Consider the following 119,872-nt stretch of genomic DNA (forward strand, 5'->3'; position numbering starts at 1 on the left):
GAGTGTTGGGGTAAAATCCCAAATAATAATGGTGAGTCTGGGGTCGAAATATTGAATGAAATCAAAGAGAGAGAGAGAATGTGGAAATTATCTGTCCCGCAGGTAGGGGGAGGGTGTGGGATGGGGGGGGGGAGGTGTCTACTGGGGTTTTTGGTGGTGGAAAATGGGCACTGGTGAAGGGACGGGTGTTGCATCATTGTATGACTGAGACTTAAACCTGAAAGCTTTGTAACTGTTCTCACAGTGATTCAATAAGTAAATTTATAAAAAAAGAAAAAAAATTCAGGGAAAGGGGTGATATCAGGAAGGTAACTCAAAGGGCTGGGAGTCCTCCAGCTTCAATCCCAGCACTATATGGCCCCACCCTCAAGGGGCTAGTGAAGTGATCCCCCAGCAATGAGCCAATGGTAACCCAGAGCAAAGCCAGGTGAGGCCCAAAAATAAACAAAAAGATAAATCAGGTGTAAACATGGAAGTCTATACATGGTGGGTGCTCTGACACATTGTCAGAAGAACTTTCTTTCCATTTTTTTGTTTGTTTTTACTGTAGCTTAATAACATGATTACTATAGTGCTGATGCTTATGGCCTTATTATCACCACCTTCACCACCACCCTCGATCTATATCCATCACCATCCATCAGTATCCAACTTCCTCCATCAGTATCCATCTCCCCCCATCTATGTACTTCTTCCTTTCCCCACCCAAACCTTCCCCTATAATGTTTGGAAATTTCAGTTTTATAGACCAAATCCAAGGGTTAATCATAATTTGATGGTCTATTGCCTTGTTCTGTTTCTTTATATACCACAAAGAAGTAAGATCATCTGGTATTTGTCCTTATTTGTCAGTCCCTCTGATTTATTTTCTTAAGATACTCCTGGTTCCAGCCAAGTTGCAGCAAACTGCATGATTTCATCTTTCAGCTGCATAGTATTTCGTTGAGTATACATTCCACAGCTTTTTTATTCATTCATCTGTCATTGGCAATCAGGCTGAACTTAATGACATCCCCACCTCAGTGAACAAAAGTTCCTTTTTCACCACATCACCACCAACACTGGTAACATCCAGTCTTTAATATACACCATCCTCACGACTATGAGATTGTAGCTCATTGTGGTTATGATTTGCATTTCCTTAATAAAAGTGTTGATGAGCACATTTTCATAAGCTTACTCACCATCTATATGCCATCTTCAAAGAATTATCAGTTCATGTCCCCTACTCAGTTTTCAGTGGGGCTATTAGTTTTGTTGTTGTGAAGCTTTGTAAATGCTTTATGTTTCTTGGCTATTAACCCTTTATCAGATTATGATGTGCAAATATTTTCCTTCTTTCAGTAGAATGTCTTTAGATGTTAACCTGAGTTTCTTCTGCCAGATGAGATCTAATGGATAGAGTCCCATTTTTTATTTTTGGATTTGTTTTCTTTGTCAGTGGAGTCAAATCAGGAAGCAATTTCTAAAATATTAGCAAATCACTATGATATTCTAAAGATTCTTTTTCTCCTCTCCTTTTTTTTTTCTTTTTCTCCCTTCCCATTCAATGTTGTGATGAAAATTGTCGGCAAAAGCCACCAGGGAATCCCAAAAGCATTTTATCCAGGGAGACAGTTTCAAGGCTCAAACTCAGGCCTCATGTAAAGTTCTCGCCCTCACTCCTGAACTACTGCAGGGACCCTCCCTATTTGTTTTTGAAACCCTCATAGATCTGTTAGATCACTTATCAATGTCTTTTATGCATGCAAAATAATCCTTGAGGAGCTATCAACTCAAGGCTATTAGCATTACTCAAAAAAAAAAAAACCCTAGGGTCTAATTACCTTGGGAGGGAAAAAGGAAGGCCCACAACTACACTATAGAAAAATGAGTAATCCTATGACCCCAGTAATTACTTTCCAAATCATGGAGTGATTCTTTGTTTCCATGGCTGGTAAAACCTGCCCATTTATCTGTGTCTTAATCTGCGACATCTGGCTACCCTAACCTTGTCTTCCAGGCCTAGCATAAATCACAGACCTGGGAGCTATGAACAGTGAAAGACACAAAGTTATTAAAATTTATGGCCTTCACTACAAAAGCAAGTGGTTACTTCCGTGTATACTGCTTCATGTTGTATCATCTTCCAGCTTCTCTCCATCCTCCCGTTAATTTAAGGGACATCATTCCTTTGGTTAGGGTAAATTGGACACATCTGTTTACTTATAACTAAAGCTCAGGTTAAAACAGAATTTTTTAAGTGTCAAAAACATCAACTGCTCTCAATAAAAAAAAGTTATCAAAGAATTGCTTTAGTATGAAACATTTAGTAAACTTATCTTTGGTGTCCATAGAATTAGTTTCCCTGAATTCTGTGAATTTTTGTCCATTAAAAAAAGATCAGCAGCTGGGGGCCAGAGCAATAGTACAGTGGGGAGGGCATTTGCCTTGCACGCGGTCCACCCAGGTTCAATCCCCAGCATCCCATATGGTCCCCCAAGCACTGCCAAGAGTAACTCCTTTTTTTTGCCCAAAAAGCAAAAAATATAAATAAATAAATAAAAAGATCAGCAGTGTATAATTGGAGGAAATAATGACAAGTAAAATTATTTTATATTTTAAATTGTCAAGAGAAAAGAAATGGGAATGCCATGTGCCAAATTACATCTGTGCTTATTCTTATTAATAAACTTATAAAAATAATATATATCTTTTATGGGAGGAAGAGGGGAGAAAACTCGTAATTTCCTGAGAAAATATTTATTAAATTCAAAATAAAGGTGACTCCTAGAGTGTTTATTTTTGGATGCCTGGGTTTTTGCTTGTGTTTTTTATAAGCAGAAATTGTCTTAATTTTTAAAGCAATAAAAATTTGTTTTTTCTTTAAATCTTCTCCTGAGCCTTGACAGCATGCAATCATGGACAGTCTTCTCCCAGAGGTGATAACAAGACATACAGGGTGATAACAAGACAAGCAAACAATGTATTTACAGCCCCTGGAATGCTACTATGTACGCTACTAGTTTCATCACCAAGTCAAAATTTATATGTTAATCCAAAATTAAAATTTTTATATAAATAATACTGTCCGAACCATTTTATATGTTGAAAACCTTTACAAAATGAATAAAAATAAGGATCTTGGGGGAAACATTTATGGCAATTTTGCATTTCAAAAATGAGTCCCTTTAATAACAATTATAGAATACCCTGCTCCTCTAGAATTTATGCAATTTTTACCAGAAGATATCAAGTAAAATTTTAGAAACAGAGTTTTTTTTCCTTATCATAGTTCAACTCAAAGTACTATAAAATTCAATCATGTGGGATGGAGAGATACTACTTGCCTATGATGTGCTAACCTAGATTCAATCCCCTAGTTCCAGCACTGCTAGGAGTCACTTTGAACACAGAGCCAGGAATAGTCCCTGAGCATTTCCAGGGGTGGCTCAAACTCTCCCTCCCCATCTGAAAAATCCAACCATGAAAAATGTAACCCCACACGTCATAAACTTGAATGATAGCAGAAGACATAAAATTATGCTATGAACCCAGAAGGAAAGGGGAATTGAACCCAGACTGAAATTAGAGATGTGATTTCCATCACTTCTTGTTTCCACCTCTGACTATCAGTATTTGTACTCAGCTTCCCATCATTATCAATGCAAGCATTTTCTCTGACATGCTGAGAATTAAATATAGACTCTTAGTCTGGGAACTGCTTCGTTTCAATGAGGAAGATTCCCTGTCCCTCCTGAAGGAGCATGTGTGCTGGGCTAAGAAAGACAAATATAAGGAACGTGAATTCAGCGGTCTCACTGCAACAGTCAAAGGAAGGAGATGGCGTGGCAGCAACAAATGAGCTCAGGACAGAAAGTGCTGCCTAGGAGAGAGAAAAGAAAGGAACCAGGAGGGCAAAGACACCAGGAAAGGACTTGAGAGAAGGCAGTTAAATCCATTGGAGATTTTATTTTATATTTGTGGAGAATTGTATTTTGATTCTTATTCTACGTGTCTTTGCTAGTATTTTTTTACTGAGGTATCATTTTACAGTCGTGTTTATACTCATGCTTTAAGCACGCACATTATCACAACATACCACCAGCATCGAGGGTAGGGCATTTGCCTTGCTCGAGACTGACCCGTGTTTGATTCCTCCGTCCCTCTCGGAGAGCCCGGCAAGCTATCGAGAGTATCCCACCCTCACAGCAGAGCCTGGCAAGCTCCCCGTGGCGTACTCAATATGCTAAAAACAGTAACAAGTCTCACAATGGTGACATTACTGGTGCCTGCTCAAGCAAATCTAGGAACAGGAGGACAATGCTACAGTGCAGTGCTACTCTTCCTAGGTCACTTTTCCCAACTCTTCCCTCCCCTGTTCCTCATGACACCCCACTTTCCCCATCTCTACTGGGTACTTTTAGTTCTGATGTCAGTGTCTAAAGTTTGTTTGCATTGGCCATTGTCTAAGCCCCTTCTTTCTTTCCTTCTATACCACATATGTGGGCAGGAGCGATAGCACAGTGGTAGCGCGTTTGCCTTGCATGCAGCCAGCCCGGCCAAGCTGGGTTCAATTCCTCCACCCCTCTCGGAAAGCCCGGCAAGCTACCTGAGAGTATCTTGCCCGCAAGGCAAAGCCTGGCAAGCTACCTGTGACATATTCATTATGCCAAACACAGTAACAAGTCTCAAAATGGAGACGCTACTAGGCCCGCTCAAGCAAATCAATGAACAACGGGAAGACAGTGTTTGTTTGTTTGGACAGTGTGAGATCAACCAGTATTGGTCGCTTTCTGATTTATTCACTTAAAATGACACTCTCAAGTTTCATCCAAGTTGTAAAAGAAAGACAAGTTTTCTTCTTTTCTTACAACTGAGTAGTATTGTGTATATATTTCTTTATCCACTGACCCTCTATTAGAAGCTTTTGTTGTTTCCAAATCTTTGTCATTGTAATAGTGCTTCAGTGAATATAGACAGGAGAATATCTTCTTGATATGGAGAGCATCATGCTAAGTGTTATGAGTCAGAAAGAGAGGGACAGACATAGAAGGACTGCATAACATGACATAAGACTGACACCCAAGGACGGTAGACACAAGGGCCAGGAAGATTGCTCCATAGTAGGAAGCCTGCCTCATGAGTGCGGGGAGAAGGCAGATGGAATAGAGGAAGGATCACTAAGAAAAAGATGGCTGGAAGGATCGGTCGGGATGGGAGATGTGTGCTGAAAGTAGATAAAGGACCAAAAGTGATGGCCTCAGTATCTGGGTTACAAACCATAATGCCCAAAAGTAGAGAGTATAGGGGAAATTGTCTTCCATGGAGGTAGGGGGAGGGTGGGAAAGGGTGGGCATAGTGGGAAGATTGGTGGTGGGGGGTGTGCACTGGTGGAGGGACAGGTGTTTGAACATTGTATGATTGTATCTCAAACATGAAAGCTTGTAACTGTATCTCAGTGATTCAAAAAAATAAAATTTAAAAAAAAAGAAAATATCATCTTGAATTAGTGCTTTTGTGCCCTTGGGATAGATCAAAGGAGCAGAATTACTGGGTCATGTTTTCAATTTTTTTCCATTTTTATTGTTTCTCCAGCAGTGCTTATTCCCATCCTTTTTGAAACACGCCACACTCATTGGTGTGAGGTGACGTCCAATTGTCATTCTGATTTGAATTTCCCTGATAAGTAATAATGAACAGCTTTTTCATACAGTTAGTGGCCATTTGTATGTCTTTGTTGGCTTTTTGCCTTTATAAGAGGAATTTTATTGATAACTATATAATAGTCTCAGAAAGAGGAACACATTAGTTCATGATTGATAATTGGCAAAATTTAGTAAAGTGGGTATTCTAATTGCTAAGGATTTCATTTAGATGCTTTTAATACTTAGCAATCTAACAACTTCAGACATAATCCAGAATAAATTCTGTGCCCTCCCTTTCACTTCAATAAGCCACTTTACCTCAATATGGAAAGATCATCATTAAGTGTGATTTCAGAGAAACAAGTTCCTTAGAGAGAATATCCACAAGGATAGTCACTTGTCACTTGTCTTCCCGTTGCTCATCAATTTGCTTGAGCGGGTGCCAGTAACGACTCCATTTATCCCTGTCACGTGCTAGCATAGCCCAGTGGTATATTGGGGGGACTCTCAGGAATGAGGCCCATTATTGTTACTGTTTTGGGCATATCGAATACACCACAGGTAGCTTGCTAGGCTACTCAGGACAGTATACTAAAAGAAAAACTCAAAAACAAAACTCAATGCTAATTTACTAAAGAAATACAGCCTACCAATAATAAACTAAGGTAACAAGAGACACGGTAGTGAATCCCGGAAGACAGCAGCTTCACCCGAGGTCTCTCCAGACCCTATACCGAGCCAGTTCCACCAGGTACCTCAGATGGAGTGGGCGTGCCTCTCCACCTACTCCAGATGAAACTCTGGTGGCCACAAGCTTCCAGGAGCAAAACCCATGTATGCGGGTTCCAGGACTAAGACTCCAGGCCACATGGCAGCAGCAGAGCCAGCCATCCCTCTCTGTCTCCCCACCAGCTGGGGGTCCTGGCTGCCACACCCATGATAAGCCTCCGGGCACCATCTCATCTCATCAACAGCCTTGATCCAGAGACTCCCAAATAAATCTCAAAATGGATTAGCTGCCTACAGAGATGTCTCTGGACCCCAACCATTAACAATTTTAGAATTCCAGAAGTGCACGGCCGCGAAAGCCAACCGCTCATGATATTCATCATAAGCAATAGAAAATAAGTTACCTAGCATCTGCCCCGGCAGACAGGCTTGAATGGTGGTGGGAAAATTCGAGCAAACCATAATGCCTGAAAACAGAGTACGTGGGAAATTGTCTGCCACAGAGGCAGGGATAGAGCTGGGATGGGGGCAGGGGAAGATAATGGAGACATTGGTGGTGGAAAATGTGCATTGGTGGAGGGATGGGTGTTCAAACATGAAAGCTTTGTAACTGTATCTCATTGTGATTAAAAAGAAAGAAACAAGTACACTGACAGGTCTATGTGAAGAGGTTCTGGTATAGTAACTGAAAATAACGAGCTCTCTTCAAGATATGCAACCATGAAGAGTGCACCAAACACCCACCAAATAAGGAATATTTGTCCTTAGAAGACAAATATTCTATCTACTATGGGCCACATGCAAGAATCCATCTTCTGTTTTTTTCCTTCTTGTAAAACTGCCCCATACCTAAGCTGGACTGTGGCACTGTCCTACCCACAAACAGAAAATTTGCTCTTTCAGAAGAAAACTGAAGCCTTTTCCTGATGATCTGCCTGGATGATGCCAAGGAGATGTGAGTTAGAGGCAATTTGCCCCATTTGTCAATGTCACAGTCTGAGAGTCCAAACATTTCCCACAATTGCTGGAGCTGGACCAAGGCACGTTAGTCAGTCTTCACAGATTCAGTCCCTCTGTTCTGATGAGTAGTTTTCCCTAAACACCCACTTCATGGGGCAGCAGGAAAGGGATACAGCCCACCCTCCCAACACGGACCTCAGCATACCAACCTCAACAACCATCTGTCTGTCTTCTTTGGAGAAGTGTCTCCTGACCTATTTTTCCCACTCCCATTTTTTGTTGGGGTTGTGAGAGATATTTTTGGTTTGGGTTTTGGTCCTGTTTTGGTTGTTGTGTTCTGTGAGTGCTTCATATATTTTGGGCATTGGCCCTTAGGTCAGGTTACATGCAAGTATCTTCTCATATTTGATCCTCAGCAACCCATCTGCGGCCCTGGGCCCTGCCAGGAGTGCTCCCTGAGTGCAGAGCTGGCAATAAGCCCTGAATATCACAGGGTGTGGCCCCAAAACAAACCAAAAATAATAATAAACAGATGGAGAATTCAACTATTTTTCTGTAACTAATTTCAACACCAATCCGACATATAAGTTATTTTGTCACATCTTTGTTAATCAATTCATCACACCTTTGCTTACTCTCACTTTTAGATAATGTACATACATGCACTATCTTTATAGTTTATTTTATATTCAAACAATATATAAAGATGCAACCCATAAATTCAACTTTGAAAAAAAATTTTCGTACTTTACAGGAAAATAAATTTATTAAAGGCACATGACCCCCTTGCTTCTAAAACACTGTGAAACTAGAGAAACAGCTGTTACCAGAAACCAAGTCAAGTTACACAGTGCAGTGCCAATCCAGGGACACACAACTCAACTGTTACCCGACCTATCACACCAATCAAGTTAGGTCAATATAATCCAATATAATTATATTGAAACGTAGTTCAATATAATTAGCCCTCAATATAGGAGCCCACTAAAATTTTTGGAGAGCTTAATGAAAGAAAAGGAAATCAAAAGTTACATAAGCATCACAGACTGTTAGTTCCTTATTGTATTTTCCTTCTACAACATTAATAAAGAAAATATTTTACAGCAAAAATGTTTTATATAATACTGAGTCAAAAAGTTTTATCAATTATTTGTAAATGCCGCAATATTCAAACAGTATGACTTTATTTTCTCAAAGCACTTTTCTATTTACAACAGAATTTTCGAGACTTACATAAGTATATCTGTCAGTGAAGAGTTGACACTGAGATACAACTTATTATCTACACTCACTTAAGCTTTGCAGATAGCAAGGCAGAAGCATCTTCAAACCTTTCATTTGAAGGAACTAACATAAGACAAAATGAAACAATGACTTCAAAATCTCAAGACTCCAAAGGAGATTTTCCAATGCCTGTATAGAAGTGGTTCTCGGCAGTGGGATTCTTAAGAAACATCTTCCATGTCCACATCCTGTTGTAATTTCTGTAACATTTTTTCTTCCAGCTGCTTTCCTTTGCCTTAAAGAAAAAACAAAACCATCGATCAAATATTACCTTGCAGAATTCAATCAACATTTTTTAAAGAATCTTGTCTGTTTTATAACATTAGCCAGTAAGAAATTTAAGAAAAACAACTACATGTCTACAGGTCTCCAAATATGCTACGCAGGCCAGAGTGAAAGTACAGCAAGTACAGTCAACAGGATGCTTGCCGTGCACACAACAGACCAGGATCAGATGCCTGTGACTCCATCTGGTCTCCTGGCCTGCCAAGAGTGATTCCTGAGCACGGAGCCAGGAATAAGCCCTGAGCACCTCTAGGCATGGCACAAATGCAAAAAAAACCCCACAAACAAACAAAATATGCCATCTGTAAAAATTACCACATGGAACTAGGTAAGTATTATGCTAAACTGAAATTTTAAAAGCTGCTTTCACGCATGTGGTAACAAAGCAGACGGAGACACAAGTAAAACAAACTCTTCTAAAAGACCAAAGAGATAGAACAGGGGTAAGGGAATTGCTTCGCATGTGCTAACCCCAGTTTCAATCCACAGCACCATCTACAGTCTTCCAAGCATGCCAGAGGTGACTCCCGAGCACCGAGCCAGTAACAGCCCCTGAGCACTGCCAAGTGTGGCCCAGCCACCATCCCCGGAAACTTCTTAGATGCAAAGAAGAGACTGGTGATTCCAAGACAGGAAGGGGGAGGTTAAGCTGGTAAAGGGGTTCGTCTGCAGAGGGGTGCACGTAGACTCTCCGTATGTAAAGTCATCAAAATATAATCTATACACCTAACACTTACACGATGTTCTAAACCAATGATACGAAAACCAAATTCTGCTTAAAAACAAACCAAATCGTACCACAAATGTACTATAAGAAAACATTTTAAAAAAATTTTTAAAAAAGGGGGGGGGGCTGGTCTGGTAGTTAATTGCATAAACCACAAATTCTAGCTTTGTCATCGTTCTACTTAGTGGAGATGGATGTACAATGCAATTCTTACCTGCTATAGGGGCACGGATAAGATGGATATTTTGCTTTACTTCCTTGATATCCTCAACTTTCTGTAGTTCTTTGTGTTTCTTCAACCTATTACAAATACATCAAAGCCAAAACCTGTCACTGAAGCTTCCTTCAAAGACATTAGTTTATAACCTATAAGTCTACTTAAATTTTTATTATGTAGCCACACACTAAAAACAATAGTTCTCTACTTCTAATCATTAGCTTAAATAATATTCTTACACTATTCACCAACCTCCTCTTCATTCACCCAAGTACCTTGTTGGAAATAAAAAATTCAACATATATTCAAAAAGAAGCTAAGAAATTTCAGAGGCCCACATCCATTATATATACTCAGTACAATTCAACTGCCTACATCTCTGATCCTCAAATAGAGAACAACCTGTTATCTAGCAATTTTTTAATCATTCAGTGATTAACAATAGCACAAAACACCTTCTACAAAAAAGTAAACAGATTAGTTCTGCAACATTTAAGTCCCTTCACTGTTAATGCTTTAGTTGTGTGCGTGTGTGTGTGTGTGTGTGTTTTCTTTTTTCTTTTGGGTCATACCCGGTGATGCACAAGGGTTACTCCTGGCTCTGCACTCAGGAACCACTCCTGGAGGTGCTCAGGGGACCATATGGAATGCTGGGAATTGAACCCGGCTGGCCGCGTACAAGGCAAACGTCCTACCCGCTGTGCTATCGCTCCAGCCCCTAGCTGTGTTTTTTAAGCCAGAAAAAAATGCTCTAAATAATCTATGCTGTGTATAGAGTAACTGATAGCTGTAAATCAAAAACCACACTCCAAGAATGATGCACTGTCGAAATTACATAGGCACCACCAGCCAACTGGGGGCACTTAGAAAGCATACAAAATTAACAGAACTCTCGTTCTGCAGATTTAAATATCAACACATACACAGATTATGACAAAATTTTAGAAGCGAGGGAAAACTCTCCTTCTTGCACAACTAAAGTCAACTAAACGTAGAAGAAATGGCAAAATTTTTAAAAATTCACCATTAATAACAGATCCAGGTAAATCTGCTGAAACTTAAAAGCAAGAGCCACCTCGCTGAGGTATCTTACCCAAGGAGATACCAACTCAAAATGAAAACCAGGCTTCATGCTGGAGGCAGATAGTATATCCATGCCTTCCGAGAAGGTGCATCAGAACACACAGTCACTTCGACGGCCCTCGCCACTCGAGTAAAAGGCCATAACCTGAGTCTAATTTTAAGGAAGTAGTAAGATGAGCCCAAACCAAAATTTTCTATAAAATAACTAGCATGGACTGTTCAAATTTTGTCTTTTGAGACAAAGATGAGTTGGGACCAGAGCAATAGTACAGTGGGTAGGGTACTAGGTACTAGTACTCGGTTGCCTTGCATGCGGCCAACCTGGATTTGATCCCTGGCATCCCATATGGCACTGCCACGAGTTATTGCTGAGTACAGAGCCAGGATTAACCCCTGAGCAATGCCGAGTGGGGGATCCAAAAAAAAAAAATTGTCTAGATTAGAAAAGCTCGGACAGGGCAGGAGCTATAGGTCAGCAGCAGAATGTTTCCCTTGTAGTTGTGAGGTCATGGGTTCAATGCCCAGCACTGCAGAGTTCCCCAAAGCAGGAATAACCCCCAAATACCAAGTTGGGAGCAGATCTCCCAGCATTGCTGGGGATCCGGCCATAAACACACACACACCACCCCAAAATAGGACAACACACACACAAACCACCCAAAAAAGGACAACACACACACACACACACACCACCCCAAAATAGGACAACTAAATGAAATACACAACCCAGGATTTTCTGCAAAGGACACTACTGCGTCAACTATGGACTATATATTATATTATGTTGATTATAATTTCCTGACTTAGATAACTATATAAGAACATGTTCTTATTCTTAGGATAAAAATATATACTCCGAAATATACTTAAGAGATGATGTTATTAATTATAGAGACAAAAATAAAATAAATTTGGCAAAACATTAACAAAAATACAAATATTGGGGGCTAGAGCGATGGTACAGCGGGCAGGGCACATTTGCCTTGCACGCGACTGACCTGAGTTCTATTCCCAGCATTCCATATGGTCCCCTGAGAACTGCCAGGAGTAATTCCTGCATGCATGAGCCAAGAGTAACCCCTGTACAACACCGGGTATGACCAAAAAGGGAGGGAGGGAGGGAGGGAAGGAAGGAGGGAGGGAGGGAGGGAGGGAGGGAGGGAAGGAAGGAAGGAAGGAAGGAAGGAAGGAAGGAAGGAAGGAAGGAAGGAATCCGGATTCTCTGTCCGGGTATGACCAAAAAGGGAGGGAGGGAGGGAGGGAGGGAGGGAGGGAGGGAAGGAAGGAAGGAAGGAAGGAAGGAAGGAAGGAAGGAAGGAAGGAAGGAAGGAATCCAGATTCTCTGTCCGGGTATGACCAAAAAGGGAGGGAGGGAGGGAGGGAGGGAGGGAGGGAGGAAGGAAGGAAGGAAGGAAGGAAGGAAGGAAGGAAGGAAGGAAGGAAGGAAGGAATCCGGATTCTCTGGGAGGAAGGAAGGAAGGAAGGAAGGAAGGAAGGAAGGAAGGAATCCGGATTCTCTGGGAGGAAGGAAGGAAGGAAGGAAGGAAGGAAGGAAGGAAGGAAGGAAGGAAGGAAGGAATCCGGATTCTCTGTCCGGGTATGACCAAAAAGGGAGGGAGGGAGAGAGGGAGGGAGGGAGGGAGGGAGGGAGGGAGGGAGGGAGGAAGGAAGGAAGGAAGGAAGGAAGGAAGGAAGGAAGGAAGGAAGGAATCCAGATTCTCTGTCCGGGTATGACCAAAAAGGGAGGGAGGGAAAGAGGGAGAGAGGGAGGGAGCGAGGGAGGGAGGGAGGGAGGGAGGGAGGAAGGAAGGAAGGAAGGAAGGAAGGAAGGAAGGAAGGAAGGAAGGAAGGAATCCGGATTCTCTGTCCGGGTATGACCAAAAAGGGAGGGAGGGAGGGGGGGAGGGAGGGAGGGAGGGAGGGAGGAAGGAAGGAAGGAAGGAAGGAAGGAAGGAAGGAAGGAAGGAAGGAAGCCAGATTCTCTGTCCGGGTATGACCAAAAAGGGAGGGAGGGAGGGAGGGAGGGAGGGAGGGTGAGAGGGAGAGAGGGAGAGAGGGAGGGAGGGAGGGAGGGAGGGAGGGAGGGAGGAAGGAAGGAAGGAAGGAAGGAAGGAAGGAAGGAAGGAATCCGGATTCTCTGTCCGGGTATGACCAAAAAGGGAGGGAGGGAGGGAGGGAGGGAGGGAGGGAGGGAGGGAGGGAGGGAGGGAGGGAGGGAGGGAAGGAAGGAAGGGAGGAGGGAGGGAAGGAAGGAAGGGAGGAGGGAGGGAGGGCGGGAAGGAAGGAAGGAAGGAAGGAAGGAAGGAAGGAAGGAAGGAAGGAAGGAAGGAATGAATCCGGATTCTCTGTCACTGCAGGGGAATCATGCTGTCCAGCCCACAATATCAAAATAAAATTAAAAAATATATATTATGAGTGTTTTATACCTAAAGTTGCAAAAGTAAAGTCAAACTTGCTCTATGGGGCCAGAAAAATAGTGGAGGACTAGATACAGTACAGTGGGTAGGGCACTCACTTTGTGTGCAGCTCACGAGGCTCAATTCCCAGACCCCCTCCAGGATTGAGCACAGCATTCTGAGCCTGGCATAAGCCCTGAGCACAACCAGGCCTGGCCCAAGAAACAAACTAAAGAATGCCTCTACAGTCCAATGCCTATTTTCTAAGAGTTACTCTGTAAGGAACACCAATCAATAAATGTGGAAGAAGTGATGGAATGAGAAAAAGCCACCTACCTGTTCATTATAAATTTAGCTTGCCGTTTTTGCTTGATCTCTTCAACTCTCTTCATAGCATCAACTACAAAACAAAACCAAAGGTTAGCAAATTCAGGCATGTTCAAGTGAGATGACTACAACCAAAGAGAACCTGCAACATTGATTCAGAACTAGACTAAATGAAACTTCACTGCAAAAAAGAATCCCAAATAAAGCAAGTGTAGAAGGCATGCACTCTGGGCCAACACCGCAGGATTAGTTCCCAAATGTCACCTGACTATTCTACAGAGCCCTTATTGTTGCTTGGTTTTCCTTCTAATTTAAGCAAGTCCAGTTAACTTTTCAATTTTACTCTATAACCTCTATGAGTAGAGGTTAAATGGCAATAAATCCCACTCTTAACTTATCTCCACAGTAAAAGACAGCAGTTTTGCGGTCAAAGGACACTTTTTCTCCAAGTGCTAAGACACATGAAGAGTACAAGATGAGAATGATGTAACGGGCCAACCAGTCAATAAGCGAGGTTCTCAGCTGCTAAAAACCCAACTGTCTCAGAAAGCGGCCTTATCTAAAAGGGAGTCAAGCCCAATTGCTCTCTAGAAACTTTGTGAGCATTGTCCAACATACGTCAAGTGACGGGACATTTGAAATTTAAGTATTTTCAATTTTATCTCCCTGAAAAAAGAGTGAAAATCAATAGGCCAAACTAAAATTTAATGATAACAGTATCTCAGAAACCAAATTTATGTCGGTTTAGCCCAATGTAACAAAATGCTGCTGTTTTGATATATAATCAATAAAAAAAAAATCTATCTCTGAGAGAGTTTATTTTCATCCCAAGCCCTCGTGTGTTTCACACCTCAATTCAGACTCGCCGTATCTCAGGGCCTGGCAGCGAGTCCAGCTAAACTGCTGCTCCATCCGGTGACACAGAAGCCAGCCCATCTCCTCAAAAGCATGTTTTGTTTTGCTTTTAGCTTATTTCCCCTCCCATATTTTAGAGTATCTTTCCTCAAAGCACTCATTCGTTACAAAAAGTAAAAACTGACAGACCCTAGCTGACCAAGGGTCAGAGAGCACGGCCAGGAGTGGGGCCTCCACACAGCAGAGCACCGCCAGGTCAGGACAAGAAGCATCACTCACAACCCATCTCCAGCTCAACAAAACCCAACTGTGGAATTTTTTTTTAGAGCACTACAAAGCCGTTCATGATTGGACTTCAGTCACACAGTATTCCAACACCCATCCCTCCGCCAGTGTACACTTCCCAGCACCAGTGTCCCCAGCTTCCTTCCCATCACCCCCCAACCCCCACCCTCTTTTCTTCTCTCTTCTCTTTCTCCCCCTCCCTCTCCCCTCCCCGCTATCTCCCTACTTTTAACCCTCAGCTCTTGTCCAGCATGATCACTCCCGGCTATTATTGTCATTTTGTTCTCTTCTCTACCTTACCTACCCTCAGCCCCACACACTTGTGGTTAGTTCCAACCATTGGCCAGTCCTCCTAACCCATTTACCCTGGCCATGGATATTAGTCTTCTGCTATATATATATTTTTATATACCACAAATAAATTGAACTGTGGAATTTTACACCAAACACCCGGCCAATTTTAAAGACTGTCATTATCCTGAAATGTTAAACCTTAGAAACTAATCCAAACTGGAAGAGGCAGTAAAGAGACAAGATGATATGGGGTATTCTTACACCTTTTGCAATTAAAGCTATTATTGGGATCACTGTAATCTAAAATAGGTTGCAGATGACAATATTATGCCAATATATAATTTTTTAATCTTTATTCTTCCCCCAATTTTCACATGTTTCAGCATGTCTGGAGATTTCAAATAATTCAAATACCAGACCTAATTCTTTTTATATGGATATTGAAAAGGAATAGCGCAAACTACCAAAAAATTTTAACTGGCCTATTAATTAATGTTAGTCTGAAAGAGTAAGTAAACTTAAAAGAATAAAACCTAACAATGATACCAATAAATGACATGAAGAAAGGTGAAATTTTAGTATTAAAAGGATAAACTGACAGTAACTTTATGGTAACATCCCATATTTATCACTCTCCCAAATTCCCGTAATTTCCTTATTACTTACTCGTTTTATTCCATAGCTCTCGCTGGTACTTGATAGGTTCATTTCTTCGTTTTTCAAATTCAAATGAATTATCCTGAAAGAAAAGGCAAGATATGGCTTAATGAGAAAGAAAGCAGTTCTTACAACTCCTTCACCTTTCCATAAGATCCAAGTGTTTCATGTACACACTGTGTCAGAGCATCAAGGTAGAACCTCCAAAGAAATGTGCTCCACTCTTCATGACATATCACTTAATCACTTAATCACTTAATCCCCGTTATTCATCGATTTATTCGAGCGGGTGCCAGTAACGTCTCCATTCATCCCGGTTGCGTGCTAGCGTAGCCCAATGGTATCTGTTCGTTTTAGGAACATGTAGAGCCTCAAACCGATCATTTAGGGTCTTGACGAAGAAGTCTGACCATCTTATAGGTGGGCGTCCACGTGATCTTTTGATGTCTCGTGGAATCCAATCAGTAATGGCTCTAGTCCAGCGGTTGTCTGTAAACCTCATTACATGTCCAGCCCATCTGATTTTTGATGTCTTGGCAAATGAGACAGCGTCTCTGATTCTTGAGCGTTGACGAAGATCAGAACTCCGGATTCTATCTCTCATTTGAGTGAATCGTGATATTCCAAGCATAGTTCTTTCGATTCCTCTTTGAGAGACCCGAATAGTGTTCTCATCCTGTTTTCGTAGGGTCCAGGTCTCTGAGGCATATGTTAATGCAGGAAGAATAGTGGAATCAAAGAGATGTGCTCGTAGTTGGAGGTTCTTTGTCCTTTTAGTTATTTCTTCAATGCTCTTGAAGGCATTCCAAGCCGCTCTCTTCCTCCTGCGTAACTCAGGTGCCAGGTCATTCATCATGTTGATTTCTCGACCTAAGTATATATAACTGTTGTATTCGGAGATGGTGGTTCCGTTGAGAGCGAATGGAGCATCAGGAACAAGGCTGTTTCTCATAAACATTGTCTTCGTAAGATTCAGCTGTAGTCCGACCTTTCCACACTCACGGTCAAAGTCCGCAAGCATTTGTGCCGCTTGGCTGATGTTTGGTGTTATTAGAACGATGTCATCAGCAAAGCGGAGGTGGTGTAGTTGCCGACCATCTATCTTCACTCCCATGTTTTCCCATTCTAGTCGTCGCATGATGTTCTCGAGGGTGGCACTGAAGAGTTTTGGTGAAATGGTATCACCCTGCCGAACCCCTCTCTTGATATGGATGATTACTTCTTTGTAGAATGGTGAGATCTTGGTAGTGAATCCGCAATAGAGCTCACGAAGGATCCTTATGTATTGAGTTTGTACGCCCTGATTGGCTAGGGCTTCCATGACCGCTTCCGTCTCAACAGAATCAAAGGCCTTCTTTAAATCAATGAACGTTAGACAGAGCGGCATCTTGAACTCCCGAGATACCTCAATGAGCTTGGTTATTGTGTGGATATGGTCGATGGTACTGAATCCTTTTCGGAATCCAGCTTGTTCACATGGTTGTTCTTCATCTAGTGTTCTGCTAATCCTATTCAGGATGACTCGAGTGAATAGTTTGTAGATGACAGACAATAGGCAGATTGGGCGATAGTTGCCAATGTCGTGGATGTCTCCTTTCTTGTATAGTAGTACAGTCTTGCTGGTTTTCCATTGGGATGGAACCTTGCATTCAGACAGGTAGCGTGTGAAGAGTCGAGCTAATGTATTGATGAGTACTGATGGTAAGTTCTTCAGGTGTTCAGGTCTGATCTTGTCTGGGCCAGGTGCTTTTTGTTTCTTTACCGACGAGATGGCATGTTGGATTTCGGAAGGGAGAACATTGGGAACGACATATCCATCATGTGGTATGTGGTATGTGGGCAAGTGGATGTGGCTATTAAAGAGATCTGAGTAGAATTCATGAATAATCTTCTCCATTGCCCTTCTGGAAGATGTGATAGATCCATCATGATGTCGGAGGGCAGTCATCTTGGTTTTGTAGTTGGTGAAGGACAGGCGGGCATTACGAATGTTTTTCCCAGCTTCTGCTGCATCTACCAGTACTGCTGCTCTCCTGTTTTTGAGGTCATCCTTGATGGCTTTTCTGCACTGTTTTGCCAGTTCGGACGTTTGCTTGTGGTTGCCTGAGGCACGTGCCACGCCACGTTGGCGAATAAGTTCAAGAGTGTTCGAAGAAAGACGGTTTTTTGTGGTTATCTCTCTCTTGGCATTCCTTGCACAATCATGGAGGTGCTGAATCATTCGATCGTATTCCTCATCAATGTTGTCAATGACGGCATCTTCCCATGTTGCTGCAACAGAGCCAAAGAGTTCCCAGTTGGTGGTTGTTCTGGGAGTCTTCTTCTTAAACCATGCATTCTTTTCTCCTCGTTCTGTGAGGTAGAATTTTGCACGAAGAAGACGGTGGTCTGATCCCGTTTGGAATTTTGGGACAACAGCAACATCGGTTAGGCAAAACCGCCGATTGAATATGATGTGGTCTATTTCATTGTGGAACCGTCCATCGGGAGACTCCCATGTCCAATGTTTAGATTCAGCCTTTTGGAATTGTGAGTTACCATGGAAGGTTTTGGTTGACATGATGAACTCAGACAGTCTGTCACCTTGTTCGTTCCATTCCAGGCCATGGGTTCCGATGTGGAGTTCATCAACTGATCTTCTTGGTCCTATCTTGGCATTAAAATCACCGACAATGATCTTGTAGAAGGTGTGATCTTCTTTATAGAATTTCTCCATGTAGAATTTCTCAGCTCCATGTAGAATTTCTCAGTTTCTTTTTCACCATAACTGGATGTTGGTGCATAGACAACAAAGATAGAAACTGCCGGTAGTGAGCCACATTTATTCAAGTGTAATCGTCCGATTCGGGTTGTTAGGCATTCAAATGAATCAATGCTTGTGACTAAGTTTGTGTTGACAAGGATACCGACACCACCGACGCCTCTTTTATCACATGTTCCAAGGAACAGTTCTTCTCCAGTGTCGAAAACAGCATGATGGGATTGATGTCTTCTCGTTTCGGTCAGACCAATGATGTCGTACTTGATCTTTCGTGCTTGTACCATAAGGTCTTCAATGGATGCAGCAGATGCCAGCGTACGAGCATTAAAAGTACAGACAATCATTTTTGTTTTTCTGCGTTTTGGCAGCCCATGTCTGCCTTGGTGTTTTATCAGCTTCTCCTTCCATATCCTTCTTGACTCTGCATAATCAGGGCTAGGGGAATGAGATCCATTTATTACTGGATTTGGCATATCAATTTGGTCTATTTGGCATAGATCACGGATAGCTTGCCAGGCTCTGCCGTGTGGGTTGGATATTTAAGGATATTTAAGGTATCCTGAAACTTATTAAATAAATAGTCGCGCGGCCGCGAATGCGGCCGCGCGCTCCCGGGAGCTTGTTGTGATAATCTTTGGATCCTGGCCTTTGTTGGGGTTACACGGCAGTTGGAGGGTGTAACTGTTTAGCTACTGACAGGTCCAGTCCCAAACCGTGAAGGCTTAGAGATCTCAGTCCCGGGTCCCACACACCTGGGTTCCTCTGCCAGTTCGGTTATGTCTGAGGCTTATCCAAGTGTGTGGAGAGTGGCTCCAGTAAGGCCTTGGTTGGGGCCTGGAAGTCTTCAGCTGTTGGGCCCTGGCGAGGATAGTCAGACACAGGGTAGGAGACTCTGCCTTGTGCTCTCCCGGGAGCTTGTTGTGATAATCTTTGGATCCTGGCCTTTGTTGGGGTTACACGGCAGTTGGAGGGTGTAACTGTTTAGCTACTGACAGGTCCAGTCCCAAACCGTGAAGGCTTAGAGATCTCAGTCCCGGGTCCCACACACCTGGGTTCCTCTGCCAGTTCGGTTATGTCTGAGGCTTATCCAAGTGTGTGGAGAGTGGCTCCAGTAAGGCCTTGGTTGGGGCCTGGAAGTCTTCAGCTGTTGGGCCCTGGCGAGGATAGTCAGACACAGGGTAGGAGACTCTGCCTTGTGCTCTCCCGGGAGCTTGTTGTGATAATCTTTGGATCCTGGCCTTTGTTGGGGTTACACGGCAGTTGGAGGGTGTAACTGTTTAGCTACTGACAGGTCCAGTCCCAAACCGTGAAGGCTTAGAGATCTCAGTCCCGGGTCCCACACACCTGGGTTCCTCTGCCAGTTCGGTTATGTCTGAGGCTTATCCAAGTGTGTGGAGAGTGGCTCCAGTAAGGCCTTGGTTGGGGCCTGGAAGTCTTCAGCTGTTGGGCCCTGGCGAGGATAGTCAGACACAGGGTAGGAGACTCTGCCTTGTGCTCTCCCGGGAGCTTGTTGTGATAATCTTTGGATCCTGGCCTTTGTTGGGGTTACACGGCAGTTGGAGGGTGTAACTGTTTAGCTACTGACAGGTCCAGTCCCAAACCGTGCAGGCTTAGAGATCTCAGTCCCGGGTCCCACACACCTGGGTTCCTCTGCCAGTTCGGTTATGTCTGAGGCTTATCCAAGTGTGTGGAGAGTGGCTCCAGTAAGGCCTTGGTTGGGGCCTGGAAGTCTTCAGCTGTTGGGCCCTGGCGAGGATAGTCAGACACAGGGTAGGAGACTCTGCCTTGTGCTCTCCCGGGAGCTTGTTGTGATAATCTTTGGATCCTGGCCTTTGTTGGGGTTACACGGCAGTTGGAGGGTGTAACTGTTTAGCTACTGACAGGTCCAGTCCCAAACCGTGCAGGCTTAGAGATCTCAGTCCCGGGTCCCACACACCTGGGTTCCTCTGCCAGTTCGGTTATGTCTGAGGCTTATCCAAGTGTGTGGAGAGTGGCTCCAGTAAGGCCTTGGTTGGGGCCTGGAAGTCTTCAGCTGTTGGGCCCTGGCGAGGATAGTCAGACACAGGGTAGGAGACTCTGCCTTGTGCTCTCCCGGGAGCTTGTTGTGATAATCTTTGGATCCTGGCCTTTGTTGGGGTTACACGGCATGACATATACTCGATTCAAATGCTATGTTACCACTAACACACTCAGTACTCTGACAATAACATGGTTTATCAGAAAGCATGGAAGAATGACTTTGGAAGTTGCAGGCTGCCTGAAGAGACCAACACTAGGTGTTTGCCTTCAAGTGAAACTCGGGTGTTCAGACAGTTCTATTTATTAACCATGGCTGCATTCAGGACACAGCACTTCAGGAAGAACAGTTAGCCAAATGGCCACTGGTCAGTGACTTACGGTGACCCTGTTTCTCCATTCACACACTGCCCCTAGCACTGAAGGCACAGCTGTTTCTCACCCACACTGAAGATTAATTTTGTGACAAGTGTGATTTGACTTGCATCTTATCAAAGGGAAAGTTTTCAGTCACTGACAAGCACTGGTGTCCCGGAAGCCAGAAAATAACTGGCAGGTTAGAGGCTTTCAACAGTCTTCTGTGTTGGAGAGATGCATAACTCGTTTCTCCCTCAAGACTAGGGTTTGCAGAATTCCAACACATGCCTTACAAATAGTTCTGTCCCAAGAACTACCCAAAAAATATGAATGAGTAAATGAATGAATGACTGCTAATAAATAAATCAAGATAATTCCTTCCTGAGGCCAGAGTGGGAGGGCATTTGCCTTGAAAGCAGCCATCCCATGTGATTCCTGAGAACAGAGCCAGGTGTAACTTCTGATCATCACTAGATGTGACCCAAAAAGCTTTAAAAAAAAAAAAATCCTCCTTCCTCAAAAGTGATCTGTCCAGTACTTTTCCACCTCTTCCTTTTACAGGAGTCATAGGAGAATGAGATTCTTATGCCAGTTGCATAACATAATGAGGGCATCCCCTCAAAATCTCAAAATTTCCTCACCCTGATTTCCACAAAACTAACAACAAAATTCCTCTGCTTTCATACACTTACATTTCTGCTGAGGAAGGGATAAATGAGCTTCACTAAATACATCTCATCTGAGCCATCGCTGATGGTCAGGCGTTCTGGGACCAGAGACAGTGTGGGTTGCTTGCATGCAGCCAACCAGGGTTTGATCCTGAGCCTGCCAGGAGCGATCCCTGAGCAGAGTCAGGAGTAAGCCCTGAGCACTGCTGGGTGAACCATTTAGCTTCCTCTCAGAATCCCTGAGCTACCATTTTGAGCTTCACCCCCCCACCATCCATTGTACTTCCCTTCTTGTGTGCAAGAGATAAAAACTTTTTTGAAATAAGGAAAAACCAACATCTACAAACTGGATTCGGCATAATTTTTTTTCCAGTTTTGGTAACTCTGTAAAAATGAGATTATCGCCACAGGCAATGCAAACAAATTACTCGCCGATCTTCTCCCAGAAACCCTCATTCCAGTTTATGAAATCACTTTCCTTCAGGAAAACCACCCCAAAAGCTAAGGAACTCACCACTGTAAGCTCTTTTCCGGCCGCTTTCCTGAAGGCTTTCGTCCACCTGACTTTGCGAGGGTTGCGCTTCTTCTTAAAGTTTTTATGACACTTGGATTTACAGAATCTGAACACCTAAAAAAAAAGCATTTTGCGCATTATGCCAGTTTCCTCCCTGATGCGTCCCCCGTCCCCGTCCTTTTCTTTCCTTCCCTTCTCTTCCCAATGTCACTGCTACAACACCTGCCCCCTCACAGCACAGAGTCACAGAGCCAGAGGGGCCACATGCGTATCAGACCGAGGTGCTGATTCCAGCACTCACTAGGGCTTGCACCCTTAGCTGACACAAGCTCTAGGGCTACCACGTGATGAGGGGGGGAGAGAGAAGAGGGGTGCAGGGGTCACTGCAGTGTACACAACAACTTGCCAGCAATCTCTGAGGCTCGCGTCCTTGTTGTGGCACTTACACAAGGAGGGGAGCCTGAACTCAAGTGTGGCACCAGGGACCCCTGACAGCAGAGATGTGTGGGTCCTGCTCGGCAACAAGGATTCGAACTTGTAGACGAGTAATTACAAGGCAAGCAGTTGAAAGCCCCTCATACTATTTCTCTGGGCCCCAAAACTGTTCAACTAAAAAAAAATTAAGTCAGGGTCCAGAAAGAGTACAGCGCACTTGCCATGCACGAGGATGATGTGGGTTCAATTCCTAGAACCACATAAGGCCTCCATGCCCGGCACGGAGTGATCCCTGAGAGCAGAGCTAGAGGCAAGCTCCGAGTACCACCAGATGTAGCACAAAAATGAAAGACATAAAACAGTGAAGTTAATATTTCAAAATTGTCTACTACACCTCTGTGGCAGTGTTTCAAGCAAGCAGCCATGGGGAACTGGAAGATCCCTTCCTGGCTAAGTGCCCACACGGGCACCTAGGCCAGAGGGGACTCCTGCAGTTTTAGAAGCAGAGCTCTAACTCAGGACCGGCACCAGCCCGGCCTACCCTCACGGGAACAGTGGCTGTGGGGCCACTCGTGCAGCCACAGTTATTTCCCCCGTCACAGCCCTTTGGACTCATATCTCAGTCTCCATTACCTAAAGCTTGGAGCAAAAATCAATGAGCTGAATTCCCAAAACACAATCCAAAAGATCAATGAAACCAAGTGCTGATACTTTGAAAAAATAAGCAAGATTGATAAACCACTAGCAAGATTCACAGAGAGAGAAAGAGAGAGAGAGAGAGAGAGAGAGAGAGAGAGAGAGAGAGAGAGAAAACCCTAATAAACCGTGTTAGATATGAAGCCATGAAATTTGCCTACAAATGGATGAACATGGAGAATATCACGCTGAGTGGAATGAGTTGGGAGAGGGACAGATATAGAATGACTGCATTCATTTGTGATATAAAAGTATATATACACAACAGAAGACTAATATGGACTAAGACTATATTAGCCAAGAAAAACAGGGGCTAGGAGGACTGGTTGGATCTTACCACAACTCTGTGGGGGGCTGAGGACAGGTAAAACAGAGAAGAGACCAGTATGACAATATTGCAAACCACAATGCCCAAAAGGACTTAGAGAAAGAGACAGAGACAGAGACAGAGACAGAGAAAGGCATCTGCCATAGAGGCAGGCAGGGGGTAGGGAATGGGGGATGATGGGAGGGAACCTGGGGACACTGATGCTGGGAAATGTCCACTGGTGGAGGGATGGGTGTTGGAATACTGTGACTGAAATCCAATCATGAGCAGCTTTCTAAGGGTCTATCTCACCGTGCTTCAATTAAAAAGTTAATAAATAAGTAAGATGTTCTACTAGAAGGTGTTAACATCAACAGAAAAAGTGCACTATAAAATCTGAGAAGCACTGCTGGGTGTCAGTCACAATTCTTCTCCTTGCTCCGAACTCTACTTAAAAACTTAAGTTAAGGAGAAATTGAGTATCTTTTTGACTATTCAATATCATTATAACCATAGCCCTAAGTCCCCTTCCCAAATTGGTTAAAAATCACCAGCCAAAATGGTTTTCACTTATGTACATTTTGCTTTAAGAGAAACTTTAAGAAAATTACTAGTTACATCCAGTAGGGCAGTTTTCTCAGAAATGGTCACTGACAGTCCCATCTGACCTGGTCCATACATCCTCTCCAGAGGCTCCAGTGTATTCCTGAGACAATGTCAAAGCAGCTAAAGAATGTGAGAACTACTACAGTTACCTGGAATTACTAACAAATTTTGTCAGTAATTCTTCTTTATCCCAAAGCATTATTACTTTAAAAAAAAAAGTTTGTTAAATAAATTCTCCTTTTTAGCTAACGACAGGTATTACTCAATAAACCTAAGCTCCCTGTGGCCAGGGAGAAAGGACACGCCAATGTTACCCTACAGAGGAGAAGGTGGATTGGTATAAAGCAACATTCCACGGGTTCATTTCTCCCTTAATCTAGTCCTCTATGAGCCTCATCCAGAAATCAATCTGTTGAAAAACTCAGGTATGTGGGTTTTGTGACTGAAATCGCCAAGCTTTCATGGAAAGGGGATCAGCGATCGCCCCCCCCCCCTTCCTATAGTCATGAAGGCCCAACAGTCACACAGTTACAAATCATCTCAAACTCTTCCCACTGATAAACCAGGCAGCACACCAGACTGAATGGATGTAATGCAGAAGGCACCAATCTCGATTAACAAAATAAAAGCATGGGAAGCCTAACCTGCAACATCCTAGGACTCCCTTATACAAGGGCTTAATGACTCCATAGTGAGACACAACAATTTTCACTAACTTTCTTCTAAGGAAACATTTTTTGACTATTCAAGCAAATTACTGTTATTTATAACAAGCAATATAAAATACATTATCGAGAGCCTACTATGGGGGCAGGTTTAAGGAGTGGTTGGGAAAACTGGAAATAATGGTTGTGGTAAGGTGTCATGGTGGTGAGCTTGGTGCTGTAACATTGAATGTCTGTAGCAAATCACCATGAACAACGCTATAAACCACAGCATTTATATTAAGTGTAAGGAGAAAATCAAATTTAAATTTTAAAAAAATCTAGTCTTCTAGCATCCTCCTGCGCATTCAACACACAAACCAACATTCACCTACTATCTCTCTGCAGATTTAATGAAGCATTTATCACGGGAGATTTTTTTCTTATTTGCTTCTTATTTGCAAAGTATACATAAACACAAAGAACTAATGCTAACTGTACTCTCAAAAAGCAATAGAGGGAATCAGAGCACTGACACCAGCAGGTAATGTGCTTTCTCTTGCACAGGGCCAACCCAGCACTGCGTATGGTCTCTGAATGAACAGCTAGGTGTAGACCGCTCCCCCCCCAAAAGAGAAAAAATAAAGCTTCATGACAGCTCAAAGAATCAGGGAATAAAGACTAATTAAAGGAACTACAAAGGGACAAGTGCTGACCAGAGAAAAGGCTGAGAAGAAGAGCATATACTTCACAGGCTTAGGGCCCTGTGTTTCATCCCTGACATCATCACTTTAAATGACAAGTGCAAGGGATTTGAGACAAGAGGACAGCAAGAAAGCAAAGTCGTCTTTTACAGAGATAATGGATAGGGCTCAGTACTAGATAAAAGATGTAAAAATCTGGGGTCAGAGCTACAGTACAGGGCTTTGCACACGGCCAATCCGTGTTCAATTCCATGCATCCCACATCGTCTCCCGATCATAGACAGGAGTAATTCCTGAGTTCAGAGCCAGGAGTAAGCCCTGAGCATCGCCCATGTGACCCAAAATGCCAACAAACAAACAGACAAAAAAAAAAAAAAACCCAAACCAAAAACCCAAGATGTGAAGCTTTTTATTTATTTTAAATATCTGTTTATTTAGGCTTTTGGGATCACACCCGGTGATGCTCAGGGGTTACTCCTGGCTCAGCACTCAGGAATCACTCCTGGCAGTGCTCAGGGGACCATATGGGATGCCCGGGATGGAACCTTGGGTCGGCTGCAGGCAAGGCAAACGCCCTCCCCCCTGCTGTACAATCGCTCCAGGCCCCGATGTGAAACTTTATTTAAAGAAAGCTCTTCCAGCAAACCACTCTAGAAAGATGGGGCAATTCATTCTGCAGTCTAGAGGTAATAAAGGATTCTTTTCCAGGTGTTAATAAGATTTCTCACGCACACACACATCACACAAAGCAGCAGAAACTCGCCCATCAATGCCTGGGGGGCGGGGGGGAGGGGGTATTCTACCTTCCCTATCAGATGCGTCCTGGCCCCACTGTCCCCCTCCAGCTCACTCAGCCCACCGCTCTCCTCCCCCACCAACCTTCCCTCCCTGTGCGGGCGGGCTGAGCTCCTGGTGCCGACCCCACACACACAGCAGCCGACGGGCACCCCCTGCGGTCCGAGCGAGGCCCAGGACCAGGCCACCTGCGGCGTCTCAGCCTCCTGCCTCCCCAGCACCCAGTGCCCACCTCATCACCTCGTGCCATCCCCGAGCGCGGGCACCCAGTGCCCTCCCCGTCCTCTCTCAACTCCCCCACGCTGACCCAGACCGACCCCTGACTCCGACCTCTGACTCGACGCGACCCAGAAGGACGAGCAGGCGGTGACGCCGGGAGTCCCGATCACTGTCTGATGCAGAGACCCCTCACGCCCTCCACGGCCAGCCCCGGCGGGGCGGGGCGGGGCGCCCACCCACAGGCCCCGCTGCGGGGCGCCGCGCGGGAGCCGCAGGGACGGGCTGCGGCAGGGGGTCGGCCCGGGCAGACCCCCGCCCGAGACCGCGCCCCAGATGCCTCTCGCGGCGGTGCTCCCGGCCCGCGCCACCTCCTGCGCCGGAACCGGGACCCGAACCCGGGCCCGGGCCCCCCCTCCCGCGGGACCTCCCCGCGACGCCCCCTCCTCAACCCGCCCAGGCCCGCCGCGTCCTCCATGCGCGTGGGCTACACGCGAGCGGCCGAGCTCGGGCGGCCGGTGCCGCGGCACGGCGGCCCGCACCTTGCAGTCGTTGCGGACGAACATCGTGCCGTGGCCCGGGTAGATGGGCCCCGAGCAGAAGTAGCACTTCTCGATCCGCATGCTGTCCCCGCAGGAGGCGCCGCCGCCAGCGCCCGACCGGAGCGGAAATGACGCGTCTGGGTCGCGGCCCTGACCCCGGCCCGACCCGGAAGGAGTCTCCGCGGCTCTGCGCTCGCGGGTCCGAACCCCGCGCCGGCGACGGCGCCTCCCGGTGGCAACGCGCGGGAAAGCAGCGCGGCGGTTAGGGCGCAGGCGCAAGGCCGCGGGCCCGGGTGACGTCACCGCTCTCCGGCCGCGTGAGGATGTAGGGTGATGTCGGTGCTCACTCGCCGTCTCTCTTGTCCTGCCCAGCTGCTCGCAGGGCTGACCACAGCTCCGCAGCCTGCCCGCCTCGCAGGGAAATCGCTGCAGGGTGTCAAGCAGCTAGTGTCGCCGGGTTGCCCTAGGTTCTGCACCTTCACCCCGCCTTCTGTTTTATTATTTATATGCATTGATTTTAGAGATACATATATGTATATGTGTATACATACGTGCATATGCATATACATATGTGTAGCACTGTAGCACTGTCCTCCCGTTGTTCATCGATTTACTTGAGCGGGCCCAGTAACATCTCCCTTGTGAGACTCGTTACAGTGTTTGGCATATTGAATGTGTCATAGATAGTGCCCTGCGTAGCTTGCCAGGCTCTCCAAGAGGGGCGGGGGAATCGAACTCGGGTCAGCCAGGTTGGCCGCATGCAAGGCAAACGCCCTACCTGATGTGCTATCACTCCAGCCCTACATGTGTATATACACATGTATATATACATATGTGTGTATGTATATATACATACATATGCGTATGTATATATGTGTATGTGTATATATGTATATATGTATATATACCTATGCGTATATATACATATATATGGGCTGGAGCAATAGCACAGCGGGTAGGGACTTTGCCTTGCATGCAGCCAACCTGGGTTTGATTCCTCTGTCCCTCTCGGAGAGCCAGGCAAGCTACCAAGAGTATCCCACCCGCACGGCAAAGCCTGGCAAGCTCCCCGTGCCATAATCAATATGCCAAAAACAGTAACAAGTCTCACAATAGATACATTACTGGAGCCCACTCGAGCAAATCAATGAACAATGGGAGGACAGTGCTACAGTGCCATATACATATAAACATATTCGAAGGACCTTCCCCCACTCCCGAAGTCCAGATCTCCCCAAGGTGATCTGTCCTCTTACTGCACTCACAAGCGTGTCCCCTACATAGACTATTGTGCTATTTTTGTGTCTGTCTGGATTTCACAAGATAACTTGACTTCACGCGTTTTTTTCAGCTTTTGCTGCTACCTATCTCCCTTAACTGAAATGTGAGTTCCACGAGGATTGGGGGTTTGGCTTGCTGAGTATCCCCAATCCCTAGAACTTTCGGGACACAGAAATTAGCAGTGTGGCACCTGTGATAGAGAAGGTATCACTAAGAAAATGATGGCTGGAGGAATCAGTCGGGATGGGAGATGTGTGCTGAAAGTAGATAGGGGAACAAACATGATGACCTCTCAGTGACTGTATGGCAAACCATAATACCCAAAAGTAGAGAGAGAGAAAGGGGAATATTGTCTACCATGGAGGCGGGGGGGGGCTGGGAAAGGGGGGGTATACCGGGGATAATGGTGGTGGGGAGTGTGCACTGGTGGAGGGATGGGTGTTTGATCATTGTGTGATTGTAACCCAAACATAAAAGCTTGTAATTTTCTCACGGTGATTCAATAAAATTTTTAAAAAGAAAGAAATTAGCAGTACATGGATAGTAGTATATTCATAAGTAGTTCACTATTAGAAGTATAGTCATCATGAATACTTAGCATTCTTTTTCACAATTTAGGCGATTGTTAGACGGTATTCTAAAGAACGCCTCCACCCCTTAACATAATAAGCTATATTGATATGCTCTTTATTCAGAGAAAAAAATAATGATGCTGGATTAGAGTTTCAAAACTTAGTGGATAACACCAAATGCTTTCCAAAAGTTTCTCCCTGAGCACTCAATAACCAGATGCTTTCTTCACCACATCATCCTCAAAGGTCAACTTTGCGATCACTAAAATGTTTTCATTATTGCATTCTTCTTCTTTTCTGATTTGGGGGCTACCCCCAGCAGTGTTCCTCACCTCCTCCAGCTCCTTGCTCCTTGCTGGGGGAATATCCACAGAGATGTGGGGGTCCTGGGGAGCCGCAGAACAAACCCAGGCCTCTGGCATGCAAATTACATGCTCAGTCCTTCGAACTATTATATGTATCTTTCTTTCTTTACAATCTTGGGGCGTGGGGACGCTTGCACACACATTCGCTCTCGCATTCGATCCTTGGCATCCCATCTCGTCCCTCCAGCCCGCTGAGAGTGATTTCTGGGTGCTGAGCCAGGAGTGACTCCTTAGTAACGCTGAATTGCTCCCAACACACAAAAAAACTTTCCAAGGGACCCAAAGGAATGACTGGGAGGCTTACAACACAAACCTCGAGGCCTTGCAAGCTCCGAGCTCAAATTCCTTTCGAAACACCACCTGCGCTGCAGACCTTGCAGCCGGCTCCTGCCGGTGTCCCAGTCAGCTCGCAGCCCAGCAGCCGGGCATGTGCAAGCACATCGCAAGACAAAACTAGCAGTGGGCCAAAGAGATAGCACAAAAGGGACGGTGCTTGCCATGCATGTGGCCGACCCTTGTTCCATCCCCAGCAACCTATATGGTCGCCACGCCCTGCCAGGAGGGATCCCTGAGACACCGCCAAGAGTAACCCCCAGCACAGCCGGGGCTTGTACCCCAGCCCACCAAAAAGAGGTGAGCAAGCGCGAGAGCCAGGCAGTGACACAGGCAAGCGCTTCTGCCAACTCCCCAGTAACCCTGGCAAACACGCCAGCCTGTGCGCAGGGTCTAGAGTGTGACCCCCGAAGCGCAAATAGCTCCAAAGAGCGTCAGCCTCAGGTGGAGGGATGGGGGGCAGGAGGGGGTCTCATGTCTTGGATGCTAGAGGTTCCCCTGCTCTGTAGCACTGTAGCACTGTCCTCCCATTGCTCATCGGTTTGCTCGAGCGGACCCAGTAATGTCTCCATTGTAAGACTTGTTGTTACTGTGTTTGGCATATCCAATATGTCACGGGAAGCTTGCCAGGCTTTGCCGTGCGGGTGAGATACTCTCGGTAGCTTGCCGGGCTCTCTGAGAGGGGCGGAGGAATCGAACCTGGGTCAGCCACGCCAGCCGCATGCAGGGCAAATGCCCTACCACTGTGTTATAGCTTCCCCTACCCCTTCAAAAAGCTTTCCCAAATTTTTTTTAAATTTTTTATTAGTGAAGCACCATGAGGTACAGTTGTAGACTTACAAATTGTTGTACTTGGGTTTCGATTATACAATAATTAAATACCCATCCCTTCACCAGTGCCCATTTTCTACCACCACAGATCCCAGTATCCCTCCCACCCCCCCATTCCTCCCTCCACCCACACCCCCCTCCCATCCCACCCTGCCTCTGTGGCATGGCATTCTCTTTTGTTCTCTCTCTCCTTTTGGGTGCTGTGGTTTGTAAAAGAGGCATTAAATGGCAGTCATGTTCAATCTATAGTCTACTTTCAGCATGCATCTCCCGTCTTGGGCGGATCCTCCCAACACCCTTTATTTGGTGCTCCCTTCTCTATCTGAGCAGCCTTTTCCCCTAGCATGTGTAGCTGGCCTCCAAGCCATGGAGTAAACCTCCTGGTACTTTCCAAAATGTTTGAGGTCTTTTTTTTTCTTTCTGAATTGCTCATTTATGTCTTAAAGGATATAAACTCTTTAGAGTTTTCTGTTACTGTTGTTTTTATCTGTGCTATTCAGGGGAGCCCTTTGCCTATGTTTAGAAATTATTTCTCAATTTGTTGATATGCCAAACCCAGATTGTGATGGTTCCATGTAGAAATGTTTTACTTTGTTCCTTTCCCAGAGTCACTCATTATTTCATGATTTGGGACTCAGTGTTTTTCTTGATACTTTAGGGCTGGAGCGATAGCACAGCAGGTAGGGCGTTCGCCTTACAAGCGGCCAACATGGCTGACCCGAGTTCGATTCCTCCGCCCCTCTCTGAGAGCCCGGCAAGCTACCGAGAGTATTTGATATGCCAGACACAGTAACAACAAAGTCTCCAATGGAGACGTTACTGGGCCCGCTCGAGCAAATCGACGATCAACGGGAGGGCCTTTACCTTTACCTTTACCTTACATTTCCATTTCAAAAAAAAATTCTTTTTCTAATTATTTGCCCATTGTTTGATAGTATCATTTTTCACATTTGAATTTTTTCCACATTTGAATTTTTAATTAAGCTGGATTTTTTTACTTAAGAAGAATCATAATATCATATTTCAATTTCTTTTCCAATACCGGATGCTGAAGAAGAAATCACCTCCCCCCTCTAATTCAAATGTTACTATTCAGGGTCCAGGGATGGCATCATGGCAAAGCATCTGTCTGCAAGCTTGAGACCTCACGTTTGATTCTTGGTGCCAAACCTGTTCCAGGCCCCTATACTCTTTGGGGTCCCCCTGGCACCCCAGTAGAATATGTGATCTCTATCACACAGGTATGCCAGCACAGCAGCTAAAGCACCATCAGGTGTGTGTGTCACCCACACAACCACACTCGTCGCAGTCATCAAGGGAGAAGAGAAGGGGATCCTTTCTGTTGAGGTGTGCCAAACTATCACAAGAAAATACTGCTGTCAGATAAATGAAATGCTGCCCTTTGGGACAATGTGGATGGAACCAGGGAAGTTTATGCTAAGGGAAGGATGTCAGAAAGGAGAAAGAGCTGGGCCCTAAGAAAACAGGACGAGAATGCTATTCGGGTCACCCAAAGAGGAATCAAAAGAGCTATGCTTGGATATCATGGTTCACCCAAGTGAGAGAAGGAATCCGGAGTTCCAGCCTCCATCGACGATCAAGAATCAGGGACGCTGTCTCATTTGCCAAGGTGTCAAAAACCAGATGGGCTGGAAATGTAGTGTGATTTAGAGATGACCACTGGACTAGAGCTGTTACCAACTGGATTCCATAGGACGTCAAAAGGATGCATGGCCACCCATCTACGAGATGGTCAGATTTCTTCGTCAAAACCCTGAACAAACGGTTTGAGGCTCTTTGTGTTCCTGAAGCGAGCAGATGCTATTGGGCTACACTAGCATGCAACAGGGACGAATGGAGACATTACTGGCGCCTGCTTGAGCAAATCAATGAATAATGGGATGACAAGTGATTTACATGCCGGTTCCAGAATGTTTCAGTCATTGGAACTGGTTGGGTTTGGGGGGGGGGGGGGGATGGTGAGAAGGGTCTGGGCCATGCCAGGGCTTAACTCCTAGCTCTGCACTCAGGGAACATTCCTGGTGAAGTTCAGGGAACAATATGGTATTCTGGGGATGAAACCCGGGTCAGCCACATGCAAGGCAAACAAACACCCTCTCCGCTGTACTGTCACTCCAGCCTCCCTGCAACATTTTTTTTCTTTTTGGGTCACACCCGGCAATGCGCAGGGGTTCCTCCTGACTCTGCACTCAAGAATTACTCCTAGCGGTGCTCAGGGGACCATATGGGATGCTGGGAATTGAACCTGGGTCGGCCGCATGCAAGGCAAACGCCCTACCCGCTGTGCTATTGCTCCAGTCCCTCATTGCAACTTTTTTAATAACTAGTCTTGCTGCGTCATCATCTCCTTTCCTTCCTTGTTATTTTCACTTGTTGTTTCTCACAGTTCCTTTGCAATTTCTCTTGCACTCATTTCTGAACTCACATTTGATTTATTTTTCCACAGAAATTTAAGCACTTTAATTGTTTTTAATTTTTAAAAAAATGTATTAAAGCACTGTGGTTTACAAAGTTATTGATAGTTGAGTTTTTAGGTATATAATATGTTAACACCAATCCCACCACCAGGGTCAACCCCCCCTCTCCACTAGTGTTCCCAGATTCCATCCCCACCCCAACCCCCACCCAACCCCCGCCTGTCAACTCGACAGGCACATTACAGAGTTTTAATGGTTGCCGCATAGATCTCGTGTTTCCAGTTCTGTTGAATCTGTGTTGAGTCCACATTTCTGTTCAGGCCTCCATCAATCCTTGTTTTGTCCATGGAGACCAACTAAGACTAGACTTCCTGCACCGTAGGGTTTCCACAAACATTTAGTAATGACCTACTTGAGTCAGCCCTTCATGAAGCTGTGCCCCTGAATTTGGTTTCCTGTAGCATTAGGTCTGAAACTTGATAGTACAGGAAATGGGACATTCCTACACAAACTCAACAGACTAGAACACCACTCTTGTATTGTAACTTAGTTGACAACAGTTTTTACTGAAGATACACTTTATTTTTATATAGGCGTGTAAATAAAAAAAAATACACCAAGGCACAAATATATGGCACTTATATATTAAATTTAAACAAATTCTTTCCAAAGAGAATATAGGTTATTTATGTCAATAATTAAAGACATTTCTTGTGTGTACTATTATATCATGTACATGTTTAATCACATGCTTAAGGGTTACAGAATGTGTATGTTTAAACTGTGGTTCTTAATGCGCACAATATTTAAATTGCACATATGCTTGAAAGAACTACTGACTTCTTTTAAGCACACAAATTGACGGGAAATAGAAAATGTTCCCTGATGTGTAGTTAGAAAATTATGATTTGCTGTATTGAAATCTGAGGGCAACTTTGGAAGGCCCTGTGGCGGAAACACTACCGCCTTACCCTTAAATTTTCCCCTCAATGGAATTCACAATTCAAAGGTACATGACATTTCGGTACTTGACATGATTCATTTCAAGGACACAGAAGCTCTTAGCAGCCTCAATTTTTTTATGCAAGTGGTAAAAGACCTGAGGCAAAATAACAATAACAACATTCAATAAAAAGTCATTTGAAAATGATATGTAAGAGCAATGAATAATGATTTCCCAACACAGTTTTATTTTTCTAATTATAGTTCTGGCAAACATTTGCTACCACAAAATAACACTTCATTTTTTTTATTTGAATATGATGAGTGGCATTTCTTCCTAAATAGCAATTAAGTTCTTCTTAGGACATTTTAATCTACTTTATTTGCATCACTTTTAATAAATAGAAATATCCCCCTTAACATTTTATAATGACTAAATCATAAAGCATATATTAAACCTACTCTAATTTGGTATGCGCTTTGACAATGTAATAAAATTGAAAACTTAGGCCCATAAGTAAATGCTATGGTTCCAATGAAAAGGAAGTCATACACCACATTTTCTGATTCTTAGCTACAGTATACATGTAATTATTTAAATACAAGCATCTATAATCCACCAAGTAGCAAAGAGACATTTTATGTACTTAATTTCCTTAAAATAAAGCAGATTTAAAATATCAACAATACAAGATTATTGTTGTTGTATTTCAAATACAACAATACAAGCCTAATGGTGAGACAGAAAGTTAGTAGCTTACAAAATTAAGTGAAACTGCAGGCCGATGCCAGATAAACATCACAGATGTGAACAAAGAAGCTAAAGGTTTACTTATCACAAAAAAGACTTCAGCATAAGTACCAGTTCTATTCAGATGTGGCTGACATAGTGAAATATGAATACATTGGTGACAGTGAATTAGAAGCCACAAATCTAGTTCTCTGAACCTCAATACCCTTCAGAGCTTTGGGAACTTAGCAACGAGCAGAAACCCTCCTTCAGCTTCTTATACTACGGTAAGCAAACATGGCCCCCCGCACCACCAATCTCTCTCCCACCAGAAAGAGACAGTGGACTATAGTTGCTCAGTCCAGTCTACCCAAGATCTATTCATAGAGCATTAATTTGTCATCTCTTCATTTCTGAAAGAATCCTTACTTAAATCAACACTCGGGGATGTTGAACCAGCATGTATATATTCTTGTGAGACATTCGATTGGTTTCAAATAGATGATATTTCAATGATAGTACAAATAAGAATCTTTAAACTTGATTTCAAGGGAGAAGGTTCACAGGGTGGAGCACATATGTTGCATGCGGGACCCTAACACTGGTGCCGGACTTCCCTAAGCCCTACGGGAAGAGATCGCCAAGAACTGAGCTTGGAGGAACCCATGAGGACCACTCAGTGTGACTCAGAAACAAAAACTAAAAAAAAAAATCTGGATTCAATAAATATAGTTTTATCACTTTACCTAAGACCTGCATGTGTGATTCTTGGGATGTTTACATGAAGTCAGGTAATCTTGTTCTCAGCAATTGTATCTAATAAAGGTACTGTTCAGTGGCTATGGAATCCCAAATCCTTGAATGATCTATGTCTTGGGCTCAAGTTGTATAAAGGCACTTTTGGCTATGTGAAACCCCTGTCTAACACGTAGGTAGAATCTTAAAGAAATAGTAACAAAAGCTTCGATAAATTAATTGCAAAGCTCGCTGCCTCTGGGTAAGCAAAACTGGGATGGTGAGAAGCTATTTGTACACAATGTCCTTTAGCTTCTCTCTCTGGCCATACATTGGCCCCAGAGGAGATCACTGGTAGGGCCCATCCAAATTACGGCATAGCTCTGGACTTTTCAACAACCACAGGACCCTTTGGCCTTTTCTTCACTTATCTGGTCAGTAGACATGTGGCCATTGGATCGCACCACTCCTTCAGGAATCCACGACTTATCCACACATCTCTCCATTCGCTTCATGATCAGGTCCAGGAGCGTCTCAATGGCTTCGCTTATGTTTGACCCACTGGCAGCACTAGTTTCAAAGTAGGGAATTCTAGAAGACGGAGAGAATGACAAGAGACAGGTGTTAGAGAAAAAGGATGTTTGCCCTTGACCATTTATTTTAGAAAACAAGAAAAACACAAAATAGAGTACAAATATGCAAGACAGCTTTAAAAGCTGCCATCATTCAGTACAGGAAAAAAGTAAAAAGCATGATATAGTCAACGATCCACACCAAAGTCCTGATACAGAAGGAAAATAATTTTTAGCTTTTTTAAAAACTGAATCACCAAGATTTACAAAATTATAAAGATATTGAGTTTCAGGCATATATTATCCCAACACCAATTCCTTCACCAGTGTCCACTACCCTCCACCATTATCCTCAGCTTCCCTCCCACCCCGGCCTGCCTCTATAGCAGACACTTTTTCCCTCTCCATTGCCCTGTGTTTCTTTCCCAAACTTATTCCCCCGCCCCCATCCCTGCTCCAGTGACAAGACTACTAAAGACAAGAGCACTTCTCCTGCTCTTTGTTTCTATAGCCATTGGGTATTTGATATTCCCTAGCCCACATATGGGAGAAATCATTCTGAGTATGGACCTCTCTCTCGGGCTGACAAGAGAAGTAAAGTTTTTTTAAATACAGAGGGATGGGTTGGGGTTATCCCAGGAAGTCTTTAGGAGGCCTTAGAGCCCCTGTGAGTGACCTGTGATCCTCAGCCATCAGAGCAGTGGTTCAATATAAGAATCCAAGGATGCAGTGATGCTTGGGGGACCTTGTAGTATCGGGAATGCAACCAGAGTCAGCCACACACAAGGCACGTGCCCTAACTGCCAGACTATCTCGGCTCTCTGTCATCACTTTTGTAAAAATTTTTATTGCCACTTCCCAGATGAAGTGACTGCTTCATTATTCCTAGATAGCAACACGAACTTAGCTATGAGATTCCAATGCATTCAATTAACTATGTTCTACTAGTTCTAAACATATATTTTGTATGATTCTAAAAAGAGAGAAATCTTTCTTGCTGCATGGGAGAATGAGGGGGGGTAAGGGGCTGATAATAGAGAGAAATACAAGGAAGCCACTGTGTTTGCCAGAAGCGTTGTCATTTGGCAACTCTGGGCTGTATTCCTATATTATAAACTCGAAAACATTCTGGATTCAGCCACTTAAGAATTCCTCAAGGGCATTCATCTTAAGTACATTTGTTTTGTTTTTCAAGAACCTATAGTTCATACATAATTCGTTGGTTTGGGGGGCACACCCAGCAGTGTTCAGTCCTTACACTTGGCTCTGCCCTTAGAAATCACTCATGGTAGGGACTGGAGGACTGCAGGGGGGTGCTGGTGTAACTTGCAAGGTTGGCAACTTATCCACTATCCTATATCTCAGGCTCCTATGTGCAATTTTTACAGAACTCATTTAAAACAAGTTCAAACTCCAATCTTCAGATGTCAGTCATATGAGGGCCATGCCTTATACAGTTGAGTCTGCAACAGGATCATCAGGATTAACCTAAACTACACCACATTCTCCCAGCTTCTAGGTAAAGTTATGAAATATAGTGGGAAAGAATAATTTCCTCAAACTGTTTCTTTCCGTTTACCATTTAGTAAGACATCTAACCAAATGCTCTTAGATGTAAAAACTGCAAAAGAAATTTGGTTTAGTACCTCAGAGGGGAACGATAGCACAGCTGGTAGGGCATTTGCCTTGCATGAAGCTGAACCAGGTTCGATTCCTCTGCCCCTCTCAGAGAGCCCGGCAAGGTACCAAGAGTATCCTGCCCACACAGCATCCTGGTAAGCTCCCCATGGCATATTCGATATGCCAAAAACAGTAACAAGTCTCACAATGGAGACATTACTGGTGCCCACTCAAGCAAATCGATGGACAATGGGAGGACAGTGCTACATTGCTACTTCAGGGGGGCTGTGATTGAATTCACCGATGCATTCTGACATCACTCTGGGCTCCCAAATTCCCCCACTATTATGTGGCTGAGAATAATTGTTTTCCTTTATTGACAACTATAACAGTGACTCAGTTTTAAATGCTCCTTGCTCTTTCATTACTTCATGGCTAGGAATAGCATCCAGATAAATGCCTCTATAGATTTTCCTTAAAACTTCTTAGTGCTTTAACAGACTTTCAGAACTGTTCTGCTTCTTCCTTTCTCTTCTGAGATTACACAGCAGTTCTCGGGGGCTACTCCTGACTCTGCTCAGAGCTCTCTCCTGTCAGGAACTGGGGGTACCATAGCAGTACTGGGGACTGAACCGGGCTCAGCAGTGTGCAGGATAAGCACCCTACCCATTGTGCTCTCTCTCCAGCTTCTGCTCTTCTTTATATAACCAAGAGGCACATTTTGGTACTTGTGGATGTACCAATGAAGAGAACTTCATGTGATGCTGCTGATGCTGTCTTATTACCTACACATGGCAGAGATGCTGACAGAACTTGCAACTAGCCCCCTGCATCCAATCAGGCTTTACTCTGGCTCTTCAGAACAAGCTGAGGAACTGTCATCTATCCAAACACCCACTTCAGCAACCCACCAAGACTCGGTCACTGCACTCTTCTGGATGTGCCCATGTCCCTCACCCTCCTGGCGCCTACTCTGACCAGTGTGTCTCCACCTTTGTTCCCTCTGTGGCCCCATCTGGCCTCATTTCCTCCCTCTGGACCCCTGTTCTACTGACTGACCCCTAGTCTTGTGCTGTGGCCCCTCTTTTTGATGATTTTCACCTGTGGCCCCTTTGGAATATCTTGGCAGCCCACATGCGCCTTGGTAGAGAAATGCTACTGGAAACTATCGTGATCAGCGAAGAGTTTGTCAGGCAAACTATGTGGTTTGGGTGGTTATAATTTTCTACTTGCTTTTTGAGTGTGCTTTTGTTTTGGTGTCGAGCCTGAACCCAGATGATCCCCAGACAAGGGCGGCACACACTCTGCCAAAGTTCCATCCCTAGCCTTCAGGTCTTCAGCCAGCCTCGCCTGTCCATCACTACTTCCGGTCAGTTTTTTCTCTGCTCTCTTCCCCTGTGGCCTCAGCCATAAACAGAAGAGAATGGATTTTCCCATTCCCCTGGTCACATGCGGTATTTATTCTCCACGGGTGACAAGATCTCCGCTGAGGATTCAGAATTAATATACTGAGTCCTTTGGATGCTACTGATTTAAGTCCCAGGAAGAGTTTCCAGTGCCGTTGTTTTCCAGGAAATAAATGCAAAATTGAAAATTCTCAGCAGTTAAATACCTACATTTTCTTCAGCATGCTTTTCCCCAACTATATGCATAAAAAGACTTTTCATTTAAAAAAAACCATTACTAGGGGCCAGTGGGTAGGGCATTTGCTTTGGATGTAGATGATCTTGGTTCAATCTCCAGCACCTTGTGTGGTGCCCTGAGCCCCTCCAGGAGTGGTCCCTGAGCAGAGAGTCAAGAGTAAGCTCTGAGCAACCCTGGATATGGCCCAACACACACACACCCTACACACAAGCATCTGAAGAATGAAGTCACAGTGGCTTAAAATGTCTTCCTTGGGGGCTGGAGTGATAGCACAGCGGGTAGGGCGTTTGCCTTGCACGCAGCCAACATGGCCGACACAGGTTCGATTCCCAGCATCCCATATGGTCCCCCGAGCACCACCAGGAGCAATTCCTGAGTGCATGAGCTAGGAGTAACCCCTGAGCATCGCCGGGTATGACCCAAAAAGAAAAAAAAAAGTCTGCCTTGAAGTGTAAGACCATGAGTCCAGCCCCCAGAGTCTCTGCACACACTAAGCACGATCCAGGCAGCTCTGCCCGTGATCCCTGGTGCTACCAGCGATTTCCAGCTGCACCACAGCCCACTATGGTCCTCTGAGCCTGCAAGGAGTGATTATTGAGTGCAGAGCCAGGAGTGAGACCTGAACACTGCTTATGTGGACCCAAGACCCAAAAATAAAATAAAATATGGAGGGCTGGAGGGAGGTCAATGGCCTAACTTCATGCTGTGTTTGCAGGAGATCTGGGTTGGAGCCTTAATACCATATGGTTCCCTGAGCACTGCTAGGAGCAACCCTCAGGCACATAACCAGGCGCTGGCATTCCTATAGTATAACCAGATGCAACCCTAAACAGGACAGCTATAAGACTTGCCTTCCATATTCCTTCCATTTCCTTCCAATCATTAAAATGTACCTAGAGATAGAAATATGCCCTGCGATTTGAATTTCAGCTATAAGTTTGAACACTGAGCCGGTCAGTTTGTTCTAAAAGCACTGAAATCTAGTGGGTAAAGTTAGTAAAATATTTTATTTCCAAATCTTTTGGATTTGGGGGTCACACCAGGTGTGATCTGGGCCACTCTTTGTGGTGCTCGAGGAAGCACACAGCATCAGGGCTCGAACCCTGGTCTATAGAAGACAAAGCATGTGCTCAGCCCATTGTGCTATCTCTCTGGCCCCCAATCTTTCTAATGTTCAGTTTTGTGGGGTTTTTTTTCTTTTTGGGTCACATCCGGTGCTGCACAGGGGTTACTCCTGGCTCAGGAATTACTCCTAGTGGTGCTCAGGGGACGATATTAGATGCTGGGAATCGAACCTGGGTCAGCCACATGCAAGGCAAATGCCCTACCCACTATGCTATCGCTCCAGCTCCTGATATTCAATTTTATAAGGTGTTTGACATTTTTATCCGAACCTTTCTCTTAGAATGGTAGGAGAAAGGGTACCATCCTACATCTCATAGAGTAGGAAATGGGATAGTGAAAGTAAATGGCTTAGAATACATCTAGTGTCCAGCAAGTGTTTGATACATTTATTTGAATGGGGTTTTTCTCCTAAAAATAATATTATTCCCCTATTCCTAATCATTGCCAGGCAAAAACCAATAACCACAGAACGTGTGCTAGTGTTTTTTTTATCCACACGGTGGCGCCAAGGCAGCATTACCAGGAAAACATATCAGCAACCCTTTCAAAAATCATCCTGTACTGCTGTCTTGATATTAGCACTATAGAGCACTGTAGCACTGTCCTCCCGTTGTTCATCTGTTTGCTTGAGCAGGCACCAGTAATGTCTCCATTGTGAGACTTGTTGTTACTGGTTTTGTCCTATCAAATACGCCACAGGAAGCCTGCCAGGCTCTTCCGTGCGGGTGGGATACTCTCGGTAGCTTGCCAGGCTCTCTGAGAGGGACGGAGGAATCGAACACGGGTCGGCTGTTGTGCAAGGCAAACACCCTACCCGCTGTGCTATCATTCCAGCCCCTCTTGATATTAACAACTGCATAATGGCAATGTGGAACAGGAGGCAAAACAATAACACAGTGATTAAAAAATTCATCTCAAAATTTAAGAAAAAATAACATGAACGAAATGATATACAGCAGCAAATCATTAATGCGGCACATTACCATTTGCAATTTTTCACCAAGATTTTCAAGGTTGGGATCCACATCCGGCTTGTTTCTTTTTCATTTTAGTCCAACTGTAAGATCACAGAGTCTAGTTTGGGGTGGCCAGCAATGAAGGCAAGTGTATCTGACAGTGGCGTCAAGCAACCCTGTTTGGTAGACTGGTACCACATCTCACCTAGTTCGGACCAGTAGGACCCTGAATATTCTGTTGAGCTAAGCCCCCTGCAACACTAAACATGATCTGGACCCTAGAACACTAAACATGGTCTGGATTCACATCATTCGTGTGCAAATAACTTTCAAAAGATTTTTTAAAGCACAGTAGTATTGATTTTGAAAATAATATGAACACTTCTCAAAAAAACAGGAACTGAGTGTCCATATGGCCCAGCAATGTCACTTCTCAGCCTCTTCCCAAGGGCCCCAAAACACTATTCTGAAAGACATATGTGTTCCTATGTTCACTGCAGTAGCACTGTAGCACTGTCCTCCCGTTGTTCATCGATTGACTCGAGCGGGCACCAGTAATGTCTCCATTGTGAGACTTGTTGTTCCTGTCTTTGGCATATTGAATATGCCACGGGGATCTTGCCAGGCTCTGCCATGTGGGCAGGATACTCTCAGTAGCTTGCTGGGCTCTCCGAGAGGGACGGAGGAATCGAATCCGGGTCGACCTCGTGCAAGGCAAACACCCTACCCACTGTGCTATCACTCCAGCCCATTCACTGCAATACTATTCACAATAGCCCAAATCTGGAAACAAGAATCCAAGGACACATGATTAAGAAACTCTGGTACATATACAGAATACACTACTCGGCTAGAAGAAAAGATGAAATCATGCAGTTTCCCTCAACATGGATGAAAAGTAGCAGGTTATCATGAACAAAATGATATACAGCATTTTATATGTAATGCTGGGTGGAGTGAGTTGGAAAGAGGGACAGAATCAGAATAAGGAAGTGTTATTAACTTGTCCTTCATTCTAGCTACTCCTCCTCAACAGCCAGCAGTCTTCAGTGACATTCCTGGCCATTTCTTTGCCAGCATATAAAATACACTTGCCTTTCATACTTTCCTCCAACTCAACATTTTTTTCTATTTCCCTAAGCTCTGGATTAGGAACAAAGGCTTATGAAGACTCCCAGTTCTTCCTCAGGCACAAAGCCGAATGGGAAAGGGTATCCTGGCGCCACACTCTGGCTGAAACCCCGCTCTGTGTCCATCCTAAATCTTTGTCCAGTTGCTGTCAGAGCTGAGGGAATCAATAGGTGAGAAGTATTTTCTCCACAGGTTGGGTTTTCGTTGGTAATTCATGGAGCACATTTCCCTTGTCTCTGCACAGCACAGTTTGGCACCTACTGCATATTCTGTGCAGAAATGGTTCTGTCCAACTATAATGTCAAGGAAAATAGTAGCCATCACTCCTACAGAAGACATCGACTGAGTCTATGTATCAGTGGTTTTTTTTTTTTTTTTCGAAGGTTGTCTTCAACCCTCAGCAGGAGTCTGGAAATCAGACCTGTACATTTCGGGGCTACATTCCAAACCTACTGAATCAAAAAACTATGGGCTCAGCACTCACTGATTCTTTTGTGGGGGTTGGGGGGTCGCCACACTTGGCTCAGGGCTGACTCCCAGCTTGGCACTTGGAGCTTGGGGGACCATATGGGATGCTGGGGATTGAACGCAGGTTGGCTGAATGCAAAACAAATGGCCTCCCCACTGCACTAACAGAGTGATCTCCAGGTGTTTAGCACTTAGTGATTCTTACACCCACTGAAGCCTGGCCCACAAGTACCACCTGAAAGAACTATTACAAATGCTATATGCCACTTTCTCCTCTCATGTATTTGTCACTCATTATATAGTTTAGGGAAAAAAATTGGTTACTGTTGTTGGGAGGACACCCCCAGTAGAACTCATGGAAAATCCTGGCAATCTCTGTCTCAGGAATGACTCCTAGAAGTGCACAGAACCACACATGCAAGGCAAGCACCTTATCTTCCCCTCTCTCTCTTCTCTCTCTCTCTCTCGCCCTTTTTATAGGTATTTGAAGTATTTCCACAACAAAGAATTGTCTTATTTTTGACTGGCAAAAGCACAAGTGTGAATATTCCTCGATCTCACTCTTCTCTGATTTCATTGATTATATTATCTAAGATCACATCCTCAGATGCTTTGTTTAGTACTGGCTTATAAAACTTTGCCTTTTCACTGTTCACAATAGCCAAAATCTAGAAACAACCTAAGTGCCCTAGAACAAATGACTGGTTAAAGAAAATTTGGTACATCTATACAGTGGAATACTATGCAGCTGTTAGGAGAGATGAAGTCATAAAATTTGCTTAGAAATGGATAGACTTGGAGAGTATCGTGTTAAGTGAAATGAGTCAGAAAGAGAGGGACAAACACAGAAGGACTGCACTCATCTGCGGAGTATAAAACAATATAACATGAGGCTGACATTTAAGGATAGTAGATACACGGTACAGGAAGATTGCTCTATAGCTGGAAGCCTGCCTCATGAGTGGAGGGGAGAAGGCTGCTGGAATAGAGAAGGGATCACTAAGAAAATGATGGCTGGAGGAACTGGTCGGGATGGGAGATGTGTGCTGAAAGTAGATAATGGACCAAACATGATGACCTCTCAGTATCTGCACTGCAAACCATAATGCCCAGAAGTAGAGAGAGAGTATGGGGAATATTGTCTGCCATGGAGGCAGGAGGAAAGTTAGAAAGGGGGGATATACTGGGGAGATTGGTGGTGGGGAAAGTGCACTGGTGGAGGGATCAGTGTCTGATCATTGTGTGATTGTAACCTAAAAGCATAAAGGCTTGTAACTATCATGGTGATTCAATAAAATTAAAAATAAAACTTCGCCTGTTAAATCACTGTTTTGTTAATAAATAAGCTTTGTGTTACAATTTACACAAATCTCTTAACAAAAAAGAAAAATGGACAGGACTTAGAGGTCAACAGATTCTCAAAAATTAATTTTTTTTGACATTGAGCAGCATGCAACTGATTCACCCTTTCTGTTTTCCATTTTTTTTTTAAATAGTGAAACACCATGAGGTACAGTTGTAGACTTACAAATTTTTGTGCTTGGGTTTCAGTTATACAATGATCGAGTACACCAGTGCCCATTCTCCACCACCACTAATCCCAATATCCCTCCCACCCCCCATCCCCCCATCCCACCCTGCCTCTGTGGCAGGGCACTCCCTTTTGTTCTCTCTCTCATTTTGGGTGCTGTGGTTTGCAAAAGAGGAATTGAGTGGCAATCATGTTCAGTCTATAGTCTACTTTCAGCATGCATCTCTCATCCTGGGCGGATCTTCCCAACACCCTTTATTTGGTGCTCCCTTCTCTATCTGAGCTGAGTGTGCGGCTGACCTCCAAGCCATGGAGCAAACCTCCTGGTATTTATTTCAGCTATTCTTGGGTGTTAGTCTCCTATTTTGTTACTTTATGTTCCCCAGATGAATGCAATCTTTCTATGTCTATCCCTCTCTTTCTGACTCATTTCGCATTGCATGATACTTTCCATGTAGTATCACTTGTATGTAAATTTCATGACTTCATCCTTTCTAACAGCTACATAGTACTCCATTGTGTAGATGTACCAAAGTTTCTTTAACCAGTCATCTGTTCGGTATTGCTGGGTCAAATGGGAGCTCAGTTTCTAATTTTTTGAGAATCGTCCATACTGTTTTCCAAAAGGGCTGAGCCAGTCGGCATTCCCACCAGCAGTGAAGGAGGGTCCCTTTCTCGCTACATCTGCGCTAACACCATTTGCTTTTGTTCTTTTGATGTGAGCCAGTCTCTGTGGTGTGAAATGATATCTCATTGTTGTTTTGATCTGCATCTCCCTGATGATTGATGATGTAGAGCATTTTCTCATGTGCCTTTTAGCCATTCGGATTTCTTCTTTGAGAAAGTTTCTGTTCATTTCATTGCCCCATTTTCTGATGGCATTGGATATTTTCTTCTTGTGGAGTTCAACCAGTACTTTGTATATCCTTGAGATCAACCCCTTGTCGGATGTGTATTCGGCGAATATCCTTTCCCATTCTGTAGACTTGACTTTCTTTGTTGTTTTCCATTTTTGACTGCAGCTTCACATCTTCATTCTAGCTCCATGTGCTCCAGAACACACAGGCATATATTCCACATCTGCTCTAGGACGAGTTGTTCACTGTGTTGTTTTTCTGACAGACTCTATTCCCTAAGCGTATATAGATTTTAACGAACCATTTGTGAGCCAATGTTCCATTTTTGATGAATTTAAGTTAGAGTTTGCACAAGAGTAACAAAAATTCAAGGGCTGGGGGCTGGAGAGCGAATACAGTGGATAGGGCATTTGCCTCACACAACACTGACCCGGTTTAGCAGCACATATGGTTTCCCAAACCTGCCAATAGTAATTCCTGAGTGCAGAACCAGGACTAAACCCTGACCGCCACAGGGTGTGATCCAAAAGAGAAAAAATAATAATCACAAAAATTTAAGTATATTTGATAACACACAATCATAGGACTGGTAGTTATTCCATGAGCTGGACTATAGTCTGTTACATATGGGGGAGAACTCAGTAGAGTGCTGCCACCAACGAAAATGCTGATTATCAAAGATGACAAAGGTCTCTGTGCCATCATAGTTTTTTCGAAAAGTGGCAAACATCCCAGAGAGCTACATTTCACATTTTCTAAATCCTAGAGAAATTCTATTTGTCTTCTTCTACATTCTTTTTCTGTAGTTTTAATTATCTTATCAAAGAAGCTCTTCTCCCTCATTTTAATCCAACTCAGAATCTTTAGCTGTAACCCTCCCTGTGAACCATTCCTCAGACACTGGGAACTGGGCACTGGTGATAATCACACACACACACACTCCCACCAAAAAAAAGGAGGAAACTGGGCAAAATGTTGAAAAAAAAAAACCCAAAAAAGGAGAAATCAACCCTAAGTCCCCCCGAGTAGTTGAAAATGGACTCATGTGGAAGCTAACTGCCCTGGTCTGGGCCTCTTCTTTAAACACACTTGTCAAAAGTATGGTTTAGGTGAACGTCTCCATTGCTTCATCCCTCACTTCCACCTCACCCCCCCTTGCGACACAACTCTGGGCTTCAACACTTCCATATTCTCTGTGGCCTTTGTTTGACCCTTCCCTCTCTGCACCACTTTCCAGAAGAGCCTCTAGAGGCACAGTGGGCACACCAGAACCGTCACCTGTGGGCCTCACCCACTTCCACCTCAGAAGCACCTCAAGCACTGCTCTCAAGCCCAGGAGAGCTGCCAAACCAGTCATCTCAGCAGCACATTCCAAAATTCCCGTCTGGTTCAGGTCAGGGGAGTTGGAGGGTGGAAGGGAAGTCACCAACAGTTTGCAGTAGGGTGTTTGCCTTGCATGTGGCTGACTCAGCCAACCCGGGTTCGATTCCTCTCCTCCGCCCCTCTTGAGTGCCCAGCAAACTACAGAGAGTATCTCGCCTGCACGGCAAAGCCTGGCAAGCTACCCATGACGTATTCAATATGCCAAACACAGCAACAAGTCTCACAATGGAGACGTTACTGGGCCCGCTCAAGCAAATCGATGAACAGCGGGAGGAGAGCGCTACAGTGCTACACCTAGTGCCATCTACTGGCTTAGCTCTTGTCAGAAACCAGCAACCAGACTCACACCTGTCCCCGTTCCCCGCATCCTCCTCCAACTCCTCTGGTTCCTCAGCCTTCTGTGGATGTCCTGCTGGACAAAAAGCCCTGACCTCTGTCACCACCCTGACTTCTGTGAGATGGCAGTCGGAGGGGCTTCATCTTTCACTGTTGGTCCCAGCTGGTTTCTGCCTTCTCCCATTTCACATCCTTGTTTCCTTTCCCAATCCTGTCCTATGGACACCACCTTCAGCATCAATACAAATGATTCCTTACTGGAAATCTTGCTGGAGAGTTAGTACAGTGGGTAGGGCATTTGGCTTGCACATGGCCGACCAGGGTTCGATCCCGAGCACACCATATGGTTTCCCAAGCACCGCTAGGAGTGATTCCTGAGTGCAGAGCAAGGAGTAAACTCTGAGTATGACTGGGTATAGCCCCAAAACAAATGGAAACAAAGATCCCTTACATAAGAGAATCTTAAGCAGCTCCACCATTGTACAAGGTCATGTTCTATAACAAACCTTTATACCTGTCAATGGATTTCTTCAGTTGAACCCTAACTAGTAAACCATTCCAGACCAATTATGTCAGACACTCAAAAGTGAGGTCCAGATACATATAGATAGATATGTATATATAGATATATGCATATGCAAATACACACACACACACATATATATATATACAGGGAGAGAGAGAGAGAGAGAGAGAGAGAGAGAGAAACTCAGTAGTTCTGGGGGTGGATACACCTGGTCTACACTGAGCGTCATTGGCATCAGAGCATGCAGTGAGGGATGGAAAGCATGTGATCGGGTCAGATATGTTCATAAAGTTCATCAGGTATTTCTAACATGATTCACCACCTACGAGAGTGAAAGTCTCCATAATCTGCTCCAGCTCTTGCCAGAGTAAGCCAGTCTAGTTGCCGGAAATCACATCCCCCCCTCCCCGCTCCCCAGCCCCCCCCCCCCCCCCCCGCCCCCAGACACACATCATGAGTTAGAAGTAAAGATTTAGAATCCTGGAATCCTGTTCTGCCCTCCTGGGTATATTTTCTCTGCTTTAGTCCTTCTCATTTCAATAAAACGAGAGTTCATCTCACAAGCCACTGTAGTTCCCATGTATGTCTCTTTCTCTTGTAGTCTCCACGTAGCCTTCCCACTCTCCTGTCGCCCCACCAACAACTCCACACCATAACAACCTCCATGTTCACAGTTGCCGGGACTCCCTGTCTCCTGAAACTTGAAATCTACTCTCAAGATATGGAACTCAAGAGTTTCACACTCTGGCTTCTTCCTACATGACCAAACTTTCCCTCCACCCTCTTTTTAATGTCAGTCACATTCTTTGTTGGACTCTCCATCAGTCCAACAGAGAACAAAGCACTGAACACACAGGAGAAAGATGGGCCTCCCACGCCTTGTTCTGCTAACCACCCCCGCTGCTAGCTAGGTGACGTCCCTTATTGTCCTCTTCCACAGCTCACACCTCTCTCTCACCATTCTTCCCAACCCCACTGACTAGAGGCAAAAAGAAAGTACTTTCTTTGTAGCAAGGGTCTATAAGTCATAAAATTGTATTGTATATTTGAAAGGTTCCTAAGAGAACAACACTTACAAGTTCTTGTCACAAGAAAAAAAAATCTATAACTATGTATGGTGATGGAAATTTTTTTAGTGGTGGGGGAAGGAATAATTTCTGGCTCTGTGCTCAGGAGTGACTCTAGCAGGGTTGGGTGCTGGGGATTCAGAACTAGAGCAAGTGGGATCCAAGGCAAGGACCCTAGCCCCATTGTTATCTTGCTAGTCCCTATACATCATTGTTTTGATGTTTTGAATTTGCCTCTTTTGTTACCCATTCATACACTGATATTTGCAATAGAAATGTTCTTACTATCTTTATGCACAAAAACTCTCACCCATATTTCTCTGCAAGTCCTCTGGCGTCCTCTTCTTTTATCACCCTCTGGTCTTCCAGATCACTTTTATTTCCACATAACACTATGTCTGGGTTTTCACAGTAGGCATGCATTTGTAGCTGACCTATAAATAAAAGAAAAAAATTATAATAAGAAAACAACGAATAAAGTGTGATATTTTTATTATTATTATTATTGGGAAGAGTTTTCAATTAGCAATAATTGCATCTCATTGGCTACGATACTGCCGCTGTTATTATTATTATTACCAGCGCGATGGCACTGCGGTAGGGCATTTGCCTTGCACGTGGCTGACCCAGCCGACCCAGGTTCGATTCCTCCACCCCTCTTGGAGAGCCCGGCAAGCTACCGAGAGTATCTCGCCCGCATGGCAAAACCTGGCAAGCTACCTGTGATGTATTCAATATGCCAAACACAGTAACAACAAGTCTCACAATGGAGACGTTACTGGGCCCGTTCCAGCAAATCAATAAACAATGGGAGAACAGTGCTACAGTGTTGTTGTTATTATTATTATTATTAACGGAAGAGCCTGGCAAGCTACCCGTGATGTATTCAATATGCCAAACACAGTAACAACAAGTCTCACGATGGAGACGTTTCTGGGCCCACTCGAGCAAATTATTATTATTATTATTTTGCAATTCCAGAGATCAACCAGGAGTTATCACAAAAACATGCAAGACAAGTGCTCTACACTGACCCACATCACCAGACCTGAAGTCAGAAATTAATGGAGAATCCATGCAAAAGTGCTTAGAAAATGGTAACTAGATACACAGAGAGAAAGAAATGGCATAATGATTTCAAGGCCTCAGTCCATCAAACTGAATGAACAGGACAGATGGAAAACTACCTCTTGTCCTTTTAATATCTAAATCCCAACTCATTTATATTGGAGAACTTTCTAACCCTGCAAGTGAGCATGAGAACTTGCCCAACACACACATACACACACACACACACACACACACACACACACACACACCATCAGTCCTTGTTATTGTGAAGACCATTTAAAAAAAGATTGAAAGTGGCAGGATTCCAAGTGTTCATACTAACCTTATAGCTGTTTTTCAGAAACTATAGTTTCTTTTCATAACAATGATACTTAAAAAAAAAAGAATTGTCTTCCTAGAAACTAATTTACTTCTATATGATCTGTTATAGACACCATTTTTAATCCTAAAGTAGACTAAATTCATTTAAAACAAATAAGATTACTATAAATGAGGAGGGAACCCCTGGAATTGTGATTCTGCACCAGAAACTAAACAAGCAGATTAGGATTTCTGCAGCACTACTGTAATGATTTTCATCTGAAAACCTTCATATAAACATGGTTTTTTAAAAGAAATAAAAGTAACTTCGCTAATTTAAGCTTATCTCCCAAAGAAAGGGAATCATCTTCTTTTTCATAATAAACTATAATAAGAAGTTAAAGCAGGTGCCGGAGATACAGTACAGGGGTCAACGCACACTCACCTTGTGTAAGGTCAACCCTGGTTAATTCGCTGCACCTCAAATGATCCTTTAAGTAGTGCCAGGAGTGATCCCTGAGCACAGAGCCAAGATAAGGTCAGAGCATCTCAGCTTGTGGCTCAAACACCACCCCCCCCAGAAGAAAATAAACTAGTAATAAACAACAGAATTCAAAAATATAAGTTATCCTTTTAAAAAATTTTTAAAACAGCCCGACTTTCACAATCACCTATACCCGAAAGTTTATGACCTAATTTTCATCTTATCATGGTTAACCAGAGAAGTGTTGACAGTTCAGTTCCTTGTGATGCAATCAGGTTATTTTCTCTTAGCAGGACAGAATCAGGTCAGAAAGCAGGAGCTAAGCACTGAGACAGAGCTGGTCCTCTGCAGAGAATTTCAGGGCACTGAACTGACATTTGCTCTCAAAGGTCAACTGAAGAACAAAAAGAAGCAAGACCCGACTGGGCATATTGCTAATGGAAGCCGCGGCTCCTATTTCCTGCAGGCTGTTGTTACATCCACCGTCACCCACACCCTGCAGGACTCAACCACAGCCTGCCTCCTGGGGTTCTCCGCCCTTCCTCTAGGTCTTGCGTCTCCTTGCCACAGCTTGGAACTTGGCTGTCTGCAGAGTGGTTTTGTGCTCTGTGAATACCTTACATCTCCGGAATTTCAGGCACCAGCAGGACCACAAGACCCACTGGATGTGTCTTAAACTCTTTTTTTAATTTTTTATTTTTTTATAAGTTACTTCACAACAGTTGATTACATTCAATATTCAAACACCCATCCCACCACCATTACACCTTCCCACCACCAAATTTGGTATGTTTCCATCCCAAGCCCCAATCCCTGTCCCAAAACACAAATAAAAGAATAATTTTGGATCGTCTGTTGTGAAAAACTGCTGAACATGCTTACAAAAAAGTTTTCATATAGAAAACAGTGTGAAGATTGTTCTATTTTGGCAGGAACCATTAAGACATTCTATAGGATATCATTAACATGTTGTTATGGTTTGGGTGATGTGAGCTTTGGTATATATATATATCTGAAAATATGTATATATGCATATATATATTTCCCTCTGTGATTTGTTGCCTATGTCTGAACCCCATCAAATATGGTGTGGTAATTATGGAAAATGGGTAGGGAGTGTCTTATGATGTGTCGTGGCCGTGTGGTCCAGGAATACGTTCACTCATATGTGAAGGTCGGCCCGAGCGTGTAGAAACCAGCCTAGGTATGTTTTAGATTCTTAGGTGGAATCCTGGTTCTGCTAATTTACCTCCTAGGGAGTTAATGGTCCTTTCAATGCCTCAGTTTCTTCATGTGAACAGGGCAAGAGTGATGGCACTTAATTCCGAGGGTTCAAGTTAAAGATTAAGTTAACCAGATTAAGTTAAGGTCTTCCAGTCAGGCCCATGGGCCAATGGACTTGGCGTCACCTGGGCATGACTTTAGCATCATCTGAGCAATGCATATTCTCAGGCCCCACACCATGGCTATTGGGTCAGGAACACTGGGTATGGGGCCCCAGAATCTGTGCTGTTTGTGTTTGTTTGGTTTGGTTTGGGAGTCAGGAAGTTTAAAAGTGGGTCACACCCTGCTGTGCTTAGAGCTAATTCCTGCCTCTACTCAGGGATCACTCCTGAAGGTGCTTGGGGGACCCTATATGGTGCTGGGGATGAAACCAGGGTAAGATGTGTGCAAGTCAAGTGCCTAACCTGCTCTATTATCTCTCTGTGCCCCTAGAGTTTATGTTTCAATAAGTTGTATGGGAATCTGGATGCGTACACATGCTTGAGAACCACTAGATTAATATAGCAAAACACTTGGAAGTATAATATATATAATATAATATAAATAATATAATGTTGTAGTAATGATATTTAGAATTTTTTTTTTTTTGCTTTTTGGATCACACCCGGCGATGCTCAGGGGTTACTCCTGGCTTTGCACTCAGGAATCACTCCTGGCGATGGTGGGGGGGACCATATGGGATGCTGGGAATTGAAGCCGGGTCGGCCACGTGCAAGGCAAATGCCCTACCCACTGTGCTATTGTTCTAGCCCCTAGAAATGTTGATGTTGAAAAATCAGGGAAGATAATTATAAGGGGCTTTTAGTTCTCTTTTCCTATGTTTTAAAAAAAAGATTTGGATTGCTTATATTAAAAAGTAAATCAAGGGAGCTGGAGAGATAGTACAGCGGGTAGAGCATTTGCCTTTCATGCGGCTGACCCAGGTTCGATTCCCAGCATCCCATATGGTCCTCTGAGCACCGCCAGGAGTAACTCCTGAGTGCAGAGCCAGGAGTAACCCCTGTGCATTGTCAGGTGTGACCCGAAGAGCAAAATGTACCACACCACATTTTATGGATCCAAAGTAGGAGGGAAACAACCTAAGAGGGAAATATTACTTTGGGCCAGGGATTGGGGTTTGGGATGGAAACACCTGAAATATAGTGGTGGGAAGGTGCAGTGATGGTGGGATTGGTGTTTGAATATTAAGTGTAATCAAATATTGTGACCTACTTTATAAAATAAAAAATTTCTAAAAAATTAAAAAGAAACTCTAATCAATGTTTTTTAACGCAGGGGGAAGATTTTGTAAAAATAACATAAGTTAAAATATAAAGGCAGAAGGATATTAAAATGTAGCTTTTGTGTGGTGCAGAATTAAAGTTTAGAACTTCAGACTGCTTTAAATTTTCCTTACAAAATATACGGCTCTTGGCCAAGGAATTACTCTGGCACATCAGAAGGAAGGTAAGTGAATATGGTACCTGATTTCTGCAGCACTGCAGCACTGTCCTCCTGTTGTTCATCTATTTGCTCGAGTGGGCACCAGTAATGTCTTCATTGTGAGACTTGTTGTTACTGTTTTTGGCATATCGAATACACCACAGGGAGCTTGCCAGGCTCTGCCATGAGGGCAGGATACTCTCAGTAGCTTGCCAGGCTCTCTGAGAAGGACGGAGGAATTGAACCTGGGTTGGCCGTGTGCAAGGCAAATGCCCTACCTGCTGTGCTATCGCTCCAGCCCTAGCAGAACAAATTTAGAACTAGAGGACTCAGTCTCCTTGTGTGTATGTGTGTGTGTGTGTGTGAGTGTGTGTATGTATGTGTGTATGGGGGAAGGGGGGTGGGGGGGGTTGTTGGGGCCAGACCCTGCAGTGCTCAGAGTCTACTCTTGCTTTGTATTCAGGGGTTGTTCTTGGCTGTGCTTGGGGGACTGGGCAGTTCTGAGAACTAAACCTGGGCGTCCTACCTGCCCAAGCCCCTCAGCCCACAGAGCCCTCTCACCGGCCCTCCTGAGAGACTGAGAGAACTCACATGCCACTCTCAGAGGACACAGAGGCCTTCCCCAGGCCAGTCGGGACCCAGGAGTCAGCCACTAGCCTAAGGCAACACTGCCTGGAATCTGGGATGTACCATTTCAATTTTATTTTCTTTTTGCTTTTGGATTTTGGGCCACACCCACCAGTGTGCAGAGGTTTTGCCTGGCTCTGAACTTAGGAATTACTCCTAGCAGTGATACCACATGGGAAGCCAGGAATTGAATCTGAGTTGGTTGTGGGTAAGGCAAATGCCCAACCCACTGTACTATCTCTCCGGCACCTATACCATTTCAATTCTCTACTGTTTTGACAAAGAAAAAGAAATTAACTTACCCTATAATAACCATAAGGCTAATGGGCAGGGGAAAAGTGTAGTATATATTAACACATTTGTATATCTGTATATAATAATGTATATTAACACACATAATGTAATTAACACATTTTGTTTGTTTTGGGGCCACTCCTGATGGTGCTCAGGGCTTACTCTTGGATCTGCATTGAGGAAGTACTCCTGGAGGTGGTCGGTGGACCATATGGGATGCTAGGGAACTGAACCCAGGTCATGCATGCAAGGCAAATGCCTACCTGTTGTACTATTTCTCAGATCCCAATAATTAATATATTTTTATTCTTTAACAAACTCTGACTCTGAGAGTATACATTTTTTGATAAGGTAAAGAGCAGTGAATAGGGGGGAGAAATTCTTCCCACTGAAGATAAGAAATCTCAACTACATATAAGTTTTCTTAATTGGGTAACAAGGACTCTTTCTCACCCCGAAGAGAACAGAAACATACAAACACACGATTTCACTCTTTTTCTTGTTTCGTTGGTGCAGGGGGGACATACCTAGCAGTCCTCAGAGCTTACTCCTGGTTCTGCACTCAAAAATCACTGGTGGCAGTTCTCAAAGGACCATATGCAGTGCCAGGGATAGAACCAGGTCAGCCATGTGCAAGGCAAGTGCCCTACCGCTGTGCTATCTCTCTAATCCCAAACCCAGGTAAGTTTTACTGTGAAAAACAGATATTTCAGTTCTCTGAGAGCCATGCTTCTTTATATAATACCAGGTGATCCCTAAAAACAACTTCATTTCCTTGCTGTCAGTAAGGAAAGGAGAGCAGAGAAGCAGTTACACTTACTTATCCAGTGCCTGACATTGAGGAAACTTTGCTCATTTGTCAGATCAAAAAGCAGAAGAAATCCCATAGCGTCTCTGAAGAACGCTGTTGTCAGGCTCCGAAACCTGAGGACATAAAAGCAGATCAGTCACCTACACTGTGATGTCATTCCCCAAACCTGAAGCCACCCACAAAGCCCTCAGTCTCTTATAACAGCTCATTACTGATTTTACAAAATTTTATAATTTATCCTTACTGATTTTATAAAACTCATTACTGACTTTATAAAATGCCAATAATTATGAAAATTTACACTTAAATTTTTCTTTGAAAATAAAAAGCAATCTGTACATTCTTTTAAATTGCAAACAAATTAGATAATAATAGTTCAAAAGCGCTTAAGATAGGTATCATCATTATCATTATTATTATTATTATTATTTTGGCTTTTGGGGTCACGCCCGGTGATGCTCGGGAGTTACTCCTGGCTCTGCACTTGGGAACTATTCATGGCAGTGCGCAGGTGACCATATGGGATGCCAAGAATTGAACCTGGGTCAAACATTCTACCCACTGTGCTACTGCTCAGACCCCAAGATAGATATCATTTATCATTTTTAAAAATCAAGCATCAATATACCATTTTATTGGAAAGCCTAGTCTGGTGGACAGAGATGACAAGAATTAGCTCACAATCCTGTAGTATCAGCCAAGCATTTATTTTGTCTGATTAAGAGTAAAATAGTGGCGTGTGTGACAGTACAGTGGGTAGGGAATCTGCATGCAGCCGAGCCAGGGTTCAATCCCTGGCATCCCTGAGCATCTCCAGGTTTGATTCAAAAAAACAGAAACAAAGAGAAAGAGTGAAATAGGACTAAAGCAATGATGCTGGCTGTGTGTATGTTTGCATTTGCAGAGTCTTGGGAAAGTTTGGTTTGACTTACATTATAATGTAGTCCAAGTTTTAAGTCTTACTTTCTACAGAATCTGATTTCCAATAATCATTTCTTTGGCCTTCCATCATTAACTCTGTTCTTATATTTACTCAGCACTCTTTTTGCCAAGGTTTATCCTCACTTGTGAGGTTTATCTCCTCACTTCCTCCCTCCAGCAGTTTCCTCAGACTTTGCCTTCATTCAAAGCCAGGAACTAAAAGGTATAGGTTCCAGGAAAAAAAAAAAAAGCTCAAAATACTGAGATAAATTTATCATCTGCTACATTAGGCTTTCTCATCTGTTCCTAATCAAAGTTGTTGTTTTTTTACCAAGAAAAAAAAAAGAACACTTATCTTTTAGAGATAACACAGAATTATCAATGTCTAAAATAATCTGGAGGAAGGGAAGTGATAACATGTATACATGAACTGAGGTTGGTCACAACTTGTCAGCTGTTGAAAATGGGAAATCAGTAGATGGGGTCATTATACTGTTCTCTCTACTTCTATATGTGTTCTCATGTTTCCATAATAAAAAGGAAAACAAAATCCTTCAAGGAAACTGCAAGTGCATAAACTGTGGTTCATAAGAGCAATTTTACATCATGATTTCATGTGGCTTACTTTGGTCAAACAATTCCTGTCCATATGAGTTAATACCACTGTACATCCCATTAGATTTCAAAAATCATTGTATAATTGAAACCCAAGCACAAAAATTTGTAAGTCTACAACTGTACCTCATGGTGTCTCACTAATAAAATTTAAAAAAAAAATCAGGTAAGAACAATGCATATCATTCCACAGTCTTCTTTGTAGCTGAGTTGGCAGCAAAAGTAAACAGAGAGCGGCTGGATAGATAGCACAGCGGGTAGGGCGTTTGCCTTGCACACGGCCCACCCAGGTTCAATTCCCAGTATCCCATATGGTCCCCTGAGCACCGCCAGGAGTAACTCCTGAGTGCAGAGCCAGGAGTAACCCCTGTGCATCGCCAGGTGTAACCCGAAAAGAAAAAAAAAAGTAAACAGAGAAAGGTGTTAGGAGAAGCAACTTAGAAAAAGAAGAAAGTCCATAAGATTTTCAGTTTTGAAAGAATTCATTTTTATTTCCTTTGATTGACCTAAGATAGAACAAAGTCACTATTATCATTTTAACTGATAAAATTCCTGCTAATCTGGCAGCATATTTTATCCAGGTGCAAAGGAGCAATCAGCTGGGCTTTTCTTGCTCAGGGCACTGTGTTAAGAGTATAAATGTCATCTCTTTCTCTGGGAAGAACACAGTGTCTCCTACCTCTCCTGTCCTGCCGTGTCCCACAACTGCAAGTGGATTCTCTGGCCTCTTCCACCAGCTCCATCTGGCCCATTGGCTCTGTATACCTAAAATCACAAGACAAAAGAGAGAAAGAGAACTTCTGAGGCCACTGCATTTTCACTTTTCCATTCAATAGCACCCCACTAAACACCTAAACTACTAAAGAAAATCTCATCTAGAATACAACTTTCTTTGTATTTTATTCCAAGTGCCTGTCATTGGATAATACAATAATTTACATTCCAAGTATATATTTATATTTTATAAATATCTCATGAAGTATACAAATTATCCATAATTTGCATTCAAGGTAATAATCCCCTTCCTTAAAGTACCTTGATGTCACTAATGTCAGGAAATAGTATTATTTATTTATTTATTTTTTTGCTTTTACGTTACTGGCGCCCGCTCGAGCAAATCGACGACTAACGGGAAGTTAAGTGATTAAGTGATTTGCTTTTCCCCAACCTATCTGTAAAATCAGCTGTTCCTATCTAAATGATGTTCTAGGAAGCACTTCTGGAATGGCTGAGAAAAATCTCAAAATCTTTTCCTCCATTTAAGTAATTCTTGGTACATGTTGTCAAAATGAACTTTTTAAGAATTCTGGGAATTAACAAAGACTTGCAACATTCCAAGATGTTTATTCAAGGGGCGGAAAAATGACTAAATATCAGTTAAAAAGCAATACGCTTTGAGTTACCAGTTTTCTTATTTGTTTCCTTGGGTTTTATTTTGTTTTGCTTCAGGTTTTGGAGTCACACCCAGCAGGATGCTCAGGGCTGACTCCTGGCACTGTACCCAGGGTTCCAGGGACCATTTGGGATGCTGGGGATCAAACCCCGGTTGACTGTGTGCAAGCAGATATCTTGCCCACTGTATTATTGCTCCAGCCCCAGCTTTGCGGTGTTTTAACTGGTTCTACCCTCACTCCCCAGCCCCAGTTCTAATCACAGTAGCCTTGAAAATCAACAGAGTCACCATAAGGGTAATTGTAAAAATAATTGACCTGGCAATCACTGTCAGTAGTGAAAGCAGAACTGGTTTGGAGATGCCAAAAAAGACTCATCCCCAGAGAACTATCTGAAAACTCCCCGATTTTCATTCAGAACATTCAGGTTCAAGAGAAGGGAGGTAATTCTTGTGCAGAGACCCCAGGTTCAATTCCCTGTACCACATGGTCCCCTTATTATTTTGGGGTACAGTCAATCCCCAGCACTGCTTGGAAGACCCCACCCTCTTGGGAAAAAATCATTCGGAATTAATTATTCAACACCACAGCTACCATAGGTAGCATTCTGGCAAGCTACTGAGAGTATCTCGCTCCATGGCAAAGCCTGGCAAGCTCCCATGACGTATTCGATATGTCAAACACAGTAATAACAAGTCTCATAATGGTGACATTACTGGGCCCGCTTGAGCAAATTGATGAACAACGGGAGGACAGTGACAGTGACATAAGTCTAACCCCCCCAAAATTTTTTAATTAAAAATAGGGGACCAAACCATAAGGCAAGCAGTTCAAGTGTGTGCCTTGCACTTGCACTGCTGGTGCCAGTTCAATTCTCAGCACTACATATGGTCCATCAAGCACCATCAGGAGTGATCCCTGCGCACAAAGCCAGGAGAAAGTCCTGAGCACAGCTGGGTGTGACCCAATGTACAACCCTCCCCTCCAAATAAATAAATAATGAGTGAATGAAGGGGGAAAAAAAGATTAGGTAATAAAATGTACACAAGAAGATTTAAAACACTCAAAAATATTCCTTGAAATTTTTTATATGACTAGACACAAATAAAGAGAGGAGCTTCTTAAGTAGAAAGTGAATGTTGAGATAAAGCCCTGAACTACTTACAAGAACATTAAGCATATGTACCGAAACAGATATGCTCCATGCACACACTACATCCATCAGAGAAGGCTGAAAGGCATGTCATTTTGATGAAATTAAGAAACACATTGTTCACCCATTGCTGGTCAGTAAATTCACTGAACAGACACTTCAGCAGCTATATACAAAAAAGAATATAGACTTTACAGAATTATATTTGGACTGTCACTAAGCAAACAGTAGGAACAACAACAAAACAGCAAATATAAGAAACCCTGGGAGCAGAGAGAAATCTAGATTTTTGGAGTTGCCACATTATATTATGTCCAGTTTCAAAAAAATTGATGAGATATTCAAAGAAATAAGAAACTATGACCCATTCCTGCTGGAGATGAGACGGACAATTAATAGAAATAATTCCTAAGGAAGTCCAGATATTGAACTTACTAGACAAATGTATTAAATCAGTTATTGTAAGTATATTTAAAAACTAACAAAAATCATGTATTTAAAATTAAAGAAAATCAGAAGAATAATTTCACTTAAATTCTGAATATTAAATAGAAGTTCTAAAGTTGTGAAGTACAATAACATATTTCAAAAGATACAAAAGATGGGGATGGGAGGGATACTGGGATCCGTAGTGGTGGGAAATGGGCACTGGTAGAGGGATGGGTATTTGATCATTGTATAATTGAAACCCAAGCACAAAAATTTGTAAGTCTACAACCGTACCTCATGGTGTCTCACTAATAAAAATTTTTTAAAAAATTCAAACAGCTTCCTATTGCAACAACAATCATGATGACAAGTGAAGGGGATGGTAGGAATCACCCCCTTTACTTATTTATAAGTAAAATTAAATAGCTTAAATACAGTCAATAAATTTAGTGTTAAAGGGAAGATCATCAACTAGATTAACAGGATCTACAAAAAACTCACAATTTAAACTTAATGGTGAGGGGCTGGAGTGACAGCACAGCGGGTAGGGTGCTTGCCTTGAACGCAGCCAACCTGGGTTCGATTCCCAGCACCCCATATGGTCCCCTGAGCACCGCCAGGAGTGATTCCTGAGTGCAGAGTCAGGAGTAATACCTGTGCATTGCCAGGTGTGACCCAAAAAGAAAAATAAATAAATAAATAAATAAATAAACTTAATGGTGAACGTCTGAAGGTTTTCTCTCTACGATAAAAAAAAAAAAATACAAGGGTTTATTGTAGAACCAGTCACAATAGCCAGAATCTAGAAACAACCCAAGTTCCTGAGAACAGATGACTGGTTAAAGAAACTCTGGTACATCTACACAATGGGATACTATGCAGCTGTTAGGAGAGATGAAGTTATGAAATTTGCATATAAGTGGATAGACATGGAAAGCATCATGCTAAGTGAAATGAGTCAGAAGAGAGGGACAGACATAGAAGGACTGCACTTATTTGTGGAATATAAAATAACATAACATGAGACTGACACCCAAGGACAGTAGACACAAGGGCCAGGATGATTGCTCCATAGTTGGAAACTTGCCTCATGAGCAGGGGGTGGGGGTGGGTGGAGAAGGCAGCTGGAATAGAGAAGAAATCTCTAAGAAAATGATGGTTGGAGGGATCAGTCGGAACAGGAGATGTGTGCTGAAAGTAGACCAATGACCAAACATGATAACCTCTCAATATCTGTATTGCAAATCATAACACTCAAAGAGAGAGAGAGTAAGAAGGAATATACCTGCCTCAGAGGCAGTGGGTAGGATGGGATGGGGGTGGCAGGAGGGACACTGGGAACAACGGTGGTGGAAAATGTGCAGTGGTAGAGAGATGGGTGTCCAAGCATTGTATGACTGAAACATTATCACCCATGAAAGTTTGTAACTGATCCTCATGGTGATCCAATACAATTCATTGAAAAAAAAAATACAGGGATATCCTCTCTCACCACCTCTACGGAACATTTCACTTAATCACTTAACTTCCCGTTAGTCGTCGATTTGCTCAAGCGGGCGCCAGTAACGTCTCCATTTGTCCCTGTCGCGTGCTAGTGTAGCCCAATGGCATCTCTTCGCTCCGGGAACATGGAGGGCCTCAAACCGATCGTTCATGATCTTGACAAAGAAGTCTGACCATCTGGTAGGTGGGCGGCCACGTGGTCTCTTGACATCCCGTGGAATCCAATCAGTAACAGCTCTAGTCCAACGGTCGTCTTTAAATCTCATTACGTGACCAGCCCATCTGATTTTCGACACCTTGGCATATGAGACAGCGTCCCTGATCCTTGATCGTCGACGGATGTCAGAACTCCGGATTCGTTCTCTCATTTGAGTGAAACGTGTTATTCCAAGCATAGCTCTTTCTATTCTTCTTTGGGAGACCTGAATGGCGTTCTCATCTTGTTTGCGTAGGGCCCAGGTCTCTGAGGCATATGTTAATGCAGGAAGAACAGTGGAATCAAAGAGATGTGCCCGGAGCCGGAGGTTCTTCGTCCTCTTAGCTATTTCTTCGACGTTCTTGAAGGCGTTCCAAGCCGCTCTCTTCCTCCTGCACAGCTCGGGTGCCAGGTCATTTCTCATGTTGACCTCTCGACCTAGATACACATAGCTGTTGCATTCGGAGATGGTCGTTCCATTGAGAGCGAATGGGGCGTCAGGAACAAGGCTGTTTCTCATAAACATTGTCTTCGTAAGATTCAGCTGTAGTCCTACCTTTCCACACTCACGGTCAAAGTCGGCCAGCATTTGTGCCGCTTGGCTGATGTTTGGTGTTATTAAAACAATGTCATCAGCAAAGCGGAGGTGGTGTAGTTGCCGACCATCTATCGTCACTCCCATTCCTTCCCATTCCAGTCGTCGCATGATGTTCTCGAGGGTGGCACTGAAGAGTTTTGGTGAAATGGTATCACCCTGCCGCACCCCTCTCTTGACATCAACGATCACTTCTTTGTAGAATGGTGAGATCCTGGTAGTGAATCCGCAATACAGCTCACGGAGGATCCTGATGTATTGGGCTTGAATGCCCTGATTGGCTAGGGCTTCAATGACCGCTTCCGTCTCAACAGAATCAAAGGCCTTCTTTAAATCAATGAACGTTAAGCAGAGCGGCATCTTGAACTCCCGAGAAACCTCAATGAGCTTGGTTACCGTGTGGATATGGTCGATGGTGCTGAATCCTTTGCGGAACCCTGCTTGCTCGCATGGTTGTCCTTCATCTAGTGTTCTGCCAATCCTATTCAGGATGACTCGAGTGAACAACTTGTAGATGACAGACAATAGGCAGATCGGGCGATAGTTGCCAATGTCATGGATGTCTCCCTTCTTGAACAGTAGTACGGTCCTGCTGGTTTTCCATTGGGACGGAACCTTGCATTCAGACAGGTAGCGAGTGAAGAGCCAAGCCAGTGTATTGATGAGTACTGACGGCAGGTTCTTCAGGTGTTCAGGTCTGACCTTGTCTGGGCCGGGTGCTGTTTGCTTCTTTACCAACGAAATGGCGGATTTCGGAAGGGAGAACGTTAGGAACGACATACCCATCCTGTGGAATTTGGTATGTCGGCAAGTGGACATGGCTATCGAAGAGATTTGAGTAGAAGTCATGGATAATCTTCTCCATTGCCGTTCTGGAGGATGTGATGGATCCATCAGGACGTCGGAGGGCAGTCATCTTGGTCTTATAGTTGGCGAAGGACAGGCGGGCGTTACGAATACTTTTCCCGGCTTCTGCCGCATCTATCAGTACTTCTGCTCTTCTCTCTTTGAGGTCTTCCTTGATCGCATCTCTGCACTGCTTTGCAAGCTCAGACGTTAGCTTGCAGTTGCCTGAGGCATGCGCCAAACCACGCTGGCGAATTAGCTCAAGAGTTTTCGAAGATAGGCGACTTTTTGTGGCTATCTCTCTCTTGGCGTTCCTCGCACATTCATGGAGGTGCTGAACCAGTCGATCGATTCCTCGTCAATGTTGTCAACAATGGCATCTTCCCATGTTGCCGCAATAGTACCAAAGAGTTCCCAGTTGGTGGTCATTCTGGGAGTTCTCTTTTTGAACTTTGCAGCCCTTTCTCCTCGCTCTGTGAAGTAGAATTTTGCACGAAGGAGACAGTGGTCCGATCCCGTTCGAAATTTTGGGACAACAGCGACATCAGTCAGGCAAAACCGTCTATTGAATATGATGTGGTCTATTTCGTTGTGGAATCGTCCACCGGGAGACTCCCATGTCTATCGTTTAGATTCTGCCTTCTGGAACTGTGAGTTACCATGAATGGTCTTGGTCGACATGATGAACTCAGACAGTCTCTCACCCTGTTCGTTCCATTCTAGGCCATGGGTCCCGATGTGAAGTTCTTCAGCTGATCTTCTCGGTCCTATCTTGGCATTAAAATCACCCACAATGATCTTGTAGAAGGTGTGGTCTTCTTTATAGAACTTCTCTAGCTCCATGTAGAACTTCTCGATTTCTCTTTCATCATAATGAGATGTTGGTGCGTAGACAACGAAGATAGAAACTGCAGGCAGTGAGCCACATCTATTCAAATGTAAACGTCCGATTCGGGTTGTTAGGCATTCGAATGAATCAATGCTCTTGGCCAAGTTTGTGTTGACAAGGACACCGACGCCTCCAACACCTCTTTTATCGCATGTTCCGAGGAACAATTCTTCTCCGGTGTCGAAAACAGCATGGTGAGATTCGTGCCTTCTTGTCTCGGTCAGACCAATGATGTCGTACTTGATCATTCGCGCTTGTACCATCAGGTCCTCGATGGATGCATCTGATGCTAGCGTACGTGCATTGAAAGTACAGACGATCATTTTTGTCTTCCTTCGTTGTGGCAGACTACGTCGGCCTTGAGATTTTGTCGGCCTCTCCTTTCTCATCCTTCTCAGTGCTGCCATGTCGGTGAAGCCTTCAGGGTCAGGTGAATGAGACCAGTTGTAGTTACTGGTTTTGGCATATCGAATACACAGCGGATAGCTTGCCAGGCTCTTCCGTGTGGGCGGAATACTCTCGGTAGCTTGCCAGTCTTTCCGAGAGGGATAGAGGCTTTTGGGGTGGCCTCTAATCACCCTTGTAGGTGTTACCATATTTGAACCCTATCAAATATGGTACGACAATTCCAGAAGATGGGTATTTAGTGTCTTATGATGTGTCGCGCGGCCGCTTGCGGCCGCGCGGGTCCGGAAAGCGTCCTGGAGTGTGGCGACGGCTGGGTAGTGGAAGTAGTGTCGAGAGTGGAAATCTGCCAGTGGGGTATTTATCTGGGTAGGGTGGGTCTCCTGTGCACAATTCGATCCCTGGGTGGTTGATGGAAGCAGACAGGGCAGGGTAGGGTGGGGCTCCTGATTAGAATCCCTTTGTCACCTGTGGTGGTGGGAGCAAGCAGAGAAGCTCTGTCCCTGGGTCCGCCGAGCCTGGAACATTTATTTTATATATATATATATGTTAGTTGTTCAGTAGAGCATTGGTTATGAATGGTGGTAGTTTTAATTCTACCTTGGTGCCCTTTTCTCTTTCTCTTAAAATGTAGCACTGTAGCACTGTCCTCCCGCTGTTCATCCATTTGCTCGAGCGGGCACCAGTAACGTCTCCATTCTGAGACTGGTTGTTACTGTTTTTGGCATATCAAATACGTCACAGGGAGCTTGCCAGGCTCTGCCATGTCTCTTAATGCATTGAATATTATTTTTATGCTATTAGCTGATTTTTTTCACAATTGCTTTATATTAAAAGATGACTAGTTCGTCCTAAATTTCTAACTTTGCATTCTAAGTGGATATAGAATTGGATGGAGATACTTTTTGCATATAATCATATACTATATAATAGTAATGAATTATGTGGACACTTTGCAATGCTATGATAAGACTCACTTTGTCATGGTTTATAGAGAGATGGACTAGACAAGTTCAAAAGCAACAGGATATTTTTTTTTTTTTTTTGCTTTTTGGGTCACACCTGGCAATGCACAGGGGTTACTCCTGGCTCGGCACTCAGGAGTTATTCCTGGCGGTGCTCAGAGGACTATATGGGATGCTGGAAATCGAACCCGGGTTGGCCGCGTGCAAGGCAAATGCTCTACCCGCTGTGCTATCTCTCCAGCCCCAAAAGCAACAGGATTTAACTTTCTTTCCTAGTGTGGTGTTTGTGATTTTTAAACTGATTACTTCTATGTTTTTATATCAGTATAAAAATGAGCTTAAAATGTCAAAAATTAATTTTATTTTTAACAAGTGAGAGAGAGCTCAGGGGCAGAAGAGGTAGGGTGGTTTTTAGGTTTCACAACAATGATACACTAACTTCATAAAGTTCAGAAATGAAGATGCAAGACACAAGTGTACCAAGGGAAAATTTAAAGAATCATCTTCTCCATGACTTACTTCGCCTTCAAAATGGCTTTATATCACTCTCTTCAGCATGGCATTTATTTATTTAATCACATTAATCACATTATTGAATCACAGTGAGATGTAAGTTACAAAGCTTTCATGACTGAGTTTCAGTCATAAAATGATTGAATAACCATCCCTCCACCAGTGTGCATTTTCTACCACCAATGTCCCCAGTATCCCTCCAGACACCCCCACCTCGCCCCTCTCACTACCTCTATGGCAGACAATTTCCTTTTAACTTCTCTCTACTTTGGGGCATTATGGTTTGTAATACAGATACTGAGCAATCATCGTGTTTGTCCTTTGTCTACTTTCAGCACACATCTTCCATCCTGAGAGATCTCTCCAACCATCACTGACTTAGTGATCCCTTCTCTATCCCAGCTGCCTTCTCCCCCAGCTCATGAGGCAGGCTACCAATCATGGAGCAATCTTCCTGGCCCTTGACTCTAGTGTCCTTGGGTGTTAGTCTCATATTATGTTATTTTATATTCCACGATGAGTGCAGTCATTCTATGTCTTTCTCTCTCTTTCTGACTCATTTCACTTAGCATGATACTATCCATGACCATCCACTTATAAGCAAATTTCATGAGTTCATTTGTTCTAACAGCTGCATAGTATTCCATTCTGTAGATGTACCAGAGTTTCTTTAACCAGTCATCTATTCTCAGACACTCAGGTTGTTTCCAGATTCTGGCTATTGTGAAGAGAACTGCAAGAAACATACAGGTGCAGATATTATTTCTCCTGTGCTTTTTTGCACACCTGAGATATATTCCCAGAAGTGGTATTGCTGGATCATATGGAAGGTCAATCTCTAGTTTTTTGAGGAATGCCCATATTGCTTTCCAGAAGGGCTGGGCCAGTCAGCATTCCCACAAACAATGAAAGAGAGTACCATTCTCCCCACATCACTCCAGCACTGGTTGTTTTTGCTCTTTTTGATGTGTACCAGTCTCTGTGGTGTTAGATGATAGATATCTCATTGTTGTTTCCATTTGCATCTCCCAGACAGCATTTTAAATCACATTGCCATAAATACATTTTCGTATATCACCTTTAACTCTAGATTCCAACCTCAGATTTTCTAATTACCATAATACTAACTAAATTGACAGCAAATGTTGACTGAGAGAGAAAATTGTGTATAGCAAGATGAAGAACTTACCACTCTCTTTTCCCTGAAATCAATGCCCACGGTCGTGATAAATTTGGAGTTAAATTTGCCGTCTGTGTACTGGTAAAGTACACTGGTCTTTCCTACTCCAGAATCTCCCAGTGCTAAAAACTTGATAAGGTAATCATAGTCCCCATCAGACATCATGAGGAACTAAGTGGTTCACCTGCAAAATATAAATATATATTTACTAAAAATAATCCATTCAAAATATTATAATCTTTGATGAATAAGTTCAATAGTGCATCTGTGTAAAACACATATGCACCCAATGAACGTTCAGCAAAATACTTAAAACAACTAATAGGCTTCAAGAAGGACATTGGTAGCAACACAATAGTAGTCGGAGATCTCAACACCACCCTATCACCTTTTGATAAATCAGCAAGACTAAAACTCAGCAAGGAAGTACTGGCTTTAAGTGAGAGTGCTAATAGATGTATACAGGGCTTTTCATCCCCCCAAAAACTGAATACACATTCTTTTCCAGTACACATGGAACATTTACCAAGATAAGTCATGTGCTATGCCACAAAACATATCTCAATAAAATCAGAAAAAATATAAACTGCATCGTCTCTTTTCAGACCACACTGCACTGAAGATAGAAGTTAATCACACACAAAAATGGAGAAGCAAATTAAACACCTGGAAATTAAACAGTTCAATGTTGAACAATGAGAGGGTCAGGAAGGAAATCAAGGAAGAAATCAGAAGATACCTGGAAACAAATGAGAATAAAGACACGAGCTACCAGAACTTGTGGGACATGGCTAATGCAGTGTTAAGGGGGAAATTTATAGCTCTGCAAGCATTTCTCAGGAAGGAATAAAAGGCCCATATAAATAACTTAACGTCACTGTTACTGTTTTTGGCATATTGAATATGCCACAGGAGCTTGCCAGGCTCTGCTATGGGCAGGATACTCTCGGTAGCTTGTCAGATTCTCCAAGAAGGAGAACTAGACTCTAAGAGGTCACACAGCCGCATATGCGGCCACACGCTTCTGGGAGTTTTGTTTTATAGTCTCTGGATCTTGGCCATTGATGGGATTACATAGTGCTGGGGATAGTCTGTGAGTGTGACTGCCAAACTACTGGAAAATGGGGGATCCGGGTGGAGGAGGACCAGTCCCAATCCGAGCAGGCTTGAAGATCTCAGCCCCAGGACCCACGCACCTGGATTCCTCTGCCGGTTCCTTCATGCGTGAGGCTCGTCCAAGCGTGTGGAGCATGTTTTATCTGGCAAAACATTATCCTCAATGGAGAAAAACTAAGAGCCTTCCCTCTAAGATCAGGAACAAGACATGGATGCCCACTCTCACCACTTCTATTCAATATAGTACTGGAAGTACTTGCAATAGCAATTGGGCAAGAAAAAGATATTAAGGGCATTCAGATAGGTAAGGAAGAAATAAAGCTCTCACTATTCGCAGATGATATGATACTGTATTTAGAGAACCCCAAAGCCTCTACCAAAAAACTCCTAGAAAAAATAGACCTGTATAGTAAAGCTGCAGGCTATAAAATCAATACCCCAAAATTCATGGCTTTCCTATATGCAAATAATGAGAGAGAATTGAAAGTGACATGAGAAAGGTAATCCTGTTCACAATCATGATGCAGAAAACCAAGTACCTTGGAATCAACTTAACCAAGGAGGTAAAGGACCTGTACAAAGAAAACTACAAAACGTGACTTTAAGAAATAAAAGAGGACACAAGGGAAATGGAAACATCTCTCCTACTCATGTATTGGGAAAATTAACATTGTCAAAATGGCAATACTCCCCAAAGCATTATGTAGATTCAATAGAATCCCTATAAGGATACCCATGACATTTTTCAAAGAAATTGATCAAGCACTCCTGAAGTCCATATGTAACAACAACTCCCCACGAATAGTTAAAAAAATTCTTGGGGGAAAAAATATAGGGGAGGAGGGGGGAATAACCTTGCCCATCTTCAAACTGTACTACAAAGCAGTAGTAATTAAAACAGCATGGTACTGGAACAAAGACAGAGCAGTAGACCAATGGAACGGAATATACTTACCCACACCCTCAAATATATGATCATCTAATCTTTGATAAGGGAGCATGAATTGTGAAGTGGAGCAAGGAAAGCCTCTTTAACAAGTGGCGCTGGCAAAACTAGACGGCTACATGCAAAAAATTGAGCTCAGAACTCTATCTAACACCATGCACAAAAGTCAGATTAAAATGGATTAAAGACCTCAACAGCAGACTAGAATCCATAAAGTACACTGAGGAAAAGGTCAGCAAAACCCTCCACGACATTGAAGGTAAAGTTATCTTCAAAGATGATGTATAAACTCACACAAAAGGGGCACTGCACCCAGCAGCGGTGCTCTATCTCTCCCGCCGCCCGCGTTCGGTAGTCTCACCCTTCTCCCACCCAGGGAGGTCGATAGCGATGGTAAGGCGGAGGAAGGAACGAGGGCCAGGCTGGTTGGTACTAGTAGCAGTTTATTTCATTCCTCTCTCCATCTACACCAATCTCTCTTGTCTGTCTCTGCTTCTGTCTCTGCTCCCCTCTGCCCAATCTACAGTCTCATTATATCTCTCTCCAAGAGGAATTGGGGGAACAATTACACTTAGGTGCGATAGGGGTAGAACTCTTAGCCTCAGGGAAAGCCGCTCCTAAGACAGATCCTTTCTCAGCAGGAGGATCCACCCTAGAGCGGAATCCCACGGGTGTGTCTCTCCTCTCCTTGTCTGACAAGCATATAAGCATATATAATATAAATCATTTTATATTGATACAGTAAGAAATATCTTAAACTTATAGAATTGCTCTCCTAGGGCCATCTTGATCTCAGACTACAGTGCTCAGGCCAGATAGTCTTTCCCACCCCTAGCAGGATCCTAGTCTCGTCGTTATCTTTGGATCATGACAGCATTTGTCTATGATCAAACTCTTACACTTTGGCCTGGCCCATTTCGCTGCCAGGGTAGCTCACCGCTTGCCCTGGGTCTATTCAGTCCCTCGTCGGGACCCTGCTTTTGGGGTGTTAGGAACTAAGGGCAACTGAGGCTTAAGTCGAGAAAGCAGATGCCCGGGAGTGAATAATATTCAAAGCCAATCAAATCCTGTTACAAAGCATGATGTTAATGGTCTTCCTGTATCTATACAAAAAGGATATTACTTTAAGGTAAACTGTTCATAAGGCATAAGGAGAGGAGAAAGGCAATATTTCTCTCATACATATAAAATCATAGATTTCTGGGAAACTGATCTTACAAATTAACAGAGTCTGATTAAGGGGAAAGCTGATTAACTGGGTGGAAAGGAGAGCATAGGGAAGACTGTTTACACATAAACACAATGGAAGTGGAAGTGCTTCAGGAACACTGTGATGGGTGTAACCAGATTGATGGGTGTAACCAGATAAACCTAAGCTTCTTGTGGAAGGACAAAGCAATGTTACCCTACAGATGAAATGCCACTGACCAAACAAGTAGAAACGGAGATAGACAAATGGGACTATCTTAAACTAACAAGTTTCTGCACCTCAAAAGAAACAGTGACCAGGATGAAAAGAGAGCCCAGGGAATGGGAAAGGATATTCACCCAATGCTCCTCTGACAAGGAGTTAATATCAGGGATATACAAGGCACTGGTTGAACTCTACAAGAAGAAAACACCCAACCCTATCAGAAAATGGGGTGAGAAAATGAACAGAAACTTTCTCAAAGAAGAAATCTGAATGACCAAAAGGCACATGAAAAAATGCTGTTCATCACCAATCATCAGGGAGATGCAAATCAAAACAACAATGAGATACCATGTCACGCCAAAGATACTGGCACACATCCAATAGAACAAAAGCAACTGGTGTTGGCATGGATGTGGGGAGAAAGGGACTCTCCTTCACTGCTGGTGGGAATGCCAACTGGTCCATCCTTTTGGGAAAACAATATGGGCATTTTTCAAAAAACTAGAAATTGAGCTCCCATTTGACACAGCAATATCGCTTCTGGGAATATATACCGGAGATGTGAAAAAGTACAGTAGAAATGACATCTGCACTTCTATGTTTATTGCAGCACTATTTACGATAGCCAGAGTCTGGAAAAAAACATGAGTGCCCAAGAACATATGGCTGGTTAAAGAAATCTTTGTATATCTACACCATGGAATACTATGCAGCTGTTAGAAAAGATGAATCCATGAAATCTGCATATTAGTGGATCAACATGGAGAGTATCATGCTAAGTGAAATGAGTCAAAAAGAGCGGACAGACACAGAATGACTGCACCCATCTGTGGAATTTAAAGTAACATAGGAGAATAACACCTAAGAATGGTAGAGATAAGGGCCAGGAGGATGGCCCCAAGGCTTGCAAGCCAATCTCATGTGCTGGGGGGAAAAGGCAGGTGGGATGGAGAAGAGATCAATGGGTAAATGATGGTTGGAGGGTTTGCCCAGGATGGTAGATGTGTGCTGAAAGTAGACTGTCGACCAAATATGATGACTGCTTAGTGCATTTATTGCAAACCATAACACCCAAAAGGAGAGAGAGAGTAAGAGGGAATGTGCCTGCCACAGACGCAAGGGGTGGGAAGGGGTGGGGTTGGTGGGAGGGAAACTGGGAATATCAGTGGTGGAGAAAGGGCACTGGTGGAGCTATGGGTACTTGAACACTGTTTGAATCATAATCATAAAAATTTGTAAGTCTGTATAAAAATCAAAATAAAAAATTTTTTAAAAAGAAAGAAGTTCAGAAATAAAGCAGTTATATTTTATATATATAGGCAGTCTTCTGCCCCCGCGCCTGACTGTCCTCGCTCGCCGGGACCCCTTGGAGGGGAGCGGGTTGAGCTTTCCTCCCCACCCCGACCAGGGCTCCGGCAGCCAAAGACCTCCAGGACCAGCCACCACCATGCTGAGACCACTCTCCGCACACATAAAGGTACTGGCAGAGGGACAAAGTCACGCGGGTTCCTGGGCTGAAATCTCCAAGCCTACTCGGATTTGGGCCGAGCATCCTCCACCCAGATCCTCCATATTCCAGTAGGCAGGGGTCACACCCACCAACTGGCCCCCTGGCGCCGTGTAATCCCATCAGCGGCCAAGACTCAGAGACTATAAAACCCAGATCCTGGAACCACGCGGCCGCAAATGTGGCCACGCGACATCTTATTATGACATCTTATTATCTCATTCCTACTTTGGACAAACTGGCAGGTTACCGAATGTAGCCTGCCCACAGGGCAGAGTCTGGAAAACTCCCCTTGGTATACCCAATATGCCAAATACCAGTAACAATGATGGGTCTCTTTCTCCTAAAGAGCCTTGAATATAATCTCAGGGCTAGGATGAAGGAGACGTTACTGGGGCCTGCTCGAGGCAATCGACGAATAACAGGATGATTTGTGATTGTGATTGTGATATTTTATACATAGGAGACCATGTATTTGCTCTCCAGAACAAACTATATCTCCTGATAGCATATCTTTAGATTTTTTTCCATTTTACTTAAATGAGTAATTTTATTTCTCCAACTTATGTCACAAGCCACTGCAGTTCCTCCAAAGATAATGCTAAATTTATAAGTAAAACGTGGCTTGCAGTGTTGGAGTGATACCACAGCAGGTAGTTCATTTGCCTTGCATGAGGCAGACCTGGGTTTGATTCTCAGCATCCCATATGGTCCCCCATGCACCACCAGAAGTAATTCCTGAGTGCAGAGCCAGGAGTAACACCTGTGTATCTCCGGGTACGACCCAAAATTTAAAAAATTTGACTTGCAGCTTATATATGTTATATCCTCCTTATAAAATCAGATTTTTCTGGACTATCCATGCTCAGATGAAAGCTAAGTGTCATATTTGAGCAGACACAATTTAGAGACCAGAGTTCTACAACTAAAAACTTATGTGACTGGGGCCAAAGTGATAGTACAGCAGGTAGAACATTTGCCTTGCATGCAGCCTACCTGGGTTCAATCTCCGCCATCGCATATGGGCCCCCCATCACCACCAGGAGTAATTCCTGAGTAGAGAGCCAGGAGTAACCCCTAAGCATCACTGGGTATAACCCAAAAAGAAAAAAAAAGAGCTTATGTGACTAGACTTGCCTTGGTCTTCTATTAAGAAATGCCAACCATTCAGTTCCTCGACTGTAGCACTGTAGCACCCTCCTCTCATTGTTCATCAAGTTGCTTGAGCGGGCACAGTAACGTCTCATTGTGAGACTTGTTGTTACTGTGTTTGGCATATAGAATATGTCACAGGTAGCTTGCCAGGCTTTGCCGTGCAGGCGAGATACTCTTGGTTGCTTGCTAGGCTCTCCAAGAAGGGTGGAGGAATAGAACCCGGGTTGGCCAAGTAGGCCTCATGCAAGGCAAACGTCCTACCACTGTGCTATCATGACAGTAATTAAAATAGAAGTCTACCACAGAATAGAAAAGAAATCTTGTTTTGACCATCAAGGTGGTTTTTTTTTTTTTTGTCCTTTGCAATGACTACTTCTCATGATTTCTTTCCTACTCTCCAAGTAAATTCAAGCTATTCAAAATATTCGACCAAAATAAAGTCTGTCTCCATGATGATCATCATCTTTGTATCCTCCCATCAGATGCAATAAGCCATTCTAAAGTCAGGAAGATTAATCAGTGATCCAATACCGCTAACAATCTAGTTGCCCTTTCAAATATACTGATGCCTTTCCACACACATGCCCTACACAGGGGTTTCTGGTCTTCTTCATTGTCTTCTTTTAAACAAGCTCCTAATCTAGAAACCTTGCCATAACATTCAATGCTCCTATATGAAGGTTCCTATATACCCATAAAGTCAATAAAGTTGGACAATTTGATTACATTTCAAACTTGAACATTGTTTGATTGAAACAATCATGAAAATTTGTAAGTGTATAAAAAATTAAATTAAAAATTTTTTTAAAAAAGAAAGAAGTTCAGAAATAAAGCAGTTATATTTTATAGATAGGAGACCACATTTAGATATAGTTTGCTCTGGAGAATTCCAACCTCATCAGTTACTAACTTTTGGCTAGAAATCTCTCAGTGCTGAGCACCAAAGTTTGCCTCAGTATACTTCCTCAGGGTGCCTGACAGACTTGCAACTTCCTATTTAGATATGCCTGGCCAGGAACTAAGGGCAGAGTCTCAACAAACATTCAGAATTATATTTGCACACTATAAAGAGTGACACTTCACTGACGATGCCTCGCCTAGGCTATATATAGTTTCTGTATTCACAGGTGTAGGTCAGTGGTCACTAATACAACAGAATTCCTCTCTGAACAATGACCGTTTAGATACCAATGAATATTACAGGATTTCCGTAACGCCAAGTTGATCAGGAGCTCTTTCCTTCCATGCATAAAGACCTAAGTCTAATCTCTAATACCCACCCCAACCCCAGCATCCACAGGGCGGCCCCATTTGTGGCACCTCTGGGCCTGTCATGAAACATCTAAGAAAGATGTATAGCTTATTCCACAAGCCTGTACTCTCCCTTAAACACATATCTCACTTGCATGTCTCTGTTTCTTAACTGTGTGGGCTTGCTCCCTTATTATCCCTTGAATACATTTTTTCCCTGTGTCTCTTCGCTTGTTTACTCTTTCAAGATGGTGTTCTGTTGTATTCTCTCTTGGACACTTATTTCCTTTCCTTCTCCCTAGCTCACATCTGTCTAAGTAAGTTTCATTCAGTAAAAACTACCTTGATTCATTCACTTAAAAGTATACAACCAATATTACTTGGTCCGATTTATTTTTCTTTTTGGGGGGAGGTGAGGGGTCGTTCTAGGGGTACTCATGGTTCACTACTGACTCTGAGCTCAGGGATCCCTCTTGGTTGGCTCTGGAGAATATGGGATGCTGGGAATTGAACCTGGGTCCGCCATGTGCAAGGCAAGCGCCCTGCCAGCTATAATAAGCACTCCAGTTGCCAACTTGGGTCTAATTTTAATTTTAAGAGATCACTTTCTTCAGCCTGGTTTGAACTGTTCAAATAAGTTCAGACCTGGGAAAGCAGATTCTGAATGATCACGGTCACGGTCTTCCCGTTGTTCATCGATTTGCTCCAGCGGGCCCAGTAACGTCTCCATCATGAGACTTGTTGTTACTGTGTCTGGCATATCGAATACGTCACGGGGAGCTTGCCAGGCTCTGCCGTGTGGGCGAGATACTCTCGGTATCTTGCCGGCCTCTCCGAGAGGGGCGGAGGAATCAAACTCAAATCGGCCATGTTGACTGCGTGCAAGGCAAACACCTTTCCACTGTGCTATCGCTCCAGCCCCTGAATAATCACAAAAGGCAAATACAAAGTATATATTGTTGAATAAAGCTATTGGTGTAGACTTAAAAACTTTCTTTTTCTCTCTCTCTCTGGATTATACTTGCTCTAATTTTATAGTTTATAACTAGTTATAAGCCATCGATAAATTGGTTTTTACTGACTGTAAGAGCTGGCTCAAGATGGCCTTAAAATAAATGATCAGATGTTCAAACAGTTCAAGACTAGAAATACAAAACAATGACCAAAACACCAAAAGTAATGGTTTGTAGGCACTAAGTAATTTTATTATAAGTATTAACTACTATTAGCATCATCATCTAGAAATCTGGCTTTCACGGGTTAATATGAAGACAATATTCCTTTCTTTCCTAGGATTCAGGAACTGAATCCCTAAATAAAAAGTAATAAAATAGTGAAGCTCTGTGAAGAGTAAACAAAAGGTTTAATTTTGAACTCTTTAAACCGTATCTACTTATAACTTGTATCCAAAGACCTCACAGAAAATGTCTTCTAAGAAGTCAAGATGCTCCAATTTGAGACATGCAAAAGACTTTCATATTTGGCTCTCAACTGCAGGGCTGCCTTTCCGCTTTTCTCTGTGGTAATTTCTTTCTCTCTGTAAAATCTTTATAATTTTATGCACTTTCATTTGACTGTTCTTGGTTGTTTTTGTAAAAAAAAAAATCTCTTGCTAAAGATGTTGAAGCTGAGTCTTGCTATGCACCTCTAATATTGAAGTACTAGAGCGCACTATCCACGTTTTTTTTCTATATAATTTTATGGTTTTAGAACTAAAACCCAAGTCTTTCATTTTCTCTGGGTTCCTCAAACTGAGACCAGAAGTTCAAGGGTTACTCCCAGTGATTCTCAGCCATCAAGCCCTGCATCAAGTGGATACATTGCTGTGATGTCCAGGTGGACAATTACCTGGGTCCATCTGGAGGTTCTCGGAGGCCTTCAAAGACTCACCCTTAGGTGCTCAGGGCTGCACCCACTGATGTTGAGGGACTATACAGCACTGGGAAGCAAACAGCTGTTAGTCACATTTAAGGGAAGCACCCCAATCTCTATACTGTCTCACCACTCCCTAATATCCAAATCTTTAATTCATTTTTAGTTCATTTCTGTGGCCATCGTTAAATGGCAATCTCATCTTTTCTTTCCCTTCTTTCTTCTTTGCCTGTGGCTGTCAAGTTTTCCCAGTATCTGTTGAAGAGACTTCCCTTCCTCCTTTGTATGGTCTTGGCCCCTCTGTAATTGACTGGACATCCACGCATGAATGGATTTACTATGATGGACTCCCTATTTTAGCCCATTTGTGTATATGCCTCATTTTATTCCAAAAACACACTATGATTATCTCATTCTTACTTTGGACAACCTGACAGGCTACTGAATGTAACCTGCCCGCATGGCAGAGCCTAGCAAACTCCCCATGGCGTACCCAATATGCCATCCCCCAGTAACAATGATGGGTCTCATTCTCCTAACCCTGAAAGAGCCTTGAATATGGCACTTTTTAAAATCTCATGACTAGGACGAAGGAGACGTTACTGGTGCCTGCTCGAGGCAATCGACGAACAACAGGATGATTGTGAGATCATTGTGCTTTATACTATAGTTTGAAGTCAAAGGATGTTATGCCTCTGTTTTGCTTCCTTTTTCTTAGATTGCTTTGATTATTCAGCATCTTGGCAGATGTATAAAACATTGAGAGTTATTTGTTCTACTTGTAAAATGTCATTAGAACAGTGATAGAAATTGTATAACCTATTATTTCTGAAATATTACCATCACCTTGGTAGGAGAACACGTAATCTGGCAATTAAATAATATATGTAACAGTATAATAGGAAAGAAATAGAATTGGCCTTGTGGAAACCCATGACTCAAATCATATTCTGGCAATTTTTACTCATGGAGAAAACTGATTCAATTATTCAAAAGACACATCTTTGTCCATGTTTCTTTTAGGATAATAATATGAATGTTCTTAGGAATATATGGTAAACAAATTTAACAAAATGCTAGGTGGCTCATTACTTAGCATTTGCAAAAGTACCAGCATTTTATATGGTAACAGGAAAAAGGAAAGTCTAGAGTATGTCCTTGATAAAAAAAAAAATATGCTAAATACAGTGGCAATAGGCGTGGCTGTTTGGTTGGCTGACTAATTTCTCAAATAATGTAAAGGCAACCCATAATGAACATATCCAGATGTCACTGCAATGGAATGTAGAACCCATGACTAAATGTGTTTTTTTATGATACCATGAAGCTGGAAGTGTCCAAGAACTTAACAGAAGCACAAAAATCTGTAAACTTAGTGGTTGCTCATTGTGAGTACAAAAAGGCTTTGGAGTCAGGGTCTCCTTAGTCCAAACCACATGCTTTCATCTGACAAAGAAAGGAGTCAAATGTCCAGTGGAGATCACTATATTAGAGAGATTCTTTTTTTTTTCTTTTTAGGTCACATCCAGCGATGCACAGGGGTTACTCCTGGCTTATGCACTCAGGAATTACTCCTGGCGGTGCTCAGGGGACCATATGGGATGCTGGGAACTGAACCTGGGTAGGCCATATGCAAGGCAAACGCCCTACCCGCTGTGCTATCACTCCAGTTCAAGGCCAAGAATAGTTTAAAGTGCAAGTAGCACCAGAAGAATCTGAAATTAGAAAAGGCAGTTCCACAGAAGGCCACCAAGGTAATGGAGCAAAAACAATAACACAGGAGGCTCAACTAGTACCGTCAGTTTAGTAAATCCTCAGAAAATGGCTTTAGTGACACCACCGTGAGATATAACAATAATCACAAATTGACTTCTGTTGATCTATTTCTTATAAGCCCACTTGCCTTTTTGTTGTAACAATATGAAGTTAATTTGTTAAATTTGTGCCTGTTAAGTAAGTCTCCCTGGGCCTCCCAGGTCCCAAACAGTACCAACCCCCTGGACACTCCCAGTCTAGCTGACCCCGGGTCACCAAGAGTGGCCCCAGAGACTCCTCAATACCATTTGGAGGGGTCCCACCACAAACAACACTCTAGAGTATATAACCCCACCCTGCTTCTTCAGACCCAGACATTTTCATGGGAGGATCGTGTTTCTTTCCACACTGCTTTAGAAGGCTGAGTTCACAGGGCACAGTAAGCATTTCCTTTTAGTCAAAACTACACCAACTCTCCTGTGACGAGCAGCTGTGACCACATGTTCGGCATGAACAAAGGCGAGGACTCCAGGCTAGGCTGTGTCATCCATTTGGCACACAGACCCGTTCCACAGCGGAGACACTGGCCCAGGAATGACTTTACTTCTCCCTTGTCCTGCCTACCAACTGCTTTCCCTGCTAAGCGCCCTAAAGCAGAGTGTTCTTGTGCCCTAGAAACCTTCTCTCCAGGTATGTGGTTGTTCACTAAAAGCAACCCAGAGGAGGTGTGTCTCTTTGTTGCTGGTTCTTTTCCATGGTCTATCTCCCCCACCAAACCCCCGTTTTGGGTTCTAACAGCATTGCTCCTAACTGTTCTCTTCACAGTTAGGTCTTTCTCCCCTCCCTTTCCTTCCTTTGCTTCTTCCTCCATTGCTGACTCGTGCCATATTCCAGTTTGTTGATGTAAAAAACTGATGCCCACTTGCATGTCAATTCACACACGTGTTCCATGAAAGGCCGCATGCTGCCAGGACCGTTTCAAAGCAGTGAGCCCTTCTTCACATGCTCGTCTGTTGCCACTCTTCAGGGGCTTCTACTTTTTCCAATAAGGAGAAGAGTTTCCCCCTAGAGTCATTTCAGAAACCCAAACACTTCTCAATACTGCACCAGCTGAGGATGCTCAGGAAAGGGAGCATAGAGCCAGAGAGATAGAACAGTGGGGAAGGCACTTGCTTTGCAAATGACTGACCCGGGTTCAATCCCCAGCGCCCTATATGGCTCCCCAAACCTTCCAGGAGTGATCTCTGAGCAAAGCCATGTGTAAAACTCCCCCACCCCCAACCTCATTAGCAGAAAAAAGCAGTATATTTATACCAGTTGTTATGGGTTTAAAACATTAGTACCTATAGAATTATATACATAAGAAATCATTATTAATAGTATTATAAACCACAGAATCACAATCAAAATATTTGCCTTCCATTTTCTGGTCATGAAACAAATAAGACATTGGTATCACTGTATCATTGTATCACTGTCATCCTGTTGTTCATCAATTTATTTAAGCAGGCACCAGTATTCGTTCCAGTCCTGAGATTTTAGCAGCCTCTCCTTATTCGTCTTTCCCAACACTGCCATACTGGAGACTCTCTCAGGGTCAGGGGAATGAGACCCATTAATGTTACTGTTTTGGGCATATCGAATACACCACAGGGAGTTTGCCAGGCTCTGCCATGCAGGCAGGATATTCTCGGTAGCTTGACAGACTCTCCTTCTCGGAGAGCCTGGCAAAACATTGGTATCCATAAATATTTCAATCATACATTACTTAATTTATAAAAAAAAAAACAGCAAAATACACATACAACAATATCCTAATGAAGAGCAAAGATAGAGTTCTGAGTCTCTCCTTAGATGTTGAGAAGTTCGGGACAGATGGCTACGGTCCTTTTTGTCCTTGTCATATCGACTGTCTCTCCATTCATTTAAAGCACATACTTAGTGGCTCCCTAAATATCAGAGTCTTTAACAGTAGAATCAAAGGGAAAGGAAAGAAACTCACCTAATAGACAAGATGTAATCAATTTGCTTCTTAATGATTCTCAAGAAGACTTTCCTGGTTCCTCCTATTCCTTATGGAGTCTTCACGCGGACTGTTTGCATTTGTATCAGCAGCTGTTTTTTAGAACGAGGTGTGCCTCGTGTTTACATATGCAAAAGGACTGAGGAATGACAATATGTGAAGTCACACAGTCAGTTGTCAACTCAGCCTGTCAGATGGCAGTTGGCGTGTTATTGTTTTTTCTAATCTTACTGCACATTGGTCACAGACAGAAAGTAAGATTTGCATGGTATCAAACTTGAGGGTATTTGCTAAGACCTGTTACCTTTCATGACTGCTAAGACCTGTTACCTTTCATGATCATGTGAAAAGACTCTGTCTACCCTGTTTGTTGAATGCAAAATGACATCATTCTAGTTCAAGCTAGTTTGTGTGTGCTTCAAAAGGACCAGAGAGAAGACAAGAGTAACAAGCTTGCCTGTCATGCAATCAATCAGAGGTCCAGCGCCCGTATCACACATGGTCCCTCTAGCACTGCCTGAGTGATCGCTGAGTGCAGCCAGAAGGAAGCCCTGAGCACAGCCAGAACAACACGCATAAGAACAACAGTTTATCTTTATTCATCTGCTAGTTCCTGAGAAATGTCAGTAAATGGGTTGGTGACGAGGGAGATAGTCTGGGGATTAGCGCACATGCCTTGCATGCTCCCAACCCAAATCAGATCCCTGAAACACAGGGCCTCTCAAACTTAACCAGGTATGGCCCTGGAGGTCCCCAAGTGCAATGGGGGTGGCCCTGGTAGACCCCCAAACAGCAGGATCCTTGTAGTATAGCATTCTCAGGCCCCACCATCAACGAAGTGCCTATTTACCAGAATATTGCCAGAAGTGGTCAGCTCTAGACCCCTGAGCTCTGCTTAGAGGCACTACCCTCCCCGCAAAAATAGAAAAATCAATTCTTTAATTTCCTTCCTCTCTTTCTTCCTCTTTCTCCTTTCTTTCTTCTTTCTTTCTTTCTTTCTTTCTTTCTGTCTTTCTTTCTTTCTTTCTTTCTTTCTAATCCAGAGCCTCACAGGCAAGGCAAGTGCTCTGCAACTGAGGCACATCCATGGCCCATATTTATTGATTTATTTTCAGTTAAAAATACAGTAATGTCTTAAGAATATAAGTGAACATATAAATATAAAATAGAAAGAACAAAGTACTGCAGACCTTCCTTCAGAAAAGTATTATTAAATTTATGGTCTGCAATTTGTGTTCTATATAACCCTGAAGAGACTTAGAGAATTCTGTGAGCATTAATTCAAATATTTTACCCTTGACTTTTTTTGTTTCTTTGGGGGCCACACCCAGCAGAGTTTGGGGATTACTCCTGACTCTGAATTCAAGCATCACTCCTGGTGGGGCTCGAGGGAACATATGGGATGCTGGACATGGAAGCTGGGTAGGCCACTTCCAAGGCAAGTGCCCTTCCCACTGTACTATCTCTCCAGCCCCTTTCATTTTTCTTTTACTATATTTTATTTTGGGAGGTCACACTTAGGGCTTAGACCTGATTCTGTACCCAGCGATCACTCCTGGTAGGCTTGGGCAACCAACTAGAGTACTGGGTACTGAAAGCAGGTCAGTTGCATACCAGGCAAGTACTATCACTACAGCCGCTGAATTTATAAAAACTGGAATAAGAATTCTTATAGTCCAACAAACTCTAGATTTCCAATTTAGAGACCTCCAAATTGCTTACTTTGTACAATTTGACTAAGTTCATTACTTCTGTTTTTGATGCCTATGATTTAACTGAAATTCTGGTCGACAGAATATTCATTGAGAAACCTCTTGCTTTCTTTCTTTTCTAAACTTAAAGTTAACCCATGTGTCCACTCTTGTGAAATTATTGAAGGAAGCAAGCGTGAGTCACACTCAATAAAATACAAGGTCCAGGTACTTCTGCTGAGCACATGTTTGCTCCCACCCTGTTGGCACAGGTAGTAGAGCCATAAGGAATGAGTGTGATATGCTGCCTCATATCATTTTTTATAGATCACTATAGAGATTATATTGTTTAGAGAACCTATTACTGACTTTCATAAATATGACAGACCTAATCTGCTTTACTCCTTGGCTACAGCAGTTGAATGTGTTCACAGTCAGTTGGCTCTTCCTGCATGGGGTCTTAATAGAACTTACATAACATCATAGTAGCAAAGTTTTCATTGCCATGGAAAACCAACCATTTCCTTCTTCAAATAAACCTTACCTGGCATTCCTACATATAAAACAGATGAGAGGGACAGAGAAGTGGGCATTTGCCTTGCATGCAATCAAACCCGGGTTTGACCCTAGTTATATATATATATATATATATATATATATATATATATATATATATATATGTCCCCCAAGCCCATGAGAAGTGATCCCTGAATGCAGAATCAGGAGTGATCCCTCAGACATAGCTGGGTGTGACTCAAAAACAACACAACCCTCCTCCCAAAATAAAGATGAGGGAGGAATATTTCAGATGAAATTAAAGTAAAATTCCACCAAGAAGCTCCCAAAAAAGGCCCATCCAACTAGAACCCATCAAGAGCCTAGGGTGTGAGTTTGGAATACAAAGGTGTCAAGCCAGCATTGAATCATCTCATTCAATGGTCAGCATTTTGGTACCCAAACTCTTACTATATGCCTAAATACTTTAAATCAACAGAACAGGGCCAGGAAGATGGGTTGAAGGGTTGAGCACATCCTTTGCGTGCAGGACCCCCATGTTCAATCCCCAGTACTAAATGGTCCCCCAAGCACTAAGCCAGGAGTAGTTCCTGAGCACTACCTGGCATGGCCAAAGAACTAAAAATGAAAAGAAGTGACAACTCATTTTTTAAAGTATGTTAAGTGTTTTTATTGGGCATCTCCTAAAGTTGCCACATCTCTGATGTCTCCCACATGACTACAAACTTATAAAATTACCTGGGAAGCACAGATCATCATAAACAAAGTTAACCAGTGTTGGCATGGATGTAGGAGAAAGGAACCCTTACCACTGGTGGGAATGCCAACTAGTTTAATGTTCTTTTGGAAACAATATGGACGGATACTTCTTAAAAAGCTAGGAACTGATCTGCCATATAACCTAGCAATTCGACTTCTTGGCATTTACCCCAAGGATCCAAAAACTATATTCAGAAAAGACGTTTATAGGCCAAGTTCCTGCCCCAAAAGCAGCCACACTTCACCCCAACAGCTGCCACATGCCTCCTGCCAGACTCCACTGCCTGAGCTTCACAGAAGATGAACCTACCAAAAATTTCCAGTACACTGGGAGGTTTTGGCTGAGAACTCCAACCTTCTTGGAGATGGGATGGACAACCTCTGCCCACCTCCCAGTACTTCTGGAAGTCCTGGCAGCCACACCCACGTCCCACTGCCATCACCATGGAAGCTCATCTACCAGCTCTGGTCCAGAGACTCATAAATAAATCTCAAAAGAGATCAACTAGCTGAAAAATTTCTTGGATACCCAGTCCTGGCTGAGACCTTGGAGCAATCTCAGGTGGGGGGTAGGAGGGAAGGGGCAGCTCCTGCTCTACCAAAGCCACTGCAGCTGCGCTCACACCCCCCTCCCACCCCTCGAGCTGCTGCCATACTGCCAGGCACGCCAGATTGGATGGGAACGTAACATAGAAGCCAACTAACCTTGACTAACAAAAACCTTAATTACTAACAAAAACATTAATTACAGAAGGTTTAACTAGCAACAACAGCTTAGTAAACCCTCCAACAAGAACATAATGTCCCCACAGTGAGATAAAACAATTTTCACCAACTTTCTTATACCGAAGTATTTCTTTTATCATTCCATTAGTCATTTAGTGATAACAAGCTATATAAAATAAATTATTGTGAGCCTAAGAGGGCAGGTTTGGGGGGTAGTTTGGAAATTGGAGACCATGATGGTGGGAAGGAGACAGTGGTGGTAGAAGTGGTATTGGAAACCTGAATGCCTATAACAAACCATCCTGAAAAATTTTGTAAACCATGGTGTGTAAATAAAGTGGGGTAAAAACATTTATACTCCAAGGCTCATAATATAGCCAAAATCCAGAAATAACCCAAGTGCTGGAGAACAGATGAGTTGATAAAAAATTGTGCTATATATACACAATGGAATTCTTCTTGGCTATAAGTTTATTACTATACTATTTGTCTAAAAGATGAAATCATGCAATATACTTCTACACTAATGGATTTGAAAGGTGTCATACTGAGTGAAGTTAGTCAGAAGGAGAGGCACGGGGACCTAAGGGGTAGTACAGCGGGTAGGGCATTTGCTTTGCATGCAAATGACAAAGGTTCGATCCCCAGCATTCCATACGGTCCCCCAAACACCACCACGAGTAATTCGTGAGTGCAGAGGCAGGAGTAACTCCTGAGCATCACTGGTAGTGACCCAAAAAGCCCAAAAGGAAAAAAAAAGAATGAAGAAGGAGAGAGACAAACACAGAATAATCTCCCTCATATGTGGGATATAAATAAACATAGTAGTAAAGCAACAAATGCCCAAATGCAACAAAAACTGAGAAATGGTCTTTAGTGGGAAGCAGATCACTGCAAGGGAGATGTGAGGAGGGCTTATATAGGTGGGGGCGCTAAGACAATGGTGAAGGAAAGTGGACACACAGGTAGAGAGTATGGTATTAGAATATTTTATACATGAAAACATACCATTATCAATATGTAAATCATGGTGCCTACATTTTTTAAATGTTGTTTAAAGAAAAGAATAATTACCTGGGAAGAAAAAAATCTGAACCATATTGGGTATCCCTGGCGAGAATTACAAGGGTGACCTAAACTTTAGAAGATCAATAAAGCTGTAGAATCTAGGGGACCAGAATCATTGCCTCACTCATGGGGGGAAAACCAGCTGTGGGTCTGAAGAGTCCCAGGAAAATTTCTACTAAAGTTACAGGAAGTGAACCTGTCCTCAGGGCAGGAAACCAATTTCCTTAAAAAAGGAAACTGTGGGAAGATGTTGATAACTAACTACACTGGTGTTCCTTTTCTGCATCGAAATAGACCTACTGAAGCCATAAGAAAATATACACAGATGAATCTTGATAAATCGAAGGTATGAAGCCCAAGATGTGCCTTGAGAAACCAGTAAGCTAGTCCCAAGGGCTATGAGCACACTGCACACTGGAGGCCAAGGTTCAACCTCCAGCACCTTTCGGACAGTCTTCTGTGCATATCCCTGGGAGAGAATTTTGAGGACCAGGCTAGGAGACACCCCCAAGCACCACTCACTGGGGCCCAACTCCCCCACCTCCAAAAATATATGCTTTGGAAAACCGCATGAAATACTGATAGAAAAAACTTAAAATAACTGAGAATATATTACTATACTATGTAATATATACTTTATATATACTACTATATACTTTATATACTACTATTATGGGGCTGAAGCGATAGCACAGCGGGTAAGGGATTTGCCTTGTGTGCGGCTTACCCGAGTTCTATTCCTCCGACCCTCTCAGAGAGCCCGGCAAGCTACCAAGAGTATTTCACCCGCACAGCAAAGCCTGGCAAGCTACTCATGACGTATTTGATATGCCAAAAACAGTAACAACAAGTCTCACAATATGTTGTGAGACATTACTGGTGCCTGCTCGAGAAAATCAATGAACAACGGGAGGACAGTGCTACAGTGCTACTACTATTATATTTTATAATTCATACTAAATCATCACTACTTTATACTAAATTATAACATAGAACACACAGTTTAGTACTTTATACTAAAGTACTTTAATACTTTATACTAACAAATACTTTATACTAATACTTTATACAGTTTAGTACTTTATACTAAATTATCACACAGAACTAAAGTATCACTACTTTATACTAAATTATCGCACAGAACAGTATAAAGAGGGGAAAAGAACAATCCTTACGCCCATAGAGAAACATTAAAAATACTCTCTGCTAGTTTGATGTATTCCAATAAATTCAGAAGAAATTGATAATATTGTCTTTTACTCTATCATCTCTACTAATGAAGTTACAACAGATGTTCTAAATTAAAGCTCTTATTTGTAAAGCTATCTGAAAAGATGGAGAAAAGGCTCGGGATGAGATAGGAATGAGAAACCCTTAGCATGCCCTAGAGTGCATGGAGCCTTGTGCAGATGCCCACATGCCACACCAGGCCACGGGGCTCAACATCAAGGTTTCAGACACAGCCTAGCACAAACAAATGAAAGAGATGAAGAAGTAAGAGACAGGGTTCATGGATCTGGGGGAGAGTGTCCAGGAATTCAGGGCACCCCGCCACATGGACTGGGAAAAGCCTGGTCACAGCCAGAAGGAACAATCCCCATAAAAGACAAGTGGCAGTTGCCACTCCCAAAAGTCAGAGAGACTCTTACCTTCTCAATCAGAGGAAATGATCAGATGTACTTGCTCCCTCCACCCACACTGCTCCGGCCACGTGCCTCCACTAGGTTTCCTCTTCCTTCCTGGACAGATGACAAGTCCACATCAGGTCAGAAGCTATTCCCTCATAAAGCCCTGTCCTTAGTCACACCTGAAATAAAGTTGAATACATGAACCAACCCCCTATTTTCTACGTCCCCTCTGAGATAGAAGTTTTAAGGCAGAAGGTCAAAAATAGAGGGGTTACAAAATAGCATGCAATTTCTATATAATATAGAAGTATATTATTATATGACTATGATATTAGCATGGTATCATATATTCATAATATATTATATTTAATGATATAATAATATATTATTATAGCTATGGCAATATAGCTGCACTGCACTGCACTGTCCTCCCATTGTTCATTCATTTGCTCAAGCGGGCCCAGTAACATCTCCATTGTGAGATTTGTTGTTACTGTGTTTGGCATATCGAATACGTCACAGGTAGCTTGCCAGGATCTGCCGTGTGGGGCGTGATACTCTCAGTAGCTTGCCGGGCTCTCCGAGAGGGGCAGAGGAATCAAACCCAGGTTGGCAGGGTCGGCCGCGTGCAAGGCAAACATCCTACCCACTGTGCTATTGCTCCAGCCCAGCAATATAGCTATAATAATAATAATAATATAGCTAAGGGGCTGAAGTGATAGTACAGCAGTAGGGTGTTTGCCTTGCATACAGCCAACCTGGGTTCGATTCCCAGCATTCCATATGGTCCCCCGAGCACCGCCAGGAGTAATTCCTGAGTGCAGAACCAGGAGTAACACCTGAGCATCGCCAAGTATGACCCAAAAAAAAAAACCATATATATATAGCTAAGATGGTCATTCAGAAAGAATCTAGAGGACTTGTTTAAAAAGGAGTGGGTGGGGCTGGCAAGATAGTACAGTGGCCCTTGCATGTGGCCTACTCTGGTTTGATCTCAGGCGCTCCATATGTTTCCTTATGCCCTTCCAGGATTCTTCTCTGACCACAGACCCAGAGGTAAGACCTGAATACAGCCAGGTGTACCCCCAAAATGAAAAGCAACAACAACAACAAAATTTAAAAAAGTGAATAAAGAAACTTCCATATGGGGCCAGAAAGATAGCTCAATGGGCTTCTACATACTTACATTTTAGACTCTGCTATGCAAAGTGTGAGAGAGAAAATTATTCTGCACAGAAATTATAATAGTTTCATTTATTTTGGGGTGGGGTTTGCTGAGGACAGAACAAAGGACCTATGTGAAATATGGGCTATACCACTGAGCTATAGCCCTAACCCTCACAATTCCTAATTCAAAAGAATTTCCTTAAATTCCTAAACAGTTGAGATACACATGCCTTTCACTCCTCTAAAACAGTTCTTAAACAACCAACACTGCTGACACCAGAAGTAACAGGCATTAATGATCTATTCTGTCACTGTCACTGTCCTCCCGTTGTTCACTGATTTGCTCGAGCGGGCCCAGTAACGTCTCCATTGTGACACTTGTTACTGTGTTTGGCATATCGAATACATCACGGGTAGTTTGCCAGGCTTTGCCATGCCGGGGAGATGCTCTCGGTAGCTTGCCGGGCTCTCCGAGAGGGGCAGAGGAATCAAACTCGGGTCGACTGGGTCAGCCGCGTGCAAGGCAAACACCCTACCCGCCGTGCTATTGCTCCAACTCAAAGATCTATTCCAATCTAAACAAAACAAACAAATAAAACCCTTAATCTTATGTTCCCTGTAAGAGACCAAAGCTCATAAATAAAGATATGTACACTTCTACCATTGGGAAATTTTTTTTCAAAAATGTTTTAATATGCAAAGTATTTATGAGTCCAGGAGATGCAGAATTATTTTCTGAAACAAAACCCAGACCAGTCTGTGGATTCCCATGATCCTTTCAGGAAAAAGGCTGAGGTAGGTATGCAACTTGTCAAAAAAAAAAAAAACCCTGAAATTTTACACCACCTCACTGTGTGGAGCAAAGAATCCATGGAACGAATTCATCTTCACAACACACCTCCATGCACCGGTGACAATGCAATCATTTTCGTTCCCTGGGACAGGGAAGAAACCCAAAGGACTAGCATACAGGACAGGTTTGAGACCCTGAGTTCAAGCCCCAGCAACCGATGACCTCCTGAGCTCAGAACTGTCAGGCTAGCACAACTGAACCAGATGTGTAGGAAGGGACTCACACAGAAACTACAATATGTCTTGAGTTCTTTTCACTCTAATCACAAGCGCTCAAGGCCACTGTGGCCGTAGGAAAAGGGAAAGGCTGGTTGTTTCACAGAACACTCTCAAGGGTCCTTTCTCACCACTTAAGTGATGAATAGGATGGTGGTGAGCAAAACCAAATGCTGCCCCCTCCACTCCTTCTCATGTGGGGGCTATTCCTGAAAAAGACACATTCTATTTGGGTTTTTCCTTTGTCGGCCTATACTCAGTAGGAATGAGTGCCTTCCTCTCCATGACCTTACATGGGTACTGACCAGGAACGTCTAGGCATTATCTCCCATGTCACACATGTGTCTCCACTCTCCAGGACTTTGGCACATTTTCTAGACCATCCTTCTCCACCACCCTTCCTCACAGGGCTGACAATGGACCAGCTGGCACTCAAATGCTAATCGCATCTGCCCTGTGGTGTGCTCTCGAAGTCTCATCCTTCCTCTGCTTCCCTCTGTGTCCTGCTGACTTATCTCAAGAGTGACTCAAATGGTGTCTGAGTACAACCAAGAGCTGCTTGGGTTTGTTGGTTTGGTTTGTTTTTATCCTTTCAACAAACTAAATTGTATGTGCGTTCAACTCAATAATATTTCAGAAGCAACTTCTACTCAGCTAACAGCAAGGAAAGACATGAAAGAAATTGGTGATCCAGAATCCATCCAGTGGTTGGTAAGCAGGAGAGGGAAGCAAATGAACTCATTTTCTTTCTTTTTTTTTTTCTCTTTTGGGGCCACACCCAACTATGCTCAGGGATTACTCCTGACTGTGCACTCAGGAATTATACCTGGTAGTGCTTGGGGGACCACATGGGATGCCGGGGATTGAATCCAGGTTGGCTGCCTGCAAGGCAAATGCCCTCCCCACTGTACTATCACTCCAGCCCCATGAACTCATTTTCAACCAAGGGCAAATAAGTTAATTAGAAGTATACTGTCAGGTATACCACAGAGAACATCTGACAGCAGGTTATCAAAAGGGAAATGGGTTTCAAATGACAAGAACTGAACTTCTCTACTTGTTCCCTCACTGCGTGACCTATGAGAAGCTGTCGCCTCTCCCAACCAAGCACCTGAGTATGGGAATCTAACCACCGGGACTCTTGGACAGGTGGAAGTATCTCTTGTGTGAACACATTTTATAAAGCATGAATTTCTGTGTGAAAACAAGATGATAGTTTTACAGGACAGGCAGACCCCAGAAGGTCAAAGATGAGAACCATCTGAGCAAAGGCTCAGACAGCAACCTGGATCTTTTCTGAGTACCTTCTAAGTCAGTAAGGATCTAGCAAGATGAAGAGGAGTAAGGAAAAGAGCTGTAGTACAAAAGGATTCTTCAGTTTAACAGGTATTAGGAAGACCTGTAAACCTTATGAGGGGTGGGCGGGTTAGGGGTTGTGCAATATCTGAAGGGACTTGGATTTACTACTGCACTGAGCTCAGGGATCATTCCTTGAAGAAATTGGGGACCATATGCAATACCAGGGATCAAACCATCATTGCCCACTTGCAAGGCAAGTGCTTTCACCCCTGGTCTATCTCTTCAGCCAGCTTTACTTTTCCTGTGTTTTATCTACTCACCATCCTATTAACCATTTTTAAAGACTACAAATGTGAAGAAGATATAACTCTTCCCCTCGAAATTCAGTCAAGGAGACATAAGACATAGAACTGAACAACTATGAAACCATCTGTAATTCAAAGGCAAGCACAGAGGTCACAGGACAAGTAGGAGCCGTCGGGTGTGTTTATGCATCAGGATGCCTATGTATGTTGGGGTGGGGGGGTCTTTATAGCTGGTTCTGCTAACATCTGTGGGTGACACCAAGGGCTAAAGTTCTGGACAGGACAAAGGCTGCCCCAGGCTTGCTCAGGACACACACAGGTCTGGCTGATGTGGGGTCATCCCTTGGGCCCAGGTTTCTGCTGAATTCGTGAGAAAGGCAAAAGCTTCTTGCATTTTAATGCTGGTGAACTCCCAAAGAAAAGATGAAATGCAACCTGGTGCTTCAATGAATGAGATGTGCTCACGAATAAACACTTCTCCCACAAAACGTTTTCCAATACTCCTACTGCAAAATTCTTGGCGGAGAATGGCACTTTGGCTCAAGATGTTTTCCTGCTGTGATTTCTGATAGCAGTATTCCAAAGTCCCTCTGAGGTGAAAAGCAAGAACTCATAGCCAAGCTCACCAAGCCCGGCTCTGTGGTTCAGACACACACCTAAGAACTAGCAAGCCTGTAAGCAGGGAAGCCAGAGGTAGGTGCGTGAAGACCCTTCCATTTCTAGGCTGTGCTGGGGCAAGGGACTCCGTACATGTGCCCCTCAGGGCTATTAGGTGGCCCATATGTCAGGGTCCTAAGAGGTCTCTGGGATCCCTAACTATGCAGTAGCCCCTCCTCAGCAGAAGAGATAAGGGAATACACACGTGCACATGAGAAACTGCAGTCATGTACTTGACCAAACCAGCATGAGTGGGCAGAGCCCACATCTCGTTCACCTCCACAAACACGACAGCTAGCATAGGCCGGGCAGTAAACTGACTTAATAAATGTTTATTGCAATCACTTGGAGACAAATCTCTCAAATGTGACACTGAGAAATCTTGCAAATAGCTGTTAGAAATTGACTTGTCTTTCCCTCCCTCCTCTCCCCATCCACCCCCACCCCCACAACCGTCAGTTCATATGTTGAAATCCTACTTCCCTATCCTTCAGATTATCATCTTATATGAAGATAGGACGGTTAGAAAAGGAATCAAGGGTCAAAGAGATTATGCGGCTTGGGAGCTGGCTCAAAGGTGGAGCTCATACTCTGCATCAAGGCCCAGGTTCGAACCCAGGGGCTACATGGTCTCCCAAGTGATACAGTGGACAAGAGGGTGGGCACCAAATAATCTGCACTGTACTGTCCTTCCCTTGTTCATCGATTTGCTGGAGTGGGTCCAGTAACTCTCCATTGTGAGACTTGTTGTTACTGTGTTTGGCATATCGAATACGTCAGGAGTAGCTTGCCAGGCTTTGCCATGAGGGCGAGATACTCTTGGTAGCTTGCCGGGCTCTCCAAAAGGGGTGGAGGAATCGAACTCTGGTTGGCCAGGTCAGCCTTGTGCAAGGCAAATGCCCTACCCACTGTGCTATTATTAACCAAGTAATCTAATTAGTTTAATTGGTTATTTTAAATCTCGTCTGCTGGCACTGTTTACAATCGCCAGAATCTGGAAACAACTCGAGGGCCCAAGAACAGATGACAGGCTAAAGAAACTTTGGTATATCTACACAACGGAATACTATGCAGCTGTTAGAAAAGATGAAGTCATGAAATTTGCATAGAAGTGGATTAGCATGGAGAGTATCATACTAAGTGAAATGAGTCAGAAAGAGAGGGACAGACATAGGAAGATTGCACTCATTTATGGAATATAACAGTATGGGAGATTTACACCCAAGAATAGTAGAGATGAGTACCAGGAGGATTGCTTCAAGGCCCGGGAACCTGTCTCACATACTAGGAGAAAAGGCAGTTCAGATAGAAAAGGGACCACCAAGTAAAGGATGCTTGGAGGACCCACTTGGGATGGGAGATGTATACTGAGAGTAGACTAGACCGAACATGATCACCACTTAATACCTGCATTGCAGACCACAACACCCTAAAGGAGATAGCGAGTAAAAAGGGAATGCCCTGCCACAGAGGCAGGGTGTGGAGGTGGAGGGTGGGGTGGGAGTGGTGGCAGGGATACTGGGACCATTGGTGGTGGAGAATGGACACTGGTGGAGGTATGGGTACTCAATCATTGTATGACTGAAACGTGAGCACGAAAGTTTGTAAGTCTATAATTGTATCTCACAGTGATTCATTAAAAGGCCCTCCCGTTGATCGTTGATTTGCTCAAGCGGGCCCAGTAACGTCTCCATTGGAGACTTTGTTGTTACTGTGTCTGGCATATCGAATACGTCACCGGGAGCTTGCCAGGCTCTGCCGTGCGGGCGAGATACTCTCGGTAGCTTGCCGGGCTCTCTGAGAGGGGCGGAGGAATCGAACTCGGGTCGGCCATGTTGGCTGCGTGCAAGGCAAACGCCCTACCGCTGTGCTATCGCTCCAGCTCAGATTAAAAAATAAAAAAATATTAATAATAAAATAAAAATACAAATCTCACCTGCTGGAGCTGGGCTGACCCATCAACTTAAACTGTACAATCAGCTTCCACTTCTTAAGCATCCGACTTGCTGGGGGGTTTTGTTTATTTGGAGGCCACACCCAAATAAACCAGGGCTTTCTCCTGGTTCTGTACTCAGGCATCACTCTAGTAAAGTTCAGGGGCCCATACAGGGTACTGGGGATAGAATCCAGGTTGGCTGCATGCAAGGCAGGCACCCTAAACCGGCTCAAGCATCTGACTTTTGTCTGCAAATCCTTCATACAATTCACAAGACACCGGGAGCTCAGGAACAAGCCCACTTTCATGCTAACACAAGCACCAAGTTAGCAGGAGCCTCCAATCGCCACTAGGAGTGCTCGCCACAAAAAAAAAAAAAAAAAAAAAAAAAGGTCATCAGAATAAATCTGAAAACAAACGAAGATGATAAGGGGTGGGGAAAAGCATCTACAAACCAAGGGCCAGATCTCTCTCTCGAGATCTCAGATTTGTGCTCCCAAACTATGAGCTTGTACAGTTTGTTACAGCAGTCCGACAAAGCAAGCACTGTTGTATAATGAAACATCCCATCATACTCATCGTCCCCAGCTTCCACCAAAACATATTTTCACTAACCATTCCTAACTGATGTGAACCTTCCCTTATGCCTTTACCAAATCTAAAAGAATGAACAGTTTGTGTCTGGAGAGCTAATACTGTGGAAAATCCGTTTGCCTTGCACAAAACTAACTGGGGTTGAATCCCCGGCATTCCATATGCTCCCCAGAGCCAGGCTAGGAGCGATCCCTGAGAGCAGAGCCAGGAGTAAGCCTTGAGCACTGCTGGGTGTGACCCCAAACCAAATAAATACAGTTTGAAAGCAAATTTAACTCATAGGGGAAAAAATACTTTATACTAAAACAAATATAGAAATCCTCTACTGAAGCTACTGCACTGTAGCACTGTCCTCCCATTGTTCATTGATTTGCTTGAACGGGCACCAGTAATGTCTCCATTGTGAGACTTGTTACTGTTTTTGGCATATTGAATATGCCACAAGGAGCTTGCCAGGCTCTGCCATGCGGGCAGGATACTCTCGGTAGCTTGCCGGGCTCTCTGAGAGGAATGGAGGAATCAAACCTGGGTCGGCCTTGTGCAAGAAAAACGCCCTACCCGGTGTGCTATTGCTCCATTAAAAATAAAATCCATGTACATTTGAATTTGTGGATAAAATGCTTAGAGGCTGAGCAAAAATCTTAGAGAAATACAGTTCCTTAATTGGCTCTCTTATTCAAATACCTAGGATTTAAATGCCCAAATTATTAAAATACAGAAAAGAGAGAGAGAAAATTCAGTATTCTTACTTTATAGCAAGTGAAAATTAATTTTTCAAAGTTACCTTAAGAAACTTGGCAGATGTCTTGAGGTCGTTGGTTTGGGGGAAAGGTTAATATGTGTGGTAGTATATATTATGTTGAATCACACATAACGGAAACCCTTAAATATTAGTAGATTAACAGATTTCCCAGTCTCTCTAAAATAAGTCAAGAGGCTTGCTCTTCAAGCCTGTGTTCTCCCTTAAATAAGTAACCCGTTTGTCTTCGTTTTTTTGCCTGCTTATCTCCACTCTGGAGATGTGCTCTCCCTCTCAAATATGTCTCTCTCGCTTTCTTTCTCCTCATGTCTTCCTAAATAAGTATCAATACAAACTACCTTGCTTCACAAAATAAACAATAAAAACAAGCCATCAAAAAAGATAAATGAAAAACATACCTTGACAAAGCATAAACCGTTGGTTGTTTTTCTGAGGTTTTAGATGGGAGTCCGTTAACAAGGATAGCGAGACAACCTCCAATCACGTGTTCTCTTCCAAAACGTTGCCTTCTAATGCAAAGAAACGCCAAAGTTGGGATGGTACTGGTAGAGGTTTTCCAAAGAGTCTTTTGTAACTTTCAAAACCAGGCAAGTCAGTAAAACCCACGATGCAGCTAATTAGTCTCAGCTGTTGGTCATATGCCCACTCTCCAGTCAAGTGATCGCCTGTTGCGAGCAGCTAAACCCCAGCTCGCTGGGAGGCTTTATTCCCTCTGCGGGATTTGGAGGCCCCGCGCTTTCCCTCCAAAGAGTTGCCTGTTTTCCTGAGAAAATGCCTTTATGTTTTCATTCGATTCTTTAAGCCACTGACACACCCCTCCCATCTGGGTTTCCCTCTCATATGTTACAGACAAGTGCTGGTGCTCAAAGTCACAGACCCAGTGATAGCAGGGACTGGCACACACCTTCCTGTGACACCACAGCCCTAAGTGCCAGTAGACAGGACAGTGAACTTGGTCCCAGTCAATAAGAACTTACAGACTTGCTGAGGGACGCAGGCAGAGTGGGGGTTCACTGCAGGGGTCACTCCGCAGTGGTGTGGGGGCTGCAGAGAGCAGGTCTTGCATGCATCTGCACCCCCAGCAGGCTCCCTAAGTGAGGGAGACCCACGCGAAGCTCCCTCTGGCGAGGCAAGCAACTGCAGCTGATGGGCACTGCCAAGTCCACCAGTCTTCAGAGTGCCCCGGGCTGCTATGGGAGCCCCGCCCTGCAGCCCAGCCCCCTGCAGCTGGAGACAAGGGGTGAGAGGGATGGGGTGGAGGGAATGTGGGGTGGTGGTGGGGACACGGGTGGAGAAAATGGGGCATGGAGGAGGTGCAGGTGGAGGGGACAGGGTTGAAGGGCATGAGGGTGGAAGGCACACGGGGTGAAGGTGGCGTGGGCGAGGAGACCGGCATGGAGGGAGTGCGGGTGAGAGGACACAGCGTGAAAGGAACACTGGAGGGGAGGGAGAGAGGGGATGGGACTGTGGCGATGCAGGTTGAGGGAGATGGGTTGAAGCGATGGGATGTGGAGGGCACGGGGTGCAGGGATGCAGGGTGGAGGGGACAGCAGGGCTGCAGGGTGGGATGACCACAGGAAGGGAAGGAGACGGTATTCACAGGCCGGACACACCGACATGCTCATCTTCCAGTTGCTCCCAGAGGGCAGCGTGGACAGACGTGGGGCCTACCCGCCTGTCCCCACCCAGACACCCATCCTGAGACCACCGACGTGTGTGTGAGCCACAGACAGAGAACGACACTGGCCACAGGCCTGGAGAGCACGCTATTCATCCTGCTGCTTCCTTCCGGGGCAGAGAAGGAATTGCGGGCAGAAACCACAGCACCATCTGCAGCGCCTCAGCAAGGAAACCCAAACCCCCTTGACCTGCCGCTCCCAGGCCCGCGGACCCCACGCCACAGGGCTTCCGGGTCGTGAGTGACAAGTCATATCAGGTGCTGAGGGAAGCCATCAGGGGCCCAAGCCCCTGCACCAGAAAATTCAGCAAAGCCTCGGGGCAAAGCCTGCAAGACTTTCTTAGCCCTAGGGCCAGCCCCGCTGACACACACACACACACACACACACACACACACACACACACACACCAGTCATTTGAAAACACCTTTGTGTGTCCATGCAATACTGGGGATTCAGCCCAACCAGCCCTTGAAGATAAAACTCTACAAAGACCACATTGGCACAGCTCTGGGAAGCTCCCCTAACCCTATTTCTTGACAGAGTCAATAGCTGATTCAATGGCCCAGGGCTGAGCTGAGAGGGGTTGAATGACTTAGCAGTGCCACTCCCGGGCACCAGACTCCTCAGGAAAAGATCGCGTTGGCATCATGAAGCCACTGTTGTCCAACGCCAACTTGTTCCTTTCCCTCCTCTCCTCAGACCCCGCTTCAGACCCTGCCAACACTCCAGCCAGAAAACCTGCTGGCCCCACCCTCCCTCCCCTTCCTACCTCCTCCCACATTCCAGTGACCTCCCTCCCTGCTCTGGCCTTTATTTCAAGTGCTCCACATTTCTCAGCCAGATAACTGACTCCCTTGGTTCTCCATTCCCTCGCCCGACCATCCTCAGTCCTCACACAGTTATTCCTCCGGAAGCAAATGTGGGTCTGGGGCTCTACTCTACAGAACCTGTCAGTGCTACCACACAGCCATGGGGAAAACCTCCTTCCTCTGCTTTCCACATTGCCCTCCCTGTTCCCGGCTCCTGATTCCAACACAGAAGTACCTATAACCGCAAATCAGCGGATCAGATCAGCACCACCTGGGAAACTCTTATCACATATGGGCCCTTCCAGGCCTACTTGTTCATCCTTAGTATTCTAGAAATTATGTTTTTGTTGGGAAAGGGAGTGCTACTCAGTCATGCCCAGGGTGCCCAAGGGCCATTCAACCAACTAGGCCAGTGGTTTCAATGCTGGGACCTGGCAGTGTGGTACCGGCGTCCCCAGGACCAGGCCTGGTCAGTGCCTGGTGGTGTCTACGCCCAGAGCTGCTCATAGGAGCACATGGTGCCGAGGGTCAAACCTTAGGCATGCACCCCAACTCCCTGGGCTATCCCCTGGGCCTCCAAGAAAAATCCAGGCAAGGCACACAGCTGGCTGTGTTTTAACAAGCATCCCATCTGGTTCTGGTCCCCACAATGTGACAGCCACAGGTCTGAGCAGAGGTCTTCAAACTTTTCATCTAATCAACTGACTAGAGCTAATTTTGGTTTTGTTTGGGGGCCATACCTGGCAATGGTCAGGGCTTCCTCCTGGCTCAGGAATTACCCCTGCCACTACCGAGGGGTTCACATGTAGGGTGAGGGGGATAGAACCTGTTTTGGCCGCAGGCAAGACAAGCATCCTACCTGCTGTTCTCCAACCCGCTAGAGAGGAGCTCTCATGATTTCTAATGCCACACAGCTTCACTGAGCACATCCGAGGCAAAGTCGTCAGTATCAGTGCCCAGGTAGAGCTCAGGCATCCTGTGCTGAAGTCTCTGCAGGTGCTGCCCATGTAGAATCTGCTCAGAGCACCACTATACTACATTCACCAAACTCTGTCACCACCTTAAGAATCAGCCCTTTGGCGCCATTTTTTTTTCCTGCAAGCCAAGCTGAGTTTCATATCTGTCTCTGGGCTCACTCTCTCCCAGAAGTAGTCAACCAAGTATAAGAATGATCCATTTCTTGTTGGTTTGTAATATCCTGAAGGACTTTACATGGAGCACTTGCACATCGGGTAGGGCATTTGCCTTGCACTTGAACAACCTGGGTTCGATTCCCAGCATCCCATATGGTCCCCTGAGCACAGCCAGGGGTAATTCCTGAGTGCAGAGCCAGGAGTAACCCCTGTGCATCGCCGAGTGTAACCCAAAAAGGAAAAAAAAAAGAATGATCCATTTCTTGTTGGTTTGTAATATCCTGAAGGCAAGAATTGTGTCTGAGCATATATTTATCACATGGTTTGTTGAACATCATTCACTGGGATAGTATCTGGACATGAGATGAATTGCACCTTTGAGACACCACCTCACCTTGTCAGCTCAGGTTCAACCCATCCATCCTGCAAACTCCCATCAAGGACCTCCAGAATCATAGGCAACTAAAAATCCTGAACAAAGATGGCGGCCGCATGGGAGCCTTGTGGACAGCAGGTATGAGCCGGGGGTCGGGGACGACAAAAACCTCATGGGAAGGGGGGCATTCTGGCCCGTCCTTCACGCCCTACCGAGGTCACCAGTTGCCCCCCACGAGTGGCTCTTCGGCACGGCCACAACTCCAGAGCACAGAAACCAATCTCTTAATTATCTGACTTTTAGTATAAATACTTCCAGGGTTAATAAGTAAAATAGCAGAAATCCAAAACCGCACGGCAGCGATAGCAGCCGTGCGACATCATTTAATTCTTGAACCCAGCTGTAGAAAGCAAATCATTTCACAACGCTTTTTCAGCATGTCTGATTTGGGGGGGAAGGGTAAACTCTAAATAATAGTGGTGAATCTTTTATCGAAACAATGAATCTAGTCAAAGTAGATAGAGTGTTAACTAGAACTCATCTGCCTCACAGGAATTGGGAGGGGTGGGAGGTGGGGTTCTATTGGGGTTCGTGGTAAAAAATAAGTATTGGTAAAGGGAAATGTGTTTGATATTTACATGACTGAGACCTAAACCTGAAAGATCTGTAACTTTTCCCACAGTGATTCAATAAATAAATAAATTATTTTAAAAAATGCCTGAACAAAGACCTTGTGTAGGGAATATGGTAACATGGAGGTATGGTATGGTAGTTACATGTGTAGTACACGTGGATAACATGCATACCGGCACAGTCGGCCTTTGGAACTGGAGTGGCTTGTGACTACAAGCTGGCAGGGCTGTGAGAGAGTGAGCCTTGGGCCTGGAATGGTTCTGTCCCACTCCCCAAGGCCATGAGCTCTGGAGAAATGTCAGACATTCCTGCAGCTTTCATCTCTTCTCTGGGCTGCTCAAATTCCACATCCTGACCCCAGGTGGATTGGATGGGATCATGTCTACACCAGTCTTATGGGAAAGGGCAAAGATTTTTGGTTCACATTTTTTGGATGCTGACTTTTGAGATGTATCACTTGATCACTTGACATCCTGTTACTTATCAATTTGCTCAAGCCGGCACCAGTAATGTCTCCATTCGTTCCTGTCACGTGCAAGTGTAGACCAATGGCATCTGCTCATTCTAGGAACACGAACAGCCTCAAACCAATCATTTAGGGTCTTGACAAAGAAGTCTGACCATCTTGTAGGTGGGCAGCCACGCCATCTTTTGACATCCCATGGGATCCAGTTGGTAATGGCTCTAGTCCAGCAGTCGTCTCCAAATCTCGTTACGTGTCCAGCCCACCTGATTTTCGACACCTTGGCAAACCAGACAGTGTCCCTGATTCTTGACCATTGACGGAGGTCAGAACTCCAAATTCTTTTTCTCATTTGAGTGAAGTCTGACAGTCCAAGCATTGCTCTTTCGATTCCTCTTTGGGAGATCCAAATAGCATTCTCATTCTGTATTCGTAGGGCCCAGGTCTCTGAGGCATATGTTAATGCAGGAAGAACAGTGGAATCAAAGAGATGTGCCTGGAGCCGGAGGTTTTTCATCCTCTTAGCTATTTCTTCGAGCTCTTGGAGGCGTTCCAAGCTGCTCTCTTCCTCCTGCGCAACTCAGGTGCCAGGCATTCATCAAGTTGACTTCTCTACCTAGGTACACATAACTGTTGCATTTGGAGATGTTCATTCCATTGAGAGCGAATGGAACATCAGGAATGAGACCGTTTCTCATAAACATTGTCTTCGTGAGATTCGTGAGATTGAGATGGATAGACATCGCTTTTTAGAAGGGAAAGGGTTATTTTCGAATGAAAACTTGTGTATTGCTCTTGATTATCTCATAGAGACATCCGGGAATTGGCAGAATAATTGAGTAAGCCCGAAAGCATTATACAGATTCAATGTGATCCCTATAAGGATACCCATGAAATTCTTCAAAGAAATAGATCAAGCACTCCTGAAATCCATATGGAATAACAAATGCCCATAAATAGCTAAAGCAATTCTTGGGAAAAACACGTGGGGAGGCATTATCCTCCCCAACCTCAAACTCTACTACAAAGCGGTAATAATTAAAACAGCATCATACTGGAACAAAGGCAGGGCTGCAGACCAATGGAACAGGGTGGAATATCTGTACACACAACCCCAAATGTATGAACATCTAATCTTTTATAAGGGAGCAAGAAATGTGAAGTGGAACAAGGAAAACCTCTTCAACAAATGGTGCTGGCATAACTGAACAACCACATGCCAAAAAATGGGCTTAGACCTCGACCTAACACCATGCACAATAGTCAGATCAAAATGGATTAAAGATCTCAACATCAGGCCAAAATCCATAAGGTACACTGAAGACAAGGTCGGCAAAACCCTCCACAATATTGCAGCTAACAGTATCTTCAAAGATAAGAGTCCACTGACCAACCAAGTGGAAACAGAGATAAACAAATGGGACTATCTTAAATTAAGAAGCTTCTGTACCTCAAAAGATACAGTGACCAGAATACAAAGACAATCTACAGAATGGGAAAGGATATTTACCCAATACCCATCTGATAAGGGGTTGATATAAAAGCACTGGTTGAACTCTACAAGAAGAAAACATCTAACCCTGTCAAAAAATGGGGTGATGAAATGAACAGAAACTTTCCCAAAGAAGAAACCCAAATGGCCAAAAGGCACATGAGAAAATGCTCTACATCACTAATCATCAGGGAGATGCAGATCAAAACAACAATGAGATATCATCTCACACCACAGAGACTGGCCCACATCCAAAAGAACAAAAGCAACCAGTGTTGGCGTGGATGTGGCGATAAAGGGACCCTCCTTCACTGCCAGTGGAAAGCTAACCAGTTTAGCCCTTTGGAAAACAGTATGCATGATCCTCAAAAAAAATTAGAAATTGAGCTCCCATTTGACCCAGTTATACAACTCCTGGGAATATATCCTGGAGAGGCAAAAAGTACAGTCAAAATGACATCTGCACTTCTATGTTCATTGCTGCACTATTCATAATAGCCAAAATCTGGGGGAAAAAAACCGAGTGCCCAAGAATAGATGACTAGTTAAAGAAACTTTGGTACATCTACACAATGGAGTACTATGCAGCTGTTAGAAAAGATGAAGTCATGAAGTTTACACACAAGTGGTACTACATGGAAAGTATCATGCTAAGCGAAATGAGTCAGAAAGAGAGGAACAGATATAGAAAGATTGCATTCATCTGGGGAACATAAAGTAACAAAATAGGAGACTAACACCCAAGAATAGTCGAGATAAGTACCAGGAGGTTCACTCCATAGCTTGGAGGCCAGCCACACATGCTAGGCGAAAAGGCAGCTCAGATAGAGAAGGGAGCACCAAATAAAGGGTGTTGGGAGGATCCTCCCAGGATGGGAGATGCATGCTGAAAGTAGACTATAGACTGAACATGATTGCCACTCAATGCCTCTTTGCAAACCACAGCACCCAAAAGGAGAGAGAGAGCAAAAGGAAATGCCCTGCCACACGGGTGGGGTGGGATTGGGGGGTTGGGGGGTGGGAGGGATACTGGAAGCATTGGAGGTGGAGAATGGGCACTGGTGGAGGGATGGGTATTTGGTCATTGTATAACTGAAACCCAAGCACAAAAATTTGTAAGTCTACAACTGTACCTCATGGTGTTTCACTAATAAAAATTTTTTTAAAAAAGAATAATTGAGTAAGGAAGGTACCAAAACTTTTTTGATCCCTGATTAAAATTCATTAGAGTTTATTTATTCTAATTATAAGTTGAAGCCTAGTAAAGTTTCATTTCTGTTGGTTAGTTTTGGTTCACACCCTGCAGTGATCTGCGCTTACTTCTGGCTCTAGGCTCAGGAGTCACTCTTGGTGGTGCTCGAGGGACCACAGGCAGTGCCAGATCAAAGCTTGGTTGACAGTATGCAAGGGAAATGCCCTACCCACTCCCGACCCACTGTATTATCTCTCCAGTCTTCAAAAGTTTCTTATCAGCCCCTCTCAATCTTCCATGTAGTTTGCCACTTCTGATTCACAGGTAGATTATCTGTTTCTGCCAAGCACCCAGATGAAACCGACATAACATGTAATGCTCTAGTACTGAAAGGTACACTTTAAATAGCAAGTAAAGCTTTGACAACCCATGGGGCTGGAGAGATAGTACACAGGTAGGGCAAGTGCCTTGCACACACAGCATACCCGAGTTCAGTCCCAGGTATCACATATGGTCCCCTGAGCACCTCTAGGAGTAATTCATGAGCACAGAGTCAGGAGTAACCTTGGAGCATTGCCAGGTGTGGCCCCCAAATAAAAAAAAACTAGGCAAACTCATTTTTCACAGAACTGTATTCATCCTTCCCTTAAAAAATCCCAAACCAGGGGCTGGAGTGATAGCACAGCGGATAGGGCATTTGTCTTGCATGCGGCCGGCCTGGGTTCGATTCCCAGCATCCCATATGGTCCCCTGAACACCGCCAGGAGTAATTCCTGAGTGCAAAACCAGGAGTAACCCCTGAGCATCACCGGGTGTCTTCCAAAAAGAAAAAGAAAAAAAATCCCAAAACTTTCTGATCTGGTTTGCATTGAATGTTTTTGAAATATCTATGGAATTGGAGGACAGACATGGCACATCAAATACTGAAATCTGCTTCTTCGCCAACTGTCCTTCATACCACACACAAAAAAGAGCTGTTTCTCTTTTAGGAATAAAGTTTCTAAGACAAGAAGAATGTGAATAGAAGCAACAGCACTGAAACATGGGCAGCTTAAAGGAGATCAGAAAAAAAAAAAAAAAACCAAAAAATGGGCTAGCAGAACCCAGAGGAGCCGAGAAGCCAAGAAGTTTCAGCATAGACTTTCCCCAAAGTCTCCAGCATACAGAGACCCAATAGCCCTTGGATGGGAGGAGGATCAAGTTAGGGTTGAAAAATGGTGGAAATGCACTTAGATCCCAACGCTCCTGCCAGCTTTGCCACGCCTCTAGCTCCCACAGAAGTCAAAGTTTTACAACTCTCTGGAGTTGTAAAACTCAGAGGCTCAAACTCTCCCGGGCCTTTGAGGTAGCCAAACTCAGCAGAGGCTCGGGAGGCTGGGCAAAGTTACACAGGGACTCCGAAGGCCCCTCCGTCACTCACTTACAGACTGGACTTCTAGAACGCCCTTTACAGGCAGGTGGTTCAAAACACGCGGCCCGGGAAGGGAGGACTCAACATCCAAAGGGGCCCACACGAGATTGAGGTCAACGAATCTGCTGCAAAGAGGGAACAGAAACAATAAAAAGCACGTGTGCCAGTGTAGGTGAAGACATGAGCTAAAATCTTATTTCCTATAGATAAGCCTAAAACGGGAGGAGAAAAAAATTGGCTACAGAAAGAAAAGTTTAGGGAGAATTACCAAGAGCTACTAAGGGCAAGAACTGAAAGTGGTTAACTCAGAACAGGAAGTGGGCAGGGGAGGGGACTTTGCTGGCTCTTTGATCAGTGCCTGTAGAATGTGTTCATACAGCACCTTCCTGGAGGAGTTTCAGCTAACGAATAGAAGGTAAAATGCAGTGTTCGTGCTTTAGGGTTTTAGTGTTGGGTTTGGGGTTTTTTTCTTGGACAACTCAAGACATCACAAACAACTTCATTGTCCTGTTCCCGTATTTAGGACCCAGGACAAGCACTGGTGGGATACTGAGGACTTGGGCTCAGGCTTAACTGTGACTTTAATACTAGCGATACCACTGCGTTGCTTCAGCAAGTTCTTTAACCTCTCTGTATCTCTGTTTCCTCATCCCTAGAACAGGAACAATAAGAAAGATTATTTTGTAAGACTGAATTATGTAATCCCTATAAAATGCTAAAAAGTGTTGGCCTGTGGCCAGCATGTAGCATGGCAATAGGAAACTTGCATTGCATGTGTGAGGCCCTGAGTTTGATCCACAAAATAGAGAGAAGGCATATCATAAACATTCGGTAAGAGCAAGTTTTTTGGTGGAATTAAATCCCAGACCACTAGCTATCCAGCTATTTGGGGGGAGGTGGGGAGAAACTGGGGGTGTTGACCACACACAGGGCAATGCTCAGTACTGCAGTATTACAGAGACTAGATAGATGTAGTGCAGGGATTGAACCTGGGTCAGACACATGCAAGGCAAGTGTTCTCCAGCCTGTACTATCACTCCAGCCCCACACTAGCTCTTCCCATTAAAGGATATTTGCCCCTTGTAACAAATGCCTTCTGAGCATCATATTGGTTTCAGGTCTCTTATTATTTTGTTTTGTTTCATTCTCTCTGGTCCCATCTGCACCTCATCTGTTGCCATATCAGGTGCCTTCCACTTGAGTTCATTGTTTTTTGTTTTAATTTTGTGTTGGTTTTATTTGGGGACCACACCTAGAGCTGCCCAGTCTTACCCATAATTCTGAGTTTAGGGATCACATCTGGCAGTGTGAAATGTATTGTTAACTGACTCCTGGAAACCAAATAGCCAAGCTTTTTAGGACTTTGTAAGAGTCCTAAAAAGAAATGGGGCCTGAGACATAGTTCAGAAGTGTTTCTGGAAGTCATCTTGGAAAGTTCTACTACAACAACCAGCTGTCTGAGCACTCAGAACCCTTCCTAACTCTCAAATTCCTTCCTAACTCTCACCTGTGGGCCTGCAGGCTAGGATCGAACCATCCTTGCTACCCCAAGTCCACCTGAGCTTTAACATTACAAATCCTACGTGCTGGGAAATGTTAGTCCCAGCATGGGGAAATGAACTAGTCCCTTTGAGCCTGTTTTGTCATCGTATATGAAATGAAGGACTTTGACAAGACATCTATCAAGGATTAAATGTGAGACTGTTTACATAATCCCTGGCATATGGGAATCTCTCCATAAAAAATTACTCTAGCAACTGGAGTCAGTTACATCCATTCTCATGTCTGTTGATAATAAAAGGAATTATTCTTCTTAGAGACCTAACCCATAACATGTTAATTTTCTTATTGACGAAAATAATTTGTTAGCAGCTTAGGGAATTCATAGCTTCAAGACCGGTCTTTCAAGAAGCTTTAATGGAGGGACTAGAGCAATAGTATAGCGGGTAAGGCATTTGCCTTGCATGCAGCTGACCCAGGTTTGATTCCTAGCATCCCATATGGTCCCCTGAGCACCACCAGGAGTAATTCCTGAGTGCATGAGCCAGGAGTAATCCCTCTGCATCACCAGGGGAGGAGGAGGAGGAGGAAGAGGAGGAGGAGGAGAAGGAGGAAGAGGAGGAGGAGGAAGAGAAGAAGAAGAAGAAGAAGAAGAAGAAGAAGAAGAAGAAGAAGAAGAAGAAGAAGAAGAAGAAGAAGAAGAAGAAGAAGAAGAAGAAGCAGCAGCAGCAGCTTTAATGGAGCATCCTTAAAAGACCAGAGAAGGCTAGAGATATTGTACAGAGGAGAGGGGGTTCTCTTTGCATCAGGCGGACCCAGGTTCTATCCCTGGCACCATATACGATTCCCTAAAGTTCCTCCTGGAGCACAGAGCAGGGGGAGTTCTGAACACCACCAGGTATGGTCCTAAAATAAAAAGTGAAAAAAAGATAAGACAAACTTCTCAACACTTGGCACTGAGTATGACACTCACTCCTGGTGCCCTCCACTAGATTAAGATAGGTTTGTTTCCTTCTAGATTGCTAAGGGATTTTAAATGTTTCTAATAGTGAGCCAATTTTTAATTTATATTGAATGTTCCATGGCTGGGGAACTGTAGCAACAGTACAGTGGGTAGAGCACTTGCCTTGCACACAGTCGGCCAGGATTTGATTCACATATGCGCTCTCGAGTGTCCCCCACCAAAAGAACCAAATCATTTCATTTCCTGGTGTATTAACAACTCAATCACTAAGACCATCCATTATGTCCCCCCAAATAAGGGATCTTATTGCCAGATGAAATAGCATTCAAGAAGAAACTACTCCAAGGTGGGCGTCCCACCAAGAGGACAAGGTTTTTCTTCTTTTGGGGGGTGGAGGGTCACACCCGGAGATGCACAGGGGTTATTCCTGGATCATTCACTCAGGAATTACTTCTGGAGGTGCTCTGGGGACCATAAGGGATGCTGGGAATTGAAGCCGGGTCAGCCACTTGCAAGACAAATGCCCTACCTGCTGTGCTATTGCTCCAGCGCCAGGACAAGGTTCTTCTAAGAAACTTTACAAAAAGATCACTGAACGATCTGTAGTCACTCAACCCCAATCATGACCTGCACAACCTCAGAGAGACTGCCAAGAGGGCAGGAAGATGGGAACATTTCTCTACACCTGGTCACAGATGACTTCTGCCAGGTCACACGCACCCAATACCTGTGATCACAAAGTGCTGGAAAAGCCCAGAGCCCCAGAGAAACCTGGAAGGTTATGAAGGTTTCCCCGTCACGGCCAAAGGAACAGATCTAGGACAGAATTTCTCCCTGTGTGGTCTCCCTGGTGGCAGCAGCACTGCACAAAGCAGATGCTAAGTCCCGGGTTTGGCCCAACCCTCTGGTTTTCTCAGTGAGCTAAGGGACGCCGGGCATTTGCATGTATAACCAGCTTCATTTGCCTCATACCGGATCCCCACAAGCTAGGAAATGACCCACAGGCGTAGACCCTTTAAACCTCAACCTCCAAAGCAGTAAAACAGCAGAATCCAAAGCAGTAAAACAGTGACCAAATATCCACCAAGCAGGAGTCTGTAGAACAGAAAGGTGTCTCCCACATGGCAGCTACACAGGAAATACTCTTCTGCTCCCCTCTGTTCCTACGCATCGCATTCTCCAAAGGATGGCAGTTGTCCATATTTGAAAGAAATGTCACTGAGGAAAGCAGAAGAGGATGTTACTTTGGCATTCTTGGCCTTAATGCATTCAAGCCTGGATCTTTCTGGCTTGTTTTCTGTTTTTTTTCACACCCGGCAACGCTCAGGGGTTAGTCCTGGCTCATGCACTCAGAAATTACTCCTGGCGGTGCTCAGGGAACCATATGGGATGCTGGGAATCGAACCCGGGTCAGCCGCGTGCAAGGCAAACGCCCCACACGCTGTGCTATATCGCTCCAGCCCCTCTTGCTGGTTTTCTTAATTCTTGGCTTCCCAGATGGCCATGAGGGCTGGAAACAGGCACTCCTGAGCACAAAGCAAGGGCTCCAGATGTGCTAAGCACCAGATAGTTCTTCACTCCCCTGAGCAACAATTGAAATAAAAAATGGTCTTAACAGTCCTAAGCCCCAAATTCAACAGTTACAGTCTACCAAGCAGAGGCTGAGCTGTGCTTTCTCTGTGCGTTTTTCCATGAAAGCCTCTTGTGGAGTTTTCCCAGGTAGCCGACTCTGCAGAATGACCTAGTACCTTAGTACTTAGTACTTAGTACCTTTGGGTCTCTTTCAGCATTAAAGTTACAGGAGCTTTGTGATTTCTAAACCCCTGTTCCCTGGGTCTGGGTTTATTGAACAATCCTTTCCTTTATATTTGCTTCCCACAGAGTTTTAACTACAGGAAGTAATACATCAGTTCTCCAAGGAAAGGGAAAAAAAGGAAAAGAAAAAAGAGGAGAGGAATGGAGGGGAGGGGAGAGTGCAGAGGGGAGGGGAGGATATTTAGTTTGGGACCCAAGTAGGTAGGGCATTTGGCTTGCACGTGGCAGACCCAAATTCAATCCCTGGAACAACACAGGGTTTCCTCAAGCTCTACCAGAAGTGATCCCTGAAGGCAGAGTCAAGAATAATAGATCCCTGAGCATGTGTGGCCCAAACACTGCCCACCACAGCCCCCTTCCTGCCCTGCAAAAAAAAAATATATATATATATATATATATATATATATATGTCTAACACTTCCATTTCTCACGTACCCAAAAACTAGCATTCTAGTCTCAGCTAAAATGCCGCAATAGGAGCGAGTGCTACGGGGACAGGCGGGGTCTGTGTGCGGGAGGGTCATGCCCCAGCACCACCAACGTCAGCCCAGGACCCCCACACACCTCGGGCTCAGTAGCCTCACGTGCCTCTTGAGCATCTAGCCATCAGCCAGCTTCACCAAGTCCAGTACTTCCAGGAACAGCTCCTGGGCTCGCCAGCATAGTCGAGGAGGAATTCCCCTGTCTACTCCCTTCCCGGATAAATAAAATTGAAGCAGGGATATTGGAGAGATGCTACAGGCGTCAAGGCGCTTGCTTCGCATGCAGCTGACCCCAGTTCAATCCCTGGCACCACACATGGTTCTGCAAGCCCACCAGGAGTGATCCTCGAGTATAGAGCATGGAATAAGTCCTTGGCACTGTCAGGTATAACCCCCAAATGAACAAAAAACAAAAACATAAAACATAGAACCCAGGTATGCTTCCTGTCAGCAGTAAAGCTCATACCCCTTATGGATGAGACCCTGGATCTAATCTCCCGAAATTACATAGAAATGTCTGATGTGTAGGACAATGTAAAAATTACATAGGACAGAATCTCCAAAACATTCTTCACAGTTTTCTTACTTCTCCTGTCATTCACACACTATAAATTTATTATAAATGGGTAAGGTATTAGTCTAGCAGATAGCAGTTTACTAGACAGGAAAATTTTCTCTTGTCTGGCAAGAAAATTTTAGCAGGGAGCAATGGCACAGCGGGTAGGGCATTTGCCTTGCACACAGCAGGCCCGGGTTCGATTCCTCCGTCCCTCTCGGAGAGCCAGGCAAGCTACCGAGAGTATCCCGCCCATATGTCAGGGCCTGGCAAGGTCCTCGTGTGGCATATTTATTATAACAAAAACAGTAACAACAAGTCTCACAATGGAGGCGTTACTGGTGCCTGCTCAAGCAAATCAATGAACAATGGGAGGACAGTGCTACAGTGATACAGATCAATTAAAAAATTGAACTCAGCCGAAGAGATAGCTCAAAGGGTCGGAGCACTTTCTTATCATGCTGGAGCCCTGGATTCATTCCCTGGTACCTCATGGTCCCCAGAGCACCACCAGGAGTGACCCTCATGCATGGAGCTGGGAGTAGTCCCTGAGTACTTCTGGCTGTGGCCCCCAAACAAACCAATGTTGGACATAAGACAAAATCATTACAGTCAGGAAGGCTGTGGAGATTGTGACAGATAATGGCCGGGAGAGGGACTTGAGTCTCCCTACAACAGTGACGAAGGAAACATCTTTAAGAGGAAAAAACTTCAAGACGAGGGGGCTAGAGCATAGCACAGCGAGTAGGGCGTTTGCCTTGCACATGGCCAACACGGGTTCAATTCCCAGCATCCCATATGGTCCCCTGAGCACTGCCAGGGGTGATTTCTGAGTGCAGAGCCAGGAGTAACCTCTGTGCATCGCCGGGTGTGACCCAAAAAGCAAAAAAAAAAAATTCTAGACAAGAGCTGAGTCCCTCTCAGGTGGTCAGTCAGAGAAGGAGATTGGCCCTCAGGAAGAGTTGCAGTGAATGTAAAGACCCTCAGGTAGTGAGCTGGGCATTTCTGGGAAACAGAAAGGAGGTGATGAGGCTGAAACAGGAGAGGATATTATCCAGCAAACAGGAACCCAGCAGAGCTCAGCTCACAGGGCCCGTGAGTCTTCCTGGCTGGAAGGCTGGAACCTTCGGGTCTTAGGCCGCTTCTAATGGGAACAACAGAGGAATGTGATCTGATTGACTGTTTCCTCTACAAAGATCACTGACTTAGTGTTAGGAAAGTGCCACAGGAGAATGTGATGGGAAGAGCAACAATCCAGACAAGAAAGCTGGCCTTAAACGGGCAGGCAGCACATACACAGGCAGACCAGTCGTGCAGAGACCCGCTTCAGGCTACTTGCCTTAGGGGAAAATCATGATACACCCTTTCATTTCCTGTGATATTTCAGAAGGGTACAGGCTGTGTGTGAAACTTCCCTTTGTTAGTCATTTCCTTTGAACAATAAACACGACCACTTTGGATGGTCCATATGACAAGAGCAAGAACCAAAGCACATGGGCCTTCGGGCATAGAGCATGCACAGCAGGGAGGCAGTAGCCCCACAAACCTTCTCTGCCACACCTGGAGCATCTCCTTTGCCAGCGAGAGCCCCAGGTGCAGTCCCCAGCAAGGCACAGTCCCCCTAGCACCACTGACTGTGACGCCACAAAAAAAGAAAGTAAGAAAGATCCTGAGTTATACAAACCTGGGCTCAGTTCTGGGACGCTCATTTTGGAGGAAGAAGTGGGGGCACAGGGCTGGTTCTATGTCATATGCCAGCTCCAGTGTAATAAATGAGGCTCCGTTATTTCGGTGGCAAAGGGGCTGGCAACTGAGAGCAGGGGGTTTCATTGTTGGAGTGTAGTTGCCCAGAGAGGCTCTGCTTAGACAGGAAACAGTGTTATTTCCTTGGGAAACCCTGGTGTCAGAGACAACTCTGGCCCAAGACACAGATGCCAGCTAGAAATGTGGAGGCGGTTGTTCCTGATAAGTCAGGAATAGCAAGAGAACAGGCCTGTGAAGATTCTAGGTCTATATTCAGTCCTTGGGATCTTCCTGGCAAGGTTAGCCTGCGCAGCACCCAAATTCAATTGTCTGTGCAAGCTGTCCCCAGTGGCCAGTGCCCTTGGTAGTAGACCAGTTGCCTCTACTGGACCCATCCATGTGATTCCTGAGGACAGTGGCCTTTGGCCCCAACAGACCATCAGAATCCCTGGTAGAGATTTTTTTTTTAATTATAGCTATCTGGATGCCACTTCACATTTCGTGACAAAGACAGTTGTTCCACTTGGTGGAACTCAGCTTAGCTACCTTTACATGATGGAAAGAAAGTGTAACTCAATAAACTGCCAGAGAGAGTCAACGGTTTTTCTGGTGTAAGATTTCTCAACCCTGAACTAGTGGAGGTTTGGGACAGGAAACTCCTCTGTCACCTAGGGCTGTTCCATGATGTTAGGGTGTTTGGCAGAATCCCTAACCCCTAACGATTAAATGCTGGTAATCAGTCCTCAATGAAACAACTGAACAAGGTGCCAGATATGGACAGTGCCCTTCACAGGAGAGACATTCAAAACCATCCCCACTGATGAGGTCGAGAGATAGCACAGAGGTTAAGGCATTTGCCTTGCGTGCGGCCAGCCCTGAGCACTCCTGATAGCAGAGCCAGGAGTAAACCCTGAGCACAGTCAGTTCTATCTCCCAAACCAGCCAAACCAACCAACCGACTCTCCCCACTGAGAATCACTGGCCTCTCATAACATTGGTCCTCTGCCTGCTTCCCACAGTCTACATCGACCCAGGGGTCACACCCATAAGCCACTTCCTGCCAGAGCCAGATAATCTCCTCATCAGCCACCCTTCAGAACTCATGGCTGCTTCTCCCAGAAAGGAGCATAAAATGAGGCCCCCAGACTCCGCGACCAGACTCCACGCCAGGCTGTTTTCACTTGAGGCGCCACCAGAGGGGTGCGTGTGAGAGCCCTCCCCACCCAAAGGGACCCAGCTCCGACAGCCCCACTATCCAACTGCCACCACTCTCCAGGCCACTTTCCACACACTCGGGCCAAGCCTCAAATATGAGTGAACATATTCCTGGACAAACCATAAGACACTCCCTACCCATTTACCATAATTATTACACCTTATTTGATGGGGTTCAGACAGTAGGCAACAAATTACAGAGGGAAATATATATATATATAAATGCCTCTCAGAGAGCCCAGCAAGCTACCAAGAGTATCCTGCCCGCACAGCAGAGCCTGGCAAGCTCCTTGTGGCGTATTCGATATGCCAAAAACAGTAACAATAACAGGTCTCATTCCCCTGACCCTGAAAGAGTCCCCAATACAGCAGCATTGGGGAAGATGAGTAAGGAGAGGCTGCTAAAATCTCAGGGCTGGGACGAATGGAGACTTACTGGCGCCCGCTCGAGTAAATCGATAAACAACAGGATGACAGTGATACATTGATTATTGGTAGGCAAAGACCAGCAAGGGTGGGTTCCTCTGCATTTGTCCTCTGCATTTCCTTACTCCCTGAGGAAGGCTTATCTCAGCCCTCAATGCTGGGGTGCAGGTGACAAAAGGGTGACCTCGTGATTGATGGCAGAGCCTGCCAGAGACAGTGCTGCTGGTTTGGCTACGGGGTGTCCAGCGTCTACAAGGAAGAACATTATCTTATCTTCTTCAGTGTCTGCCAGGCCTTCTTATTCATCCTCCAGAGCATGCCTTTACAGCACGGTGAGCCATGATGCAAATTAACCAAACATCCAAGATAAGAAATCATGACTTCAAGCAGGAATTATGTGTTTTAAATCTAGGCATCTTTTCCATTTTGGGGGTGGGGGGTCATCCCAGCAGTGCTCAGGAGTCTGGGGGCTGCTCCTGATGAGGTTTGGCTGGGCTGGCAGTTCTGTGCTCAGTACAAGGCTGGGGTATTGCTGAGCACTGGCTGAGCACTCAGTGCTGAAGCATCGGGAACAGGGGATGGAGTCTCGGAGCAATATGGGGTCAGGGATCAAACCAGGGCCTCTGTAAGCTGCAGCCCTTTAAGCTACCATCTCCTGGGCCCCGAGAAATAGGTTCCTTAAAGTCAATGTTTAAGTCATGACCTACTGCTCTGTCTCGTTCTTCCCCTGTTACGGTTGTACAGAAAGAAGGAAGATGACTCACTATGGGTTCCTGAGCTGATGAAGACCCAGTCTCTGTATTTAATGATACATAAACACAGGAGGAACCAGACGGACCCAACCCAGACTTGACCAAGAACCCACGGGGTGGAATCAGGATTTGCCAGGCAGACTTGGTTTCTATGAATGAGCAGCCTTTTCAGTCCCATGGCAACCAGTTTTATGACTGTGCTTTGACCTGGCATCTGCTGAGGCTTCATATGAATTAATCAGTGAAGCTACGAAAAAACAAGATTAATGGTCCCCTATGGTATCCCAGAGTTTGTCAGAAGGGAGCCTGGTTATTTTCCAGGTTGATTTCTCAAGCAGGTACCAATAACCACATGTTTGAGAAGGACACAGCTCTGAAGAGCCAGCCATGTACATCTCTACCTCCAGTCTTACGTTCCCAAGCTTCCAAAATTGTTCTATGAAAAACTAAGGCATTGGGGCAGGAGTGTTAGCACAGCGGCTAGGGTGTTTGCCTTGCATGTGGCTGACCTGGGTTCGATTCCCAGCATCCCATATGGTCCCCCGAGCACCACCAGGAGTAATTCCTGAGTGCATGAGCCAGGAGTAACCCTGTGCATCGCCAGGTGTGACCCAAAAAGCAATAAATAGATAAATAAATAAATAAATACAAAAAATACAAAAAATTAAGGCATGAAGAGTTGCTTGGGCCTGGGTCAATAGAACAAACAAGCTCTCAGTGTCTAGCTGTTGGGTTGGGAAATTACTCTCAGTTTGACTCAAAGTATCTCTCAACAAAAACTCAAGAGAGGATATTCCCTAATCCCATCAGTGGGACCCCCACGCTTCCACCAACAAGTGTGAGTCACCGCCCAGACATCACAGTAATGACAGCTACAAGGGAAAAGAGGGAAACTCATAAGAGAAAAATTATTAAAAGACTTTAAAAGGGGAATAAGGAGAGTGGAGAGACAGTATAGTGAGTAAGGTACTTGCCCAGCACATGGCTGACAAGGGTCCAATCATGGGCACCCCACAGAGATCCTTGAGTCCTAACACTCTTGAGTGTCCTTGACAAAATGACCTCACTTCTCCAGGCGAGAAAGTCCTTAACAACAAAAGACGAATAAAACTCAGCATCCAACTTCTGTTCCTGGTACTTCTTGTGTTTACAAGTCCTCTCCATCCTTAAGATGAACCCAGGGAAGTCACCCATAGATGTCTGTGCTCCATCAGGCACTGGGAAATATTGAAATCAATGCATTTCCTGTATATAATCCTGGATTTGCCACTAGAGTTATCAAAAAACAAGATCGATTTGCTCGAGTAGGCCCAGTAACATCTCCATTGGAGACTTTGTTGTTACTGTATCTGGCATATCGAATACTCTCGGTAGCTTGCCGGGCTCTCCGAGAGGGGCGGAGGAATCGAACTTGGGTCGGCCATGTTGGCCGCTTGTAAGGCGAACGCCCTACCCACTGTGCTATCGCTCCAGCCCAAAAAACAAGATGATAAAATTTAATTAAAAAAATAATTTTTTAGTGCAAGAATTCACAAACACTGCATGGAAGTTACTAACTCATGTACTCATTTATCCAAAATACACATACCCTTTTTCATTCTGGTGTATTACCTCTGAAGCTACGGGAGCAGAAGAGATGGCACAGAGGTTTAGGTACTTGTCTGGCATGTGGCTGACCCTGGTTGAATCCCTAGCACCATACAGAACCCCTGCCTCCGCACACCACACTCCCCCCTCCAAGCACACAGGGCCCTAACAGCATCACATCCTTGTGACCTGGTATTGAACCTATAGCCTGATTGGCCAAGAGCCACCAAGACAAGCCCCAAAGTTTTATGAGCTCTGCTTGGAAGACCCCAAATAAATAAGAATCAAAAGTCTTGTTGCAGGGCCAGGAGGATTGCTCCATAGCTGGAAATCTGCCTCATGAGCGGAGGGGGAAAGGCAGCTGGAATAGAGAAGGGATCACTAAGAAAATGATGGATGGAGTAATCATTCGAGATGGGAGATGTGTGCTGAAAGTAGATAATGGACTAAACATGATAACCTCTCAGTATCTGTATTGCAAACCATAATGCCCAAAAGTAGAGAACGAGTATGGGTAATATTGTCTGCCATGGAGGCAGGGGGAGGGTGACAAGGGGGTGGGGTATACTGGGGATATTGGTGGTGGGGAATGTGCACTGATGGAGGGATGGGTGTTTGATCATTGTGTGATTGTAACCCAAATATGAAAGCTTGTAACTGTATCTCACAGTGATGCAATTAAAAAAAAAAGTCTCATTGCATACCTGTGGGTGGTTCTGGCAGCGGCTGAGACACTAACCTAAAGCCTTTCTCAAGAGCAATGCACACCAAGGGGAAAAACCAACAGGAAAAAAGAACTTTCAACTTTCCTCTTGAATAAGCCAGGCACTGCATTTTACTAAAGAGGCAGTGAAGTGACAGAGACTGTCTGTGGCTAACTCTGCAGTTAGCAGAGGGGACATGGTGTGCCTGAGCCTGATCTCACCAAAGGGCACTCCAGCGGGTGTTCACGCTGCACAGGGTTCATTAGCCAGTCTTTATCTCGCCCTCCAGACCCCGCTCACGTCTGCTCCCAGCTAATCAGCTTAAGGGAAACCAGACCAGAAACTCTCACTTCCTGCCCAGCAGCCAAGGACCAAGTGTTATCCAAGCAAAATGAGGAGGCGGCAGAAAAGGCAAAAACAGTGAAAGGAAAAAAAATGTTTCCTTTCTGTTTTATTATGACAGGGCCATCTTGCTTCTTAAGGGCTCATACTTTATTTCAATTTCAGCTTTTTTGAGGTGTAACCGACAGCTAAATGATAAAACATGTTTAGAATATGCTGCAGTGATTTGATATACTTGCGACATATATATAAAATATTTTATACCCATACACAAAGAATATAAAATATTACATATGATATTGAAGAATTCTAGTTAGTGAGGGCTAACACTTTACACAAGCAAATGTTATTTTTCATGAGGGATCACACTCATCAAAATATATAATCCACTGGGATATATATGTTATGTATATCTCAAGTCTATATATGTGTGCAATCCTTTTTTATATTTTTCCATGAAGATATAAGATCAGTTTTTAAAAAGTTTAAAAACAATGGAAAACAGATTTTATATAACTAATATAAATTAACCTAGTTAAATTTGATTTCAAAAATAAATAAATAAATTTGATTTCAGTGTAAAAGGGCAGGAGGAAACCTCACTCAACAGTAACCAACTGTATCAGCAGCAACTGAGTAAGATGGACTAAAAAAGATACAGCGATTGGCTAAGAAAATCTCAGTGTTAAGAGCTGACAAGACAGTAGAGCGAGCAAGGTGCTTGCCTGACACAGGCCAACCCGGGTTTGATTCCCGGCATGACATTCCATCCCCCCAGCACTGCCAGGAATGATCCCTGCGCACAGAGCAGGGGTCATCCCTGAGCATAGCTAGGTGTGGCCCCCAAACAAGTTCAGAAATAAGCTGAAGTTATGCTTGTCCTCTAGGGTACTATGTCTAGTCATGGAAATAGGGTGATAAACACATGAACAGTTGGCAGTCCTGATGTAATAAGTCATTAAAAGTAAAAATACAGGGGCTGGAGCGATAACACAGCAGGTAGGGTGTTTGCCTTGCACGTGGCCAACCTGGGTTCGATCACTGGCATCCCATATGTTCCCCCAAGCTCCGTCAGGAGTAATTCCTGAGTGCAAAGCCAGGAGTAACCCCTGAGCATAGCTGGGTGTGATCCAAAAAAAAAAAAAGTAAAAATAAAAATACAAGTTTCAGAGTGCACTCAGGGATCACTCCTGTTGGACTCAAGAGATCATATGCGGTGCTGGGGATCGAACCTAGGTGAGCTGTATGCAAGGCAAGTACCCTACCTTCTGTGCTACACCTCCAGCACCTAAGTTGGTGGTTTTAGATAGAAGCCAGAGAAAGACAAATTCACTACAGGGTAGGAGCAGAGATGGATTTTTCTTGAATCTCCGAAGAATATATTTGTTTAGTTTATAGTTTGCTGCAGGTTGACTTTAGGTTGACCTTGCGACCACTCACTACTTTCGGACTAGCCGAATGGGCTGGAGCGATAGCACAGCGGGTAGGGCGTTCGCCTTACAAGCGGCCAACATGGCCGACCCGAGTTCGATTCCTCCGCCCCTCTCGGAGAGCCCGGCAAGCTACCGAGAGTATTCGATATGCCAGACACAGTAACAACAAAGTCTCCAATGGAGACGTTACTGGGCCCGCTCGAGCAAATCGACGATCAACGGGAGGGCCTTTACCTTTACCTTTACCTTACCTCCGAAGAATACCTGTCACTCCCCAGGTGAGCCAAGTAGTGGAGGAATGGCCGGTGGCCTCCCATTTCAGGGCACAGAGAGAACTTCCTGCTGCTGCATGAGAAGGAACCCAAGCCCTTCCCCTTCCACGCAACACCTTCTCCTCTACAACAAGAACACTGCTTCCAAGGGGAACTCAGAAGCTAAGAGGAGAGACTTGGGACATGAGCCTGACTATGGACGTGGCTTCCTGCAGATAAGATGGAAAGAAACTGAAACAGGAGAGTAATCCACTCCTCACTCTCCATCCCCTCCTCAGTCACTCAGCACCTACTTTTCAAGTGCTTCACATATGCCTGATAATACTGGAAAGGATTCCAAATGTTGTTCTGTGCAGAGCTGGAGAGTTAAGCAGGAGCTACTACTCTTGCTTTGCAAGCTGGCCAACCTGGTTCAGTCCTGAGCACTGCCAGTATGGCCCCCCCATCCCCCTCCACACACACACAAAATAAATAATAGATAAAAATAGAGCATTCTGGAGAGAAAACAGCTAAGAGCAAAGGTCCTAAGGTATGGCTGAAAATAAGTAAGGAAAGGGTAGAGTGATCAAAGACAAAGACATGTGGCATTGGAAAAAAAAAACTACTAATATCTACCCGTGACGTTTTCAATATGCCAAACACAGTAACAACATGTCTCACAATGGAGACGTTACTGGGCCTGCTTAAGCAAATCGATGAACAACGGGAGGACAGTGACAGTGACAAGATTGGGGGTAGGCTGGAGCACAGCAGGTAGGGCATTTGCTTTGCATGAGGCCAACCTGGGTTCAATTCCTCCATCCCTCTCAGAGGCCCAGCAAGCTACCAAGAGTATCTCGCCCGCATGGCAGAGCCGGGCAAGCTCCCCATGGCATATTTGATATGCCAAAACCGGTAACAACAAGTTTCACAACGGAGACATTACTGGTGCCACTCGAGAAAATCAATGAGCAATGGGACGACAGTGCTACAGTGCAGTGCTACATATTGGGGCTGGGAAGATAGCACAGAGGTTAAAGCTCTTGCCTGGCATACAGCTGCCCCCCAATTTGATCCCCAGCACTGAGAGGGTCCTCCAATCACTGCCAGGAGTGACCTCCGAGCACAAAACCAGGAGTAAGCTCTGAGTACTGGGAAACATGACCCCCCCAAAAAACAAATACTATAAATTGTCAGTAAATGTTTGATTTATATACCTATTTTATATCTCTAAATATCTGGTGGTCACAAAAAAAAAGTGAAACAGCATCGTGAGTGGAAAAAGTTTTAGCTAAATAATGGAAACTGTGAAAGTGGTGAAAACTGGTGTTTCTGCTCTTCTCCCAGTAGAACCAGTGAGATTTGCTGTGGGATGGTGTGGGGCTGGGGAGAGAGGGTCCTTGGGGCTCACTGTGGGGTCCAGCTGGAGCAACCGGGAAAGCTGAGTTTCCGGATACGAGGTGGGGTAGGAAGGGGAAAGCAGGTTTGGAGGAGAAAATTAGGGAGTCCAGTTTCTCCAGAGTTTGCAGTCCTGGGGGTAGGGCTGGAAAGGCCTCGCTCTGCGGCCCTCAGTGTGTGGCCTCTGGGTTCAGCTCCCAGCACCCAACACCAAATCCCTTACACCTGTTCTAAGGTCAAAGCAAAAGGAGAAGCAGATAGGAAACTTGGAAGTTTTCAAGGAAATCAGAAATCAGAACATCCAGATCTTGGGGCAAAGAGGGCGACAGTTTTAGTGTTGGGGGGGTGGGGGGGTGACTTGGTCTTCCAGATTTCAGAACTTAACTACAGAATGGTAATCAAGGACAGAGACCAAAGAAGTAGAACTGAAACCCCACAGATACACCTCAGCTTTGCAGTCCTGTCATCTTCAACACAACACAAGACCACACAAGGGGGTGTGTGGGGGGGGGGGGGGATGTATTTAGCAGAGCCCTCTGAGCACAGCCACAAGCAGAGGGGCCTTATTCCATCTCACATATGAAAATTAGATGAGAAGTTTTGGAATTTGATGGCTAAAACCTAACACGTTGGAAAGAAAACAGACACACAACGTCATGACTTTGGTAAATGCATTCTCGCCCAAAGCACACGCCACAAAAGAGAAAAAAAAAACGATGAATTATTGATAGTTCATTAGGAGTAAAAGACCCAGTCTGGCCCTGGAAGTCAAGGCAAGAAAAAGGAAAACAGCCTAAAAGATACAGAAAAGACCGATGTCAAATGGTTTGGGCATCAGACTCACCTTTGCTTTGGGCTGTCTAGAGTAACCCTATCCCTTCCACCCCCAATTACTAGGGGTGCTAATCACCAGTTAAACCTGCAAAGGGGGGCGGGGGATCTAGCATAATCTTGCTCCTCTCTCCCAACCCCTGCGCAGGGGCCCGGCTGGGGGCCTGCAGGGACGAGGGCCCCCAGCATCGCCACCGCTGCCGGCTTTGCTAAGCGGATCTGTTGGGACAGAGACCGGGCGCGCAACAGGTCCCAAGGCCTGTAATCACACCGGACCCCCGGAGGCTTCGGTGGCTTCGCTGGGCTGGGGAAGCCCCCGCCACCCACGGGCCCATCAGATCCCCCCACAAAGAGGGGAGAGAGTGCGGTGACCCCGCTAAAGGCACCCAGGGTGGGAGCCAGCGGCACAGGACAGGGCAAGACTCGAGTCCGTCCCCTTGCCCGCGGGGTCCCCTGCCCCGTGCCCCCGGGGGGGGGGGGTCCCACACCTGCGCCCCCGCTCACCTGCCCTCGGCGACCCCGCTCACCTGCACCTCACACTCACCTGCGCCCCTCCGCTCGCCCGCGCCCCCCGCTCACCTGCGCCCGCGCGCCCGTGCGCCTCCAGCCTTGGGGTGCTCGGCCCGGGCCCCACATCACTTCCCGTCGCGGCGGGGCGGGGCCGGCCCTGCCCGGCCTCCTCGGGGCGCCCAGCGAGGACCCCTCCCTCCCCCCAACACGCCTTCCCGGGCCGCGGAGCCCGAGGGGGGCGCTGCGGGGGCCGCGGGGTGGGCGCCCCCGAAGCTTTTCCCGAAGGGGCGTCCCGGGGCTGGGGTGGGGGTGAGGTCAGGTCCGCCGCCCGCCGTCGTGGCCGCTCGGATCCGGTGCGGGGCCGCTGCTGACCCCCGAGTCCGGTGCGGGGGTCACCTCGCCCGCCCTGCCCGCCTCGCCTCCCCCCTGCACGCGGCCACGGGCATCCCGGAGGGACAGACGGACGCGCCCGCGCTGGACATCCTCGGGGGAAGAAGCCCAGCACCGGCCGGAGGACGGGCAGTGTCCCTCTCGGGGGGGGAGCGGTCAGCGGCGCCCCTGCTCCCGCGGGTCTCTCTTTTCTCCCTCCCGGTTTCTCTCCCGAGCGGGGCGCCTTGGAGCAGCAATTCGGGTTTCGC

The 119,872-nt window shown here is 44.5% G+C and overlaps 2 protein-coding genes across 2 annotated transcripts; both read right to left on the reverse strand.

Annotated features, from left to right (window-relative positions):
- Positions 1-7,979: 7,979 nt before the first annotated feature.
- RSL24D1 (ribosomal L24 domain containing 1) lies at positions 7,980-27,102 on the reverse strand. The gene is made up of 6 exons (XM_056115589.1): positions 26,988-27,102; positions 22,043-22,156; positions 15,736-15,808; positions 13,645-13,708; positions 9,827-9,912; positions 7,980-8,835 (listed from the first exon to the last, which is right to left on the reverse strand). The coding sequence occupies exons 1-6, from the start codon at positions 27,066-27,068 to the stop codon at positions 8,762-8,764; spliced, it is 492 nt and encodes a 163-aa protein (XP_055971564.1). The 5' UTR covers positions 27,069-27,102; the 3' UTR covers positions 7,980-8,761.
- Positions 27,103-33,380: 6,278 nt separating this feature from the next.
- Positions 33,381-119,358, reverse strand: RAB27A (RAB27A, member RAS oncogene family). The gene is made up of 8 exons (XM_056115597.1): positions 119,304-119,358; positions 93,936-94,046; positions 85,773-85,862; positions 66,334-66,508; positions 56,939-57,024; positions 54,733-54,836; positions 48,741-48,864; positions 33,381-35,805 (listed from the first exon to the last, which is right to left on the reverse strand). Exons 4-8 carry the CDS (start codon positions 66,487-66,489, stop codon positions 35,607-35,609), a joined length of 669 nt encoding a protein of 222 aa, XP_055971572.1. The 5' UTR covers positions 66,490-66,508; positions 85,773-85,862; positions 93,936-94,046; positions 119,304-119,358; the 3' UTR covers positions 33,381-35,606.
- Between the last annotated feature and the right edge of the window lie 514 nt (positions 119,359-119,872).

This window comes from Sorex fumeus, unplaced genomic scaffold, assembly GCF_029834395.1.
Source record: "Sorex fumeus unplaced genomic scaffold, SorFum_2.1 ptg000029l, whole genome shotgun sequence".
Lineage (NCBI taxonomy): Eukaryota > Metazoa > Chordata > Mammalia > Eulipotyphla > Soricidae > Sorex > Sorex fumeus.

What these genes read in the sequence shown, in the direction of transcription:
- RSL24D1 (XM_056115589.1), bottom strand. Translation starts at nt 27,068, where the DNA reads ATGCGGATCGAGAAGTGCTACTTCTGCTCGGGGCCCATCTACCCGGGC. An exon ending in AGAGCTATGGAATAAAACGA is followed by an intron (nt 13,709 to 15,735) that starts GTAAGTAATAAG and finishes TTTGTTTTGTAG; the next exon opens with TTGATGCTATGAAGAGAGTT. An exon ending in GCTAAATTTATAATGAACAG is followed by an intron (nt 9,913 to 13,644) that starts GTAGGTGGCTTT and finishes TATTTGTAATAG; the next exon opens with GTTGAAGAAACACAAAGAAC.
- RAB27A (XM_056115597.1), bottom strand. Translation starts at nt 66,489, where the DNA reads ATGATGTCTGATGGGGACTATGATTACCTTATCAAGTTTTTAGCACTG. An exon ending in CAATGTCAGGCACTGGATAA is followed by an intron (nt 48,865 to 54,732) that starts GTAAGTGTAACT and finishes TTTTATTTATAG; the next exon opens with GTCAGCTACAAATGCATGCC. An exon ending in GGACTTGCAGAGAAATATGG is followed by an intron (nt 35,806 to 48,740) that starts GTGAGAGTTTTT and finishes TCCGTCTTCTAG; the next exon opens with AATTCCCTACTTTGAAACTA.